Below are 133,527 nucleotides of genomic sequence, written 5' to 3'. Positions count from 1 at the left end.
TTCAAAAAGAAATGATAAATTTGTTATTATATTAATATTTATTACTTCATTCATTATTTCTTATTGATAATATATTTGTAATAGTATAGTTTTATATTGAGAAGAGATGAATAGTTCACATAGTGTGAGTGATTTCTAGAGATGATCATGAGTGTTAAGTCTCATATTACCTATTTATTAGGTGAAACTTGGCTTTATAAGGGATTCTTGTGAAAACTCTAAAATAACTAATCATTTTGAAGTGACGGCGCAGATGTGGCTAGTGCTTTTCTCTGAGTTGTTGCAAATGGTATCAGAACCACCTAGTAACGTTAGATCATGTGGTACTGGAGAACCGCATAATGTGACCATGATGAGGACGTTGGAGTTTGTAACATCTCGTCCCATATTAGGAAGAAATGAATAGCTCACATAGAGTGAGTAATTTATAAAGATATTTATGAGTGATAAGTCTCACATTATGTAGTTACTATGTAAAATTGGGCTTTCCGTTTTATAAGAGATTCTTGAAAAAACTCTAAATTGATTAGTCATTTTGGAGTGATAACACAAATGTGTTTACCGCTTTTCCTTAAATCGTTACAATATTCAACAGTTTTTTTCTCTTCATAAAAGGAGATTAATTAAAAAAAAAAAAAAAACAGTAATAATCGATATTTAATCATATTTCCAATCTCAAATCAAATTAGTTTTATAACAAATCAAAGGATGGAACTCTTAATTGTGATGCTGCATAAATGAAAAAAATTAAGCAATAAATTTTTATAAGTAAATTTAATTGTTTAGTTGCTGATATAAAAAATGTCATAAAAATTAATACATTAATTTATAAAAAATTTATAGTAACAATTATAGCATCCTTAACGATATTTTTTATTATAAATCTCTTGCAGACTTATGTGGCATACTATAATTAATAAACTAATAAAGTGAAAAACTGACATGTGAATATAATTAAGTAGTGATTACATATCAGTTATACACTTTTTTTTTTCTTAATAAAAACAATTATATTCTAAGCATTTTTCCTAATAAAAAATAGAATCTATTATCAATTTCCCTTCGCATGCGCATAAAGTACAGAAAAGAAAAAAGATTTTTCTCTTCTAAATTGTCCTTTTAAGTATTTATCAATCACTTTTTGGAAGCCTCCAATGGGAAGATATTGGAAGTACTACTAGTTATAATATCAATCAAATCACATCAATATCCCACATTGGAGAAATTCGCAAGATAATTGAGTTGATTAATGAAAAATCATGCAAGCGTAAATCCAAAAAAAAATAGAAAAGTGTCTGAAATTGGTTATTTATTGCAGGAGAACACGAGTCCCAACTACTATTTTGACCAAATCATCACATTTAATGTTAATTGTCTTGTCATTGATTTATGTCCACCAACACCCGAATCATAAACGTAAGTAACTTGGATCAAGTCGAAGAATGATGCCCTGACTATCCATTCATAAGGATTTCAGTGGTTTACCTTTTCCTTTTTTTAAGTCCTGAGTTTTGTGTTTCGCAATCCTTCTCTTCTCTTTTCTTTTCTTTTCTCTTATTTTTTTTTTCTTAAAATATATTCACTTCAAAAAAAATTTATAATTTTTTTTATTATTTTAAATTAAAAAAATTAACTAATATTTATATATATATTTACTTTTTCATATAAATTTTTTATACTTTATATCATATTAATCCCTTTTTACTATTACTTAAAAAAATAATTTATTTTTAAATATGAGAAGAATAAATTGTCAAAGAAGACCTTAATAATAACACGCTTTAAAGTCAATCTTTGAAATTGTAATTGTTCTTCATTGTACTCTTTCCCAAACTTTTTTTTGTCCACTATTACATCTAGGCCTTGTTTGAAAACCCCCTTCCCCTCTCCCCCAATTTTTTCCTCCCTTTTTCCCCCTCTCCCGGGCCCACTCAACAGGCCTTGCCAAAAAAAATCTGGACATTTTTTGCTCAATCAAAGAAAAGCTGGATGCACAAGTAAAGGGGCAAAAAATGTCCAAATTTTTTCTGGCAAGATCTGTTGAGTGGGCCCGGAAGAGGGAGAAAAAGGAAGAAAAAAATTGGGGAAGGAGGAAGGGAGTTTCAAACAAGGCCCTAAATACTTAAAATTAAATCCCAAGGAGAAAAGGTTGCTAGTAATTTAACCAACCACATAAATATGAGGTATACAAGTTTTTATTGAATAAATAAAACCTGCCAACACTACATCTATTTGACATTGTTTTCCCTTTTTTTCTTTTTTTTCTTTCAATTCAGCCAATCAAACAATTTTTATATACACTTTTAATAAAAACATATATTTTAAAGAAAAAATTTGTCCGCCATTTTGTTTTAAAATTTTCTCTTACACATCTTTATTCGCATCTAATTTTTTATTTATGTCTTTTTTACTAGTAATATTATAAGATAAATTAATATAATTTTTAAAATCACTATTAATTCAAAATTCAACAATTACCCATAACATAACTAATAATAATTTTAAAAACTACTTTAATTCTAAAAGGATTCAAAACTCAAGAGAACATGAATGTTACTTTTAATATTATTCATATCTTACTTTCCGAACATTCATATGGGATATTCACATGGTAAATACACCGCAAACAAACGTTACTAGTACAAGCTAGCCGAATCTTGCAACCCTAAGATCTTTCCCTCATTTCATGAGAGAGAGAGAGAGAGAAAGATCAAAAATCAAATAACAATAGTAACATCAAAATTTTCACTGTGCCAAGATTCTCAAATCTCAATGATCATCTCGAATTTTTAATCATAAAGGCTATTTATATATAGCTCGAGATAGGGTTGGCTGCAAACTTTCTTGCCTATCATCAGGAAAAATAATCATCACCTCGGCCCACTTGTTTTTCTTTATTTTCTAGGTTGTTTTTTTTTTTTACAATAAAAATAATAAAATCAGACTAAAGTGTTGCTTTGTTTAATAACTCCAAACCGCACTTGATCAAATTAGCTAAAAGCCTATAACATATATCCATGAGCTTAGGTCAGCTCTCATGCAAGGGGTATTAAATTCCCGATTTACCCAAATGGCACAATGCCACAACAGTAATTTCCAAAGGGCACTCGTACGTAATTTGTATTAGTTTAGATTATCTTTTAAGATTCTGGTAGCCTGATAATCTGTTGGACTGCCTCATATCATAATCTTTGATTATGAAAATGATCACTTTAATCCTTCTTTCTCATCCTCCACCAATTACCCAACCAAGAAAACAGTAATTAAAATTGAAATTGAAATTGAAATTAAAATTAAAATACAGTTGCAATTTGCTCACACAATGTAAGTGGTCCCACTCCCACCGACTTTTCAACCCATACGACTCTCTAACTGTGCCACATCCCACATCCCACGGCCCAAAACCACCCCCACTACTTTCACGAGATTTTGACCATCGAAAAGTTGGACTTTCCAAGCATCTACATTGCTGAAAATTCTTTCCTCAAAAAGTCCAATCACTATATTATCCTTTCATTTTTTTTTTTTTTTTTTTCGGCTAAATAATCCCCATCCGACTATTGTAATATTTTATTTATACACCCCCAACAGAATACTTCCATATATACATTCTTATTTAATATTTTTTATCTTGGACGAACGCTGTTTGGCTTAAAACTTTAAATAGTTGCCTTTTTTGGGATGGTTTGGTGTGTTTGCGTGTACGACTTGACGGCGTCGTCGAGGACCCAAAACAAGCCGAAGAGCAGCGCATGTGATTGATAGATAGATAGTATTCGATCTTTTGATGTAATCCAATCTTATCTAATCTAATCTAATCACCAAACACGCGTTAGCACACACGTGTCGTCGAGAGATTTTTGGGTAAGCGCGAGGCCATCTGGGGGGCAAAGACAGCGGTCTAGGAATGCGAGCCACGTGTCGGCGCACGTGGGAGGCTCTTACTGGACGCTATTGCTCCAAAAGCCCCATTACTTTGTTAATTTATACATTTTTATTTTTATTTTTATTTTTATTTTTTTGTTGACAAGTCTACACAAAAAGAAAAAAAAAATCGAATTAATTACTTCTGCTTCATGAGATGAGACGTGATCATCAGCCAACTGAGCTACTCCTTAGGAACTTATGCATTTTTATTTTATACGGCCGCCTGTACACTTTCCTAATCAAATTATCGATTAAGCCACAAAGTTGAGCATACATGAGAGAATATTCGTCTATGCCAGCCTTTGCTTCCATTTCGTGCCTAATTTAATATTATGGGATAATGCTGGTGAATTCATGATTCATATTTTATTTATTTTTAAATAAAAAAAAGAACTTTTTTTTTCTTTTTTTTTGGCACCATTTCCCCGTGCATGACATGACCGACCTCCAAGGCAGTCTCTTTCGTAGTTTCGTTGGTTTATCTCAAAATTTGCCGAATTGGAGTCCAAAATTGTGGCTAAAAGTAATTTCACATGATTAATAAAGGAAAAAAAATGAAAGAAGAAGAACCCATTTGGCTTTAAAAGCAAGCATAAACATATAGGAAAACTCAAAGCCACGTGCATACATCATATTTGACGATAATAATGAACATATATAAATGTGTACCATACATACAGCGATGATAAAACAAACTTCAAAACCAAGCAACTCCACTATCTCCTACCCACAAAAAAAAGATTCCGGCGTGCACTAACCACTTATAATAACCCCCCTCACGAACCGAGGCGCCCTCCTTGTCCAATGCCGCCTGCCCACGCGTCGATCGCTCGTGTAAAGACGTGTTTTCATGTGAAGCATTATTGGACGGTGAGAAAGGTGTTAATACACTAATTGCAATTCACAAAACACACACACACACTCGACGCGCAACACTAAGCAACGATTACTATAAAAAAAAAATAAAAATAAATAATAACAATCTTTTTTAAAGTATAAGAAAAGACGTCCTTGTTGAAGACCTTTCCGGCTTTCCTCGCCCCCCCCGCCTTCATTGACTTGGAATAATTATATTTCCGCCATGCGTTATGTGTTTAACTGTTTGTGGGTATTGTTTGTGTGCCGCTGACGGGCACGCAATCAGGTGAAAGCTTTAACCGTTTGTAATTTCCGAAATTTTTTTCTGAGCGGTTTTGGGAATGTGGGTTTAGGATGAAACGAAAAGCCACTGTTTGAACCCAATTATTGAGAGAAAGCGAACTGAGGAGTGACAATTGAGAGGGAGACTTATATATATACATATATATATATATATATATAACAATGTCTGTTTTCTTACAATTAAGTAAGGTGTTTCTTTTTTTGATTTAATTTCTTCCCTTTAATGCTTGGTAGTGGTGTTGTTCCTTGTTTTGGAGTGCAAGAGAAATGAAAATAGTGCGGGGGCTACCCATGTGACATGTATAGTGTTAAGATGACATAGATTGCATGTTAGTTTGGGTTTTATCTGGCAAGGGCCCGTTCCAACATCATAAAGTGGGTTTAAAACCACTGCACCCAAATCAATTCTAAAGTGCTCCCCCCCGTCTTTCATCTTTACTTTTCACTTTTCAATTTTCATGTTATTTTAGGTATTTGTAAAATATTGTAATGTCTCGCCCAATATAATGCGGTATTTCGCACCATCTACGTGGCGCTACAGCTATTAACTTATACAATGCAGTAGAATTTTGTCATGCATTTAATTAATTTTTAAAATCAGTAACTCACTTTATTATATGTAAATAGGACACCGGATCTTGAACATAAATATAACTTCATTTGTACGTAATTGTCATGTACATCATATTGTTCCTTAAACTGCTACTACTCTGTATGTATTAAAAAAGGGCAAAACCCCAAACTTTGTAGGGGTATAAAGCCGGCCGGTAACCGGTAACTGAGTATCCATTGGTAACCGGTCAACCGGTTTGATATTCGGCTAAAAATAACTAATAACCGGTCTTACTGGAACAGTTATTGGTTTTAAAAAATATTGAAACCGGTTATAACCAATAACTGGGTGTATATATATATATTTAAAAAATTAAAATAATAAAATTTAGGGTTTTACACTTTTACTTCCATTCTATCTTAGGCAAACATATTGGGTCAAAAAATGTTGAAATATTTTTTAAAGGGCTAAAAAAGTTTAAATTAAACCCAAAAAGTAGATTCAATACTCAAATTAGGCTCCAAAAACCAATTTTTAAAAAATTTTGATTACCGGTCTGAATGACTGGGTACCAACAGGTAACCGTCGGTTATTAAATAATCGGTTACTCGATTACCGGTGTCAGTTCGTGATTTTGGCCATAGTTATCGGTTTTAACCAATAGCCAATAACCAATAACCATAATCGAGTTTTCACCCCTAAAACCTTGTTGATTCTCCGAAAAAGTTTAACTTACCTCAAAAGCTAAATCATTCACTAAACCCTATGGGCAATAATCTAGATGATCGTAGGGCTTTTCCTCGCGTGCTGCATCAACAATTTAATAGGTGGAAATAATGAGTCAATGGCTCGTCACTAGTAAGCCAAGGCAACCAACCAATATATTGTGTGCGACAATAGCTCAAATTTGCTTTAAAACTTTAATATATTTTGTTTATCGTAGTCATTTAAAATGCAAGCAAGTTCTCAAAATCAAGTAACTTTTTATTTCCCAATAAATGCAGGGTTTTTAAAAAATTATCGTGACAATGCGCTTTTTACAGGTACGTCAATGTCAAAACTTTTTCGTTAAAGTTAAAATAAGAGATAGACTTTTTTTTGATAGTATATTATAAAATTGGATATCCTTCTCAATTTCCTTTCCAATATCATATCAAAGCATAATGTGTACATATATTTCAATTCATTCGCTACTAGATAACAAGAAATATATTAAAAACAAAACATGCTTTACCAACTCAAACACGTATATGTATAATTGAACTGAAAACAGTATTCACTTAATCATTTAGTAACACTAATCCCTTCTTACTGGAACAGGCCCCTCTTTCTCGTCTTCCTCTCTTCTAGTGCCCCTCCCTTGTGAGCATGGTTTTCACCGAGAGGGGGTGGCCTCACGCCTCCTCCTCCCAGTGGTGATTTCCCTCTGGCTCCTTGTGAGTCAGGGTGTTTTTTGTTCCTCCTAGGTTGGTCTAGTAGATTTAGTTTTTCTCCCAACCTCTAGGGTTGTGGAGCTTTTGTTTTCCCCAGCTAGATTTGGTGGTGGCTGATTTTTCCCTAGCCTTTTTGGACTATAATGGCTTGTTATTTGATTTTATTTGTTATTTCTTTCGTTTTGGTAGGACTGTTCATCTCAAGATGTCTTATTTGGAAGAGTGGCCGAGCCAACGTGTCGTCGACGAGGTGATTTTTGGCCCTTCTTTTTTCTTTTTTCTTTTTTTTTTTTTTTTTTTTTTTTTTTTTTTTCACTTTTTTCGTTGATTTTGGAAGCCAGATCTACACTTCTCCGCCGACTTCTGACTGACATGCACCCCCCCAGCCACGTTCCCCGTCATCTTCCGCCCTTGCCGCCGCAAGCTCTGGTCGTGGGTGATCGGCGTGTGGCGCCCACGCGCTGGGAGCACTCTGCTCTGTGGTGCGCGTGAGGGCCACGCTCCGCCTTTTTCAGGCCGTGCTCAGCGGCAACCAGTTATACGGCGTTGGATCTCCGTCTGGGTGGTCCCGGTGACGACGAGTGTCCTTCACGCGCCGCCATCCTACATCTTGGCCTTTTCCCCCACTGCCGACAGCTTGTTTTGAGTGTTTTTCTCTTGTTTCTCCAGTCTCAGCCTGTTTGTGTTTGGATCAAATTTTATGGGAATATTTGTTGGCTAATTGCTAGATCAGCCATCTTTCTTTAGAGAATGAGTGTTATTGTAAGAGAAGTTCAAGTGTCATTCTTGTAAAATTTGTATTTTTGCTTATGGGGAGTCCTGTCCCTTACTTTCAAGTTGTAAGCCTATGGGCTGTTTGCAGTATTAATGATAACACATGCTATTTTGTTAAAAAAAAAAAAAGAAGCACTAGTCCCTTCTTTAGGACTAGTGTTGAACGATCAATCTCCATTAAACTTGGGTGCATCGAGCTTACAATCCCACTAAACCTATGGCATCAAGAGAACAGCCACGTTCGAAGTAAGGCATCAAGCGTACAATCCTACTTGACATAAGGCTTCAAACATACAACTTTACTCGACTTAAAGCATTAAGTACACAACCTTGTTCGACGTATGACAACTTAAGGGTTTGTTTGGCAAAGACCTATACAGAACAGAACATAACAGAATAGTGGGTTGTTAATTTTGGAATTAGTAAAAAGTGATGATGAGATATAAAAATTTTAAAAAATGTATAGAAAAGTGAAAAAGTTTTGGATTGTAGTGAATAAAAAATTATTGATGTGATATAAAAAGTGAAAAAAAGTAGGAATGTTTTGATGTTGATTGGTGGTGAAAAATATAAAAAAATGAAGAAAAAAAAAACGCATGAACAGTGTTGTATTGTTTTGTATTCTATCAAACAAGGCCTAAATTCTTTTAACTCTTTTATTTTCCTGAACAAATTTTTCTAAAATTGGTTACTTTATTTTAATTCCTTTACTTGTACTTCCTTGTATTGTTTTTGAAAACTTTTTCCTTAAATTATTTTATTGGAAACCATTAAAATCATATTGTAAGGTATATTGACATGCATAAAATAGTTAAAATGTGGGACTCGTAATCACAAGTAAAGCTATAGATATACACGGTAAAAGTAGTTCATGATTAAATAAGTTATGGTGTTGGTTGGAAGTTTTATTTACATTCGCTAAAAATCCTCGTCTATGCAATTTCAACTCATTATGTTTTACGATTACTTGTTGGAATATATTTCTTTATGGAACGGATTTTCACATACTCCTAAAGGTATTTTTTCACAAAAATCTAAGGCCTCGTTTAGTTTACGGAATAAGTTCTTAAAATGGAATGACTGTTTATTTATCTGGTATGGATCTATTCCTATGAATAATTAGATGAATAGCTAATCCTGAGGGAGTAGACAACATTTTTTTTAAAAAAAAAAACCTCATATTTTTCTCTAATTTTTTTCAAACTAAACTTTTTTTTTTTTAAAAAAAAGAAAAAAATAATTAGACCAGATCTGTGGGTGGCTGGCCGGCCACAAATCTAAGGTCCAATATTATTATTATTTTTATTTTAAGATTGAGTTTTTTTTGAAAAATAAGAAATTATGTGGGTTTTTTTAGTAATTTTGGTTCAATTCCAATTGTGGTATATGTGTTGTTGCCAAACTAAGGAATTAGAATAATTATTCAATTCCACTCTTCCTCATTCTCAATAATAACTATTCATTTTCCTAATGGAATACTTATTCCGCAAACCAAACGAGGCATTAGTTTTTTTAAAACTAAACTGTCTCGACCGATCAAAATTTGTCCGAGGGACCTAGTGATACTCTCTGTGTGCATCTCGGTCAATCGAGCATCGACTGAGACTCTATGTATGACTCTCAGTAGAATGAGCATTGACCGAAGGATCTACCCGAGGCTCTCGGGTTGCTCCTGTGATGCACTCAGTCGTTGGAAACCTTTTCTTAGTCGATCGAGGAGCTCTAACAATGTTTTCTAACCCTTAATAACACTAAAAAAAACCTAGTATTTTTCTCAATTTCTCACATAGACCATCACTCCTACTACTCTAACATAACAAAAACAAATTCCCTCATTTCCAAAACCTTCACAACAATCTAACCTCGATTAAACTTCAAACATTATCACAAAACCCTAATTTTCAAAACTTTCATTGTCTAATACTTTCTACTTCAAAAACACCTCTGGTTTTTTTTTTTTTTTTTTTTTTTTTTTTCATCCCAACAACCACTTACAAAAAATACATTTGGTTCCTTTACCAAAAGCTCTGTTGGGGAAATAATCAGCTCCAAAGCCACGTGGGCCTAAGGTCGTATTAGGGGCTGAGCCCGTTTGGTCGGCCCGGCCATATCAGACCTAAATACAGGACCCTTTGTTATCTAAAAAATTACTCATATCCTGAATACTTCGGGATAAACTCCTATCACATCAAACATGGGATAAGTTACCTACTAGCATGAAATCAGCTGAAGAGGTAATGTCCTATCCGACTTGGAAGCTTCTACTCAACTTGAACTTTATGAAGATAACTCTAAAGCCTATGCGATCTAGGATTCAGACTCCTAATTGAATTGCGCTCCAGCACTCCAGTAATTTCATAACTGTGAGCTTATAAATAAGATTGCTATGTCGTGTATATATTTGACATGCACTCTCTAATCTCTGAGTTTAATCTGCTCTAAATACTCCTAAACTTGTTTATCAAAACTGACTTAGGCATCAGATTGGGGTCGGTCGGCACCCCAAACGAACTGTTTATTATTTTGTAGATATTGAAGAAGGCGACACGTCATCATACCGGAAACTGTACCAACAAGCTCCACAATTGATGGAGCGCGAAAAGTTATGCCTTTAAACCCATTATATATTAAGCTGGCCTAATCTAGCATCCAACCATAAATTAGGTTCATCGGAATCCTAATAGTATTTTTGTTGGGAAATTATCCCGACCTACCAAATGAGCCGAGCTTCATATCAACCGAGCCCAGTAGCAAATCACAGGAATCAGATCCATTGGGCCCGTCAGTGGGAAGGCCTAATGGGTTCAAATGATTTTATACTGAGTCCACCTCATCTAGAGTCGGTAGAACACCAACTCCTCGATCCAAAGTCATTTATTTAATCGACCCCACGATCATCGTGGCCCATGTACCACGATTCGGATTGTCGACAAATGCTCCAAGCCCGGCACGTAGCCCAATGACGAAGAAGGGATTACTCTCACCACTCCACTTATAAATACCTCACTAATACGTAGGTATGAGGGGATTGCTCTCTGTTATTCAAAAAATAAATACACTTGCGAAAATACTGACTTAGGCATCGGAGTGGAATTGTCGGGCTCCCCCGACGCAGTTTCCTTTTTTATAGGTTAAAGTCTCTTGCTGATCGACGAGCCACCAAATCGGAATATGTGCTAACAATTTCAAAAAAAGGAGACAAAAAACACTTGATTTTTTTTTAGGAAATAAATAAATAAATGATCATGACTCATGAGAATATATAGTCTATTCACTAATAGATCATTTGCATTTGATCTATTAGTTATTTATCTAGCTTGTAAAAAATTTTTATGTCGTTTGGGGATATTATATAGAAAGAAAAAGATGATATTGGATTAATGTTGTTGGTTGGTAATGATTCTAATCAAGTGAAAGAAGTTACGTGAAGGAAATTGCTATATCTTATTTTTTGATCTGCCATTTACGGCATCAAATATACATCTAGATATTGTACATAATATTCTTTTTAAGCATTTAAGTGCATGCGTACATATATAGAATGATGCGTGTGCACATATCATATGCATATAACTTGGGTTGGCTGGTAAAAGCTAGTATTGAATGTGGATGCCGTGCCGTACGTTGAACTCAGTTGAAGATCAGAGAAATCAAGTTGGAAGGGGCTCTGTGATTGGGGATTAATGAAGTCAATATGAGCGCGCATAAAAAGCCAAAAAGTAGAAAAGGTCAATAGAAGAGACGTATTTCTGTGCCCTCCTTCCAGTTTCCACAAGAAAGAATGTTAGGCAAAGATCACCTTCAATTCTATTCAAGTGTTCTCTCTCTCTCTCTCTCTCTCTCTCTCTCTCTCTCTCTCTCTCTAGTCTCATTGATGATATACACACACACACCATCGCTTTGTAGATGACAGCTTCACGTCGTCTTCACACGTAATAAAGGGGGAACAAGAAATCCGTGAATTTCGCCTAACCAAAGCAACCCACTTTGATCAGGAAAATACCCCCCCTCTCCCCCAAAACTGTTCATTTTAAACGACCACATTCATGAAAATGACTTTCCCTCTTTCCATCATTAAGCCCTTGGGAAAAGATATACCGTCGTGATGTATTAAAAAAAAGCATCTTTAATTTTGACAAAGTATTTCCTTCTCACTCTCTCTCTCTCTCTATTTGCCCTTTCACTTGTAAAAGAGCCAAAGATCAGATGCTCTTCTTCCTATTAACGACATGACTTGGAAGATTGACCAATCATGCTATAATGACCTATCGACACCCAATTAGAAAAAAAGAAGCAGAGCCGCAGAGGGATTCCAAACTTAGAGCCTGAAATCAACCACCTCTCTTAATCACGTCTGGCTCATATAATATATATAAGCGGATCGCATCTCTAGCCTGTAGCTACTCGAATCGCATTGAAAATTGATGCCCCTCCTCCTAATAATATTCGTGCTTACAGAATATATTGCATGTTCATCTTCGCGATTTGTCAATGGATATTCGCTAATTAATTAATTTCATTATCAATTATATATATATATCAAATATAATAGAGGACACATGGAGCGATTGCGGACGTGCAAGATTGTATATATCCATCACACAAGCATTCCTAATTTTCTATTTGCTAGAAGCAATGATCACCCACGAAGCTAGGCCCACCAAAGTCCTTTCCAAAATTGAGAGGTTTTTCTTGATAACTTATTCCCTGTTTCGAAAGCACATGTTGGAATCACTTTCTTTTCTTTTTGGTCTAATTACCGTATGGGAATTTCCATTCACACCGTGCCACGTCATTGAGGCCATGTCATACTTCCAATAAGGATTTTCGATCTTTATATATACACCTCATTTTCAGATTAAACTTTCTACTATTATTTACCATTTTATCTGTGAAATATAAATCTAATGATCCCAACAAAAATGGGTTGCGTGTGAAATTCGAGTGGTTGGTATTTGTGTGCGTAGGATCATATCTATCTTCCCAATTTGTTGGTGGATTAATGGCCGGTTTTTTTATCAACCTTTACGTGAGATGGCATCCATTCTAAACGTTACCCAATTGCAGAATTAATAGTGGGGCATCCTTTTTTTTTTTTTTGCACTTTGTTGCAAAGCTCACATGGTGTACAAGTTTTTGTCCGGTGCGAAGTTGTTAGAAATCTCTGAATTCTGAAAGATGAGACGGTCAAAAAACACGGTTTAATTGCACGGAGGACCTAACAACTAGTGGGTTAGTGCCAAAAGAAAAGGAATTGTCTTTTTGAAGAACATTGTTAGACTTTCGTTTTGGTTATCAAAAGCCGCAAAGGCTTCATTTGTAAGTCTTGGCTGCCATGTTTTCCGATATAACACGTTTGCATGTTCTTTTAAACGAATTTGTCCGTTTTCCCAAATTATTACTCGTTTTGCTTTGCAGGCCGCCCAAGTTATTCTCTTCTATTCAATATTCTTTTTATGATTGGTGACGTGTTGGTCAAGTACATGGTACTGATAGCATTACGATGCTTTTAGTAGCCTACTTCTCCAACGACTTTATAAAAAGAACAATCATTAACAACGTTTTGTCATGGTGTTCCAATTTGCTTCCAAATTGTACTGCGACTACGCGCCCGCCCATCATATTGTCAATATGAAAGAAAATGGATGTAGATTCTCTGTGATCACCTGCCCAAACAAGAAAGGAGCAAGAAACCCTTTGTTAATTCGGACAAAATAGGAGAAATCCACAATTGAAAGGGGCTTATTAGGTTCGATCACAAAAGGCGTACCCTTTCATACGGAAAATAGAGAGTTATATATCATTTGGGGCATGATAAGATCGAATAAGTACATGACGTTTTTACTATTGATATTACAGAGAAACATAACATTTTTAGAGACAGAATTGAATGGATGTTTTAACCACTTAATTTGTAAAAAATTTATGGCCGAAAAAGAAACCAACCAAAAAGTCGTAAAAGAGAAGTTGGAAAAGAGGTGAAGAACAAAAGAAACAGCTAAAAAATACAAGTTTGCGTGGATGGTAAGCTCTTTTTGATCGGATAACTAAAGTCATTTTCGGTTGCAGAGGCGTTTGGTCGGGGGTTGAGCGTGGGCGCGCGCGTTGAAGAGTTGTCGTGGCTGGCGCCGCGATGTCGATCGAAACAAAACAATTTTGAAACCGCGTTCCTCTTCATCCTTTGGAGAGTGAAGCTTCACCCTTTCTTTTTGATACCTGCTTTTCCAAAATTACCCCTTCTATGTGTAATGGACGTCGGCGTGCGAGGATAATCTTGAAATTGTTATCGGAAAAACGATTATAGACGTAATGCTTTACCGTATGCTAATTATTTTCACCGGTGGATATAATTTTGAGTTTTGGATGAGAAAAAAAAAAAAATGTCAAAAACCACACGTTGCGTTTTGGTGCGTTGTCAATTTTTTTTTTTTTTTTTTTTTTTTTTTTTTTTTTAATTTTAAGTTTTGAATTTTATTTATTAAATAGATCTTTTGTATTTTTAGCTCTTATCAAATTGATTATTTTATCAGTTCTTTTCTTTATGACATAATTCGTATTTCATAAGTATTTATTTGATGTTGACCCCAACCCCATAGATCTATTTAATGAAATTAAAAAAAGCACCATTTTTTTATTATTTTTTATTTTTAAATTTTTTTAAAAATTTTCTCGGATTTGGATTTTCATCGATGCTAGACAATGATTCTGGCGCCATTACGTCATGGACTTCGCAAGTAAACCAGACACTCTTGACTTGGGTCTTGAGCCCCTAAGGCAGGATGGATATTTCGAGTTTTCTTAAGTTTGAGCATTGGAGCAGTGCTATGATGAGGCAAAACTTCCAGAAATCATCCAGAAGTTTTGCCTATCAATGGCATTTAATATTTACAAAAATGCCATTGATAGGTCCGGAAGTTTTGCCCCATCCAAGTTTTACCCTTGAGCATTACCACATGCCGTTGGCTTGAGATGATTCCGGTGCCCTTCAAAAAAAAAAACTAATGTCATATTGATCATTGATTAAATTTTTGTATGACTCTTGCAATAAAATTGATAAACACCCTATCAATAATTGTAAAAGAGAGTATATATATATATTTTTTTTTCGCCAAACAAAACAATCGTTTACTTTATTTATGTTCCCAGGCTCCCAGCTATGAGCTATGGTACATTTGTCGAATTTTAAACCTCGATGGCTGTTTAAATGAAACTTAATAGATCTAAACCTTAAATTCAAGTCCAAAGGGTAAGATTAGACCGATTCTTGGATTTATGTCTGCTCATAAAAGAGGAAAAAGAAAAAGAAAAAGAAAATGCCAATTATTAATAATGCTGGACAGTGCATTTTGCTGGAGTGGCTGCCTTGAAAGCCATGTTTGAGACCGATTTAGACACAAAATTCGATCCCAGATTTTAGTCGGACCAAACCAAGGGAAGGAACAAAAGAATGCCACCCCTAGAATCAGGTTCTATGAGGAATACATTGATTTGATTGACAACAAACCATGCTTTATTTTCCTTTTTTTTTTTTGTATGTACAACACAAACCATGCATTTATAGCTTAAAAGAATTCCAATACAGTAGAATAAAGTAAGTGCCATTGCTGGCCAAAATGTGTTCACAGAAACATGCCAAAATAAAGTAAGTGCCTTCACTAGTACTAAACCTACCACTGCCCTTGACATAACCCCTTGAGAATGAATGTAGAGACCTAGAGGGCATAGAGGCTAGCTAGTGAGTAGGGACAAAACTAACTTTTGTCGGTACCTAAAGGCTGTATCCCAAACTGTATAGAAGTATACTGTATATATACTGTTTGACAGTCGTGTAGAGAATCTAATGAATAGTACTACATCCAATCTATAGTCAACCGGTTATAAATAGAAGGAATTATCCGTGTTTGTGCAACAGTTCAAATTGCGTCTAGATATGACCCGTCAATTTTATATCGAATTTGAGAATGTGTCTAAAATTATTATTTTAAATATCGTCATGCGTCGAGTTTGGATAATGATTATATATAAATATAAGATCATATAGATTAATTATAATCTGACTCATTTATATGTTGATTGTATTAAATTCATTTCAAATTAGAATATTATGCCAAAGATTGGTTACCCTAATTAGAAGTGATCTATCTCCTTGAGCTGATAAACTGGAATCATGCATTTTGAGGTATTAATGACAACACGTCTCACGTTTTAGTGCCACAAGACCTGGCTGGCGTGGTCCTCCTCCTATGTGTCGGCAAAAATTACTGCTGATTTTTTTTATTTTTATTTTTAAGACTTATCAGGAAAGGAAAATAATTCCTTTTTGTCTCCAGGAATATGTTAAAGTAAAAGGGCATGCTGTTATACTCTCTTTTGAATGATTCGAATTCAATTAATTAAGATGTAATGAATTGGAGTCCGAATTCAATTTAAGATCAAATAAATTTTGAGATTGAATTCGCAATTCAATTGATATATGACATAAACTAAGTTTCCAATCCAATTTATTTGCACGAATTTAAATATAATTCAATTTGTTTTTGTTTTTGTTTTTTTAGAAGGTGAATGCAGTGAATAAAATATTCCGTACTAAGCCCACTACAGTGACATATACTATCTGGAGATGGCAATATATATATTTTATTTTTTTTGTATTTGATAAAAAAGGGCCTTAATTAGGTGACATGAAGTGAATTCAAAGTCGGACCAAATCTCATATGATTTGGTAATTTTCAGCCAATTCACAATTCAAATAGATTAAAGTTGGAAATCCAATTAAATGAAATAAATTTTAATTTAATTTAATTTTTTAGTTACAAACACGTGAAGTAAATTTGAATTCAATCCGTTTTAGACTAAACAAGGCTTACTTTTAAAAAATTTCAGTTGTAATATATCACATATATGCAAAGGGAAAAGCCCATACATATACATGAAGTAAATTTAAGACGAACTATAGACCTAAAAAAATACAAATATATATAAAAGCTTTGTAAAACGAATCAAATTACTTATAACCAATTCAAATCTAATTTTGTTTAGATGCTTAAAATTCCTTTATTAACTAAACAAACTGAGCTTAAGCTCATGTTTGAATCTCAATTGTTAAATGAATCAAATTCGAATAAACTCAAACCTGACCTAATATGTTTGTGAACAATAAAGATAATATCTTTTAGAATTAGTATGAGTAACACTATTACTATTTGAAGTGTAAATGGATTAATCAGTACATCATATGTTAAATATTGGCCAATCACAAAACTAAATATCAAAAAAATAAAGTAAAAAAAGAATAACATCAATTTTATATTGGCCCAATGTCAATCAAAATGGTCTTATTTTACTCAAAACCCAAAAGGTGATTAACCTTGGGCTCAAGTGTGAGCCTGTGAATTTCAACACTAATCAAATCTGTTACCCCATCCCAGCTCGGATTAGCCCAAAACCACTTGTCAGTGAGCCGGGTCTCGGCTAAAAACCCATTACCCGGCTCAAGGTGCATATTTCATGTTTTCTTTTTTTGGATTGCGAAATTCATATATTTCTTTTTGGGAGTTGACGGCAAATTAGATCAGGCGCCAAATTTTGAGCTAAAAAATGCGGGCTTGCAAAGCTTGGATCTTGAGCTTCCTCTGCGTGATATTCATAGCAGTTGGTGCGCTGGCCCAAGATCCCCATCTCGGCTCTGTTCGTGTTGTGTTCCAGGTTTTGGTTTTCTCAAACACAATAATTTGTTTCCGTCTGAAAATCTTTTATTTTTCGTGTGGTTCCGTTGTTTGCTCTACAAATAAATTCCTCGTAGGCAACCATTCGTTCTTGAATCGATTTTCCGTAATCTATAGATTCAAGTCAAAAGGGTTTTAATTATTTTGGTTTACTGTAGCTAATCAAGTTCATAGTGAACTGTAATTGATGTTGAAATAGGGAATTCCGTAATACTTAAACATATGAATCAGTAAGATGCGTTTCTTACATGCTTATTAATGTTCTTGTCATTCATTACCCTTTTTCTTTTTTCTTTTAAAGTTTAATTTAATTATTTTTGTTTCAATTTATAATTGTCTAAAGCATTTTGGAAGCAGACAAACTATGGAGACATCGAATTCGGTTTCTTCCCGACCGTTGCTCCCCAAACCGTTGACCACATTTTCACACTTGTTCGATTGGGATGCTTTAATACTAATCACTTCTTTCGGGTAGGTGCTGGGACCTTAGAAAAGCGTGATTATTGTTGATTAGCTGATTATTTGTAATATACCAATGTGTGTAATGGGAGTATGAACCTGTTGTAGGTTGATAAGGGCTTTGTTGCCCAAGTGGCTGATGTTGTGGGTGGAAGATCAGCCCCTATGAATGAAGAACAAAGAAAAGAAGCAGAAAAGACTGTTGTCGGTGAATTTAGTGATGTCAAACATGTAAAGGGTGTTCTTTCTATGGGGAGGTAACCCATGTTTTCATGGTTGTTATAATTTAGCTCATCCTTGTATAATTGTTCACGCTATGATATTTCACTGTTTAGCGGGTATAGGCCACCTGGAAAGCGTTAATCTATATTGCAGTGTTATATGGTCAAGGGGGTCCGTTAGCTTGGGATAAGAGTTGAGTACCGAATGTCGTGTAATGACGGTGATCCCTAAAATTAGTTTTGTCACAACACCAAATATGGTTGGTATCTATGAGAGTTAATATTTAACGTGGAAGCAAAACTGACTGCACACACTGGGCTTTATAGAAGTGGATGAAGGCTTAATTGTTCAGTTACTTGCTGAGTTGCTCTGCAACCAAGGGTCAATTGAACTCAAACAAACTAAGCACGGCCAGGGTATGGCTACAGTTAACGATATGGGCACAAGTTGTGTAATAGTTGCAAATCAATTATCACCCGTGCGCGCATGGGTGCATATATTGTTCTGATTGTATCTGCTTTTTGTCAGCTTTGTTTATTATCCTGTATAGCCTTTCATGTTCTTGTTTATTGTTGAATGAATTACCTTATTTTATTTTTAAAGTGGAAAATTGAGAGTTCTTGAGGTGGAAAGTTGCAAAACATTGTGTTGCTCAAGATGAATCAATACTCAGCATTTGGTGCACTTAAAATAACACGAGTTAATAAGGAGTTAGAAGTGCCTCTGTGATTTTGACAGTCTAGGGTGATTGATTGTGAGTTGATGACTCTTAAAAGATAAGTTGGAGGGTACCATCTGGCTGGAAGAAGTGATAAGAGACTATCTATATATGATATAGGTCTGGTCCGTCTGGAAGATGAAAACATTTCAACTTGTTCTGGTTTGTCTGGAAGCGTTGCATTTGGAAGGGTTGAAAGAAATTTTGTATTCTGTGCTAAATACTGCATTTTCTGGCTCTTTATTTTTGGCCAGTTTTACTACATTAATGCATGAAATTTAATGTTTAGGACTTTTTAAACCAACAATCAAACTTTTTTTAAGAACTAATTATTATTTGATGATCCAGTTGCCAAGTCAATCATTGGGTTACATGTCCGAAAAGTACGGTCTTTGAAGAATAAGAACCACTTCATAACAATGGGACTGTAGCATGCTTCATGTTGATCTACTTATGATAATAAACTATTCCTTGCTGATCTGGTCGTGATACGTCCATGGTGTACTATGGTGAACAGCCTATAGATGAGGGTGATTAAGTTTGTGTAGGATTCCTGTTTTATGTTTTCCACCTGAATAGAATTTTCAAGAGCATTTTTGGATATTCATCAATATTCTTATAATTGTATTTTCAGCAGTATACAAATACGTAAACATCTAGTGTCATTGTTGCATTGGACTTGAATCCTTTTGAGCTCCCTTCGCTAGTATGAAAACCTGACTTGTTGATTTTTGCTTGGTATAGGTTTGAGGATCCCAACAGTGCATCATCATCGTTTTCAATACTTCTTGGAGATGCCCCTCATCTTGATGGCCAGGTTTGCTAGTTACACTTGCCAGCTTTGTTGTGAAGATTATTATAGTGTCTCGTATGACTTGATTACTAATGAAATGGCTGACATGAATCCGCTTCAGTATGCAATTTTTGGTCGACTTACTAAAGGTGATGAGACATTGAAAAAGCTCGAGCAACTCCCTACTCGTCGCGAGGGTATTTTTGTAATGGTAATATTCAGTTAAGCTTTCAGTTGATCAGTGTGGCATTGGTACATGGTAGACGATAAAACTTTATTAGGAGAATAAATTTAAAAATTCCTTAAAATGTTATTTACCAAAGGAAAGTCGCTCTAATGATCTGAAATCTAGAACTGGAACATTTATCTTATGCCTCCTGGTTGAAAATATATTGTAATGATGAACTTTGAGATTTATATATATATATATTTTTTTTTTCAGTTTGGATGCATCTCTTGCAACATTTCCCATGTGATAATTCCCTGCAGTTAATTCTCATCATGATTATTCAATTTCACTGGTAGTGGTAACCAATATTATTTTTCTCTTTTTCCAATATATTATCTTTTCTGCTACGCATGTTTTGCACCTTAGACCTAACCCGAACCATCTCATCTAAAGGGCCCAGGGGTATTGATTTTGTGTGTTGATTGTAATAAAGTAATATAGTTCTACCATGAAGACAGATAATCATGTCATGTGAAATTCAAGAAATCCATCTTTGTCCTTATCTCATTCCGTCATGTGGGAACAGCAGTGGTAATGACCCTTTCACTGTGCCATGTGGAACAGCTTTTTTTGGGTCTAGGTAGGGAACTAAATTTATTGCTTTCTTTCAGAGAGCTTAACATGTGATTCAGGAACTCTTAAACCATTGTCTAGTTAATCATGTGGTTTTCACTGTCTCATGTATGGATCTTTTATTCGGGTTTTTTATGAGACTGTTTAAACAATGAGTTTCATTTCTTTTACTCTGACACTTATGAGCAAGAAGCAGGGGGGATGATTCCATTTTTTTTCTTTTTCAAGTTTTCTTCTATATGTAAATCCCTTTGGTTACATCTAGTAAATCTGGCCTTCTCCTTTGTCCAGCTTTTTTGTCTGCTTCTGAAACCATGTTGCTAATTTTATATGTGCTCTGAATCTTATTGTCTAAAGCAACTTGTATAGCATTATATCCATGCAGTGATTTCATTCTCGGCACTGATCTAATTATACTATTTTTTATTTTTCCTTTCTTTCAGCCAACCGAACGCATCACTATCCTGTCAACATACTATTATGGTGAGAATTAAAGCCTGTTATTTTAATGTTGTTTGTGCATTTACTTCTAGTGACTCGCATTTTTCATTTTCCATGATATAGATTGAGATAATGAATGTTAATTTCCCTATATAGATTTAAGCTACATACCCTTGGCATCTAGGCAAAAATTTCTCAAGTCATGGGATTTGGTTTACTAAATGGTGCTTGATGCCGGATCAACCCATTGTCTAGTCAATTGCTCTAACCGGTGATCTCTTTGCTAAAATTTACTAATAAAAAACTGTCATGACTCTTGATGATTCTTTTGCCTAACTGGTACCATAGCTTACCAAGGTCATCGGTGATATAGTTAATTATGGTATCTTTTGTAGATTCATTTAGTAAAATGGACTAAATATAGGTATGTGTTCCTACTATGCTTTGTGCCTTTTTTCATTAACGTCATCACTATATATACAGTTAAATATCCAAGCATACAGTTCTCAAATCTTTCTTCAGTTCGAACCTGTATGATAATTATAGTATCACTTTCTTACAACAAAATATATATATATATTTTTTTATCTATGGTGTGTGTTAATAGCTTGAAGCAACATATGATGCATCTAAGTGCTCAGATCCAAAAGCAAGTCCTCTAGCATTTATTAACACTATAAGCACATGGGCAGTTAGAGGCCATGTCTTGGACAGTCCTTATGCCAAACATAGCTTTATTAGAGATTTCATGCACTTAATTTGTGAGGTTTTCCCTAGAACTTGACCGATTAGTTTTGGAAGACAGAGATTGGTCTTATGTAGCCTGATATATTTAATTTATTTAACTGAAAAATAGTTTTCAGCTGGGACCCATTTGGTCTTGCACCCATATCATCTCTTTGCCCAGCGTAATGCTCGTTCTTACTTCGTTTTCTAACTCATGAACTCATATCATATGTGATTTTCAAGGTTTAGGCACCTATCCATTTAATGGACGAAATTACCTTTCAGCTGTTTCATAATTCCATAGAAAAGCTCTAGGCAAATATAGATTTTCTTTTTTTCTTTTTCTTTTTTTTGAGTAAAATATAGATTTTCTTGATGGGGTTTATAAGCAGCTTTGGGTTTTTTAAAACTATGCATTAGTATATTATGCAGTCGCATGTACAAACCACAGAAATTTCTCTGTTGCAAATTAGTCAACAGAACATCTGCTTGGATCATCTTAATCTGCAAGAAAATATGGAAAAACTAAACAGCAGCTTATAGCTAATTAATCAGCCGTAGGAAGAAGATTGTAAACCAATATCAATCATGTGTTTGAAAAATGTACTTTAGTTGATGTTATTCTTGCTTTGCTTGTTTTTTGTTTCTTAGATACTGAGTTGGAGAGATGTGAAAAGGATAGGTCAATTTTGAAAAGAAGACTTACTGCATCGGCCGTTGAAATTGAAAGACAGGTAATTTGGAGTTCTACATGAGTTGTAGGACAATCGCATTTTAAAATTTCAGTATTTCTGATTCTTGAAGGCATGCCATTTGTGTGCATTCATGTCCAGCTTCATTTGCACATAGAGAAAAACTCAGCTCCACGTACCTACAAGTACAGAATTATTGAGTGTTTTGAGAGTTATTTTATCTGAGACCTTGTTTCCGTGTTGAAATTCAATACTTTTTGCCTACATCAGCTAATCTTCCAGTTAAATTTACTTGACAAGATTGCTATATTGTCTATTCTAAGTAATCTTGGCCTTGTCCTGTGTCATTTTTTTGCAGAGAATGAAATGCTTCCCATGAGTCCTATCAGCGATTAGAGATGCTGTGATTGCTGTAAAACTTTTCACATCTTTATGCTGTTATGTATTTGTTTCAGAGTGAGTTTCACAAGGATCAGTTCTAACAGCAAAAAAGCTCCACAATATTTAACCAAAAACAAGAACCAGTATATATAGTTTGAATTGCGTGACAGTTGAAAGAGTAAGCCCATTGTAGACTATTGATAAAGCCCAATGCATCGAGGCCCATTAAATTGTATGAGACAATTCCCGTTCTCTGGATTTACTCCAGAATCCAGATGCAGGAAACCAAGGTAGTTATAAGATTTTTATTTTTATTATTATCATTATTACCAGAAAAAAAGGGTATTGTAAAGTTTAACCTAAACTTTGCAGTCGACCTTGTGAAAACCCGTTTGGGCCCCATCCAAAGAGATGGGTTTATGGGCGCTTGAATTCAATGCCAACATGAAAATCACTTTCGGCAAAACTTCTGTGAAAATTTTAGATATTAGTTGCTAAATACTTTAACCATTCTATGGAGTTATGAAACAGCTAAAGTTGAGCATTGATGGAACTAGAGAACAGTAAGAACCGCTGCTATCAGTGAAGATACTTGTGTTTCCGAAAAAAGGTGGGCTCTGGCCACTGGCAGTCTTAGAGCATCTCCCACGGATGTTCTAAATCCTAATTTCTTTAAACTTTAACTAATAAGCCCCAAAACCTCATTCCAACAAATTATCTTCAAGATTCTTTAAACCAACATTTTGCTATAGTGCTTTCATTTGTAAAGAAGCATGTTAGCTTCTTCATCCATTTTTTTTTAACCGTTTCTCCTTCTGTTGCTCATCTCTCTCTTTGTTGCAACTCTTTCCCCTCAATCCTCTTCTCATATCTCTTCAAACCCGCCTGCGTCTCCAATACACCATTGCAATTTCATATATCCAACCAAACTCCAAACGGGTATCTGTTTTCCCGTTGTTAGGGTCGAAGTTTCAGTTCCTTCTGCTCTCAGATTGGTTGAGAGCTTGGTTTTGGAAAGGATTTTTCATATGGGTATAATAGGCTGAATTAAGAGAATTTCAGGAGTCGCGAGGAAAATGGATGCGGGTTTTTAAGGTTTCAAGGTTCTGTAGGTAGATTGAGGAGCTTCACTAGTGAATTGAATCGGGAGTCTATGGAGTATGATGTTTTTATTGTCGGGGCAAGACTGGCCGAATTATTAGTAGCGATATCGTTGAAAACATTTTGCTATAAAAAGGGTGTTGAGTTATCGGTATAGTTGAGAAAGGCGTTGTAAAGTGGGTATACTTCCTCAACTGACTTTGACGAACATTAAATTTTAACAGGTTAGAAAGAAAATAAAAAAAAAAATAATAATAAAATTATATTTTAAAAAATAGAGAAAATAATAGTCATTTGAAGCGTGTATTGAAAAAATAAGTAGCTAAAATAAAGAATCTTACTTTTTAAATAGCTAAAATAGAGAACATTACCTACATTAACTAATTATCAGTTGGGTAAACCATATGTTAGGAATAACCCTTTTTACTTTTCGTTTTTGTCATGGGGAAAAGCCTTAAAAGGATGGCGTACAGCAATGGAAATCAATCACATGCATGCATGATCAATCGAACTTGGAAATCACAATCATGATCACATGTATGATCAGGTTGGATAAGCCACGACTTTGAGAGGAAAATGGTGATCACCTCAACGTTTCCATCCATTACAGCTCGAAACAAACGATTTAAATGCTATGTAGACACACGTTTCAAGTTCCGAATCAGAAAAACATAACATGTGCTCCCCCTCTGTCACCTGGGTTTATTCCGGAACTCCCGAGAAAAAAAAGAAAAGTAAAGTCGTCTTTCAATGTTTACAAATCTTCTTTGGAGCAATAACCACATGATCAACGAACATTAATTTGCTAGCACCTCCATCCGCGTAATTAATAGGGCGATTGGCAGCTCTTTGCCTCTCTGGAAATAAATCATATTTTCCAAAATTAGCGGGGAGCAAAAGATTAAAAAAAAAAACAAGCAATACAACACAGAACCTTAAAAAATGGAAGCTACGTACTATAAATACGACCTTAAAAAAAATCATTTAAACTGTAGCGCTTTCTACGTCGAATAAGATCAGACAGAAACCAAGTTCCGTATAGCCTAACGGCATCGGTAGATGCAATTAGGCGGACTTTTTTGTGATGCTACAGTCTTATCGGATGCATCGGTTACAAACACAGAGACTCCAAATTGTCTTCAACAAAGGGGAACACACCCACATGACTAAAAAGCAAAACACAGTGGCGGAAGAGTGTGGAATGGGTCAAATTTTAACCTCATACAGTCATACTCTTGCTTGTTTTTCTACATGGGCTGTTGGGTGGCAATGCTATCAGACAACAACCCGATAAATCACATGAAACACATCAGTATGTATATATGTGTGTGTGTGGTCCCAAATTCGTTACAATCGACAGTAGAGAAAATAATTTTTTCCCAACCCGAATTCGTCCTAGGTATCTTTTCTTCAACCTCAAATCGCTTGAAATCTTTCTTCTTCTTTTTTTTTTTTTTTATTTTTTTTATTTTTCTTCTATGGCGGCTCACTGGCTCACATGATTTTACACCCATGAAATTTACTTATTGACAGAAGCATTTTCTTGATCAGCTAGACCAAATTGAAGGTAAATCAATTTGGATCCTTTACAATTTCAAAAAATAATTAGATTATCAAATTATATGAATTCAAGCCTTTTTAACTTCGAACGACGTAAAAAAATGCTACATATTAAAGATATGACATATTATCGAGGCAACAAAAAAAGAAAAGAAAATCATTTAATTAAAATAATATTTTCTTCACTTTTGAATAGACGTTTCATCTTTACTAAATCAAAATACAATTTTTTTGTTAAAAACTTTTATAAGGCATAAAGTGTAAAAATTTGATAAAAATATACTCAATTCTCATTATTAATGTTGGGGAGATTATCATCCCCGAAGCCAAGTGAGCCCTGCAAGTTAGACCAAATCGTCATATCTCAGCTAGATCACCATCATATCAGGTACATATTACAGGGTCATGTAATAGAAGCACCTCGGACTATAAAGACCTCGGACTAAAAGTGTTTCAAGGTATAAAATATCTTGAGACCCCCACGCCTCGGAGTACAGACGTCTCGGGATGACTTTCCCTTGGACATACTATCAAAACATATCAAATTGGCTTGGATATATTTCTTCGGACTTTACAGGAAGATGTTTGAAGGCATTCAGGGAACTATATTTGGGATTTACGGGTTAATATCTCCATATTGGACTCTCCATTATCATTAAAAGACTCCTACCCCGAATATCTCGGGATAGACTCTCATCCCATAAATAAATCATGGGATAAGACGCCTATTAACATGGAATCGGATGAAGAGTTGGTGTCCTACCTGAATGGGACTTTATGCAGATAAGTTTATAGTTTATGCAATTTATAATTCAGATTCCCAATCCAATTGCACTCAATCACTCCAGTAATTTAAAAACTGTGTACCTATAAATAGGCTACTACCCCTACACTCTAATATCTGAGTTTACGCTGCTCTCAATATTTTCAAATTTGTCCATAAAAACTAATTTAAGCATCGGAGAACATCACTATACCGGAAATTATACCAACAGTTAACATATCATATTTTTAATATGTAATATTGTTTTATGTTGTTCGATACACGAAACAATCTAAATTTATATAATTTAACAATCGGCAATTTTTTTAAAAAAATTGTAAGAAATCGTGATGAGGATGAAGGCTAGTTGGCTAGTAAATGCCTAAATGGGAAGGATAGTACTACAAAACAGCGGCGGCTTGTCGGGGACTGGTCAGAAATTGAGCCGAATGCCAATCTTGTGGATTAATTGTTCTTCTATTGACGACATTTGCCATCAACCGACTGTCGCGTGCCTTGTGGATCGTTCGGATTTGATGGCGATGGAACCTTAACCGACTTGCATCTCTAATGAAACTTGATGCACTCACCAAGTGTGCTCAAAAAATTCTCATGTACGTTCACATTTCAATTGGGTTTATAACGATCTTGATTGGTACCCCATTCCTATTAGTAAATTTTTGTCAATGGCTCTTAGTTTTACGATATTTGTTCTCTTTATAGAGGCTAGGCAGAGGTTGTGATATATTGTCCAAAATGCATGTGATTGTCAAATATGATACTAAATTATTAAAGAGACAAGGTCCGAGATGGGACAGAATTAGAATTTTCATTCAGAAAGGTCAAAGTATGAATGATGGATCAAATCTAATCTTGATAAAGGTCAAACTTAATTTTGAAGCCCCAAAATATACATACACATTTAACTTAAATTTCAAAAGAAACTATGAAAACTAAGGGGGCCGGGCATGGCTCCCCTTGGTCGATCTATATGTAGTTCCATCCGGGTCAAAGCCATTATTCTTAGAAACAGGGGTGAAACTACGTTGAGAGTTGGGGGATTTCAAGTGTTCCCCAATTTTTTTTTAAAAAAAATACTTCTATAACCTTTTCAAAATTAAATAATTTATTATATTTTCAAAAAGGTTTTCTCGTTAATTTTGCCTCCCACATACACTTAAAATTCAAGTTCGACCGGCATAGAAAGTTACTTAACATTGAGACAAGAGTTGCAAGATGATAAATTAAGTTTGTTGTTGTTAATGTAAAACTAAAATCGACTTGTAACATTTAGACTATTTATTTATAAATAGAGTTTTGTATACAATCAAACATATCAAGAAAAGATGTAGCCAATGAAAGACTTTGAAGTGTTAATGTAGGTCATAGGCCGAATCACTTAAAATCTGTATTTCCCCTATTTTCCTATTATCATGTCTTTGCTAGATTATATGTTCTTACCCTTAAAAACTCATATTAATTGCATGTATAAGACCCGTCACAAGGTATATATGCAATCACATGATGGAACTCTAACTTCATCCAAATTAGTCAAAGATGATTAAATAAAAGAGGCATGTGAGAGAGTAGTTCTCAAACCCACAGAGTCACCGAAAGATGAATTCAATACAACTCATTTGACAAGTTTGATATTTTGTTACACTTTTGTTGTTACAGTTTTACCTACTATGCCTATATATATATAAGAAAAAAAGAAAAAAAAAAAAAAAAAAAAAAGGGAGGAGGAAGAAAAACTAAACAAGCAATAGAACATGTACATTACGATCTCAAGTACAGGAGGCATCGCTGTCTATTGGGTGAAGGAAATAATTACTTAATTTCGTGAATCTTATGTTAGAAGGAAATAATATGGACAAACTTAAACAGATGGTCCAAAAATAAATTGGATAGAGTACATACAAAATAATAAATTAATCTGTGGGGGAATATTCTATATATATTTGTTGTTATAATGATGTCTTATTCAAAAGAAATGTGCATGGAATTGTAATCGCATCAGCTACCCCTTTTTAAATGTTTTCCATGTCGTACGTGAGCCAACTCTATCTTTTTGGTGGAATTAATAATTCTAATTGCAAGCTTGGTCTATTTTCCGTACAATGGCATTTCACTAGGAAGGTGATTCAAGCACCTGACTATTAACTGGCAAACCGTGTTATTAGTACCCAAAAAGCCATAAATTAAGACCAATAACTAATCAGACCTATTATATAGAATGACAGCAATTTAGTTTGCAGGAATCAATGACTTGTGTTTTGGTTTTCGAACCTTGTGCTCTTTAAAAAAATGGTGGCACTACAGTCATATGTAAGATGTAGTGATGTACTTCTAAATTTAATGTATTTTGATTTTTAAATGAGAGAAAAATTTAAGTTTTTTATAAATCTTGGCATCTGTTTAGTGAGTATGTGTTGTTAAAGTATTTGATTAAATGATTAAATCTACATATTTTTATAAGTTTAAGTATTTGTAATAAGTAGTAATTTAATATGGTATCAGAGCAGAGGTTTTGAGTTCGAATCTTGTCTGCGACAATTTATCCCTATTTCAATTAAAAATTTCTCGTATTGTGCTACACCTATTAAAAGAGAGTTTGAGCTGACACGTGAAGGGCCGGAGAATGTTAAAGTATTCGATTAAATAATTAATTTTACTTCTTCTTATAAGCTTATAATACTTTTGTGACAAATGGTGATTTAACATGCAATTCCTTCCTCACAATGAAGCTCTCGCGACTCGATCTCATAACTTTCTGACTCTATATAATACCATTTGTCGGATCGTGCACTGTCATTCTACCTAAAACCAATTTGTGTTAAGAGAGACAAACTCCATTCTATTATGAACTTCGGCATCGCACCCAATTAGCTTGTTTTTTTGTTAAAGTATTGATTAAATGATTAAATTTATATTTTTCTATTGACTTAAACTTATGAGATAAATGATGATTTAACATGGAATCAGAGCTAAAAATTTCAAATTTAAACCTCGACTCCGTCACGGCTTTAAACATTAATTGATTATGTTATTTACCTTTCATTAAAAAGAGATAATTAATCGATTCTTGAACAGTTTTTAAAACAGTCGCATTGTATATATCCCAACACAAATGTTTTGAGGTTATATATTAAGAAGCCTCTCAAGCAATAAATGAGATATTCATGAGTGTCCACTAAAAAAGAAAAAAGAAAAAAGAAAAAGCACCGTTGATAACAGTAGTAATGTTTGCTAATCAGGAATATATATATCTGCTGGTCAATTAAGATAATGTTGTTGTTGTTGAACAGCAAAGACCTTCGACTCGTGATTGTACGTGCATTAGTGTATATATTAAGTACTGTTTGCAATCACGTACCCACACTTTGTGAATTAGACTGAAGAGCGAAGAGCCTCGCCTTATCGATCGTTTTCTATCAAATCACTACAAATGTGGTTTTGGTACGTATGATATGATATTCCGTTAATATGGCGCAAATCTTGCAAGTTGTGCAAATCAATTTTGATTCGTCGGTGCTTTGCCCCTCCATCCCCTCCTTTATGTCACGCACATACCTGCACCACTGTGCTGCAACGGTTTTGACATGCACATGATCGAGTGCGACTGAATCATGCATGCATGCATCTGAATTTAATCAACCCTTTTTAATTAATGTCTTTGAATTTCATGGGAAAGCAACCTTTGCTTCCGAGGAAGGATTACTTGGACGGAACCAGAAGTTTTTATGGGCAAAGGTCAGTAGCAAAAAAAAATTATTGGTAAGAGACAATATGCTAAATTTTTAATTTTTTAACTTATAGCCAGCCCCCCTTCCTCTGTCTCTGATTACCTATTAACCCCAATTTTAATTAATTAATAGTGTTAGATTAGCAAAACTTTGTGGTCGTCGTCGGGGTCGAGATATATATATATATATATATCAAGTCACCCTCCATAAGAAACCATAGTGTTCAAGCATAGAACTACTACGGTTAAATCCTCACCCTTTAAGGTTGTATCTGAGAACACAGATGTAAAGAAAGTTATTGAGCAAAACAATTACACCAACCAGTACCTAAACTCCATAGATAACCAGTTGGATAAGATGGAAGAAAAGCTCGATAATAAGCCTCTTTAGCTGCGCTGACGGCAGTGTCATCTTCCTAATAACCCTAGAATCTTAACAGAGAGTGATGCAATAAACAGACTGAAACAATATTAGTTCAAACAGAATAACTAGCCACTTGGGTGGATGTACAGACTTAGCAGGAATATATATATATATATATATATAGTAACCTATTTGGAGAGGAGCAGTTGGGTTGGATCATTATTTTATGTAGGTATAATAAAAACAAAAGACCATTCCTTGTTTGGACGAATCTAGGAATTATAACATATTATATATATAGTTTATACGGAGGTGGAGGTTGGCTCCACCTATATATATGGACTATGGAGCAGGGCTTTTTTTTTTTTAAAGGATATAATAAAAAATTTTATAAGAAGTACTGATGAGTAAGAACTAAGACGTAGCTATTTTATTACGTGGTTGCGGGCGTCTTAGCACCGATTGACATGACAGAAATTACGTTAACAAGTTAAACTAAAAAACTGGCGGGGTGTGATTTCTAAAGTGATTAAAATATACGGAGTAATTCTTTTTTAATAAAATAAAATCTAATGCTTCGATGTAAAATAGTTTCTGAAAAATAATTTTGGTATTTTTTAATGTTTGGTAGGGGCAACAATAATTGTCAACTGAAAAATAATTTCCGTTTAACAAAAAATGTTTAGTAAATTTCAAAAAATAATTTACGCTTTTTAAAAGCGTAAATCATTTTTTTAGACGGCAGACGCAGTCGACCCTCTTTTAAATGATGTAGTCGACCTTCACGTTCAAACAGTTGACCATCGCCTGAATTCTGCAACCATCGCCATCTTCCGACAAGCCAAATTCTTGCACAGGTCAAAATCTAGTCAATGCTGGCATTTGAAAATTTCTGTCGGAATTCGACAACGTTCGGCCACAGTTAGATTCCGGCCAATTGGGTCGATTTCAGGCACAAGTGGCCAGATTCCGGCGAAGGTCGCCGGAATCCGGCACAAGTGGTCAGATTCCGTATACTTTTACCGGAATCTGGCTGACCCAGATTCTGTATGCGCCAAATATAAAAATTTATTTTTATATTATTTACATTAATATTTTTATATTGTAAATAAAAATTGATTTTTGTAAACTAATATGATTGAATGAAAACATAAAAAATATTTGTAATTTTCCGTACGCGCCAAACGCTGAAAAATGTTTTCGACGAAAAATATTTTCTTGAAAAATGACTTACCGAAAACATTTTACAATGAAAACTATTTTACACCAAAACAAATAGAGCATAAGTAACAAGTTTTAAAGATATGAAAATTTTGGGATTAATTTCTTATTTTCCGTTAAAAATTTGACCCATTTCAAATCATTAAAGATATTTGATTATTCAATTTAGGCTTTTATATATGATATAAACATATATGATAACGTGACACTTTTTCATTTACTCGAGCAATTACTGATATTTTTTTTTTAAATTTTTAATTTTTATAAGCAAAAATTGCAAGGAAAAACAACCGGACACGAATCTTCTTATTTAGAGCATCTTCGGCATACTATTCATATTGCACATAATAGCTAAGTATAGTCATTATGGACCACTTTATTTTTCCAGCATAAGCTTCAAAATAAAGTATCTTCATCGATTTTGCTACATATAACTTTTATATATATGAAAGTTTACTTTAGCACATTTTATTTATTTTTGCCCCCTTTCCCCCTTTCTCTCTCCCTCTCTCTCTCTCAACTTTCTTAATAAAAAATACATTGAAAAATAATATTTAAAGAAAGTATAGAGTGAGGTAGATAATTTGTTAGAGTTTGTATTGAAAAATTAATAGTTAAAAAAAAAAATGTGTATTTTAAGTAGCTAAAAAAAAGGGCTAATGTTGAAAATGCTCTTAAGCGTTACCATATAAACACCTTTAGATGGTGGACACCAGTAAAATAAAGGTTTAGATGGACCGCAATGTAAAAGAACCGCAGCTGCCCTAGGGCGTTTTATTATTAATAAAAAAAAAAAGAGTAATTACCTTTTCCCCCATGAACTACCGGCCAATGTCATTTTGCCCCTACGAACTACCACTTCGACCAAAAGAGAGCATCAAACTATCATTTTTATACACGTTGCCCCCTTCCGTCAGGAATTCCGTTAATTTTGGATGGAATATGCCATTTTTTACCGTTAATATTGACTTAAAGACCAAAATACCCTCTACAGTAATTAATAAAAAATATTAAAATTAATATATTTTTTTAAAAAAAATAAAAAAATAAAAAAAAAAAACCTGAAAGAAAAGGGGTGGCGGCAGCCACCCCTTTAGGTGGTCGGGTGGCCTGCGAGCCACCCCCAGAGGTGGCTCCGGCCACCTCTGGGGTGGCTCGCGGCCCACCCCGGCCTAAGGGGTGACCGCACGGCCTCCCCAGAACCTGGGGGGGCTGCGCGGCCACCCTAGGTCATTTCTAAGGTGGCCGCGCGGCCACCCAGCTTTCGAGGTGGGCCGCGAGCCACCCCAGAGTTGGCTCCGGCCACCTCTGGGGTGGCTCGCGGCCCACCCCGGCCTAAGGGGTGGCCGCACGGCCTCCCCAGAACCTGGGGGGGCCGCGCGGCCACCCTAGGTCATTTCTAGGGTGGCTCGCAGCCCACCCCGACCTAAGGGGTGGCCGCACGGCCTCCCCAGAACCTGGGGGGGCCGCGCGACCACCCTAGGTCATTTCTAGGGTGGCCGCGCGGCCACCCAGCTTCCGGGGTGGCCGGAGCCACCTCTGGGGGTGGCTCGCAGGCCACCCGGCCACCTGCCGCCACCCCTTTCATTCAGTCTTTTTTTTTTTTTTTTTTTTTTTTTTTTTTTTTAAATAAGGGTATTTCAGTTATTTTTAAAATTGAGTTAGGGCATTTACGTCTTTGCATGAATTAGACTGGCAGAAGGGGGCAAAGTGTGTAAAAATGGTAGTTTGATGCTCTCTTTTGGTCGAAGTGGTAGTTCGTGGGGGTAAAATGACATTGGCCGGTAGTTCATGGGGGAAAAGGTAATTACCCAAAAAAAAAAAAAAATCATAATTATTACAAAGGGAGAAGAGGAAGGAAAAAATTACAATGAACTACACAACACAAAAGAAAGTAGGGGAACAAAACAAACACTCTAATACAACCATAGAGTGCAACCTAAATCTAAAGATACTTGAGAATGAGCCAGAAGATTGGCTCAACCCATTTGAAGCTTGGCATCTCGCCCATGAACTAGGCCGCCTTGAGTGGCAGTTTGAAGCAGCAGACTAAATGAAGATTTACCTATTAAAACATTGACTGCATCAGTGCTCGAGCTTTGTAGCAACAACAAAAAAAAAAGCATAGTAACCGGTTGAATTTGGTTGCTTGAGCGGAGCTCCGCCACGGTATCCACAAAAAAAAGGTATCATGCGAAGAAGATGTAAGGAATACCGATTCTTAGTTTGCATCTGGGCCTCAAAATCTCCAAAAATGAAAAAAAGGGTACTACCAATGGAGATCCTGAGGAGAAATAATGAGCAAGCTATTGATTTGGCGGCGCATTACAAAAAAAATGGGAGACAAGTGGTGGCACGTGTAATACACGCACACTTGGGTGGGGCATGACGTGCACGCCCAAGAGTGGGGAGATCATTGGAGGCAGAATAGACCTAAGATGGAGGATGAGTGGCAGGTGGGTGGAGATAGGTGAGGAAACGTTGCAAAATAGACTAAAGAAAGAAAAGAGAAGGTTGGGGAATGAAGGAGCAGTCGGAGTTCCTCCCTTTCCCCGAAATAGTAGCAGCGACAAGGAGGTAGCAATGAATTTTGGTAAGAAATACTCCGGAGGGAACAAGAGAGATAAGGGGGTACGTGTTTGTTATCAAACATGCACCCTATTCCCCTCCTTTATTTTCATTTTTCCAAAAAACAATTAACTTGAAAATATTTTAACTTTTTTAATTTTTTATATCATATCAATAATTTTTTTATTACTATTGAAATAAAAAAAAAATTCAATACAATACAAAATTTTTTCACTTTTTCATAAAAATTATTTATACTTTATATCACATCAATCACTTTTTACAATTACTAAAAAAAAATAAAAAATCAACTAAGCAATTTTTACCAAACATGCATGCCCAACTCTCTAGAGAGTTCTAAACGAAGTTCGAAGGGGCTTTAAGAGCTTGATCCCTATGCCTTATATCATGATAACTTCATGTAGCATAGGAGCGGGGCTCACTTGAGTTTATGGGCAAGGATATGTAGTATATATTTTTTTTCTTCTTCTTCAAATTGCTTGTAATTTGAGTAGTATAGGTGAGAGAGTTTATATATAATCTATCTTTTTGAATAGATGATTATTGAGCAGTCTAAAATTTATATAGATAGATAAGTCTCGTATTATCTCTTTCACAATCCTGGGTTTTCTTCTCTCACTCCCTCCAATTTGCCCTGCCACATCAGCTAAGAATAATCGTAAGGCCTAAAATAATCTACATCCTCGATCTGAATCCAACCACACTCGATCAATCGCTATCTCCTCTCTTTCAACTCAATTAGAAAAAAAAACTCTTTCAACTCAATCACTCACCCCTTTCCTTCACGTCCAACCGCGGACCACCAGGGTCGGTGCTGTGGTTAGCACCGTCCTTGACTCTCCTTGGACTTATGAAAACTGCATGCTCGCTCGCCTACGTTCCTCGTTTTCTATAACCTCTGGTGTCGGCAGCATAACCTCGGGTGTCGGCAGCTACTACTTCATGCATATATGTACATGCAGTTTGGATCATTTTAATTAAGGTGGGCGCCCTTCAATTCGCGTGCTCAGTTTCACGATGAAAATTACTTGCTAAATGGCGCATCCTTAAACTAATGCCCGCAGCATATAATTTTGCAAGAGCGTTGATTTTATTTTTTTATTTTTCAAAAAATAATTTAAATTGTGTACTTTTATGACAATGGTGATCATATATATATATATATACCCAAAATATGGCAATTATATTCTCTAAGTTTGATGTGGAATTATATGAAAAGAAATGAACCTATTTCTCGGATGATGGGCTCCCTTTCCTAAATCTTTTTGAAACGTGCTTTTTATTTTTTGTTTGAAAAAATATTTTAAAGGGACGTAAAGATAAAATATTTTGTGTTTTAAGTTGTTTCTTAATATTTTTGTATTGAAAAGATAAAACAAAATAGATAAGCCTTTTGATAAAAAGAAAACAAAGAAATTAAGAAAAGAAAAAGGTAGCAAACTAATATGATCAAGGAATTGTTAGATTAATTAGTAGCAGGCCTTCAAACATTTTTCAGCACTTTAAACTAGCCAAATAGCCATCCAAGACTTTGGATGGTATTTTTGTCATTTAAGATCGTGAAAAGAAAATATTGTAAAGAAAAGAATGATGACTATTGACTAGAAAAAAAAAATAAAAAAATTGGACTATTGACTAGAAGAAGGTAAATGTAGTTAACGGTGTATCAACTGATCAATATTTCCGGCCTTTTAGTTTTCTTTCTTACTCATATATCTCTTCTTGTTTGTCTTTTCCCCATGACCTAGTTTTGGCAGTTAGTTAACACTTTCACGACTTCATGTAATATATAGTCATTTTTTACAATTTGGGTGGTCACTCTTTTCTAATCTTTCTAGCCTGTCACTTTCCTTATATCAGCCAAGGCCAAGGGCGAAGTTACGAGCATTCACAATCAATTATATAAAATCCACTTTTTGTTAGAATAGGTTATAAAATTCTTAAAATCCGATCCTCCTCTATCAACTTATGTAAATCAAAGTTACAATAGGGTTTTCTTACATTGGTGAACAGTACAACTCCATGTGGAGTTGCACTTTTCATGGATGAATCATTATTTAATTTATTTTTTTATCTGCGAATCTCTCTCTCATACTCTTCTCCTCTTTTTTTTTTTTTTTTTTTGCTTGTTTTATGGGTCTTTCATTTGATAATGGTTCGTGTTTCGTTTTGGGGTTAATTTTGTGTGGGATTTTTCTAGCACCGGAATGGAAGAGGTGTGGCGAGAGCGTGGGTTGTTTGGTCAGGTAGAGAAGACGAGAGATTTTCGGTGATTTTTGGGTCTGGGTAGAGGGAGATAAGTTCGATTTTGGGTTGCTTTCTTGAGTTTTTGGATTTTAAGCAAAATTTCGGTTGATTTTGGATGGAAGAATTTGGCTTGATTGGCGTAGTTTGCAGTTTGGTTCTGCAGAAAAGTTACGTTGTCTGCAGATGATTTTGCTATACTTATTCCAAGTGTCTATATTTCAATTTAGGAGCAGCAGTATTTTTCTGCTTCTTGGTTTGTTTCAAAGAAGAGCAGGGAGTGAAGAAGTGGAATCGCTTGTTGGGTCTGAAGCTGAAGGGGAACGAGGAACAAGGAGAGGAAGGAGAAAAGCTGAAGAGGCATATATGGGGTGGTGGTGGCGGCTCGAACTTGTCAATAAAAAAGTAATAAAAAAGAATAAAAAAAGAATATAGAATTAAAAATAAATAATTAGATGGATGATGCTTTTTAAAACCCGTTAGTTAAACTAGCAAAAGTTGATTTTCGTTAGCTATTCTAAATAAAATTTTACACAATCGGATGTAAATGCTCTAAGAATATTAGTTAAGGTGACCTAATTTATTTTATTTTATTATTATTATTTTTTTTGAACTAGATGGGTCTTGGATTTTTAGGAGCACCACAATGTTCGAATTTGAGCACGCGCTTTAAAATAATAATAATAATAATAATAATAATAATATCATTTATTATCTCACAAAATGGCTACATGGGGCACCGACCTTTAGTTGCACATAAATTCTAACAGGCTAATTAGGAGGGGTATTTTATGTTCATGGTTTGAAAAAAGAGGTTTGTTCAATTTGTCATCCCTCTGTTCCAACCCATTTTTGCTAGATTGACGTGAAAGTGCTATTTTTCATACCACATTTATTATTATTATTATTATTATTTTTAAACAATAATATTATCATATTAGTCCAGTAAAGTAGAAGTGTGATAAATAGAATTTCTTTTTAAGGAAAAGTTATGATGTGACGTAGGTATTTTAAATAAGGGTAATACTAAAATTATAACAAATGCACTAAAAATGTATAACTCCAAAGCATATTGGGAGAGCCCATATGTGTGGATCCCACCTCAATATATTTTAGAATTTTACACTTGTAATGCATATATCACAACCCTTTGAATAGTGTCATGTGTTCTCGATCTCATTTTTTTAAAAAACAAAAAACAAAAATGGGTACAAACATAGATATTTTTCATTTTGCTTGCTTTTTACCGTAAAAATTATTCGTATGATTTGTCTTCTACAGTTTTGGTATACACCTACTGTTTGTGGTGAGATGGTTTGGTAATTGAGTAATATATATATATATATATATTTCATTTCTTCTGAAAAAAAAAGATTTTTAATTACTAAACAATTTTATTTTTTTTTTCCAATTTTCTCTCATAAAAAAAATTCAAATATTCTTTTATCTTTATATCATATAAGTCACTTCTAATTACAATTTCAACAAAACTATTTGGTAAACTCTTTACCAAATTGTCATCCAAATAGACTTCTACCATGTTCCAGTCTAACTCCTAAGCATGGTTAATGATGACGTTTCGTCGGCAAAGTGGCTTCTACCAGGAATCTCGCCGGACAAAATTGAAATACATCCTTATCACGTGCGGACATGTAACGTCCCACATTTTCGATATTGCAGCTTATCTGGAGATTTCAACCGAAATATTCACAGTAGCACAAGATTCGGGAATCAAAACCCATTTTTATTAATTAATTATGTGTATAAAGTGAGGCAAAGGTACTTATGATTTTGACTAGTATAAGAAAGAAGTTGGAATTTAACACAGGAAGGTTCTATGCCAAATGGTGTTTATGTATAATATATATATATATATATATTATCTTAGGATAATATTAATATATGTATTAATGTATTATTATGTATTCACCCCAGCTCTCAGTACGTACCGTAAGAAACGAATAAGACATGCCACAAACTTGGGTTCGGTGATACGCAGCGTTTACGAGAGGACACATGCAATGTTGTTTCCGAAGCCTCGAAGGAAGAGCAATGGGGATCATGATCTGACTGGTCAACAATGTCATCCTTAATTTGCAACTTCCAGGAGGACTAGCTAGCCACTCGAAAGAGTGAGGAAGATGAAGAAGAAATGAAATTCAAAAAACATGTTCGTGTATTTCAATAATGTACGAAATTAATTTAAAAACTATTTAAAATGACAGGAGGTAGTAACATAACGTGGGCTTGCGTGCTAAGACTGACACACACAGGTCCCGCGTCGTTGGGTCATAAACGAGCACATTTCCCTTAACCCACTTGACCTCTAACCCCGGTTTGGCGACACAATGAGAAAAGACAGTATGGCGTATCTCTCTCTACTCGCCTTCTGGATCCACTCGATCGATATTTCACTCTCTCTCTCTCTGCGCGCGCGCGCGCAACCCTATTTAACAACAAGCATAGCCCCCTTCTTTCTCCCATGCACCTGTCCTCTTCACCCCCAACACCACTTTAGTTTTGTTCATGGCTCCCTTATCTCTCTCTGTCCATAACTTGTCTCAAACACTTCTCTTTTCCCTCCTATTTTAACTCCCCTCTCTATCTCTCTCCCCTCCATTCCCCCCCGCCCCCCATCTTTCAGATAACTTAGTTTTCTAACTTCCCTGACAAATCCCCCTCCCCCCCCATCTTTCAACAATGTCTAGCAGAAGATCCCGTTCCAGCCAGTCAGGTTCTTCCAGGAATATTACTGATGACCAGATCACCGATCTTGTTTCCAAGTTACAACAACTTATCCCTGAGATCCGCAATAGGCGCTCCGACAAGGTACTTACTCTCTCTTTCTCTCTCTCTCTCTCTCTCTCACGAGTCTCACACATATATTATGTGTGGCCTTCATTTGCTTTGGTAGATAAGTCACACACACAAAGCCTGACTTATTCTCTGGCCACAACTTGAGGTGTGGACCGTTAATATTACACAAATTTAAAGCTTGATCATGAATATGTATAATTTCGGTAACTATATATATAATGCTTATTAATTTATTGGGGCGTCAGGTATCTGCTTCCAAGGTGTTGCAGGAGACTTGCAACTATATAAGAAACTTACACAGAGAGGTGGATGACCTAAGCGACCGTTTGTCCGACCTTTTGGCTACAACAGACGCGGATAGCGCACAAGCGGCCATAATCAGGAGTTTACTTATGTAATAGAGAGCGTTATCTTTGTCTCCTTGTTCCTACCCCTTCTACTATCTAGCTATATATAGGGATTGGTCACTAGGCGAGGACAAAAGGGTGTACATGGGCTCCATGGTATCCCTTCATTTTCAGAAGACATGTAGTAGCTAGTAACTAATTACTTTTATATAAATAAAAAGACTTCTGGGGCTTCTCAATCTTGATCGAGTTTCCCTGAAGCTTTTGTATCTACAAATTAAGCCTCTGCGTCTTCTTCCTTTCTTTCCCAGATATATATATATATATATATAGACTACTGTAGATTATGACACTTGTAGTAGTGAATTTTCAATGTATGAAGGGCTCTAGCTACTATATTATTGTTTACTAGTATCAACCTTTTCACTCTCTCACTCTCTCTCTCCCTCTCCCTCTCTCTCTCACGTACGTTAAAAAACCTGCAAAGTAGACCCTTAAAGGTCAACCTTGATGAAGGGCAATGCGGCAATGAATAGTAAACTCTTATTTTTATTTTCCCCAGTTCATGCACAAGAGAAAGAAAGGCAATGGAGAAAGCTCACCCCTGAGTTAATTAATTACTTTAAAGCCATCATAGCCATGTAGTCGGACAACGATATTGTGTTAGGTTGTTCATATTAATTATTGGGACCCAATTGTCGCTATAAAGAGTGTCGAATTTCAGACCAATGACATGATCAAGTGGAACACATATTTAGACTGCATATATATATATATGATCTCTGACTTAATGTGTCACCGACCTAGACGTTAATGATTCGTTCTTCAAGGCAAGTAATAACTACGTACTAACTAGCTAACCACTTTGTTTAATGATCAATCAATTAATTAATTTGGTTAATTCACGGTAGTCTAGTCTTCTGCCTTAATTAATACTCCCTAAGGCCGAAGGGCATCTCAAACTTGATTATTGCCTTCTAATGATTTCCAGCTTCAAACCCTTCAAACTCAACCTATGAGAACAGTTATAAAATTTAATCTACACGTGATTTGCTCAGATTTTGATGACAAGGGCCACGCTTTGATATCAAAGTGGTTGTGATCCTCAGCAGGTGCATGCTCAAAGATTGTTGTTGGCAAATTGCACAACTAACTGTCAGTTTATTTTCAAACACAATTAAAAATAAGTTGGGTTTTTTTTTTTTTTTTTAAATTGAAACTGGGTTTGAGTAAAGGAAAAGAAAGGAAAATCAAAGTCTAAGATAGTTGTAGCACTTTCCATGCCAGAGTAGAAATCTTTGTTTAGGTGGCCCCTAGAGAATCAAAATTTTGATTTTCTTGCCTATAATCTCGCTCTTCTAGCAGTTAAGCACCCTCATTTCCACCAATTAATAGTGACCTATATGCGCTATTAACGCTTATAACATATCACTAAGCCCAAGCGCCTATAATTGCATGTGTGGACTGGGCATCATTTTGAATAGCCCATTTCTAATTTAAGCCCGAGCCCGTAATCCCACTTACCCGAACTAAATGGGCCAAAAATGGGACCTAGAAGCAGGAAGCCTATCCCAAATCTCAATTGGTCCAAAATGACTATCTACCCGAGTGTAAAAGGGAGTGCGTTTAAAAAAATACACAAATTTAAAAGTTAAATTACGATTTCACCGAATTCTTAATTATATTTTTAAAAATTGTATATTCAAATCAAACGTTTTGAAATTATTATTTTTAAATAGCTTATTTTGAGACTGCAAATTTAAAATAGAAATGTTTGATTTTCATCTTTTGCTCACTTTTTGTCCATCTCTTGTAGAGATATGAACAAATCTACCATTTAATCGTCTCCCAGATTCATTATTGAATCCATTGGCTCAAATGTGGGTGTTTCAAATTTAATAGTAAATTTTTAAAAGAGATGAACAATAAATTAATATTTAACATTTCTCAATTCAAAAAAAGAATAACAATTGATAAATGCTACACACTTTCATTTCTGAAGAATAGAGTCTCTTACGTGCCCATGGAAATTATTATTATTATATTTTAAATAAATCATTATTAAATTTTGAATGTAACGATAATTCTAAATGTCAGTAAGGGTGTCGGTAGAATCTTTCTCCAAGCAGTTACAGTGGGTCGTTGAGAAAAGACGTCTGTCCTAACCCATTTCACAAAAGGGATCCCTTTTAGATTGCGTTTGCTTTGGAAGTTCCTCGATCTTCTCCTCCCCGAGTTGGTCTTCCTCATCTAAAACCTGTAAGCAAGATATTTTTAACAATTAGTTAAAATTAAGTTATGAATTTCTTCTTTTATTACATGTTTTTGAAGTGAGAACATATATATTTTCGAATAAGATGTTACAACTTCCAGGTTAGAGACAGTTTTTATGGTTGCTGAGATTTTTGGAGAACATGAATCCTGGTGGATATACTATAGAAGTTTCAGGTTTGTCTCCGGAGGCCACGGACAAGGACGTCTATGATTTTTTCGCTTTCTCTGGTGCGATCGAACATGTCGAAATCGCCAGGTAGCATCGCTTTGTTCCTACAATATTTCATTACTGGAATTCAACGAACTTGTACTTTGACTTCCTGTGCTAGCTGATTGAATCCATTTTGTTTCAGAGATAGTTTTTCAAACAAAAACAGTTGTATTTCTTTAAGAGTAATTAAGGTTGTTAATTGTGATGGAGATTAACGAAGAAATGCCTTCGTAATTTTTTTGGTTGCTTGGGGTGTTTTGTTCATATCATAGCATAAAGTTGGGCATACGAATTCTGGGGTTATAGATGATAGTTTACAGTAGTTGAATGAATATTCAAGTTTTATTGTACAAATTTAAACGATTTTTATCACAGGAGGGATTGTTAATTCTTGTTGGGTAACTGGATCATAGTCAGCTCTAAAGGGCTTCCCAGCACTTTTTTGGTCTTTGTTAACCAACCATTAAGTGGTAATAGAAGCATGCTGCTAATTTCCTTGGCAGTTTATGGTTTTTCTGTGTAGTGCTTCAGTATATGATGCGATACTTGTATGTGTTTATCGCTAACATGGATTTTTTTTTTAAAATTTTTTTTGTTGGTTTGGACAAAACAGATCTGGTGAATTGGCCTGTACCGCCTATGTGACATTCAAAGATGCTTATTCTCAAGATACTGCATGCTTGCTCAGTGTATGGATCAAACTCTTTGCTAGAAAACTGATAATGTGTAAATCACAAAGTTAGAATAGTTAGTGATCTACTTGTAGTCAGGTACTTATATTTCATGAATCTCTATGTTTGGTTATCATATTTTGCAAATGGACTGACAGGGAATTGTGTTTCTATCCACATATCTCCAATATTATAAAGCCAAAAGTTATTGCAGCTCCTTAGCTGTTGTACATAGACCAATAGGAATTGTTAAGTTGTGTTGGCAAAATTGTGCGTCAAAACAACTTTAGGCTAAGTTGGCACTTAATCTGGAATTCAAAATCTTGGTCAGAGTTGGGGAACCGAATGGCTCGGTTTGTACCTTGGTTGGTGGATGTCCGAATGAAGTGATTTTACACAATAAACCAAGTTTAGAGACAGAACCACTTGGTTAGATTGGCGGTCCCATGGGGTCTGAACTGCAGACATCAATGAAATAAACCAAATTCACTCGATTGGAGTGACTTTCAGAGGATGTTCGAACAAGCCCATCAAGCAACTGACTTCCAGATATTATTGGTTGGTGTGGCGGGCGCACAATGTCTGAACGAGAGGCTTGAGTGAATAAATTGAAGGATTCTAAAACATTTTGGTTGTTGTAACGGTTGGATCTCGTCCGAATGGGATGAGGAAAGAAGAAACATTTGAGGTTGGTTGAACACCGAGGTCGGACAACATCCGAACACTGCCTTAAAAAATTGTCTTTCTGAGAAACGTATTTGCACTAAAACGCTGGGTTTTCCCAGAGTATATATAAATCTTGTAGTGCACGATTTTCCTTAGATCCGGAGACCATTATTTTGTGAGTTAAGAAGAGACCTTGTGCATCCCTCCTTGCTTCTCTTTGGCTTTGTTTAATCCACACTTATTCCAAAAACCTACAGCCATCGGAGTTTCGGGTTGCATGAGGAAATTTGATAGTAATTGACCAGAGTTCTGGTGCTATTGCAGTAGAGAAAACGGGTCATTTGTTGGGGCACACAGCAGGTGTAAGTATAAAATTGTGTGTAATTTAATTTTTCTATAGTGGAAAAGTTTCCTGACTGTCCCAGATTGATTTTACTTTTGAAGAGTTCCTTAAAAGTTTATTACTTCGTCACCAAAATTGTTGTGTTTAATCTTTTTATTGCTCTACTTAATTTTAGTGATATTATGTGTGGTTGTGAAATTTTAACTGGTAGTGATTATTGGAAAACATCTATTTACCCCCCACCTATTCAGGAAGTGTTATAAATCACTGCCTGACTTGTGTCATCCCGTTAATCCCGTTAATGCGGAAGTATACTTGCAAAGTTCTACATAGATCGCCAATAATATAAGGCTGGGAATAATGCTATATAGAAGCAAACCTGCAAGATGCTGTTGATGGTGAAATTATACTTGAACAAAAGATAGCAAGAGTAAAGATATACTTTTGGAAGAAAGTTCTGTTTTGGTCAGCAATAAGAATTAAAACCCAAATCCTACCCCATTGCTAACAGATGTCTTGGGTTGATTGCCTGTGTGGTAGGACAATTTTAGCGTCTCCACCCCCCTACCCCGCAAACAAAAGAAAGGAACTGGGGAAGTATGATTCTGAAGTAATTAGATGTAAATGTTCATATAGATGAATGATGCTATTACATATAGATATAATGCGTGCCCTCAGTGATTGTATCTATAACTACAATATAATGTTAATGGTAATGATGTTGATAGTGTTTAGATGTAACCTCTCTCTCTCTCTCTCTCAGAGACAGACACGTTCCCAAATGTGTCATTATTATGAGATATGAAATTAATTAAAATTTTCCTTCCTGATTTAAAGTATTGTTCATTAAATGAAAATATCTTAGAGTTCATTATATTAGCTGGCACTTAATTTATTCACTTTTACACCACCATATATGTCATATGACATTGTGTCCTGATATTCTTATCCTATTTGTTCATTCAGTCTATATTGTCTTTATTATTAGGCTTGCTCATTAAAGGTCTTTTCATAGTCAAATACTTAATATTTCATTTAAACGCACGGATCTTTTCACCAATCTTCTTTTGTAATCAGCCATTAATATCTTCTTGCAATCAAAATTATAATTTTTTTTATTTGTTTTGGGTTTTTCTTATCCTTTTGTATTACGATTATGTGATAGTTTATACAATCTCTGTGAAATTTGTTCTTTCAGGGTGCCACAATTTTGGATCAACGTGTATGCATAACCCGCTGGGGGCTATATGAAGATGAATTTGATTTTTGGAACAGGCCATCACATAGGCAAGAAGAGGAAACTGTATGTCTTTCGTTTCTTCTAGTTGAACTTGTTCTAATGATTATAGCTTGTGGCCTAATGATCTGCTTTTATAAATTCTAATTTGTTTTTTTTTAAACCTTGACAGCATACACAAAGAAGCCAATTTTCCAGCACCGGCGAGGCAGTAACTATGGCACAGGAAGTAGTTATTACCATGCTAGCCAAGGGATATGATCTAGGTAAAGATGCATTAAGCAAGGCCAAAGCTTTTGACGGGTCTCATCAAGTTTCAGCAACTGCAGCAGCCAAGGTTGCTGAGCTCAGCCAGAGAATGGGCCTCAGTGATAAGATATCTGCAGGGGTTTATGCTGTTAAATCTGTTGATGAAAAGTATCATGTCTCAGATATGACCAAGTTAGCCGTGTCGGCAACCGGAAGAACAGCTGCAGCAGCTGCAAGCAGCATGGTAAACAGTAGCTACTTTTCGAAGGGAGCTCTTTGGGTCTCAGATGCTTTAACTCGAGCAGCAAAAGCTGCAGCTGACTTGGGTAGTCGTGGTGTTAACCAATGAGGCCTTTGATTAACTCAAATATGCCTTTTGTTCTCGTATATGAATAGCTTAAAACATATAGATATTTTGTAATTTTGTATCTTGGTATGAACTGTGGAGTAATCGCTATAATAAAGATGTACATAAGAGGTATTAAAGAAAAACAGAACATCGCCCAGAAAAGGAAAAAAAAAAACAGCATCATAGATTCATATACTTGCGTATCAGTACCTGATGAGGCCTGACTTGGCTTTTGTTTTCACTTCCCGTGCCATTTCGGAGCAATGCACAAGGGGATATTTATTTTTATTTTTTAAAAAATTTAAAATTTAAATTTTTTTCCTGTGGGGTGTCTCTTCTGCACAGGACAGTACTACACCCATTTTTGCCCTTGAAATTGCTGAAAGCTTTTTGGCGCGGGAAAGACCACCATTATTTTGTATTGATCTCATTTTGATTGGAATGCATTAGATAGAATACATCATGAGCCATTGAGGTAATATCATTTTTGAGTTTTGTGGTTTCATAAGATGGAAGGAGCATTGTTTCCGTGGGAGGGATGGACAGCACATCCATGATCCATATACTGTACGTGATTCTGTGTACTAGCTACAATTTTTGGTTTTGTTAATATGAAATGCTCTTCTTCCAAGTTCCATCCCCCAACAACCCCCCCACGCCTGGAGCAGCTTTACTACAGGAAAACGCTCAGAAAGCACACGGATTGGGATTCATTGTAATCCCCTGTTTGGATTGCAGCCTGTTTGACTGGCTTACTTGCCTGAGCACGTTAGCTCTCTTAGGAATCTCTCTAAATTGTAGAGAATTCTGGTCTGAAAGCACTCATTCAATCCTATTCTTGTGTCATACTATTGCTGAGAGTTTCTCTTCTTGTAATTCCGAAAATTCCGACCCTTGTCGATCAACTTATACTAGAATTTCCCAAAGCAATTATTTGAAAAGCTGAAAAATAACCACAGATGCGGGATGCGAGTAAACAATCTTTAAATAATGACTAGAGACCGTTAATTCGAACTACATTTAGGATGTCGTTTTTAGACAATGCAACTGACTGCTAAAATCAACACATTTTATAAACGTTTTCTTATATTGGTTTATGTACAGGATTACAAATTTCCTATAAATTGATTTGTATGAAATTTCTTACAATTCACATATAAGATTGACATGTGTTCTTTAACATGTGAGAATCACGTGTTATTTAAATAGCATGTGTTTCTTACATGTTTTTTTAATAGTATTAATAAAAATACGTATGCTTTTAACATGTTTAAATGATACATGTCATTTTGATACGTAGGTCGTAAAAATATGTAACTCATTGGCCTGGCAAAATTTAATACGTCCAAGATCATGGTTGACCAAAGAAATTTCCCCTTGGGGTTTTTTTTGACTGCGCGTCCTTTATCTTTCCGGTGTTTTTAAGGAAGTTTATGGCGCGGGACTACGTAAATCTAACTCCAAAATTCCACTGTCGGTGGGATTCGTGTGAAGGATTCACACTTCCCTTCTCAGAAACTCCATGTCATAGACTTTTATTTCTTTTTTTCCAATCAACGGCCCTGATTCAAGATTTACGGGATTTTTCAAGTCAAAGTCAAGTTTTGGGGTTTGTGATGGGCCCACGGCGGGCTAAGTTAAGAAAAAGATGTCTCACCATCGACGGTGTATATACGCTTAAGCAGGACTCTTCATGGTGCTGCAACGTAGCAAACATTTCCGAAAACGCGAGGCTTGTCGCATAGCATTTGACGCATCCCCCACACCACACCCGCCCAAATTTGACTCTGATTTTTCTCGTTCTTCCTCATCTCCGTAACCCTGGAATTAGATCTCTCGGGCAAAGCCCTAGATCCTCAGCCACCGATTTTAATGTCAGGGCCTGCGATTGAGCGTTCGTAGCCATCGCCCGAGTCAAGCGCACCATCGTTCCGAGTCATGGCGGGGATGACGGACTCAGCGTCGATCCGGGTTCCGTACAAGAACCTGAAGAGAGAGGTCGAAGTGGAAATGGTGGGAGTGGACGAGTCCCACTCGCCCCAACACCATCGGATCGATCTCAATTCTTCTCCATCTCCTTCTTCATCTCCCCCTTCCGGAGAGAAACACATTAACTTGATGACTCTGATTCTCAGTTGTACGGTCGCCGCCGGGGTCCAATTCGGCTGGGCATTACAGCTCTCGCTTTTAACTCCCTATATTCAGGTTTATACTCTCTCTCTCTCTCGCGCGCGCTCGCTCGCTCTCTCTCTCTAACATCAAAATGTTTGTATTTTTTTTTTATTGCGTGTTTTTAATTGGAGTGGTTGTGGACGATTCGGATCTGGAGGAGTATGATTTGGGCAATGATTTTGAGAATTAAAATGCTTGTTTAAGATTGAGAATCGGAGTGTGATTAATTCAAGCTCTTATGAAAATTACACTGCGAGTTGAAGAACAGTTTAGAGAACTTAAAAGATCCATTCTCTTTAACCGTCACCATCCATTCGTTTAAAATTAGACGGTTGTCTAATAACAACAAAAAACGAACATGGTCATTTTTGGGGTTACCTAATGCAAGATTCTAGTGAATGTTGTTAAGCGTGAGACAGAGCTATCTTCATTGTTTCTATGTAAAAGGATGTTTGCAGGTAATCTCATAGTGGCAAGTTGTCTTCTGAGATTGTTTTTCAGTTTACATTTGATGGAATTAGTTTTCTTTTCATGATTTATTCATGTTTGGTTTGATGGTTTCTACTATGTTTGCCTTCATCATCTACATTGTATTGAGTTCTTTTCAGTTTTATACTCATGCTTCATTTTGATTAACTAGTGCCTCTCAACTAATTGTTGCAGACACTTGGAATAGAGCATGCCTTTTCTTCTTTCATTTGGCTCTGTGGCCCGATTACAGGTCTTGTGGTAGGTGATAGCCACCGGTTACTTCATTTCCTTTCCTGTATTGTTATTATTTGTTAATTTTCCCAACTATGCGACCAATTGTCCAGAATTATAACGTTTTATATTTACTTCATAGGAGTTGGTTTATGTTAGCCCCTTTTAATTTGCCGTGATGTATTGTACTCCATCATATTATGTTGGAGTCCTTGCGGAATGCAGACAGTATCTAAAGTATTTATTTCTATTCTTGCAATTGAGTTGAATCATTGAAAATATTACTCCCCACACCCACCCCCCCCCCCCCCAAAAAAAAAAAAAAAAAAAAAGAAGAAAAAATAGCAATATGCATATCGAGTATGGGCACCTTCAACGCAAAATGCATGTGCTTTTATGAAGATGATTCAACAACATTTCCACAATGGCCTATAATTACACTAAGCATAATGGCAGTAGAAGACTCCATAGGAATGGGTAGTATCTGATATTAGTATATTACTTAATTTCCTCACTTTTTATTCTGAGGAAAATGATAAAAACTTTACTGTTTCATACACTTCATCAATGTCTTCTGGTACTTAAGATTCTGTGCGCTATGATGATCTTGATCTTACCTGGCTCTTAATGCCCGTTTGATTCTTGTATGTGGTGAATTATTACTTGGCTGTAGATGCTTTAATGCAATTAGTTAAAGACTGCTAAAGCCTAAGCTGGGAAGGAATAGGAAAGTGTACATATATTTGTCACCTACTACATTTGTTTGATTCAAAAAGTAGTTTTCTTGAGTTACTTGCTTATTGTTTTCCAGGTTCAACCGTGTGTTGGTATTTGGAGTGATAAATGTACTTCTAAATATGGAAGAAGACGGCCATTTATTCTGATAGGATCTCTCATGATCTCAGCTGCAGTAAGTCTTAGGGACTCCTATATCTTTTAAATAAGTTGTTTTCAGCTTTCTATATTAGCTGAACTAAGTCTTGCAATATAGGTGATATTAATCGGATTTTCTGCAGACATTGGATTTATATTAGGTGATACGGAGGAGAATTGCAGGTTTCTGTTGCCTCCTTTTGATCCTCCTTTTTTATTTCACAAATGTGGACTTTCGACTTAAAAAAAACTCATTTATTCAAATGCAGCACATACAAAGGTACCCGAACAAAGGCAGCTATTGTCTTTGTTATTGGTTTCTGGATGCTGGATCTTGCCAACAATACAGTGCAGGTATGGCTGGTTGAAACAACTTATTTCTTGTTTCCCTTTAATGCTGATCTTATGCTTTTTACCACCATATATAAGAGCAATTAATGAAAGTTTTATTGTTTGTAGGGGCCAGCTCGTGCTCTTCTAGCTGATCTATCAGGTGGCTTCTTTTTTCCTCCTATATCTTTCCATCTGGGTTCTAACATATTTAGTGAGATCTGGGTACTCATGCTTTATTTTCATGTTTTACTTACAAAATACATGTTATTGCAAAACATTATAAGATGTGTTACAACTTTCATTTTAGGCCCTGATCAACGTAATTCAGCAAATGCTATATTTTGCTCATGGATGGCCGTTGGAAACATCCTTGGATTCTCTTCTGGTGCTAGTGGAAATTGGCACAGGTGACACGTCTTTAACTGTTGTTTTGTTTTCATGTACTGCTTCTGTAGATTCAGCTTGTTTGTGTTTGTGCTTATTCATTCTATGCATTCCATCACTTTATCCCCATGTTTTGTTTCATTTTTTTGATAAGTAGCTGTAAGAAATCTTTAAATCTTGCATGGCTGAGACACTACTTTGTCCCAGTTGCTATATGATCTTATGTTTTCAGTGTTCAAATTCAGCACTTAATATTTGTGGTGATTAATCTATGTGGGAATTCATTTTTGAGCAGTTGGTTTCCATTCCTGAAGACGAGAGCTTGCTGTGAAGCCTGTGCAAATCTCAAAGCAGCATTTCTTGTTGCCGTGGTGAGTTAGTTTGGAGATTAGTTTACCTGCATGAATATTTTACGTGATATATAATTAATTACTTCTCTGTCCGTTATTTGAAAACATCGTTTTTCCTGTCAATCACAGAGCTTCAATCATGGTATCTATCATTGTGACTTCTTCATGATTTTTTTTAATTTTTTATTTGGTAAATGAAGCTCAGATAGTGTATTCCAGACATTACTGGGAATATATAATCTCAAAACCCTAAGCTTGCTTTACCATTGACCAGTGGCTACATACAGGGTTTCTGTCCAGCTAAATTTGTTTAGTGAAGTAAAGTTTGTTGCAAGATTTTATATTCCTAAGATGACCTCGGATTATATTATTCCCATTACATATCTGAGTCAAGTAAATTTGATTAGTACATGCATATCATAAGTTAGGGACATGCTATTACTTCTCAAAAAAAAAAAAGTAGGGGAAATGCTATTTCAATGCAAAATCGGTCTCGCATGTGTAAGAGAGAGGAGTGTGGAAGTAGCCATTATTGGTGTAGAAAGAATAGTTCCCCACAACAACTCAGACAACTTTAGTAGACTCCACGGTCAGTAAATCACTGATCATGATCAGTCATTTGTTCTGAATTTCTTTGTTCTTTTTATACATCTACCTTTTAGTAGTTCACAAGCTCATTTATTTTTGAATGAAAATTTTCAGGAAAAAAATTGCAATTTCTAGCTGTATGTGTTTTGCTGCCATCTAATTGTGCCATTTACGAGTCCAAGAACAAATAACATTATTTGGTATATGTGCAGGTTTTCCTGGCTCTTTGCACGCTTGTGACTTTATATTTTGCAAAGGAGGTCCCACTAACTGTGAACCAGTTCCATCGTCTATCAGATTCTGCACCTTTATTGGATGATACTCACCAAAATGGTTTTGACCTTTCAAATTCAAAGCCTGATATGCCAATTGTTGACAATGCGAAAGGTAACAACAATGCAGCTGTTTATGAAAAGGATGTAAACCTAACACAGGTCAACTCTAAAGTTGAGGATCATCAAAATGAAACCTTTAGTGATGGCCCGGGAGCTGTGTTAGTCAATTTGTTGACCAGTTTGAGGCATCTACAGCCTGCAATGCATTCAGTGCTTATTGTTATGGCTCTTAGTTGGGTAAGTGCTTCAGTAGTTATATCCATGTTTCCTTTTTCTGTGTTTTCCTTTCAACTTAGTTGTTAGCCAATCTCCTGTTCGCTTGAACTGGATATCATTGATCTGAACTCGAGTAATGCGCAGGATAGTAATTATTGGCATATTTGTTTTTACTTGGTAAACTGAAAAATTTTGAAGCACAAAAATCGAATAGACAAGTTTACATCAAACACACACTTCCAAGTTTACTTGTAATTTTCAGATTCTGACAGAAAATTCAGAAGTAGAGTAGGTGGGGAAGGGGAACATTTAACTCCAGTAGAAAAATACATGGAGTCTGTAATCCTTTTCATATATAATAAAATGGATAAAAATTACAAATCAAAATTATAATTATCAATCAAAGATGTAACATGGGATTATAAATTTATCAAAGTAAGAATATACATGTAATTAAAGTGTCCATGAATTGAAGATATTCATTTTGTACATTTTAGTGATGGCTAGATGTTGAACACCTTCAACAATGTCGTGGTGTAAGGAATGTGTAAGCATCTTCATAGCAAAGATGAAAGATGAAGGATGTCTACTATTACTTACAAAATCACAGTACAGAACAATAGGGTATGGCATTGGCTAATAGTAAAAAAAGAACACCTATATAAATGCTTTGGGATCAATAGCCCTAGATGAGGGATCAGTATAAATTAAAAAAAAAAAATGTTTTCTCTTTGCTATTATTGAGAGGTGATTTTGTAATGTAATTTTCTGATTTGGAATTTTGGTAAATTTTTTAGACAAAAAGTTTTGACTGTGCCTTGTGATGGAGGCCTAGGGGCCCATCTGTCATAGCTACCGCTTTTCTACGTATATGGGTATTGTTAGATTAATGTTTTTATGTGATGATTGGTGGTTTCATTTTCCATATTAACCTAATGCTATCTTTAATCACAATCTTGTATGCAGTTGTCCTGGTTCCCTTTCTTTCTTTTTGATACGGATTGGATGGGTAGGGAAGTTTATCATGGAGATCCAAAAGGAAAATCTTCTGAAGTACAGAAGTATGACCAAGGTGTCAGAGAAGGTGCATTTGGTTTGCTATTGAATTCAGTAAGAACTCAAAATTGTGCATCAGTAGTTTTTCTTCCATTTGAAATATGTCATTCTTTATTCAAATTGCAATAAGAATATTTCAACTTGGCGGGAATGAAATCTTGTAAGTAGTGGATTTTCTTGCTAAACATTTTTTTCCCTGGTGTAGGTTGTTCTTGGCATTAGTTCTTTCCTTATTGAACCAATGTGTCATTGGATGGGTGCAAGACTAGTATGGGCAATGAGCAATTTTATCGTGTTTGCCTGCATGGGAGGCACTGCTATCATTAGTTTGGTATCTGTGCGAGAATATTCGGAAGGGATTCAACATGTAATTGGAGGGAGTGCAGCAATCAGGATAGCTGCCTTGATTGTATTTGCTCTTCTTGGCTTTCCTCTTGCTGTAAGTACAGTGTTCTCTCGGTGATACTTGATTTGCTTCCATTTTTGTTCTCAGAAATTTTTTTTGCTGTCATTGATTGTTTGTGTGTTGCAGATTACCTACAGTGTTCCATTTTCTGTCACAGCAGAGCTGACTGCTGATTCAGGTGGCGGCCAAGGTTCGTAGCAATATCTTTATAACCTCATGTTGTTACCTTCTTTATCTGGTTGTGATTCTGAAGAGTTTGTATGGCTATGCAGGACTGGCTATAGGAGTTCTGAATCTTGCAATTGTTGTTCCCCAGGTAGTTCCTTGCATTCTTCTTTATTTTCTGTTTCATTTCCATATGTAAATTTGTCGGTGGTTACTCTTTTACTATGTTGGAATGGAAACATCCACACCCCCCTCCCCCCCTCCCTTTTGTTTTAATAAGTAATTTGAGATATCATTAAAAGTATAAAGCACCATCAGGTACACATGAAGTATATCAAAGAAAATACCTAGTTAGAAGGAAAAAAAAAGAACAAGAAAATCATGATAACTAGTCACAAAAAAAAAACAAAAGCAGCTATCCAAAGATACTGGTCCCGTGTGGCAACCCTCTTTTTTCTCTAAAAAAAGTCAAACTCCTTTGCTCACATTACCAAACAACTTCTTCACTTTTCTCTCACAAAAAATTCAAACTTATTTCACCTTTATATCACATCATTTAATTCTTGTTACTATTTCCACACAAAAAAAAAAAATATAGAACGATTTGCCAAACACGCCAACTGTCTTCTCACGGTCCTCAAAACTTATGTCATTCATTTCCCAACATAGACACCATAAATGGCATGAATGCACCATCTTCCACACAACAGTACTCAAAGTGCTGCCGGCAATCCACCAACAAGCATACAAGTCGACTACTCGTTTAGGTATAACTCAAGACATCCCAAATCGAATAAAACATTCCATAAGGCATAAGCAACCTCACACCGGAGAAGAAAATGGTCCACAAACTCTTTATTCTTTTTACACATACAACACCTATCGACCACAATGATCTGCCGTTTCTTAAGATTGTCCATAGTTTAAATTCATCAGTACAAAGCATGACACTATAAAAGGATCTAACATCGAACAACCGTCTTTTGGGGGCACCTACAAAAGCTTATCTTCACCTTCTCATCTCACTCTAATTGAATTCAACACCTTGAAGAGGTAAAGACGTCCACCTCCCAATCATGAACCGCTCTACCAAGGCTTATGTTCCACTAATTGGAGCCACCAGAAAGCTCCAACTGAGCCGTAATAGAAGCATCTTTCACGCAAGCAATAGCATATAAATCTAGAAAGTCTTCCTTAAGGGTCATATCCCCACGCCACATATCATGTCAGAATCTAACTTTAGAGCCGTCTCTCATCCCAAATCTGGTATGACTTTAAAACTTCTTCCAACCCCTCCTAATATTCTTCTGAGTCAACCGCATACGCCCCAAGGGGCTCCACCAAATTTAGAGTCCTCAGCCTCTCTCTCATGCACATAGTGCCATAGCCATTTTCCTTAGAGAGCAGGATTGAACATCTGCAAGTTCCAGACCCCCAACCCTCCCTCAGAAATCGGAGAACAAACATTGGACCAACTTAGTAGGTGATATTTGAACTCTTCTCCTAGCCCATCCCTTCTACAACAACAATCTAAATTTTATCAGTGTTTTGTAATTAACTAGCTAAGTATGATAATTATTTCTTTTACTTCTATTCAGCTTCATTGGGGCAGCGTGCATGCCTCTGTTTCAAACTTTCAAATGCAAGCAGCTTTCTTTCTTTTCTTCTTCTTTTTTTTTTTTTTTAAATCATTTGTAGGTGTCACATCATTTCTTTTTGGTACGGTTATTTTTGTCCCACATCTTTTTTGTGCTTGCGTGTTTACTTGCCATATATTTTCTGGTTGCACTTGTTATGCCCATGAAAATGTTAGATTTAAAAAAGACGTCAGTAATGCCATCTTTTTTATTTGTTTGTTCAGTCGATGTTGATATCAAACTTGTTATTGTTTAGATGATTGTATCTCTTGGTGCGGGGCCATGGGATGCTTTATTTGGTGGAGGAAACATTCCTGCCTTTGTTTTGGCTACAATCTGTGCCTTTGCAGCTGGTGTTATTGCAATCCGCAGGCTGCCGGATCTTTCCAGCAGCTCTTACAGGTCGTCTGGTTTCCATTTCGGTTAATGACTGAAGCACCCTCACCAAGGTGGCAACAAACCTGTATATTATTTTCAGCAGTCACAAGAACATGCGCAGTGGTTAACTTTCAGAGGGATGGCTCTGCCATTATTAGTACGTATCATATTCTTATCAAAAGTAATACAAACTCCATATTCAAATTCATTCATTTTTCCCCCCCTATGTGGGTATCTGTACCCTATGTAGAGTGTAACACATCATTTACTGAAAGGATATGCACGCATATAATGAAAATTTTTGATTTGGTTCTCACTAGGGGATTCTTGTCTTACACATTTATTCTTCTAGGGTCCTAATTATCCTATTTCTGCATTCTGAGTTCATGCCCCTAATTGTTTAGTCCTAATTATCCCATTCTGAGGTGCTGGTTCCTGTGTAGTGGTACATTGTAGTGTGGCTGTTGCACGACACTGATTTGGTCCTGGCTGACATAAGCAAATTGGTGATGCTCCCGAATTCCATAAGCACAAACTGCTCTTCTAAGGAAGTGTGTCAGTTCAGTCGTAGGTAGTCACACATTCATTTTTGGGGATTGCTCTACTTATCTCTTGATTTTTCTGGAGTTGTATGAATATATAACGGCCTTACCATCTTTTTGGTAAAAGACTTTTACATGATTCTCTTAGTAGGCAGAATAATAATAATAATTATTATTATTATTATCATCGTGGCATTAATGATATATTTTATCAACCTGCAAAGCAGAATTATAGTTGTAAAGGCATTTGCATTGGCTTATGCATTTTTTTATTCCTATCTATAATTTATATAGAATCCCCTAAAACTACCCCAACTCACATTAGCTTTCTCTTTCTACCCAAGCATTAACATCCGGCTCATCAAGCTTTAGCTAAATAATCACTTTTTTTTTTTCTTCTTTTTAGTTACTCACTTTTTCGAAGTACCTATATCTCTCTCTATTTTAGATATTCACTTTTACTATTCTATTTAAATATTATTTCTTCATTCTCTCTCCAAGAATTATATTTTTGAAATTTATTTTTTCTTAATGGTCATATTTTCAAAAAAAAAAAAAAAAAATTGTATTTTTTCAACGGACATATGTTCAAAAATTTGTCTTTACTGTTATATTTTTCAAAAAAAAAAATTCTTGACGGTCATATTTTTTTAAATTTATCTTTCCATAACTGTCCTATTTTCAAAAAATTCATCTTTTCCCAATGTTCATATGTTTTCAATGTAAATAAGGCTGTTTTCTTTCCAATTTTCATTCACTTCAACCAAAGTTTCTTTTCCATTCAATCTTTGCCTTGTCTCTTATGGCTAGCCTTTTTTTCTTATTTATTTATTTATTTTCCAAAATGCTTTTTGATAACTCTGATGATGAGTTAGGGATAATTGTTACTGCTATGGAACAAGGATCAACTCATCAACATCACATTGCTCTGCTACCCAACGTTGTAGGTGCATCAAGTGTAATCATTTGCAAGACACAAAAGGCTTCGATTATGAACAAATCGATGAAAGTTCTCCTACACCAATGTCACGTGATCAAACATATGAGCTTACGGAGTTCATTCATAGCCATCATCGCATTAAAGACCGAGGAACTCATTCTCAATTCCAATTGAACCTGTCGAGCCTATAAGGCAAATATATAGGTAGGAAGGATGATTAGTTTAACATGCTTTATTTATAGCTAATTGTAGTTTTTGCTGGCTTGTATGAATATAAACTAATTAAATAATTAAATTTATTTATTCCAATCCGCTTAAACTTTTAAGATAAGTTATGATTTAACAATGTTTGTTATTGTGTATTTTCCGAAGCAATCTTTAGCTTTCACGGTGCAGTCACCGGCAAAAAAGGGCGGACCTGCGTGTTTTTTTTTTTTTTTTTTTTTTCCAATATTCACAAGGCTTGGTCCGCCACTGGCCGATTTATATAACCAAACTAACAAATTAAAACTTTTTTTTTTTCCGGGTGTTTCACGTAGAGTTCAACAAGTAATCTTTTTCTTGTCCTCCTTTTACCATAATGTGCACGGAATGACAAATGGAGGGTGTTTCTGTATGACGGGAGAAAAAGAAAAGCAAGTGATCATGATAACATATATTCTAATGGATGTTAGTTGAGCTGTGCTACTCACCGGCCTTTGCATAGAAATTGGGACAAACATCTCACGGGATGCCTTAACGTGGGTAACACCTATAAAGGGCTGATTTCTTTCTGGACCTTTAGAGCTCATGATAGTCATATACACCACGAAGAAAGGAAAGCAACGGAAAAACCATTTAATTTCCCTGGCTTGAACATTTGTTGCCGAGTCTCATTCGTGCTTAAAGTTTGTTGTGACACATGTTGGATGGCTATCCATATACCTATTAAGATATAACAACTAAAATGATGAAACGCATAAGGAGAAAAGGGATCGATGGATAAAGCCAATATAAGAAACACCCCCAATAAAACAACCCACTATGTACGTACGTGGTCGTGACATGTATTGGTGGACTGATCAGATGACATTTTCATGGTGTGTTTGCGCCCGGAGTGTGATGCTCCAACTACCCCTCCCGATCAACAGACGGATCATGTCCCATTAGCCCTAGCTTAGCTACCTTGTCTATTTTTAAGATTCTATTCAATATATGTAAGCAAAGTTAATTTACAAACTAAAGATATAATTAACTATATTTGTTAGTTTATCGACCCAGAGAACCAAAAAACTATCTCCCGGCCATGGTTACACTATATTCGATCTCCTGTTAATTAAGACTCCATGAAGGAGTTCACGATCTCTCTCTTTTTCCTCATTTCTTTGTTATGGCCGGCTTCTATTTTCTCTTCGACCCCCCAACCCGTATCCCACCTCCCTTCCTCCACTCTTTTCCCAGCTTTAATTAATCTATATATGTTTTGGCCTCCATTACTCTCTCTTCTCCCCCCTTCTATTTCACAGACTTTCCCCTAGCTACTTCTCTTCCATTCTGTAACTGTACTCCAAAAGTAACTCCCACATTAGGTGGATAAATTGTCGATACTGAATATAAGTAATTCTACAAAGCATCCACGTACCACTTCCAATTTGATTAGTCTTTTTACAGTCATAATGCAAACGTACTACTTTGTACATACTCAAAAAGGGCCACACCCTAAACTTGGTTGAGCCTCCACAATATATAGTCTAGCCAGCCTCAAAAGGTAAACCTCCTACTAGATGACTGTAGGGCACATAGTTTGCATCCACAATATCTGTAAAATTAAAGCAATTTTGCATAAGCAAATGGTGAGTCCACGACTAAGTAAACAAAATAGTCCAACCAATTATGTGTGAGTGACGTGAGCCCCTTTAATTTGTACTTTAAAATTATTCTCTTTTGTTTATCGATTTCATTTTGAAATAAAAGTTGGTTCTCAAAATCATGGTAAACTTTTTCTTTCATAACAGATACAAAATTTAAGCAAACTATTGGGACAGCGCATCTTTGTGGAAACGTTTATGTAAAAACTCTTTTCTTTAAAGTTAAAATGAGAGAGAGTCTTTTCTTTCATAATAAATTTTAAAACTAGAAATCCTTAACATTTTCTTTTACTAGTAGATGATTATGAAAAATATTATTGAAATCAAAATATGCTTATGGTACAATACATATTCCTTTAGCTAAATATTTGATTTGCTTTACTTTGCCTTCTCATCTTATAATTTTGTTAAGTGTACTCCTCCACTTAACACTGGTTCGTCAAGCTTACTCCCCCACTTGACACTGAGACGTTAAGCATACTCTGCCACTTAACACTAGGTCGTTAGGTGCACTATCTGTAACGCTCCGACTTTTATATAAGTCATATAGCATAATAACTCATATTCCAAGTGGAAATACTACTTTTCGTTACACTAACAGCAGAAGTTTTCATGTAATCTTTTTATTATTATTGAAACTACAAACTCACCTTCACAAATGACAAGATATACTAGAGCTCTAACTAAAATAACACCATATACATAACTTTGTACTATATTTGTCTTTGTATACTCCAAAAAAATGCCCCCACAAGGCATGTATACAAAGGCTACATGAGCAACAACCAGCCCAACAAAAGCTGAGGTCCCCTACCGACCTCACGAATGGTAGTTTAAACTCACGTATGGGTCTTCCTCGGCCTCTTCAATGACATCTGTAAAATTTCATAATTTTTCAATTGGATGTGAGTTCACGGCTCATCAAGTAAAAAGAGACTGATATTTCTTGTGTGATGTAATCCCAATTTTCTAAAATCCTTTTTCTTTTTCTTTTTTCCAAACAATTTTGTCAATTATACTGCTTTAGAAAGAGCTTTTCATAATAGTAAAGCCAGGACTACAATTTTTCTTTGCATTTTCTTTTCGTAGTGTTTTATAACCTCATACTCATAGTATAATGCGAATAAAAGCATTTGATAACATGTACCAATGTAAAACAACAGTTAAATCTCAACAAGCTACACATTATAATCATTCATAAACATGAATATAGGACATCGGATTTGCTAATTTTTTTCTCTCCCTTTCTAGCATCAAGGTGCTAAGAATATACATATTACTGTCGGGTTTTATTAAGCATATCACCCCCACTTAATTAACCGCTAGGTTACTAGTCATTTCTCTCCCTTTCTAGCATCGGTACGAGTTACTAATAAATAAATTTCACATCATTTTGATACTTATCTTTTAATAAAAGATGTGGTACCCTTATCATTTCATAGTCTCAAATCTCAAAAGTGGGATAAAATAGAATTTTTAAACACTTAAGAATAATTCCTGCAAATACCATCAGAATTTTAGGTAACTGAAAAAAATAATAATAATAATAATAATAATTGGGAAAGGCATCTGGACAATCTCAAACCGTCCTAATAGTCTACCTAAGCAAAACGTATGACGTAATATTATTTAAGTAAGGGCGTTATAGTCTATTTGAAATCAAGATAAAAAAATTTAAAAAAAAAAAAAAAAAAAAAACTTGAAAATTAAACTAAAATCGCACGAAAACTAGAGAATAAATTTGAATTGTTAATATTATTTAAGTGGGGGCGTTATAGTTCTATTTGAAATCAAGATAAAAATAAAAGACCTAATTGTCGAAATTAAAAACTAAAAGATTAGATGAAAATATATAGCACGAAAACTAGAGAACAAATTTGAATTCTTTTTCCTTAAAGAAAAAAGGAAAAGAAAAGTAGTTTCCACCATGACAATCAGCGAGAAAACGTAACTGGACGAGTGGTTGACGAATCACCATCAATGCATATCTCCTTGCCCGGAAGGAAATCCTTAAAATATATTATAAAGAAGAAGAGGAGAGGTGATGACGTCAAGCAAAGAATGCACATGGATTCAGAGTAAGCTGAACACCCCAGAAGCATGAGAGAGCATGTGGAGGAGAAGATTCATCTCCTTTTTTTTAGTTTTTATTTTTTTTTTTCTTTTATTTTTTATTTCTTTAATAATTTTTATTATTATTTAGTTATTTTTCTACGTCTTATCTAATATTTTGAGAAAAAGGAGAATATTAAAAAAATGGGAAGCAGGGGTGAAGGAACATGGATCCACCCCATTCCAGTGGGGCACCCTTCAGCTTCCAACTAATAAAAGTCATGTGATGCTGCTGAGACTACCTTGTCTTTGTCCCAATATTAAAAGCACCATTTCTTTTCTTGTGGGGCCCCTCCCCTGTCCCATCAACACCATTTTTACAGATTGGTGGGTCCCTTTACTTCTCTTTTGATACTTCTCCATCAAAATCCACAAACGCCACCTTGACATTGACACCCCCTATCCCATGGACATGCATGCGTTACAAAAAAACAAAAATTAAAAAAAAAATTAAGAAGTTTTTATTATTATTATTTTTAATTTCTTAAGTCTTATCCTAGTTTAAGCATTTAACCCTTACGAGTACGTTGAAAATGGGATACTTTCTAAAAACTAATTAATCTAGTTCGAAAAAAAAAAAAAAAATTATACATATCATGTCCTCGTCGAAGACAAAAAATTGGATTGACGAACGATGCTGATTGGCTTTTAGCCTTTTACTATTAGAAATTGTGTATTCTAATTAAACGTTCAATCAGTTGAAAGACTGATTGGAATATAGGCTAGCAAATAAATTGCATAAAAAAATAAGAATTTAAAAAAAAATTATATAAAATAATTTGTATAAAAATTATATATGGAAATAAATTTGATATAAAATATTTCGCATTATCTAATTATCTAATCCAATCTTTAAATGAGAGAAGGCGTGAATATATATATATATATAATATATATAGGTTTGTGGGTAAATTAGATAGCATGGGGCCGTGTGTTGGAATTTGAGGTCTTGTCATCGACCCTGCGTGCCGCTTTATTTCTATTTATGATGGGAAACGGTTAAGAGAGTGAAAATGAGAGAAGAGGGAAAAACATCATCAAACTTGACCCGCTTCTGATTATTACGACATCTGTTAAAAGGGAAGACTACATTCTAGAATGGTAACTTTTTAACTTTTGTACTGTCCCGATGTGAACCCTACCTCTCTCTTTCTTTTTATTTTAAAGTAGACAAATTGTGAAAGCTACTCCCATTGCTCATTTTATGCCCCGTTTCGCAATCTTCTTTCCTTCCCTTATTTTTATATTTTTTAAAAAAAACATAAAACTTCAAAATATTTTAATTTTTCTCATTTTTTTTATATCATATTAACACATTTTTATTACTATTTAAATAATAAAAAAAAAACTCACTACAAATTTTTTTTTTTCTTTTTCATATAAATTTTTTTTACTTTATATCACATCAATCATTTTTTTATTACAACTCAAAAATAAAAATAAAAATTCACCTTAAATATGAGAAAGGGTTGCCAAAAAGAAAAAAAAAAACAGTTACAAAACTAATCCCACTAATTGCAATTATCTCGCTTACTCCAACGTTTTGTAAGTAATAAAATCTTGATGCAAATACGTACTACAAAGGTCATGGCGGCTTGGCGTGCGGTTCTTCTGTGCAGGAAGTTGGATTTCTCTCAAGTGAACTTTGAAGGGGATTCAATGTAATTACTAGTCTTCGCCCTGAGCACAGAGGATCCATGTTGGAGTCGTTATGGCCATGTTATTGAGGATGCTCAAGTCCGATTGCAAGAGTTTAACTCAGCTAAGGTGCAGCATGTTTGTCGATGTGCTAACCAAGCAGTTCATTTTTTAGCTAAGTCTTCTTTATGGTTCTTCTTAGATTAGTGTTGGATTGAGAAAATACCTCCCCACATTCATTCAATTGTCCTTGCTTAGCAAGGTTCTTATTTCGATCAATAAATTTTGACTTTTGTCTTCAATATATATATATATATATATAAAATACCCTAAAAAGTAGCAAATTTATATAAGAGTACCTATAGATATACTATATTCACATTTCATTCTTAGTTTATTGAGTTTACGTGGAGGTTTTTTACGTTGTTCGACAATTTTTTTCTTATTGGTGTCCATGTGTTTGACCATAATGTCACATGTGAAGGGCATATAAAGAGTTCTACAATATTGTCAGGATTTTCTGACTTCTGAAGTTTATAAGCCATGAGCATTCATTTTCTCTCAAAACATTTTTTGAAAGTGAATCTAAGTTTATTGGTATTTGATAGTGTCTATCGCTTGCTAGACAGTTTTATTTTGAGAAATATTATTTATACATATTTAATCCACTCGAACAAAATTCAAGGTTGGATGGGCATTGACACGTCGCTCAGGTCAATAAAATGAAAGGTTAGTATTCCATGGTTGACCTGATCTAGACTATTGGCTCAAGTAAAATGGTGAGCTAGGTTCGTTCGTAGGATGAGAAAGCAACGGGGCCTGGTGATGACGACGATATGTGATTAGTTAATTATCTCTTAGATGATTATTGATTGATGGTGACAAAGTTAACCCAAGGGGGAGTAGAAAAAGTAGGGGGAAGAGGATAGGACATGAAGAAGGCCAAAGGGGGTGACACGGCAGAAAAGAGATCGGAGCAGTGGGGATGGAGACGAACGTAGAAATCGGGTTAGAAAGACGAAAAGGAGAAGCAGTGGTAGGGTTAACACAGCCTTGCTTGGGCTTTTTAAAGTCCTCTCTCTTTCATTACATGCACACACACACACGTACAAACGCAGAGCTACAGGGGCGGGCTGAAGCTGAATGGGAAAGCCAGAAAGGATAATGGATGATGGGAAAGAGTTTCGTCGCAGTGCACGATACCTGTTGGTGGGTTAGGTAGCAAACCCTGCCCCCCCCATTGGACCCATCCCCTAGATTCCTGCCCCTTCTTTTTCTCTCTCTCCCCCTCTGTACCTAAAGAAACAGCCAACTCATTTCTCTTTTTTCTTAAGTAACCTGTTTCTTCACAAAACTAAGACAACATAAAAACATTCATACACAATCTTACCACTCTTTCGTTCTATACATCACCACCAGCCCATCTGAAAGCTATAGTTTACTTGTTAATTAGATATTCTTCAGGAGCTACCATTTCTTTTTCCTCTCAACTCTACAGCTCACAATAATATTAAAGCAACATAAAATATGAACCCCATTTTCTTTCCTTTACCAATGGAATCAAACCACTTTAAAAGTGCCTGCTTCCCATTTTCAAATTTATATTTTTAGACAACTGTCTTTGTTAAGAATAACACCACTGCTTGTCCCCTAAGAATTAATGAAAATAACAGCATTTTCTTACAAATTATATTGACTGACGTACATGGTTGAGCACATTAATTTCCCCCTTTATTTTGAATCTCATTGCCATATTTTTTACTCTTTTGTTTAAAAATATTGTCGCTGTTTCATCAGATATGTTTTAAAAAATTATATTGTACAATAGTATGCATGTCCTACAGGGAATATGGTTTTCTTTATTTTTCTAAAACAAAGTCACATATAAAAAGAGAAATCACTCTTCATATGATGAGAAGTGGAACTATAGAATCATTAACTTCGATCTTCCTCTCTTCTTTTTCTCTCTCCTCTCTCTCTTCCAATTTATATATACAAGAATAATAAACTCTCCTAGAAGCTGATAAGGTATATAAGCCAGCCATCATACCAATCATACTGCATCTCCTTCCTATTGCAGAAATTCAAATTTCTTTTAATTCTAGCAGAGGATTTTATTTGATATATTAAGTCTCGCTTTTCCTTTTCCTACACTAAACTTTGTCCACCTAGTGCATCTTCAATCTTCTTTCTCTCTTTCAACATGACAGCCAGATTATCAGAGAAGCTTTTAAAATTGGTGGCACAAGCCTAGATTATGACTAGCAATGGGATGGCCTTCTTCTCAGCAAATTTCATGCTACATGCCCCTCATGAAGATGCCAATCAGCATTCCTCTTCTCTCAATCCAATCCTACCCTCATGTACACCTCAAGACTTTCATGGTACTCTCTCTCTCTCTCTCTCTCTCTCTCTCTCTCTCTCTCTCTCTCTCTCTCTCTCTCTCTCTCTCATACACACACAAATATAAAATATTAGTACATGGGCTAGCTTCAAATGGTTTTGTTGATGCAGGGGTGGCATCCTTCTTAGGGAAGAGATCCCTATCATTTTCAGGTGTTGAATTGGGAGAAGAAGGTAATGGGGAGGATGATTTGTCTGATGATGGGTCACAGGTAGGGGAGAAGAAGAGGAGGCTTAACATGGAACAGGTGAAGACACTTGAGAAGAACTTTGAGTTGGGGAATAAGCTTGAGCCAGAGAGGAAAATGCAGTTGGCTAGGGCTCTAGGTCTTCAGCCAAGACAGATTGCTATTTGGTTCCAAAACAGGAGGGCAAGGTGGAAGACCAAGCAGTTGGAGAAAGACTACGATCTTCTTAAGAGACAGTTTGAAGCAGTCAAAGCAGACAACGATGCACTCCAAGCTCAGAACCAAAAACTTCAAGCAGAGGTTAGTTTTAAGTGTTCTCTCTTTCTTTTAATTTTTCTTATTTTCAACATTTTATGTTTCCTGCTGGGGTTCTTAGCTTGTTGATGTAGTGAAATTTATAAGAATACTTCAAGTTCTGCATGGGATTTGGAAATCGGGATCTTTTTCCCCCCCTAACAAAGATTGATAATGCTTTTTGACTTTTTCTTGCATCATGATTTTTCAGAACCTTTACTTCTGCTGGAGATCTACTAGAACCAATAATTGCTTTTTAAAAAGCTTCCTTTTCGTATGATATTTGATGTATTGATTGATCATAGTTTGGGGATAAAGGGTAATGATCATATCTAAAAGGAGAGATCTCTCAGACCACCAATCTGGGCTAGCTTCCATATATCCTAAATTTACAGTAGGGGAATCTGAAGAAGTAACACGTTTGCATGCTTTAACTTAACTGGTCAATTTTAATTGCTACAGATATTGGCACTAAAAAATAGAGAGCCAACAGAATCTATCAACCTCAATAAAGAAACAGAGGGTTCCTGCAGCAACAGAAGCGAGAACAGCTCGGAGATCAAGTTGGATATCTCAAGGACACCAGCCATCGATAGTCCTTTATCCACTCATCCAACCAGCAGACCATTCTTTCCATCCTCTATTAGGCCTCCAGGTCATGTGGCTCAACTCTTCCAAAACTCATCAAGACCTGATCACCTCCAATGCCAGAAGATGGATCAAATTGTCAAAGAAGAAAGCTTAAGCAACATGTTCTGTGGCATGGATGATCAATCCGCCTTCTGGCCGTGGTTGGAGCAACAACATTTCAATTGAAATATTGAACCCAGATATTGTCGTTATTGGAGTATAATCTTTATTAATTAATTACCATGTTTCTTTTATGCTTTTGAATTAAACCACGTTTTGGTACGTAGAATGTATAAAGTAAAATATAGCAAGTTGAATTTTCAGGAGGAATAAAGAGGTAATGCGTCTCCAAGTTATATACCAAGTTTCCTATACTTTCAGAAATGTTTCTCAAAATTCAGAGAGTGAAATTATATTAGCCAGTGACTGGTCGCAGTTGTAGCACGGGCCATGAAATGAAGAGGGATTCCTTCCTTACATTTTTATTTTCTTTCTTGTTTGGGAATCATGTCTCTGTCTGTCAAACGAAAATGCTGGCGAGTGCTGGGCTTTTGCTGATTTCATCATTGTCAGCACCAACGGTGAACAAAATCTACTCAAAGTTAAATAAAAAGTATATAAAAATACAGAGAGAGGAGAGAGAGAGAATCGAGCACACATTCCAAGGAGGAGGAAGAAGACAAACAGATGAAGAGTGGAAGAAAATGAGGGGGGAGTTGGGCTCCAGGGCTTGGGAAATGGCCATTCTCGTGAAGGGGACGTCGGTAGTTTTCATGTGAACCCACTGTCACCGACTTCTCCTTTTACGCAGTGTCCTTTTGCCTCTTTCACATTGTACAGCCTCTGTAACACATGTCGATTTTTACACGGCTTTCTGCAGTGACACATATAAAAATTAATATTTCAAATGTAATCAAAGCTGTTCCATCGGTGTGATATTCATGCATAGTTATTGGATCAGGACCGGCCCGGGCCCCCGTCTGTCGGACTGATGCATCGGTAGCCACTGGCTAGTCGAATCTGGCCAATTTCTGGCGGCTTCTTCATGACCCGTTCAACCTGGGTGGATTCTGTATAACTGTCAGAATTTTTTCACGTACCCCAAATTACGTGAATAGTTGTGTTTGATAAATAGTTGTTTTTTTAATAATATTTATGTGTCGTGTAATAAATAATTGATGTGATATAAAATTTAAGAATATTTTATAAAAAAATAAAAATATTTTGTTTTGTAGTGAATTTTTTTATTTGAATAATAATTAAAAAATGATTGATGTGATATAAAAAATATAAAAAAGTTAGAATGTGTTTTTTGAGAAAAGTGAAAATAAATAGAGGGGAGTTAAAATGGTTTGCCAAACAATTGACATTTTGGTCTTTTGACAAAGGAAAACAACTATTTTCCTTCTCAAAATAATAATAAATAAAAAATACAACATTTTTCTTGATTTATATACAATTATCTCTATCTATCTTTTGAATAGTTGATTTAAGAGCTAAGTTTACTACTGCGTCATCATGTCTGTATGATAGTTATAAGAGTTTATTAAATAAATTACACATTCTTAATAATTCATGATTTATACATATTTTTCTTTTAGAGTGATAAAGTTCAAAACTACATTGTCATCGGAGGCTACTAATTGATCCACAAACAAAAGAAGCGAGAGTAGATACTAGATAGTGATCCATACTTTATATTGGAAAGATTTGCAAAAACAAAATAAAAAATAAGTCATGAGTGATTCTCATTGTTAGTTTTTTTTTTTTTTTTTTGACACAAGTAAGAACCTTCATTACTAAAAAGAGTCTCAAAGGGGAATACACTTGGCCAAAACCCAGCGCTTACAGAGGCACAGAAGGCTAATACAATGCACGAAGGCGAAATCTCATCTGCCCGAAGGCCATCACAATGACTAAAGATGAGGAATCTTCACCCACTAAATCAGGAAAATCCTGACTTAAAGCAGCTACCAACGGTAGGCTGTGATAAAGATCGAGAATATACAAAGCAACAGCTACTTAGATCATAAACAAACATTACAAAGAACACACATCAGATCCCCATAATGTCTAAGAATTACAAAGGTACATTGTAAAAAACACAAGCAAAAACACAACTTCAAGCCAGCAAGGACGGAAAAACCACCCCGGCGCTGGCACGTGTAGAACATGCGCCACCCCGGGAGTCCCTTTCTGTAGCCGAAACTCCAGCAGATCCGAAAACACCCACAACCCGGCCGGAAAAAATTGATCATGGGCCTCACACATAGCCCCAACCAAGACGCGTGCAAGCCACGCTCCGAACATTGAGGTCCAAAATCACTGATAGTTGAGGCGATGGAATCAGAAGCTGACGGCGAGCAACCAAAAGGGGAACGTGTCGCAATATTTTCGGCGTATCAGCTTAGATCTACTCAAAAAATGGTCCGAAAAATTACAAAACGGTCACTCCTCCTTGGACGTCTCAAAAGATATGATCTGCAACATAACACAACTACAAAGCAAATAACCAAGCTCCATAGCCCCGAAAAGCTAGGAGACCAACAACCTCCACCGGATCTAACCGAGAGGACCAAAACACTCCATAACCCAGAGGTTGGGAGAACAAACAGCACCTACCACTGGAACAAGTGAGGTGAACAAAAGCCACACTAGCCCATAAAGACTAGGTGGAAAAGCCAGCGCCGGGAGGGGAGGCTTTGGCCACCCCTCCGGGTGAACGCATACATTCTGAAGAGTTTCTGGATGAGAGAGAAAAGAAGTTTTTGAAGAGTCCCCATTGTTAGTTTTTTATTGGCTTAATTTGATCAAAATTATTTATTTTGTTATTTGTGTCTACGAAATTTGCTTGGTGTAATTATATGTGGCCTTGAACTAGGTGTTTTGATGAAGGACAAATTGCCTCGTTTGTAGCTCGTCCGAATGAATTATTTTTGAAAAGATCCACAAAAGCTCGTCTGTAACATCATCTATAGAGCGTACATATGAGCTAAACTTTTGAAGATTCACAAAGATGCTCGTCGGGCAATCTCTACTGCAAAGCATACGTACAAGAGCATAGTTTTAGAAGAGCTCCAGAGTTGCTAATCTGGAATCTCGTCCGCAACTTGTACGGACATGTCACACAAGTAAACTTAATTAGTCTCGTACGAACGAGGGAATGGCTCGTTCATACGCTGCCTTATTTTTTAAAAGAACACCGTTTTCCCAGTTTGATTATGACTTGGTTTCTGAAGTTTATTTAAGAGACTTTCTATGCACGATTTTTTATGGATTTCTAAGCCTAAAATTCAATGTGCTAAGAGAGAGCTTTTGTTCTTAGAAATATCAAGATTTATCTCTCTTAAAGTTTGTTATTTTTAAACCATGAAAACTAACTATTTGTCAATCATTGAAGTTGATCGGAGTTTTAACGAATTTAATGAAATCAAATAGAATAATTGTTCAAAAGTTCTGAGGGGACTACTACAGTAGAACTCAAATGGGTCACTTGTCTTTTGCAACAGATGGTCAACTTCAAAGATTTTGTGAGTGTGAACTTCTTGTAATTCTTATTATTTTATAGTGAATTGATTTTTGGGTTGGCTACTTTAGAGTATTTTTTGTCTTTGCATTGAGTTCAAAAATTTTTCACTTCGTCACCAAATTCTTGTGTTGATTGTTATATTGCTTTCATTATATTATGTAAATGTTTGTGTATGTGGTTCCTCAATTTTAAATTTCTCGTTATATTGACATACACCTATTCAACCCACATTCTAAGTATTATTTAGAAGTCTGGTTTATATTTTCACCCATCGTATATGATATAACTCTGGAAATCAGTGAGAAATGTAAATCTAATTAACCCGGCACAGAATCTGGAAGGCAAGGGTTATAGATTTTACAGATCGTAGTAGATGCAACGTACAACTAGTGCATATGATAAGCAAAGACCCTATAGCTAGCTAGTTATCTTTATATGAACATCTATTAATCAAAGTTGACGCCAACGAAAAGAAGATCAATCATGTTAAACTGCGGCGCCCTAATTAATTATCTTTTATTTTAATTAATAATATTATTTACGGGATCATGTGATGATGGTTTAAATAAGAGAATATTTGGCCTTTTGATGACAGTTTAATTTGGACGCCAACGTATATTCTCAATTTAAAATTGTGTAGTGGCAAATTAACTATTTTTAGTGAAGATTAGCTGGTTATGTGGCCACGTGCACTGTGTCTGTCTTAGTACTTCAAGTTAAACACCTATAATTAATTGGATTAGGTAATTGGATTATGATATTTACCCAAATAATTAACAGAATTCCCAGCATATATACATGTTTGCTATTATTGCATGTGACCATAAAACCATGTCAACATGTGACAGGCAGTAAGATAAACACTAATGTACGTATTATTGCATTATATAATTCTCGATATATATAAACAAGTTGCACTGTAACATGAGTGTGGGTTGTGTGTGTTAGATTTATTTAATAAATAAATAAATAAAATTATTTATTTATTTCGAATAATTATGAAATTTATTTTATTTAATTAAGGATTTGGGGGTTACAAAAGAGATCGATTTAAAGATTTGATGGTTACAAAAGAGATTTTAAATATGTTATTTAAAGTTTTTTGTGGTTACAGATATGCTATACATTAAGGAGTCAAGTTAGGTTTGGTGGTTACAAATTTGTGGCCATTAATTCAATGGTCGAAAATCACTATAAATATGACTTTTATGTCATGCTAAAAACACAACCATGTAGTTTCTTTCTTACCGTCTCCTACAAATTTCTTTGGAAAAAGTCTACGTAACCTTTAAATTACCATCTAATTAACAATGTCCTCCCCTCTCCCAAGTTATCAAAAAATGTTCTCTCCAAAGCCTCAGCAAAAAAGACAAAAATAACCTTAGAATTTTTTCAGTAAAAAAAAAAAACCCTATAAATTATAAAAAAATAAATTTTTAAGTTTTAAGTTTTAAGTTTTTTGAAAGAAAAAAACGATCGAAAATTATTATTTATAAAACGATTTTTTTATTTAAAATAAAAATAAAAATTATAATTTTCCTTTTAATTTTTAAATTTGTTCACCCTTGGTTTTTACAAATTTCTTTTTCTTTTTTTAAGTTTTAAGTTCTTTTTCCAATTTTATGTATTTTTATTTTATTTTATTAAGGTATTTTCGTTATTAGGGAACATTGACAATTTTTTATAGTTTGGAGAAACATTGTCAATTGAGTCATTGACAATTTCTTTTGTACAATTCTCTATAAGGGTGTTTCTTGTTATTATAGGGAAAGTGTTATATTCAGAGTAGGTACGTAGCATTTTGGACTTCATTGTATCATGGAGACTATTTTGTCATATACCCTTAGAGCTAGCGCACTAGTCTTGAAAGGGGACTAAATACGTACGTTCTAAAGATATCGTCGTTATGATCGAGCGTTTAAGTCTTAATTTTATTTTGCCTTTCATATTTTCTCTATATTTCTATATATATTTCCAACAGTGTACAACCGTATCGCTACCACAAAATTCTGATACGTATCTTTTGAGTGTTTGGTTAATTAAGTCGAATGAATCTTTTGTTTGTGGACAACCGGAAAAGCAGTATAGCTAGCGTGCGCATTAATTCATCAACGAGAGGCCACCGGCCAGTCTATTAAGGTTCTTCTTTTCCTTCTCAAATGATATGATCCAATCATTTCTGACCAGTTGTTTTCTTCACAGGGCCGGGGTTTCTTATACGATCTGCTAAATTAAGCATTTGAAACCAAATTCTTAAGTCTACAACCTAACTTGCTTAGCTGTACAAATTGCCCGTTGAGTCATGAGTTTGAACCCAAAATCTTACGCCTAAGGTCAACCTCTTATATCTTGAAGAGAAAGCATCACCTTATATATATATATGCTTCTCTACCTACTCAGACGATATCATTTCTTGCTTTATAAGTTTAGACTAAGGAACTTTATATTCATGGTTAAACGTACCATGATTAATAAATAAACAGTATCCATTTCTTTTGAAATCGAGAGAATCCTATTTCATTTGAAAATGTCTCCTCTACTGTTTCAAATTTTCCAATGTCTCCCTAATTTATCATTGAGATTGCAATGTTCTCGTTCCGCAATTCAAAATGACAAAAATACCTTGTATAATATTTTTTGAAGAAAAAATAAAAATAAAAGAAGCTAAAAGTGATATTTTTGTTATTTTGAGTGAGAAGGGAGACATTGCAACCACCATTAACATATTGATGAGACATTACAAAAATTAAAACATTGATTAATTAACATTACAAATAACGAGGTAGTTAAAGACTATAAATATATATATATATATATATATATATATATATTTTCAAGTTGCATATGAAGCCGGTTTGGCCTCGGTCTTTGAAAATTAAAGCCGCTATACCCCTCATACATGGTTGAGTTTGATTGTTTTTTTTTTGAGAAAGTACATGTAACCCTCTCAAATTACTACCCAACTATTAATTTGTCAATGTCCCCCAAAACTACCAAAAAATGTGAGTGTCGCCCCCCACCCCACCCTAAAGACTAACAAAAAGACAAAAATAACGACATTAAAAGTTTTTCAATAAGACAGAAATGTTATTGTAAGTTCAATAAAAAAAAAAAAAAAAAAAAAAAAAAAAAAAAAAAAAACTATAAAAAGTTAGAAGGAAAATTGAAAAAAAATGAACAAATGAAAATTTTTAAAAATAATATAAAAACGATTTTTTTTTTTAAAAAAAAAATAGTGTATATATATATATATATAAGAACAAAATTAAAAACAAAAAAAAAAAATGAAAAACCGGTTTTTAAATATATTTTTCTTTATATATACATATATATAGTTTTTTTTTATAATAATAAGATTTTTTTTTTTTTTTTTTAATTTTATGAAGGAGGAGAATATTAACAATTTTTGGTAGTTTAAGGGGGACATTGACACAATTAATAATTTGAAAAAGATATTGACAATGAGAATGTAGTTTGAGGGAATATATATACTTTCACCTTTTTATTTTTTAAGAAACAACCGACAATCTGATGAACTTGACCAACTAGAACCAACCCGAAGGATTTAGCTAGGTGCCTAGGATGCTGTTTTCCCAGGTTCATGCAATAGTTTGGTTTAAGAATTTCAAACATCCATCACCATCCGGTTGGTTTGATTGAATTTATTCCAATTCGATGAACTTGGATCAAGTTGCCATATTATATATGTTTTATTTTGTTTAATGTATTTTTTTTGTCTTATCCAATTTTAGTACACTTTCTACAACTTGTACCGCCCCCACACCCGAATTATTTTTTAGTTTGATGTATTCGGGATATGGAACACTTCGTTTTCATAATATTGTTTGACATATGGAGTTCATTTTCAATAATGATTTCAATATGTGCGTGGGTTTTTTCTTATGTTTGGGGCCTAAATATGCAAATCATTTAGTTAATAATAAACTTAAATAATTGAATGAAGGTCCAAATCATTGCTAATTCCATTGAAGATGGATGGTTCGAATCAGCGTTATAATTCAGGCCCAAATAAAAACAACCCAACTCTATTCAAACCCATAAAGCAAGGGCGGAGCGGGGGCATTTGATCTCCTCGCCCCTCATTCAATTTGGAAGATTAACATTTTGATTTTTTAATTAATATTTAATATTTAGTTATATTTTTAATATATATTTTTTTTAACTTTATCTTTTAGTCTTGAAAATAATGATGAATTGGGTTGAAAATTTCTGCAAAACCATGAATAGGACAGACAATTTTTTATACTACTCACAAATTTGACACGAACTCAATCAGAAATTAGCAGATTAAAACTGACAGATTTAACCTGTTTAATTAAATAGATTAATTATAATTGAATTATATAATTTTATACACAGATTTTAATACGATTCAAACCTGTCACTCTTACCCATAGAAACTCCATAAAATAAAAAAAATAAAAAATAAATAAAAAAAAATAAAAAAAATTGCTCTTTGCATTTTCGAATTAAACGGCTGGCTTTTAGTTAACAACAGAACATTGTAATGAAGTTCTGGTTAAAGCTCCTTTTCAGCCCAAAAAGGTTTGGGCCTTAGTGTCTACCATTCTGGATTCTGCTGAGACTCCAACCACATGAGCCCCTGGTGAGATTTGAGCTCGCCACGTGGCAAAATGTTGCCCAGTAAAGGCATAGCTAATAGCTTCCATAGTGGCCCCCACCTTCCCTCTCCAGCCAATAGAAACACAGAAAACTGAATATAGCACTCTTTCAGCTACCGACCACGCTACCACTCTCCTTCTCCTCCTCTTCCAACGGATAACCCCAATGGCCGCCTCCACGACCCCAAGTCTCTCACCCACCACCGCAACCACCGGCACCACCACCTCTCAGACGCACCAATCCCTCCACTTCTTCTCCAAACTGCCCATCCCTGGCTTCGCTTCCAAAAACCACAGACCAATAACCAAGCTCCACGTCTCCTCCCCAACCAACAAGCCCACCATCCCCGCCTCCACCTCCAAAAGGCCCAGCGAAGAGACCATATTCTTCGACGGTGGAGCCCACTACGGTGATCTTCTAGCCAACCTTCTTCTGGGTTTCACTCTGTTTTGGCTACCCTTGACTTTGGCAGCGGTTTCAAGGGCCTTCACTTTGAGGTACAGGTTCACCAACCTGCGGGTGACAGTTATTTCTGGATTGACGGGTCAGGATAGGAGTGATTTTTCGTACAATGTGATCAAGGACGTCCAGGTAGTGCCACGTTTCATCGGTGAGTGGGGCGACATTGTCATCACTCTGAAGGACGGTACCAAGGTGGACCTTAGGAGCGTGCCCAAGTTCAGAGAGATTGCCAAGTACTGCCTCGCCATGGCCGAGAAGCCTGCGGTTTCGAAGGACAGAGAGCCTAAAGGGTTTTAGAGAGTTTTGGTTTGGTTTAATTTAGTGAGCCCCTTTTCTTTTCAGGTATGTAAATTTTGTGGTTAACATAGCAATCTGCCTATTATGAAATTAAATAATTGGTGGGAATTTCTTTTATGATGATTATAATTAATTTATATGGCTTTTTTTAATTATATACTTCGGATTTTTTAGTGTGGAAATCATTTTCTGGATAAGTTGGAATTGGATTGGTTTATAATCAAGTATATTAAATTCATGCATGTGCTTCTCTCTCTGGCGAATGAAAATGACGACCTCTTGCATCATTTATTTAACGTTAATTTTGAATAAGAATGACCGAACCAAGAAGAATTTTTGGTAATATATATAGACAGTACTAATTAGAAGTCGCTGCAAACTAAATAAGAGCATTTTCATCCTGCTAGTCAAAATAACTAAGTTAAGATATTATAGTGGGACCAAAATAAACAATATCCGGCTCAATAAAATGCTGAAACATTTGGTGATGCTCTAATTTTTAAGTGTTGACAATCTAGACTCTAGGGCATCTTTTGGATCCACACCACATCGAGAAATCATGGAGAACTATATGTACTAATGGTGATTTTGAGAAGGTTTATCTAGCTGATTATGAAGCTTTGAATATAGTGGGCAAGGGTAATGATCGAATCAGGTATCTCTAGCTGATTATGAAGCTTTGAATATAGTGGGCAAGGGTAATGATGGAATCAGATTGCCAAATTGATCGAGTTATTACAAAGAAGAACATGATGACAAGAAGGGCTACAAAGCCAGATTGATTGACAAGGTTACTTTTCAACGAAAGGGCCGGAGGTGTTGATTACATTGAGATTTTCTCTCCAAATTGTGAAGCTAAATTACAATCAGATTGGTCTTGAGAATTGTGGCTGCAAAGGACTTGCATCTTGAACACTTAAATATAAAAACTGCTTTACTCCATGGTGATTTGGAGGAGTATAAAAAACAGAGCTTGGATGGTTTGAAACAAGTCCCAATATAATAATTTCTAGAAATTTGTCACCTAAGAATAAATGAAAGGATAATTTTCAATATGGCTACCCCACTTGGGTTCATTTTTTAAAATCAGTATGGTTTCAGAAGCATACTGCAAATGGTTTTATCTTTCTTTTTTTCCATTCAAAACAAGTTATTTTTAATCGCTCTGATCAATTGTTTAATTTTGCCTCCGGGTGCCCATGCATCTCATTATTGTGGACAATTATCTTTTCTATTTCAAATAAAATTGATAATATATAATTTTATGGTCAGAATTTAAATTTGATATATATAATTTGATATAATTTAAATTTTTTTAAAAGACGTGTTAATATTAACTTTATATATATATTATTAAATGTATTAACTTTAAATCAAAAATTATTGAGATAGCCCACTCTCCTGTGTGCGACTCATACTTGACATTTTGGGCTCCCAACAATTGCCCACACTCGGAGGTGGATCAGTTTTATGCCAAATGTCAAACACTTTTGTCTTCTTAAAGTCTTATCGTTCCTTTCTTTTCTTTTTCTTTTTTTATACACCAGAGGACGGTTTTTTTTTTTTTTTTTTTCTTTCTTATATTTTGTAATAATTAATTTACCAGAAAACGAATCTATTATCTTTTATATTCGATATTTATATTTTTTACATTTATACCTCAAACTCTTAATTCTAAACACTAGTAGAACATTATATTATTAAATTAAGATTACAATAGAATGTAGGGTTTGTTGAGATTTGTGTATAAATCTAAAATATAATAAAAGCGGAATAATTGCGGAAGCAAGAGAGAGAAAAGAGACAGAATTTACGTGGTTTGGTTTATGACCTACGTCCACAGAGTAAAATTCAAAGGGTTACATTGTGCTCGTTAACTTAATCGATTGTTTATAATACATATGTCCATATTTATAGTTGAATAAGTCGACTTATACAAGTAAATCTAAATCAACTTATATTAAGAATCACAAATTGAACTAGACTAGAAAATATAAATCAATAATATTATATTCAGCAAGGTTAATTATACTTTGTCCTCCTAAACTATCACTCCATTTGCATTCTTAAATTATGACTCATTGCAACTTGCTCCCCAAAACTACCACTTTGTTATGAGTAGGTTCCCAAATTTGACGACATCTGTCACACGTGAGTGGCACATGACACTGAAGAGCATTGTTTGAAATTACTAAACAAAATAATAATAAAAATTCTAAACAATATTGATATTTAATCTTTGGTTTTCTCTTCTTCATCATCATTTATGTCTCTTTCAAAATGGGTGTGAATTGGATGCAGAGAAGTTGGTGTCCGAACCTCCTTATCGCGGATGCAATGGGGTGGTTGTGGCCCACCCTTATTGTGTTGTGCAACGGATGGCCTTGTTGCGGATGCAAAGGGTATCCGTGTGGCCCACTCCTTGTGTTGTGCAAGGAATGATCATGTGGCCATCTTCTGCGCAACACATTTCTTTCAAAATTAGTATAAAGTTGCAGAGAAGGGGGCAATCATGCTACTACCCCCTTTGGATGTAAGGTGTAGTCGTGCAACCACCCCCTATTATGCGGGAATTCCTTAAAATGATGTGTTTCACATGGGTAATATAGTCATTTCAAGTGAGCTAATTAATTAATAAATTTTAATTTACTTTCTCTGAAATGGGTATTTTGGTGAACTAGTCTTATTTTACATCAAACCAATACGCGTGGGTAATTTTGTCTTTTGACCAAAATGGGGGCATTTTTGAAAAAGTAAACAGGCAAGTGTCACGTGTGAAGCACATGATGCATTTTCTATCTATATTTAACTCTGTCTTCAACTCCTTTACAATCCTACATAACAAAAGAAAAATTATTGTTTATGTTCAATTATATTATAAGTTTAAGAATTCAAACTACAATTGAAAACTATCATTTACCTACAATTGAAGACTGTGACCTAATTACAGTTGAAGACTATCACCTAGATACAGTTAAAGGCTGTAGCCTAGTTACAGTTGAAGTCTATCACCTAATCACAGTTGAAGACTATTACCTAGTTGTAGTTAAAGTTTATTTGTATTATTTAATTCTCTTATAAATATGAGCTTGTTATATTGTAAGTATTTGAACTTTATACTGTGGATGAAGGTCACAGACCCTTTGCGTCTATTTTATTATTCTGCTTTATATTCCGCGATATATTATCTTGCTAAATGAATGAAAAGACAAAAACACCTAAACAAGTATTCAACCCTTTACAATCTAAAAAGGGTAAAAAGGTAGTTATGCAGTGCAAAAGAAAAAAAAAAAGTGTTGAAACCGAACAGCATAATTCATGTTAATTCGGTTGTGAAGTTAGCCTTTGCTCCCAGAAACTTTAAAGAGAAATTCAGGGTTAGGAAATGGTATAGCTTGGGCCCATGCCTGAGGAAATAGATGGGGCCCAAATTAATTGTCGATAAGCAGAGATTAGACGTGACGACGCTCTCCTGGGCCCCTGGCCCATTTACCCACCCAGTGGCTCTTCATTTCTCGTTAGGAATCAGTCCTAATAATAAATTCCAATTCAATTTTAATTAACGTTCAATTAAAATTGAATTGGAAATCCTTCATATTTAGGATACAAAAACAGGGCATCAAGAACTTCAAACAACTACTCATTTATATTGTTGAAGTTTCTTTTCTTCCCTTTTTCTTCCCCCTGATTTATATTTATCTGTGGAAAATATTTTTGCTGGTAAAAGGGGTTTTTTTTGGGGGGGGGGGGGGGGGCAGGGGGGGCTTAATTCCGTGCTTGCTAAAGGTAGTTTAAGAACACCATAATAACATGTGACATATGGGGTTGCGGCCCTGGCTCCATTTAGTTATATATAGCTTCAAAGCCAATGAGAAAAAAGAAAAAAATTAAAGAAAGAGAAAAAAACATTTGCAGTTTGGAGTGGAGAAAAAGTACACTAACATGACGAGCTTTGAACTTTGTTCTGTCATGGACTGGTCCTTGGGGTCCCATGGAGCTTTGTAAGTAAATCATTTACATGACAGAACTTGCATTTCAGTTAGAAACCCTTTAAAAGCTCAATCAAAACCACCTATCTATTTCAATGATTTACATGTATATACATGATATATGTGTATGGAGCGCAGTGGCTTTTACGACATATATATAGAATCTGACAAAAACATGATGAAGTTTCACTGTAAAAGTAAGTACTCCTCGATCATGTCCAATACAGCTAATCTTTCTCATCCTTGTGAGTCCTAGCTAGTACTCCCATACCCTAGCATCTCAAATTGTATTTTCATTCTCCCTCTTGATCCCCATCCTCTTCGACACGTACAGGATGTTTTTGTGTACAATCAAGGGCCTCGAGGAAGGTGTATATATATCCTGCTCATAGAGAGACCTTCCCCGAAGTTTCTGAATAATCCAGAGCTTCGTAACGTGGCATTATTTTACACAAGATGGTGACTCATGTTATAAATCAATTCCAGTTACGTACATAGAATCATGACTAGCAAAATAAAGACACTTTGGAGCCGGTGACAATTCAAGAAGTCGGGTCTCAAAATAAACCAATAAATTAAGTAAAATGAGATAAAAAAAACTGTTGCTAGCTCCTTTTCTTTATTTCCTAGTGGGAGGAACCTTGGACCCTCTTCATCTCAGTACTGCTAATGATGATTAAAGCAAAGATTTTTGGAGATCAAACGGTTGGGATGATAGCCCAGCTGCTTGACTGACATATCCCACGCTTGGTGTTAATCAGTAGTCGTCATTCTTCCTAAGCTACATGCACTGATCAGACTCGGGCAGAGCAAAAGAAAAGGAGAAAAATGGACCAACCCTCAGGTCATGAAAAGGAACTGAGCTGGGGTTACTGGTTCATTGGGTCTTTTGACTATCTTGCTGTAATTCCCTTCTTTTTTTCTGTCATTTATTTATTTGGTTTCCTCAGAAAAAGCAAAATGACAGCGAAGTGTGGCTTTCGGGGGAAGGATCACAAAGAGGAAGAGGTGGTGTCAAGTCACGAGGCAGAGGGGAGGTCTGCATGCCCAGTTAGGTTAGGTGATCAGCTCCTTCTGTTCTGTAAGGTAAGCGCATCTTTATTGAAAGATGCTAAAGAGATAGATCGATAGACCCATTTAGTAATGACAGAATTGAATGTGATACAACCTGAGCTCTCTTTGCCACTTTGCAGGCCTGTCAGCCCCCCCGGCCCCTAAATACCATATATGTAATATGTTAATATATATCAACTTGCTATATATGAATGTAACAGTATGCTCCATCAATATTCTAGAAGTACTTATGGTGAATCCTTAGAACATCTCCATCTCCAGTAGATGTTTTAAATGGCTAAATATAATGATTATGAGCCATTTTGCTCGAATGGTTGAACCATTTTTTTTAATCTTTTTTCTTGCCCTCTCTCTCTCTTTTACATATGGGAAGAGTGTTGCAAAAAATAAATAAAAATAATACTTAAATAAAATAGATAGTAACTAGAATAAAGAATATATTGAAACGTGTATAAGAAAAACAATAGCTAAAATAAAAATTAATATTTATACTTTTCCAGTAATTGTTTTGATTATTACTACCGGAGATGTTGTATCATTGGCAGGCATATATATTATCTAATTAAGCAGTACTATTTATTGGTTGTATATAAATCAATATGATAACTACGTACAGCCCTCAAGAAGAATTTACTAATTAATTAACTGCACTTTCTTAATTTGTTAGTCTGTCTACCCGATACTTCTACACCATTCTATAGCTGTCGAGAAAACCCGATTCATTGTATTGGCGGGAAATTCAATACAATGAATTACTCCTACCTAGCTGCTACTTAATTAATTAATTATTTAGCCTTCAATTCGATCATGTTCGGAGGTGGTTCACAAGCGCCAACACATCACCATGCATCAACCCCAAACCAATGTTTGTTATCCAACAAGAATGTTCATAAACAAAACACAGCCTATATATATATATAACTTAATTAATGAATAGTTCAAAATATTGATTAAATAGTTATTAATTTTTTTTAAAAAAAAATTATCAGCTTAATTAGGCTAACTTTTGAAACAACCACCGATTTCATGTAATTTCGGGTGGAAAGGTAGGATATTTGTAATAATAATAAGTCAAATGTAAAATTTGACCAAACGCCCTTAGAATGACTGTCCTATATATATATGGCTGTATAATTTAGCTACAAAGAAGTTAAGAGTAATGATGAAAATAAAAATAAAACTTTTTAATAAGAGTGATGATGATGAAGATGGGGGAATCTTGTAATCTAAAAAGGGACACAGCAATAAGAACCAAACTATGGGAATATAAGGAGGGCATAGGATTCCCAAAACCTTTTCCTTTAGCAAGAGCGTGCTTTTTAGAAAAGATAGGGAGAGAAAGTGAGGGAAGCAAAAATCCACAAACCCCCCATTAAAAAGATCGATGGCTCTCCTATCCAAAATGGGCCGGGGGGGTGGGGGGGGTACCCACAAGGATGTAGGAATCCCAAGCAAGAGAGCCCCAACATTCAGATAAAGCTAAAAATAGATAAGCATAGCATTACATAAGCTCCAATTTTGGTTCCGCACGTGGGGCCTTTACGTTCCTCTTTTACATGGGATCAGTCGAGGAATATATTGCCACTCACAATATGCCTCAATAAAAACAAGCTTTGTCATTTCACTAAAGTAAAAGATCCAGATCAAAAGAAAAGATATATAGATCGACCCAACAAATATATATATATATATATATATATATATATATATATATATATATATATATATATATATATATTTTTAAAAAAAAAAGAGGCTAAGATCATAGCTTGCTTTATCATGTATATATATATATATATATATGGTACTGTACGTTAAAGTGATCGATTATATCTTACAAATTGAGAATTATGAAACTATATAGAAACAAATTAAAGAAATAAAAACTCATAGAAAGTGGGTTTGTACTCATTGAAAATTTTCTTTTGTTAGTAAATTGTACTACATCAAGCTTTATTTGTAGGGTAAAACACACTATCTTTTTCGGCTTCTTTTTTTGATCTGCTAGCTTGTCATCTTTTTTGACAAGTCCAACTTGATTTAATTAATTATTTAGTTTAAAAGAAATAACAAGCTAGCTAGGAGCGTTATGCAAATCCCAAATTGGGCCCTCCAGAAAGCAAAGAAAGGATTACTACTTACTAGTCTTTGAGAGCAGCTAGCTTATCAAATGGATCCAATATTATTATTATTATTAGACCGCGCACAAACAACAAGACCAATTAACATGTACTTAGGAAAATAATTGAATAGGGTTTATTGCATTGTATTCTATTGAAAAGGCAGTTCGCCAGAAAAGTTGTCCCAAGCAAAACACTTTTCTTTCCGGAATATAGTGAGAGTGAGACCAACAAGAGGGGAAACATATAGTTTGAATCATTCCAAATTACTTGGTTGAAAAAAAAAAAAATAGAATATAATTTAGACTATAAATTTAATTATATATATATATATATATATATATATATATTCTGATGATTAAAGTTAATCTTTTATAGACAAACTTTTTCTTTATTTTCAATTTCTTTCCTTTTACGTACTTTATTATTTCCTTTTCTTTTCTTTTCTTGTCATTACTCTTTATTCAAACTATTCTCCTTTGTTCTTCAAGAATGGAGTCTAAAAGATTTGATGATGGACCCTTTCGTCGGAAGAAGGCATGCAGCAAACTCTTTTATATATAAAAATTAGAGCCTTTTAATCCATAAAGGGCGAAAAAAGAATTAGGAGATTATTTATTTGAACATGACAACGACAAATATGGCCATCCATTAACCCAAACTTACTAGTCCAATGAAGGTTAAGCACTATATATATATATATATATATATATATATATATATATATATTTATAAGCTGTTGTTATGATTATGAGAGCTAATAAAACGGAGTTAAATAATTTTTTGTTCTTTTTTCAAATGGTGGATATATTTTTAATGATTGTAAAAGGAAAAAAAGAAAGAAAAACAAATATAAAATTGAATTGAACCGCGAATGTGACCCTCGTAGTTACTAAGATATGATCATATGCTAAAAATTAAAATTAAATAAACAAATATAATAAGTACTTCGGATATAATGGCCTAGACAGAGACAAGGACCTCTATGTGTCTGATTAGACTAAATCAAAGGCAGGTTATGATAAGCTCATTGAATATTTAGTTATCTAATCATTCTAATTTCCCTTTTGTTAGAAACTTAGAAAGGGTGCTCAAAAAAAGGCCCACGTTTATGTTTTTTTTCTTTTTTTTCCTTTTTTCTGAAAGAAAAGAAAGCCCGAGAGAGCGGAGACAATTGGCGCACCGTAATTGATTGGGTGGCCGCTCGGCTTGACATGATGAGGGGTTTATGAAAAGAAGATGCATAAGCCCCACACCTCTAATCAAATATCAATCTCTTTGGGAACTTGGGCCTCTCCACCAAGCTCCACTATCATTTACCTTGTGTTTTTGTTAATTTTGCATTAGTGCTGGCGTAATTAACTAATTGAATTGCATTTTTTTTTTTCTTTCTGTACATAGCAAAAATAGAAATTGTATGGTTTTCAATACTGTGACTACATGACCAGCAATTTATTAACTATCCGAATTTTCTAAGAATTTGAGCAGTAAATTGCAAGAGAGCACACAAACACATGAGATCTATCTGTCTAAATATATATGTGGCTAGACAGCTCAAAATTTAGTTAGGTATGCAAGTCACATATATATGAGTTCTCAATACCCTAGTCATTGACATGATCATGACTGTCACTAACCCAATATTCACAAAATGACAATTGTATTAGGGCCAAGAACCAGTGACAAGACGTCATATTGTTTAGGATACCAATTAATTAATTAGTATAGAAACTAAAGAAACATTAGGGTGGCCAAAGACCTAGCTAGTCACACTTCTTTTTCATTTTTGTTTTCAATTTCCTTGTGGAGTGTGGGGAAATGCCATTAATTAGAGCTATATATTTATATATATATATATATATATATATATATATATATATATATATATATATATATATATGCAATTCAAAATATCCTTCCAAAGTCCATTAGGCTGGCCATAGCATTTGAAAGACTTATCAATCAGTCTACTTTGCAATGGACCCCTAACATTGCTTTTTAATGAGCAGGGGTTTGAACCTTTGAACAATATTAAACAACATCTCCTGGCCATGGCCAAGTTTTACTGTGAATCTGTGATTGTTTCAAATCAAAACACAGTACATTATATATGCATCCTCCAATGGCTGGAAAGCCTGTAAAGTTTAAATTTATCCGACCCAAATTGAAGAACCACAGATATCTAAAACATTTTTGGCCTGGTGCATGTGAACTGTGAATTAGCTAATAAAAATGTATGTATAAAACATTTTTGACACCTCACATGGGACCCGAAACGACAATAAAGCTAATGATTTGCCACGTGCAATTTGACAAAAAAGGCTACGAAAACGCGTTTGGAAATTAGAAGAACTACAATAAGTCTATAATTAATTAACCTTGTACATAATACAAGTTAATCGCGACAAAATTAAAGATAGTCAGAGATTAAGGTTCGCCTTCAATCAACAGCCGAAAAATGACAAAATTAACGCATAAAGGGAGGAGAAAATGGGAAGGATCGGAGGAGCAGGATTTTCCTTTTTTTTTCTCTTTATTGAAAATAAGGGTTCATGGGGTTTGAACTTTTAAAAGTTGGGGGCCGGGGGTGTAGCAAAATTAGCTTTTGCATAGGGTTCCCACAAGGTCGGTCTTTTTCTGGGTCGTCATGCTCTTTGATGGCTGCTTGTGGGACAAATAACACCGACCCCCTCCCTCCACAATATATCCCTCGGCCTCCTCATCTCATACTCTCCACCACTCCCCCCTTTTACTTGAACATTTTTTTTTTCTTTTTTTCTTTATTAATTAAGATTCCCTCTCGAAAAAGCATAGGTTTTTGTACACGTCAATCGATCTGATCATCTAGACGACGACACGTATCATTCCTTGAAACAGTACATCAAGACTGCTAAATAGGCCCTATTTTACTACTCTTGAATCAAGCCCTCCCTTTTGGCGGGAGATTTCAATTCGCTGTCAAGAAAGAGACCGATGAAATGGCCATTTGTAGTTTATTGCCCACTAAAAGGGTCGGGCCGGGGCTCCACCATTTTCAACATTTCAAAAGCAACTACACACGGACGGTTGCTCAGTTGCTCTTGCCTCTTGCTCATTCATTGTTCTTTAATTCCACGTGCCACACGCGTGTCTTGTCCACGTGTCATGGCAAAACTGGTAGGTAAAACCGTTTGGTTAAGGGAATATTATGTGAAACTGTGAGAGTTGGTCTTCTTGGAGTTAATTAATACATGCTTACAACCCTGTAAACTGTGAAGCGGTGTAGGTTTAATTAGTTGGATTTTTTTAATAATTCTCTTTTTTACTTTAGAGTTAAGATATTGTTATAGTGACTGGAAGTAGTACAGTTGCTGGCGTGACCAAAAGGAGTACTAATATAATACCAAGTTAAAATTGGGATAGTTTCCCTAATTAATTTTTCAGATTATAATACTATCTAGGGACGGCTAATTAAGTTTAGGAATTAATTAGGTCCACACCTTGTTTTAGATTTAATTCATTTTTAAAAAAAAAATGTTTAAACTTTAAATATTAGTTTAATATAGTTAGGTTTAAGTCACTTCATTGGGAGGGTTCTGTGGGGTTTGCCCCCACTATTTTTCTCGTATTTGTAGAATAATTAATTACTTTGAATTACTCGCCAATGCTAGTCCATGTCAATGGGGCATCTAGAGATCGTCGGTGATAAAAGGTGGACAATATTGGATCACATTGCTAGACTTCCCCCTCCCCCTCATTTTCTTTGCCGTATTCACCAACAAATTAGGTTAGCCAATAAGGCTGACTTTAGAACAATGGATTTTGAAATTCTTTTGATTGGCTAGACAGGGCAATTTGAAACTTTTTGGTATTTAGTAAATGAATAATGGTAGACTTATAATTGGTCTACAACAATATGTGATTGAAAGGTGTTACTCTTTTTTAGTGACTAATGTGACTTTAAACATATGTTGGCATGTGTCAGCAAGTTGTAAAAAAGTTGAGAATTAGTTATAAGCCTACCATTATAAAAATCAAGAATACAGGTGTACTTATATGTTCTTTTTTTCGTTGTTATGTTGTAACTTGATTGGTCAACAAATACTTCAAATTATGGAAGTGATTGATGTGATGTATATAAAGAAAATATATCAAATAGAGTTTAAATTGTGGGTCAAAAAAAAAAAGAATAAAGAGATTAAATTGCGCAAAATATCGTTTCTATAATCACTACATAAGGCTAGAGATGAGAATTTATGTTCTCGTGTTTGGTATAAGGCTATATGAGTCAATCCAAACTCAATCATTTTAATTAAATGGGTTAGACCCCTCAATCCTAACATGATCTATTCAAATAAGTGGGTAACACGATCTAACCCCATTAACCTTTTAATAAACAGCTGTGTTAGGTTAACTTGACACGACCCGCATAATATTTATAATAAACAAAATTATCAATTATTGAGCATGTAAATGAATTGCACTATTGAAGTTATATTTTTACAACTAGGGATGATCGATCCATCATTTAATTATATTATACAATATAAATTGTTTATGACAAAACAAAATAACTATTTGTTCATACAAACAATTGATTTTTAATTCGATTCCAATAAACATGTGACATGGGTAAAAGTTTCCAGTCCTTACTTGAAGGATTGCACGAGCGGTGCACTATAGAAGAACTAGAGCTGATGGCAGTACTGACACGCAACATTTGGCTTTGTAGGAATACTATTATCCATTGGAAGTGCTGAGGGAGGCTTAGGCTTCACTTGATGAATTTCAGAAGGAAAATACAATGAAATTTGAAATTTTGGAACCCTCTCCTCCAATTCAGTCGACGACGTGGGCAACCACCCCCACAGGAATAATCAAGGTAAACTGAGATGTAGCTATTGATAAGAAATTATGTCGTATAGGTTTTGAGACCGTTGCTTGGGATAGTGAAGGGCATGTGTTGGCTGCTCGTAGTACTTCTATCTCTACTTGCATTGACCCACAATGGCAGAAGCGTTGGCAACTCTTCATGCGGTTATATTTATCAAAGAAATTTTGATGTTTGACATTATTCTTGAAGGTGATGCTATGCAGGTTGTCAAAGAGATAAATTATGATAACCAGCCTCTACATAGATTTGGGCATTTTATTGATGGTAAACGATTAGCATTATGTGGTAGCATCGTCTTTTGTAACGATCAAGACTAGTAAGTCCATCGGTCCACACAGTTGTCCATGTACCAGTAGAAGATTCAACAGCTACTGTTGCCCCTGCTTCCTCAGGCGACACTCCAGGTTGAGGAGTTATTTGAAACACTACCAAGATATCAGTATCTTTGGTTTCATAGTCAAGAGCATAATAAGTTAATTTATAATCTTTAACACCAACTTTGAAAAAACTTGGGAATCCAACTACAAAAAGACAAATAGTCCACCTTTTGGTAGAGTTATTAAGTTGAAGTGCTAATGTTTTTTGCATTGCATACGGTTCTACAATGGAATTCGCTTTTACCTCCTATCGAAGAAACATAAAAATATAGGGTCTATCATACCAGACCTTGATCAGTAAATAATCCAATAACCATCATTCTTTTTATTTTAGAGTAGTTAAAAAAAATACTATGATGGCTCCATTGCTTTATATTTATATATTATTTAGTTATGTAAGTTGTGGTCCTCTCATATTGTTTATGAGTGAAGAGAGGCAAATTCAACAGCTCATTATTTAACTCGAGTGGCTGTAACTCATATAATAGATTATACATGGTTGGAGGAAACTCCACCCATCATCTATGACATTGTTCACAAGGAATGCATTGTCCCTCAATGTTGATATTTTGGTCTTTTATCAATAAGATACAAAATTTGTTTCAAAATAAATAAATAAATTGGATCAATTCGGTTTTACCTGAATGATAGTCTACTAAATGTCATGTTTGTAGGTAGTATTAAAAATTACCAGTCTTATATGAGGGGAGGGGGTGATGGCCATTTGAAAATTGAAAAAAAATAAAAAAAATAAAAAAATAAAATCTTTGGAAGGTTGATAAATCCAATTAAAAACCTTTCCAGAAATTGATAATACCCAACGTACGGCCAACCCAGCCAATGACAGTAATGCTCTTAAATACTCCGCATCTTGCCTCTCACTTCAATCTATTTCGGACACACTCTTGTGAAATTCAAATTAATTTACTAAGTTTTACCATTTAACCTCTCATTGACAACAAAGTTGGAAAACGACATGTCGACATAGGTTTAGAAATTGAGGTGTGAAGGTTAGGTCACGAAGAGCATCACGTCCCCTTTAAAAACACCAATTCAAAAACATTTTGAAGCGTAATTTAAAAAAAGAATATATATATATAAAAAAAAGAAAAGAAAAGGGCATTGAATTGGAAGGGAGAAATTGAGGTGTGAAGGTTAGGTCACGAAGACCATCACGTCGCCTTTAAAAACACCAATTCAAAAACATTTTGAAGTGTAAAAATAGATATAAATAATAATAATAAAAAAAAGAATATATATATATTATATATTATATGATATTAAAAAACAGAGATAGTGTGCGTCTATTCTGAGCAACGTGGGCATAGTCTACTCCACCATTCATTCATTCATTCATTCATTCATGTGTGCTCGATCTCTCATGGAATTCAGCGTTGTTTTCAAACTTCCCCTCATACCCGCGCACTAAAGCTAGAGGCCGTTGATTTAAAATTTAAAATTATTATTTTTCTCGTTCCAAAAATTATTAAAAAATAAAAGCCGGTCTGGGCAAGAGAGTGTGCGATTCAAAAAGCTTGATAGAGAGACAGAGAGAGAGAGAGAGAGAGGAAGCGGACAGGTCATCAATCCATTCGTCCCCATCTCCGAAACTCTTCAATCTCAACAGTCTCACTCCAAAGTAGCAGAGGATTAGAACAAAAGACGCCTCGTACCGTAGCGAGTTTCTTTCTATTCGTAACTCGTAGAAGTTGGGAGTTTCTTATTAGATCCATTCTTTTGGATTATACGCAGGTTCGGAAAACGGTTTCTCGGATTTCGAGAAACCAAAGAAAAAAAAGAAAAGAAGAAAAAACGAGAAGTATTTTATCTCAATCTCTATTTATTTATCTGATTTCGGTGGTGGTGAATTTGATTGAATCAATTATCCAGGAATAGCGAGAAGAAAGGTGGACTGAAAAGGTAGAATCCAAGGCAATTTTTAGAGTGTATAGAGAGGGAGGGGGGGGGGGGGGGGGGGGGGGGGGGTGGGGGGGATAAATGGAGGAGCTTTTGAGGGGGCTTTACGGTTCCGTTTGAACACAACAGTACTCCGTAAAGGGAGAGTGAAAGAGAGGGAAGGGAACTGTTGAGCCATAAAGGCTTTGGCTTTAGCATGCGAGTCGGGGATCAATAAAAAGGAAGGGGAGAGCGTCCAAGAAAGGAAGAGAGAGCGAATAAGAGAATAAAGAATGCAAGACCTGAAGAAGACGAAGCAGCAGCCGGTGGGCAACGAAGATTCCAAGAAGAAGGAGCGCCACATTGTTACGTGGACTCAAGAGGTCCCATTTTTCTCTCTTTCTCTTCACGCTCAATATTCTTCGTTTTTAAAATCATTAGCTGATGTCATATAAGGTTAATGCGAGTTGCAGGAGGATGATATACTCCGGGAGCAAATTGGCCTTCATGGAACCGACAAGTATGGATTTCCTCTCATTTCTTTTATCTGGGTCTGTTTGTTTTTCTTCTTTGAATCTGATAAGCGATATTGATTTTGTGGTTGCGGTGTGTTTAAGCAGTTGGGCGATTATTGCGTCCAAGTTCAAGGATAAGACGACGAGACAGTGTAGAAGAAGGTTAGTTAGTTGGATTGATAATGATATGATCCTCTGTTTCTTTGAAGACTGTGATCACTTTTCTGTTTTTTGATTACTGGCTTAATATTTTTTATGTTGGATAACAATTAATATTGCAGGTGGTACACATACTTGAATTCTGATTTCAAGAAAGGGGGGTGGTCGCCGGAGGAAGACATGCTCTTGTGCGAGGTAGTTGATGCTCTAATATGTCAACCTTTTCTGAATGTACCACAGTCCACAGTCCACAGTCCACAGTGTCACTGTTTATGCATCTCTAATGATGCACATCTGATGTTGATTTTGAGAGCAACTGCTCTAATTTCATTCCACATTTGTTTGGCTGTAAGATTGTTTTGCTATTACCAGCACATAATTGACTTCGTAATGAAGGAAAACCTATTCCAAGTACCGCTAAACCCTTTTGCGATCTTTATTGCTTCTCAAAAGCGAAACAGAAAAATACCCTTTACATTTTCAGTTTAGATAAGCATTAACCCTTTGTTGGATGTGCCCGTGATCTAATAATCATGGTGATCTACAGGCTCAGAAGATATTTGGTAACAGATGGACAGAAATAGCAAAAGTGGTTTCAGGCAGGTAGATGAAGATTTCTTCCTCCCTCTGTGCATTAAAAAAAAAAAAAAACATTTCTCCATGAGTATGCACAGTTAAGTTTTATTCATCATGACTTACAATAATAATAATAATAAAGTTTTATTCATCATGATGCTGCCTATGCAGAACGGATAACGCTGTAAAAAACCGTTTCTCCACCCTGTGCAAGAAGAGAGCAAAATATGAAGCCTTAGCAAAAGAGAATGCCAGTTCATACATCAATCCAAACAACAAAAGGGTTTTATCCCAAAATGGGTTCAATTCAGATGGAACTTCAGAAACTGCAGCACCTATAAAGAAGATGAGGTACAGTGAAGTTGAATGTACATGTAAAAATGTCATTAACAATTTGTGCCTAACATAGTAGGACTCATTCTTTTTGCAATCCAGGAGGACCTACATCTCTGATCTCACAGGAAATTACAACTTAAGAGACAGATCACATAAGCAAAGTGGAACGATGAATCAGCAGCTAAGAGCTCCTTTTGCTGTTTTAGTTCAGAACTTCCACAATGTGAATGATTTGCCAGCACAACTTCAAGTCGACAACGCCAAGGAAATCCTCAAGAATGGTAATTCACCCCACAGAAAAGATTTTTTGTTTAGTGCTTCAGATTGCTCTGAGGAAACCTGAGAAACACATTACGAGAAAGAGTATTGAGAAAAGGACATCATTGTTTAATTTAACTGACACAATGTCGGTATATTTTTCACCATGAAAATTCTGTTTTCTGTTGGTTATTTGTTTTCCTCTATCAAGCGTTTATTAGAACTTAATATTGCTCTTCATTTTATCTAAAAGCAGCTCAGAATGGCAAGATTCAGGGAACATTTCTAAAAAAAGATGACCCAAAGATAACTGCTTTGATGCAACAAGCAGACTTGCTCAGTTCACTTGCATTAAAAGTTAATACAGAGAATACAGACCAGAGTCTTGAAAATGCCTGGAAGGTTAGACATAATTTTGCTTTTGCTTTAATTTCAGATATCAGCATCCAATGTTCTTCTCTTTACGTATGGTTCACATGCATTGGATTAATTGTTAGTTCAATCCCTGACATCGAGTAAATAAATGCATTTTTTTTTTCATTCGTATGGTATGGCCCAAATCATTCTAAATGAGAATAAGATCATCATTCAATTAGTTGATTTTTGGTTGAAATCTCTTGAGGTATGGCCAAACTGCAAGCACATGCAGATGAAGAAATGTTAGATTGACTCAGTAAATCCCACATTAGAGCAGAGATTTAAATATGATGTGCACAAGAGTTTTCATATTCTCTAATATTCATCAAATATGATATTAGGTTCTTCAAGAGTTCTTGAACCGAAGCAAAGAAAGTGATATTCTCAGTTATAGAATCCCTGACATTCATGATCTTCAACTTGAAGATATCAAGGACTTGGTAGAGGACTTACGGAGTAGTGACGAGGGAAGTCAATTATCATGGAGGTAATACATATGGTGTGGACTAATATTCAAATTTAAGAAGGCATTTATTTTAGGATGAATGGTTTGAGCAGATTTTACTCACTATCAAAATCTAATTGATTATCATTATACTGCAGGCAACCTGATCTGTATGAGGAGTCTCCTGGCAGCTCTGAATACAGCACAGAATCAACTTTCCTGGTGCATACTGCTGGTAATAAAACAGAACAAGCACAAGCTGAGATAGGTTCACTGCATCAAGATATCAGAACTGGGTCACAATCAATTCATATTGGAGAGCAAAAGGAAGTTGGTGAATGTGAGAAAGGGGTGATTTTTGGTGCAACCACAAAGCAAGGTAATGAAATCTTATATGGGATACAAGGGCCTATAAGCTTTCTTTTCTTGCTATTTAAGATACCCCACTGAATTAGAATTACTGATAAAAATATCTGATCTTATTGCAGGGATATTCATGTCTTGTGATGAACAACCAAACGATGACGGAGTTGTTTCTGCCTCATCAAGTACAGAGTTTGGTTCCCCTCTTCAAGTAACCCCATTGTTCAGATCATTAGCAGCAGGAATCCCCAGCCCAAAATTCTCAGAAAGTGTAAGTTATTCTAAAACTTTGATTTTACAAAGAAAGCTATTAGTAATTTAGTAGTATGGTATTTTATAGCAGCAACAGCAAAGAAGTCTCAGTAATTCAATTAGTAATAGTAGTAGGACTTCAAAGGTTTTAAACTATCAAGCAAAAGTAGCAGTAGTAGTAACAGTTTGGGACTTAATGATTTGTAGCAGTAGTGTATGAAGTATCTCAGCAACTGAGACTTGGTATTTAGCCATTATAAAAAGTCACTAAGAATACGTTTAGTACACAGAATCGTTATTCTATTAGAAAAAATGAATAGCCTTATTAAGAATAGAAGATTGTGAAATAAAATAACTTTGGTGTTAAAGTATAGATATACTCTAACACTTGGAATAGCCATTCCCATGGCCAATGAATGAATGATTATTCCTTAAATTGAGGAATAGCTATTTCTCTCAATTTGAGAGGAGTAGCTATTCCTCAATTTAAGGATTAGTAATTTCCTCATGGACCATGAGAATTATTATTTCAAGGCTATTTCATTCTACTTTCTTCATTTTCAATTTTTTCAATTTTTTTTTTTTTTTTGATTTTTTTTTTTGTATGAGTGGTTTTAAGACACAAAACAGAAATTAGAGAAAAGATTTTGAAAATAAGGAAGGACTAATTTTTGCAAAGTAACTCAACTAGTAGTTATTACTCTGTTCGTTACTTGGACGAACTCAACTAAAATAGTTGCCTACTTGGTTTTCTTTAATTACCAAGTGTCTTTCACAAATAACAAGATTATTGCAAATTCTGTAAACTATAGGTGATCAGAGGGCTTAGCTTGTCTCAAATCAGGATGTATATCATGCTACTAAATCCAAAAAATGTAATACAAGATCTAGGCTAAACTTAGCAAATGGTGACCTCTACAAAAAATAGAAATAAATCATAAAATAGAACTCCATTCTTTTAACTATGGTCAAGATTTTGAAGTGCTAGCATATGCTTTTAATTACTATTTGAAATTAAAAAATTAGTACAATATTATAAAGCACAGCAGGTCTAAGAAGTTCTACTCCAAAACTAAAACTAAGCAAACTATGTTGCTTCTGTTATAATCCTTATAGATGATCTTATCAGCTTCTGTGCTTTTTATGTATCTTCTATATTTCTGTATCCTATTGTAGCCATAACTCTACCTTTTTTTTCTTTTTTTTTTTCACCACAAATCAGAAAAATACTACACACGGCATAAATGCATAAAATAATGTAGAAACAGCAAAATAAAGTTTTATATCTGAACAACCACCAAATTCCCAAGGTGCTTAGAGTTGTTGTCACTTCTGTTGTAGCATTGATCTTAGTGTGATGACCTATCTAGGTCATGTACATACGCGGAGAAGCTCAGTTAGGCGAAGTGGGGTCTGAAATGTTGCCTTGAACTAATCAATCTACTGCACAACAAAGTAAACTCAGAGGATGATCAGTTTTTTACATCTAGCTAAAGCTTTTTTCTGTCCCTCCTCCTGGACATTGCACATTAGTGTTAATAAATGAAAAGAGGTCAAACTCAATAATGTCCATACCAAATTTATTAGTGTGGGCTCTGTGCCCCTTCAATGTATTGATAATTTCCTTTGCTCTCCCAATGAGGGGGTGAAGAACAGGAGAATTAAGGAGGAGATCGGTTAGACTTGCCCTTATGATTTACTTTTTTCTATATATTTTGTGTGTGTCTCAAAATTTGATCAAAGACTGACCACTTATTTTATTGCACTTTTTTTTTTCTTCTCCAGGAAAGGAGCTTCCTACTAAAAACACTTGGAATGGAGTCCCCTTCCCCCGACCCAAGTTCTAATCCTTCACAACCACCAACCTGCAAAAGAGCCCTTCTCCACAGTCTATAGCCAACCTTTCTGATTTACCCTCACAATAGAAAATTTATATGCTCCAGATCCATTCTTGAGTTCTTGTCTTCTCGTTTGAATTCAGTTTCTTAGGTTTGCAGCCATTCCGGCCTGAAATTTTACATAGGCATGTTGAGATCTGCATTCCAAGAGCCCCAGATCTAGAATGTTATGGTGCATTTTGCCATTCTCCAACACATCTAACGTGTTCTTCATTTTTTCTTCCCTACCACAGTTACTACCTTGATACTCACATAAAATCCAGTGTGCTCGGTGTGTCACTTTTTTGTTTTTCTTCTCGTGCTATGTGGTTTTGGGTGTTCCAGTTTTTGGTCTTTATTTATGATTTGTACAGAACCTGTTATATAGTCCCTAGTCATTCAGAGTGTAAGTATATATCGGCAGCTCGCCTATATCCCACCTAGGATATATGATGAAAGACAGAGTAAAGAGGCAAAAAAAAAAAAAAGAAGAAAGAAAGTAAAGGAGAATTAACCAGTTGAAATGGATTCCCATTTGTTGTTTTTGGGTGTGCAAAGGGTATAGAATAAGGCCTTATTTTTTATTTTTTTCCCCCTGATTTCTGATGTAATGAAACTTAGTATGAATGGATTGCAAGTGTATTCTGGTTTTGGTGTGCACATACCTCTCTTCTTGGCTGTTTTTTTCTTCCTTGGATCAATGCATTGGACCATATTATCTACACGAAATTGTAATAAAAATGTGAGAATTCTGCAGCAGGATGCACCAGACACATGCATACAAAACAAGGAAGCATCAAATATAACCTCCCTTTACCTTACGCTTCTTGCAAAGAACAAGAGAAAGGAAAAGAAAATGCCTCGAGATGTTTGAGATAGGAAGCCATAGTCAACCACTTTATAGCATTGTCATCTGAGAGAGTATCAAATCAGAGAATTCATCCAAAGAAAGAACCAGAGAATTAGAGACTACGAAACTGAAGAGATGAGGAAATGGAATGCCTTACTTACAGAGGGTAAAGAGTGCCTTCGATTATGGTCTGGCTGTGGAATTGGAGTGGAGATTCCTCTCTCTCTGCTCTCTGAGTTTTCTAGCGAGGAAAGTCCACTGGCGAAGAAGGTTTGAAAACAATGCTATTGGGGAAGATCGACCCACGGTGGTGAGGGTAGTGGAGGACAAGTATAATTATGACGAAAGCAAAAGCAATTGGTAAAAGTGGGAGGGAACTATCTACAAAATAAAGCGCACTCATTTGCCGTTAACTTTCTCGATGGAAGGTACACTTTAGTACTCTTTTAACGCTATATTTGCCATGCAAAATGGTTTGACCTTGGTGATAAAACTAGCAACGAAGCATTACAGCCCACTGCAATCATGCTCTGCCCACATGAGAAAAGGGAAAGGGACACAAAAATAACGCAAACATCTTCAAAATTTGCCTTCTAAGTTCTAATCCGCCAAAAAAATTAAAAAAAAAAAACACCCAAACCACAGACACCACTTCAAGAATTGGGTATAGAGAGTGCATTATGAGGGTTTAAGCAGTTGTAACTATGTACTTAAAAAAAAAAAAAAAAAAAAAAAAAAAAAAAAAAAAAAAAAGAAAAAAAAAAGAAAAAAAGAAGTTGTTGTAACTATGTTCTTCAAAAAAAAAAAAAAAAAAAGTTGTAACTATAAGAAACCTATGTGGTTACATACAATTGTTAATTGATGGGTATGAAAAATAAGCCTTAGACTCAGACCGGGTCATGTTAAAGGACCACTACTACTAGAGCCCAAGAGGAGGGCGGGATGGGGGTGGGCGGCTAAGATAGCCTAAAATAAAGCCTACGTCTGCTAAAGGCCAAGAGAGCTTATTATAAGGTCCACTATTACTAGGGCTCAAGAGAACATATAAAGTCTCATTGCTCTTTATAATTAAGGTACATTTTTATTCTGATTCTATGAGATTTTTCCATATTTCTTTCCTCCTCAAGGCCGAAAACACCGACTTAGGCGTCGTAGTGCCTAAGGTATCCTGGATTGCCGGCCCATTGACCAGCCCTTCCCCTGTTTTGCAGGTGATCAATGGCTCAAAATTCAAACATGCGAAATCTAGATATGTCAATAATGGTTTAGAATGAATAGTGACTTCTATCCTTTCTTCAAGAGAGAGCATCTCTAGTTGCAATTAATAGTCATTTCTCATAAACAACTGACAATTGGAATGTTCTTTTGCAATATATGCATGATGAGATATGCGAATTTAAATATGAACAATAAAATATAGAGTATCATATTTCATTGGACAGATGCTGCGATAGATTTTATTTTTATTTTTTTTAAAAAAAAGTTCAAATAATTGATTGATTACGTGCATAAATTGAGTGCGAAGCGAAGACAATATTTTATCCCGTAATATTATGAGAGATTACCACTTATTTTAAAATTTAAAGCCAAAAGAAAAAGGACGAATTGAATGATTTAACCATTAATGTGGTGGCATGATATGTGTTTGTCTCAATAGATACCATCGTGGCATGCTCAAAAATAGTTAAATGGAACCAATCTGTCAGACTTTATAAGAACGTACCAAATACCTGTTTTATGTTTATCATTATTCCACTATTGATTACAAGATACCAAGAATTTGAAGTAGCATCGGCAACAAGAGCATGACAAAGCATTGTGCTTCTCGATAAAGAATCTACAGTTACATTGACTGTTTTCGCAAGGATGATCTAAAATTAGAAACCATCGAACTTTATGGTTATACTATAAATGATATAGCAAAGACGGATAAAATGGCCAAAAAGGAAAAGAGGGAGTTGTTAAAAGTTCAAAAATTGTTACACTTCCTCCTCACATGGGCTTCCTCTTCTTCTGCGATCTCTGCAACTTCCTCCACTTGAGGAAGATCTGGTATGACAACCCAGAGAACACCATGACAACGCACATCCATTGCTTTGTTGACAGGGGATTGCCGCTCAGCAGTGAAGAAACCACGATGCTGACAAACTTGCGGGTGGTGGTGATGGTGGTGTTAGCAAGGGAGCCAAATCGACTTATGGTCAGGAATATGAAATTCTGGCCCACTGCCCCACAAAGGCAATAGAGGAGAATGTCCCATCCTGCCTCCGGATGCAGCCAGCAAAACTGGAGTGCCTCGAATCCGCTGCCACGTGGCCAGCCGAACATGTAGATCATGTTGTAAATGGTGCCCCATAAGTTCATTCCTAGCATCATATCCCAGGCACTTGTTTTTGGGTACCTAAGTCAGAGAAACCAATACAATTGAGAATTATCTATATACCTTTTCAGATTAGATTGGTAAGCAAATGAGAAAGCCTCAGTAATAGAAGTCATCTCATTCTAGAAGAATCAATTTACACACTACATGGAACAAAGGGGAAAAGGAGGTGCAGACTGCAGGAATTTCAACAAGTCGCTATTTAAGGTGAACAGGACAATAGGTAGAACCGTGGAGAAGGGCCAAGTGGGATGAAAGCCAACTTCTTGGCCAAAAGGTAAAATGGGAATCAGTGATCTGGACCTACTATATGTAGGTAATTTCTTCTGAGATTGGTTTATATGATTGTGATTTTGCTTAAAGATTTATTAACATCAATTTATCATGTTAAAGTAGACGTACTCCTTACATTTTGTTTTTTACAGGTAGAAGACAAAATGATAGAAATCTAAGTAGCCCTTTAGGCATTTTGCTAACATTTCTACAGCAAATGACGGCTTTTTTCACAAATTAATCAAGTTCTTTCATGGCAGGGAGGTACATAGATTTGGCCTCGCAAATTACCAACAAATTGCTTTTTTCGGTTAGAGCACAAAACTAACATAATTGAGATGCATTTTTCTTTGGTTGCTTATTGACTTCTACACCAGAAGCAAAAAAAAAAAAATGAAAAATGCAATAGTAAGATTTCAATATCACATACAACCAATTGGTTGTAACTCAACAATGAATCAAATCAAAATTGGAGAAAAGGTTTTTCTTAACATACCTTTTGGATATTGAATCCTGAGTAGCATTTGTAAATCCATCAAATGCAAGGTTCATGGTACATAGGCCATATCCAAGAGGTGCATTCGGATGTGCCAACTTGCTAATAGTCTTTGAACTAGTCTGAAATCAACCCAGTTATAGATGAGAGAAACAATAAAAATCAGATTTGGAAATCAAGTCCTAAAAAACAAGCATGAAAAAATTGAAGGAAAAAAAAATAGTTGTTTTTCGCATAGGTATAATCATTACCTTTAAGAGTGCGAATGTAGATACTCCTCCAGCAACAAGAAAAGTACAAAGATACTCTGGAAGCGTGTATCTTATACCATAAACTAAAGTACCCATCAGCATTACTGCATAAAAGTAAGATATAACCATTAGTTATTCATATAGCATGGAAATATTAACCTCCTTGTACAAATAATCCACCCTCAATGGAACAAAGAAACACAGAAAGTATAAATTACTATGATATGTCATAAAATAAGAGGATCCACCTTATGGGTATCATGACTCAGTTTTTCATTAAACTAATGGGATTGATATAACCTCCAAGTTGCAGGAGAGTGAAGGTAAAGGATTTTGCTTTAGAACAGCATCATTGAGTACTTAATAAACTATCCAAAAGCACATGCATGATATTCATTATAGATCTCTTTTCTAGCTTATTTGTGTGAATCAGAAAAGAAAGAGCAAAGTAAACAAAAAAAAAACAAACTAAGGCAAATAAGGCATGAAATTCCACAATAGTCAGCACTATTTGATATACAGCATGGTTTGGATTAACTACTTTTGACAATTCAAGGCCTTAAGAAGTGTTGGGTGAAGGTGTCCAAACAAATCCCTAGGCCATAAACCTCAACTGAGTAGGAGAAATCAAGGCATAAGTAATATTCTCAATCTTCCAAATTTTCCAAGGACAATGACAGCAATAACATAATAAAAACCATTCTTTTCAAAAGCCTTTTCATATATCTAATTCTATTTGGTACACTAGCTGAGCTCCAGGATTCTCTATTCCTTTCACCCAAGAGATCTCATCAAACAATAGACCTGTATCTAAGGGAGACAGAATATATACAGTTTCATTAAGTCCTCTAATAACAAACTTTCTTCCAACCAAAAAGAAGAAAAAATAACAAAGTTTCTCTTTCCTATACATGTTACAAACAGAAGGATTGAGGGCACATAGAATACAGTTTCACCAGTAAAAGCACGCTTAACATGCAGCATGCTTGTTTCAATTCAGTCTGTTTAAACTTGTAAATATCTCACCTGGAATCATTTTTGAAGATTTTGCCAGGACCTGCAATTAATTAACAAACACATTAATATTTACAGCAATAATCAAGAAATATGCACTTCAAGATACAATGATCAAGTGATATTGCCACTGCTAAGTAGTATGGAAGCAAATAAAATTGAGAAATTCAAAACACTGATAGATTCAAAGAAACTGGCTACACCTGTGGATAGTTGAGACTACCAAAAGCCCTTTCTTCCAAACATGAGAAAACTGTCGAATAAAGAGAAACATACCTGGGCCGGGTAGCTGATGTACTTCAATGCTTCGATTCCCATAGCTGGACCAATTGTGTTGGTAATGCCAGCACTCCAGTATGTCCTCCAAGGAGCACCGCCAGAACTACCACTGGAACAAAGCTTTATCACTGTTCAATACACAGGATAACAATGAAATTATGTCTTCAATATATGCACTTTCTACACGTAACATTTTAGCAAAAGATACAACCAAAAAAGGAAGGTAGAGTGGAACTCACTTATACATGACCAGATTAAACATACTACATTCTGCGCCAAATTAAGGAATGAAAGGTGTTCGAACCTCTTCCCATCTGGACCGAATCGCTTGGTAGACCTATATAGTCAGAAAAAAAAAAAAAAAATTGATCATTTGGTGTATATATCATTGGCGGCAATCATAGTGAATAAGTTCCACTAAACTGTGTAGCAGTAAGCATATACTGAATAAGCGTTTTATTAGAGTAATGCAGATCAAGAATCTCAAAATTTGGAACTTGTGTTCGCCATTGATAAAAAAAGCCTAAGAAGAAACTTCGTTCAAATCACGCAATTGCTGCCATTGAAATGGTTGAGAAAAGGCATAAATTTAAAAGCACAATTTTTTTTACTGTAATTGCCTGTGGATAATGCAGTAAACTAAAATCCGAGCATTGCTACTTGCTAGCCTTAATTAAGATTGCACAGAATTAGATAAAGAAAATCACATTTTACGCATCAGTAGCTCTAAATCTAAACGAAATTGAATTCAACCTCAACACGATAACAATTACTACACCTAAAATCACAAAAGCACAGCGTGATCTGGAAATCTCCAAACAAACTGTCACTTGCGCTCAACCGGTTTTCTATAAGAGATCGACTCAGCAATAAATAATCAAAGCAAAATTCCCGAAAAAAAAAAAATTAAAAAAAATAAAATAAAATAAAAGAAAGAAAGAAAGAAAGAGACTTACAGAGTTTCCTGAAGAACACCTTGATAGATATAGGCAGACCAAATGCCGATGACACAAAAGCCCAACACTAATACACGGCGGAGCCCGGCGCCGTGAGCTTCCATTTTACTGTCGCCAGAGACCACTCAGATCCAGCGGTTTTTCCTTTTAATTTTTAAAAAATAATTTTAATGATAAATTAGAGACAAAAGAGGGGAATGGGCTCTCGATCAGAAGCAAAGTTCGGGGATAGTGGAGAAGAAGGAAGGCAAGCGAAATTGCAAAATAAATGTGACGACGGAGGCGTTGATATTACGGGAGGGCAGCGCGAAGCTACGTAGAATTTCCACGTGGAGGTTTCTTATTGGGTTGGTGACTCTACCTGGCGTTTCTCATTGGCTGCGCAAACGCGGAGCTCTCTTTCTGGTGCAACGACCACAATTTTTTTTTAACGACCAGTGACCAAATAAATATTTACATAATACACACCCACTACGAAAAAATCTTCCAAACTTGCAACGGTGATCTAAATTTCCATTATTCTTACCGAAACAAAATTAAATTCCATTATTAACACGTTTCATTTATTGTTACGGGCCTACATCTTATCGCACAAAAAGTCTTATAATAACGAGACTTTTAATTTAGTATAAAAATGTATAATTTTATTTTATTAGGAGTTTAAGACTTTAATAACTTAGAGATAATAAATTATTTTTATTGATAACATTAGAATTAAGATTAGATTAAGATTTAAATATTAATATATTATAGATAATATGTTATCAATAATGAAAACATTATAAGTGGTTTATTCTAGTTAGTCTTTTACTTATAATTGATTTGGGAGATATGTATTAGGTTTCCTTTTCCTTGAACTACCCTTATGTCTCATTTAGTTTGCGAAATGAGTATTCCATTGGGAAATAGAATAGTTATTACTGGAAATAAAATAGAGTAAAATCGAATGGTTATTCATAATCTCTAGTTTGGTAACAACTCATATACTTTAATTGGATCCAATCAAAATTACTAAAAAAAAAAAAAAAGACATAAACCTTTGGCCTCCAAATGCTCTAAAAGCCGACCAATGCTCAAACTCTTCGAAGACTTATATATATGTAATTCTTTTTAACATAACTTTTAAGACTTGGATTTTTATTAATTTGTTGTCTCGATTGTTAACAATTTGAGTAACAAATGTAAGAAAACCTTATAAAATGTACCTATTTGAACAGAGAGGTGGACTGTCCGAAACCTGCTCAAACGAGCAGGACTCATTCAAATTTCAGTAGCAAAATCTTTGAAAATCTTTACCCAAACTTCTGCACATAAGACTATATATTATGAGCAAAAGCCTACGGTCTGTTCAATTAATTTAACGCTGAAATCGTAAAATTAAATTTTATATGCCTTCTTATTTTCATTCAATTAGTATAAAACATATTATATTCCGGCCATCACATTCCTTCGTAAATCCTGCAATCAAACCATATCAAGCGAGACTTCACTATTGACAGCAAGCAACCACACAAGGAAAGTATATACATCAATCAATTATGCAGAAAAAGGCAATTCATATGTTGCAGACATGCAGTCAATCCTTTAGATTAGGAAAGTTGCTATTCATTGTCATTTTTCATGTAAACTCAGTGTGTATATATAGACATGTAAACTACATAGGAGTATTATTGAGACTTTCATTCTCTTGTGCAATATTCTTTCATGGTGTTAGAGTAGAAGTCTTGAATTTGAATCCTGTCTCGATCTTTCATTTACTTCCTATTTCAATTAAATATTCTACGTGTTTGCCCTCACCTATTAAAAGGGAGTTTGAGCCTACACGTGAAGGGGAGTGTTAAAGTATTTGATTAAATGATTAGATTTATCTATTTCTATCAGCTTTTAGGACAAGTGATAATGTAACAAATTAGACTTATTTTAACATAGCATGACAGTTTCAAGAGCAAACCTTCTATATATGTACGTAGGATTTACTCAACGAATTTAATGCTGAAATCATTTTTTTTTTTTAATAAAAAAAAAAAAACATGTCATATTGCAATCTATAATCCAGATAATTGCAATTCATGTTCGAACCTTCTATGTCTCTTTGAACAATTCCAGTTACCCATTTCCTACGTGGTTGTCAACGTTACGTTACCGATCAATCACTGACTTTGCGTAGAAATGGTCGTTGTGAGAAACCCGTAGTCAAGGGGCACCTTTTTGCTGTCCATGTTAGGAGAACTCGGAAAGAAATTTTGACGAGGTTGGAGCGTCCATGTGGATTGCCAGGGTCTTCCATCCGATATTGTATGTTATTCTTCTGAGGAAGTATATTTTATTTCCTAAAACCCGTGAGATGCGAAAAGAAGTAAGCGGAAAAAAAAGATAAATAAACAATTACAAAAGAATATAAGAATTTGCGTGGTTCCCGCTAAGAGCTATATTTACAAAATTGCAACAGATTTTACTACGGTAAAAAAAGAATACAAATGACTTTTACAAAACAGGCGTGGATGAAATTATTCAATTTTCAAATTCTTCTATAGAAAACTTAGAAAAGACCTCTTAATATTTTTACAATATTCTCATAACAACAAAGTCACATAACAGATTTTTAAATATAAAATACGAGTTTTTAGGTACTTGTGTCCGAACGCTCTCTTGACATGTCTAAACGTCATTAAGGTTCTGTATCTCAATGCCCCGCATGTCCTGACACGCCAACGTGTTTTCCGGACATGCCCAAAAACCGCACTCTTTCGAGTACCTGTCCGGACGGGCCCTACTGCCTGTCGAGATGGACTGTCCCTAGAGTTTCTGTTTGAACATTAAGTACTGCTTGTCCAACCAGCTCCACAAATCAACAGTTCTAAATTAATTATCATTTAAGCTTTTCCTCTTCTAATCTCACTATGTTTCGTACCATAAAAGCATGAGCATGACAATAATGAGGAATATTTGTATCTTAATTTTATCAACTTTTTGTCACGAAGGTATTTTCATTATTCCATTATATAACAGCCAATGATTTTTATTTTTTTTTCCCCCAATTAAGCTATGGTTATTGGGCTGGGCGAAGGCCCAAGTAATTTAGGACCCATTCCATTACTTTATTAAGAGAGAGAGAGAGAGAGAGCTTAATTATATGAGTTCAGCCGTGCAGACACTTCACGGCTGATGTTGCGTTTTCCCATTGGACATCAGATGCGGTCAAATGATAAGGGAATTTTTATTTCATGCATTGTAATGACTTTTTTTTTTTCTTTTTCTCTTTTTTTTAATACTAGAATATTCTTTGACATTATCAATAAAAAAAAATGTCTTGATTGTAATCAAAATATCTAAAACCTTGACTGATAATCCAAGTCAAAGAGGTGTCCTATTATATGTTTAATTGATCGAGCTTTGATTGAAAGTGCGATTGGAGCTTTTTGTAACATGTTCGATCGAACAAAACCTAGTCTTGATCGATCAAGTTGCTCAGCATTGACTTATCACGCCCAAAAGCTCCAAAAACCCCTAATTTTTCTTCCACCCTCGTTCACCACACTTCATCAACCCAAAATCACCGTTACACTACAATCTTAAACCCTTTCCTTATTTTGATTTTTGTAAAATTCACTAATAATTATAACACACCAACGTTCTCAAAAATCAACAAACCACAATTACCCAATCCTATTTATCAAAACCACGATATCCCAACAATATACCTTAAAAGAACCTCCATCTTTTATTTCTTTCTCCCTCTCTTTTCTATATATCTCGGCCTCTCCCATTCTCTCTCCCTCGCTCTATCGAACGGATCGAAGGAAAATGAAATTTCCTTCAAATCATGTGTATAAAAACTTAATTTGCACGCTTTCAAAAAAGAGAATTCATTAGAATGAAACATCTAGGTCAATCAAGATGCGTAAATAAGTACTAAATGCACGTCTAATCTCACCCATCTAGCATGTGTGATCAATTATTATTGTCCGTTTTCATATACCGCTTTCATGAGGAATTGTTATGTAGAGATGCCATCTTGGTCTAACGAGCTGGCACAATTTAAATTTAAAATTATTTTGATAAAGTGCCTACGAGCCTTACCGTATTCTATCTAATTATACCAAAATATATATATTTATTTTATTATTCTCATTATTTTATCATAAAACATCTAATTTATATTTTTTCTTAGACGAATTGCTACCTAACTAATTAATAATGTTGAGATATTCTTTGTTTTCTAACGAGGAGAAGAAATTAATTAGACTCTGGCTCTCTTCGTTATGACATAACACTTCTGTGTCATCTACTAATGAAGAGTCGAAGGCCAATTGTAGAGGTATAATTAATTAATTGAAATTTTCAGTAACAAACTATTTTACCGCCCGATGAGTCAATGACAGTCGATTATTTAATTTGATTTGTTTTGTACGGACAAATTAATTAAAGTTTTGCCGTGAAGGATGGGCTGTGGGCCTAGTCGAAGTCAAGTCGTCTTCTCCAGAAAAAGATCCTAAAACCACTCTTAGGCTCATGGCATTGCCACGTACCACGCTCTAAGCATCTGTGCGTGTATCCTCCGTTTTGTGACGTCTTCGTGCATTTTGCAAACATCACGAGCATGACCAGCCCTTCGGTAAAAGGGCATACGTGTGCGAGCCTTATTTGTCACTGAGCTTTTACATAGATATGGATCAAAAGTAATAATAGGTAAAAGAACTGGGTATTTCGAGTCTGAGCTGTATGCTGTAGTGGGCTTTGTCAGTATTTATCGTGCACTTCACGGACTTTTTCTCTTCAAAAAAACGGCCCACTGGAGGTCCAGATCTCCACCTCTCAGTGCACCCTATGTTGTCAACAATGTCACCCACGTGTCCAATCAATCTAAATCATTCATTTAACTATTATGCTAAAATACAAGAAAATCATTTGGAAAAAAAGACTTATTCAGAGTTCAGACATTGGAGCTTTACGACTTCTTCTTGCTGGGTAGGGCCTGTGTGAATCCGGATCGCTTGTGCAAAGAATGCTTATGCCAACCTTTTCTTTGCTTAGCTCAACATGACGCTGCCATTTTTCTTCCCAAAATATCCCTCTACGGTTATTCTTATTCTTATTTTATTATCGTTAAATAATAAATTAATACCTAAATCGCTACAATAAATGTGAAAACACAGCATTGAAAGCTCAGTTCATACCTAAAACACAACATTAAACAGTTTGGTCAATGGTTTTGTCTTTTTTTAAATAAATTAAGCGATGGAATAAAAAGACCGTGAGCCACAAACATGCTAGTGTTGAATAATGTTGACCAATAATGTTTATGGTATAACTCTTACATAATTTTAATAATTTTTTATTTTTTAAAAATTAACCATTAAATATTTAAGATTCACACGTTAAAAAATAAATTCTATGATAAGTCTCATTTTCTACCTTATGAATTTGGGAGTTTTGTTTATTATATATTCTCTCCTTTCACGTCAAAATAGAGATAGTTATGCATTACTTGTTTTTTGTTTTTCTTTATGACTTTCAACAAAAATAAATAAATAAATAAATAAAATCTCTACCTAATCTTACGTATATGTCAAAAGAAAAGCTCCGTACGTATATCCTCTATTATAATTTCCATCCATTATTCAACTAGAAGTGTTCCGATTTTAGTAGTTATTAATAAATACAGTTTGACTAATAAAATCAAGTCAGATGCATATTCAATAATGTGAAACTATCTGCAGATAAGTACCAAATATATTTTCTCAAAAAAGAAAAAAAGAAAAAAAGAAAAGTACTAAATATATTTTAATTTAGAAATAATAATTAAAAATTCACTAAATAAAATATCCATAAATTTTTAGGACAATTTCCATTCCGTTCCGTATAATAATACATTGAAACGTAGACGTATAAATTCGTTATCAAGTTTGGTACGAGTTGACACTTAAGACAGCAACTGGTAAGGGGTATTCAAGCGAATTCACCTACCAAATTACCAAACGGTGGTGCACACGTAATCGGTGAGCATCGGGCAAGTACCCACGCGCTTCACGTCCACAGCAATATAAGAGAAGGCCAAATCAACTCGTCCTTTCTCTGCGTTTTCTCCACACTTTCCTTTCCGTCTCCTCCTTCTCCTCCTCTTAATTATTCTTCTCCAGGAAGAAAACCCATTTTCTAATTTAGTTGCAGATGAGTTTTGAGTAACTTCGGTGAAGTTTAGTGGCAGACCAAATACCTTCACTTGAAGACCCTGCAAGTCTTTAACTTGCTGTTTCAAGGATTCAGAATCCATGATTATTTGCTGATTGTTAGCAGCGAAGAGAGCGTGTGGTAAAGAGAGTTTCTCTGGAGAAGATCCAATGGGAAACTGCTTACGTTCTTCAGCTAAAGTGGATACAGCCACTTCTGGTAACGTACAATTTTTTTTTTCTTTTAACATAATCAAAGATTTGTTTTTGGCGAGTGGGTTTATGAGAATCTGTATGGCTTTAGAATTGTGAATTTTTGGGCGTGGTTTGCTGGTTTTAGGCTTTTAGCTCGTTTTTGGCTTCTTTTATTTATTTATTCTCTCTCTCTGCCTCTTTCTCTCTCTCGGTTTGGATTTGGGGTGGGTGGGGTTGAATATTTGAGCTCGTTTTGCTTGGTAGTTGCAAAGCAAACTCTGGTAGGCGTTATGTGAATATTTTCTCTCGTGGTTTTGCTCTTATTTTCTGGTAAGAAATGTTAGGAAAATGGTAGATGTTTTTCTACATCATGGCGACTGGCAAGGATGGAAGTTTTTCTGGCTTCTTGTTTATTTTGTTTCTTTTGATAATCTATCATTCTATTGGTGTTGAATTTTTGGGTGTTTCTGCATTTCAGCTCTTGTTCTACTATAAGAGCTTAGATACATGTACTGAACCGTTCTTCCACTTTTCTTTTGTTTTCGGGTTTCAATGCTTATTTTAGTTTTTGGTTCTTTTTTCTTTGGTGGGGGAAGGAAGAGTATGAGAACTGAGAAGTGGTTGACCGGAGATCTATATAATATGCCATTATATTGGTTTATCTTGCAAAAATTTTATATATGACCTGCCGAAAAGTCTGATTTAGCTGCTATACTCGATGTTTTTTATTTTTATTTTTTAAGTTTCTTTTAGTTTTGGATTTCAAATAGTGATTAGGATCATTTGTAAAAAGATCTTGACATTTATTTCACACTTGGTTGCCATTGAGCATGTGAGTGAGTCTTCACGTCATAGCTATTGAGTCTAAGCTCCAAAATGATTCCTGATTTCCTGCAGTAGCAAGTGGGCCTAAGGGAAAAATAAGGTGATTTTATATACAAAAACCGAGGAGGTGTTTTAGGCAACACGTATTACCTATAAACACAAACTCAAACTTGATGATTCCATGAGCATCAGAAGAAGTGGTGGATCAAAGGTTCACAGAATGTGATTGATAATTAACTTGTTCTCTCACAGTTTTATTGTATGTATACTTCCACCTGTAATTGAACAAAGGGATTATGAGACAGGAGTATAATGCATTTTGTATTAAGAGCTATGTTTGTGAAAAGAATTTGTTAGCACGGTGAGTTTGCACTAGAATTTCCCTATTTAAGGAATAGTCCAAAACAGGCATGAATTTGAGATTGAATCTCTTGAATTGTGGTAGAAACTGTCTGCTTTTGTTGTTAATTCTCTAACAAACTCTTTCTTCCCCAACCAGGATCAGGAGTCTCAAAAAATTCCAGCAAAACAAGCCGTTCATCAGCTCCTTCTAGCCTGACCATTCCATCTTACAGTGAAAAGAGCAATGCTTCAAGTCTTCCTACTCCAAGGTCTGAAGGTGAAATCTTGTCCTCTCCAAATATGAAACCCTTCACATTCAATGAGCTAAAGAATGCCACCAGAAATTTCCGCCCTGACAGTCTTCTTGGCGAGGGAGGATTTGGTTATGTTTTCAAAGGATGGATTGATGAACACACGTTTTTAGCTGCAAAGCCAGGAAGCGGAATGGTTGTTGCTGTTAAAAGGCTTAAACCTGAGGGTTTCCAAGGCCACAAGGAGTGGTTGGTAGGTCTCTTCTTATTATTCATCATTTCTTTTTTTGGTTAGATTTTTCTTTGCAACCTTATTATGCCTGGCCTAATTACTCATCCTATCAATTGCAGACTGAAGTTAATTACCTTGGCCAACTTCATCATCCAAATCTGGTTAAGCTAATTGGGTACTGTCTGGAGGGTGAGAACAGGCTTTTGGTCTATGAGTTCATGCCTAAAGGGAGCTTAGAGAATCATCTATTTAGAAGTAAGTTATGCGCTCCTGTAACTTTGTAGGGAAGCATGCTTGTACAATGTTTAGAAGTAAGTTATTCATTCTGTAATTACATGCATATCATCATATACATATTGGAAAGTAGTTCTTGTGGTCATTCATGATATTGAAATGTGAGTTATTTTGTATCTGTTTGGTTCCTTAGAAACAAAAACAAAACCAGGGACATTAATTAACCAAGGAAAGTTCAGAATGGTTTGAAAATCATCCTGTTCTGCTCCCAAATTTGCCAGAATATCAGCACCTCTATTTTCCACCCAATATGAATGAATGAGGAGGCATTGTTGAGGCCTTGAGGGTGCTTGAAGCGAACTTTTAAAGTTCCTAGGAGGAACCATTGGGTCTTCACTCATAAGTTGGGTCTAGGAATGAGACTGTATAGCTTGCAAGTCTTTGAAACAAGGGTCAGTAGTGAATGGCTGCATGGACAATTATTAATTGCTATGCTCAATATTCTTCGAGAATACCTGGCACGCGTTAAAGAGCAAAAACTGTTATTGCAATCAGTTCAGTATGAAATTATAAATTCAATGTTTTGGCTCTTTTAATAAGTTTCTTTTAGCATACTTGTGTCTAATATAACTCTCTGTTCGGTTTATAAATGTTATGTTTGGATATTTTGGAAGTTCTTGATGTGGCTATGAGAATAATTTGTGATCTTTGATGCTATGTGTTATTTAACAGGAGGGCCGCAACCACTTTCTTGGGCAATAAGGATCAAAGTGGCAATAGGTGCTGCTAGAGGGCTCTCTTTTCTTCATGATGCGAAATCACAAGTCATATATCGTGATTTCAAGGCTTCTAATATCCTATTAGATGCGGTATGCTAAACAAAGAGGAGGGCAATGTTTTATTTCTTTAGAAGTTGTTTATGCAACATTGTTTCGTTATTTATGTAGATTACTTGTTTGTTGTGGATGCAGGAGTTCAATGCTAAGCTTTCTGATTTTGGTTTGGCTAAGGCAGGTCCTACTGGTGATAGGACTCATGTCTCTACTCAAGTCATGGGTACTCAAGGCTATGCTGCACCTGAATATGTTGCTACAGGTGCGTCAAACACCCATGTTATATATTATCAGTACTATTTAATTATGATCAATGGATCGGGTATATTGTTGTAGGAGAAAATTTATATGTTTAATCTATGTTTTCTATGTCAAATTTTATTCGGAACAGAAAAGAAAAACAGAATCCCCTACACCTGAAGTTGCATTCTGGAAACAGAATGTCCAAATCTAGTTATCCTGATTATTTGACACAAAGAAATATTAGGGAAACCATTACACTTGTGGCAATATTATTATCTTTGCACACCCTTTGTTTAAGTAGGAGAATAGTCTCTGGATATTTATAAAAAGAAAAAAGGTCTCTGTGGATAAAAGAAAGAACATAGTGTCTGAGTAGTCAAATTGAAGTGTTCACTCAATTGGAATATTGCTAATGCACAATGCTTTATTGGATGGAACTTATTCCGGATGTCAAATACCATGGTAAATTTTCCTGAAAGGTTTTTCACTGAACAGGTCGGCTGACTGCAAAAAGTGATGTATACAGCTTTGGGGTTGTATTGCTTGAACTATTGTCTGGACGGCGTGCGGTTGATAAGACAAAGGTTGGTATTGAGCAGAATCTTGTAGACTGGGCAAAACCATATTTGGGTGACAAACGGAAACTTTTCCGGATTATGGACACCAAGTTGGAGGGCCAGTACCCCCAGAAGGGAGCCTATACGGCTGCCACCCTTGCTTCACAGTGCCTATGCGCTGAAGCTAAAGTCAGGCCTCGAATGGCAGACGTATTATTAAGACTGGAAGAGCTTGAAGCCCCTAAAAATGCAGGCAGACCCTCCCAATCAGAGTCGCATACAGTTACACCTGTCCGGAGATCCCCAATGCGTCAACACCATTCTCCTCGAAATCTAACACCTGGTGCATCTCCATTGCCATCCCACCGGCAATCGCCTCGAGTACGGTAGACAAACAACATTTGATCTGTAAATTTCTTGTTTTGTTTCTATGTTGTTGATATAGAATGCAGCATGGGCATATTTGTTGACACAATTTTGAACTATACTGAATTGGTAGTTACCATTTGTATATACCGAAGCTATGTAGCTTTTTTTGTTTAATTGATCTGCTTGTTTAATCCAATTGTTTAAGAATGTCCACGTATTCACAACTTCTTTAGAATGAGGTTTATGTTCTTATTATTGAAGCTCAAGATAAGGAGAAGATGAAGATCCTCAACCAACCGAGATACTCTCAACAAGAGTTTGAAATCTCCTCAACAAACAAATCATTCTGTTGTGATACTTAAGTATAGTTTAAAATTCAAATAGATAAGAGTTGTTGTATTCAAATTCAAAGTGTAATTATCTTACAGTTATTCTTGTAATCAGTCTATAAATGATAAGCATCCCAAACGTTGAAGTTGGGATTGTTATACTCAAAACTATTTGTTCGTATATGGTATCAGAGCCCTACGGATTAAAATCCAATTTCCATCATGTCGCCTACAACATCCGTTTCTGCTCTTCCCCAGAAACTCATCCACTCCAACAATTTTTCTACCGTCAAACTTGGACGTGATAATTATATGCTATGGACTACACAATTAGTTCCATATTTGGAAGGTCACTCTCTCTTTGGCTACATCACTGGTGATACACCCACCCCTCCAAAGCTTATTGCTTCCTCTGCATCTGCATCAACGGCTCCTTCTATGGTGGTTAATCCTGCATACACCACTCGGTATCAACAGGATAAGCTTATCCTCAGCACCTTGATCTATACTCTCTCAGATTCTGTACTACCTTATGCAGTTGGAATCAAAACCTCACGTGATGCGTGGTTAACTTTGGAGCGCATGTTTGCCTCTGAATCTCAGGCTCGCATAGTACAAATACGGTGTCAACTTGCTACCCTCAAGAAGGGAGCACTTGCTGTCACTGATTATTTTCAAAAGGCTCAAACGCTTGCTCACACACTTGCTGCGATTGAAGAACCATTGAAAGAATCAGAACTCATCTCATATGTTCTTTGCTGGGTTGCCCAAGGAGTTTGGCTCTCTAGTAACTTCAATTACTACCCGCATCAATCCTGTTTCTATGAATGATCTATACGGTCATCTCCTCACTCATGAGCAACGAATTGAGACTCATCACTCTTCTCCGGATTTGTCGCTTGCGACAGTCTATGTTGCTTAGCGTAACTCAGCACCTCCAACCAATTATCATGGTCGAGGCAGGGGACACTCTCCCAATTACCGTGGCCGTGGGAGAGGCCCACCTTCATCTGGACATTTCAGCCAGTTTTCTAAGGACTCTCGGCCATTCTGTCAAATTTGTTCGAAGATTGGGCACACAGTATTTTTTTTTTTTTTTTGAAATAAAGTGAACTTCATTAATCATTACAAACCCGAGAGGGAATTACACTTGACCAAAAGGCCAATACAAGACAAAAGAAGTTCAAACATGCCCGAAGGCAAACACCATAGCCCGAAGGCCAATTGTGACCGGAGATAAAGAAACTCCACCCACTAAGTCAAGGAAAACCCGACTTAAAAGCAGCTACCAAAGGTAAACTGTGAAAAGATCCAGAATATACAAAAAAAACATCTACCCAAATAATAAATAAACATTACAAAGATCTTCCATGAAGTCCCTCTAAACAATAAAGCACAATAGCATATAAAAGAGAGACAGATCTAGCAAAAAGCCATCAAACAATCCCAAAATGTCCAAAAATTACAAAGGTAGACTGAAACAACAGCCACAAAACAGAGGCTACAACCCAGAACCGGCAGAAAGACAGGCGGATTTCGCCAATACCGGCGGCGCGTGGGAAACACGCGCCAACCCCAGTACTACCCAGCCGAAGAAACACCGCCAGAAGCCCCCTCCCCACCGTGCAAGACCAAAAAATGGCGAAACGTGACCGTCACGCGCACCGAAGAACAAAAACCCCTCTGGCGCGTGCAGGCCACGCTCCGAACTCCGGCAACCGGCGTGACCTGTGAGACCGGCAGCAGGAGCGGACGGCGACGGAGATTCCGGCCAACGGGCGCGTGTCTAGCGGAAATCAACGAGCAAGCATAGATCTGGCTTCAAAAAAAAACAATAAAAACCGGCCAAAACAACACTCCTCCGATGACACAAATCCAGCCACTCCCCCAACCAGACCAGACACGTAGAACCATCTGCCTGAGCCAAATAAAAACTCACCATAGCCCAAAGACTAGATGAAACAACCACCCATCATAGCCCACAAGCTAGATGAAAACATCACCCCCACCGAAACAAAAAATCGAGGGGAACAAAAACCGCTCCAAAGCCCTAAGCTAGGAGCCACCACCACCTGGAGAGGGAGACGTGAAGCCTCCCTCTCCAGCAAGACACAACCGCAAAACCCCTCTCAAAACAGGAAGAAAAAAAAATCGGGAGCTTCTCTCTCCTTGAGAAGCCACCGACACTTTTCGTATTGGGCACACAGTATTAAAGTGCTATCAAAGGTTTGATAATTCTTATCAAGGTGATTCCCATGGTCCTTCTAGCAATTTCTCTTCGCATCAGACATAAACTGATCCTGCATGGTACCATGACACTGGTTCCACACATCATTTAACCAATGATTACTCCAATCTGAATGTTCGTGCAAAGGAATACACTGGTAATGATCAAATCCGGGTCGGCAATGGTCAAGGTTTGAACATTTATCACACTGGTCTCGCTTCCTTACCTACTATTTGTTTGTATACTTATACCAACAGGGGCAAACTTGTTTATTGCTCTCTGAATGGCACAAAGCACGCGGTGCCTATTTCCCACTACAATTATTTAATCATGGACTAGATGCAATGTCATTGCAGTTTTTCCTTTCGATGATCAGGCAAGATTGGGATAATTTCATAGAGGATATCAAATTATCGCGCATTTTCAATTAAGGGTACTGAAATAACAAAACTATCAATTAGGTGCAATGTCGGGTTTTTCGTTAGGCTCTGCTATTAATCCATGACGGAATACCCATCACGTGCGACACATGTGATTTTTTAAGCAAATCTTTTCTTTATGCTCCTTTATTAAGATTAAAAAAATATTTTCATTTAAATCTATTAAAAAAAATATTTTTTTTTTATTAATCTTTGGGATAATTGCATCACTAGTTCCTGGGGTATGTCATAATTACGAATCACTCCCTATGATTTAAAAAGTTTATGGAAAGTCCTTGTGGTAAACTATAATTACAAATCGATCACTGAAGTCAAATTCTGTTAAAAAATTTGACAAATTTTGTTAAATACCACGTCAGCACCACATCAAATCAATAAGACGGTGACATGTGTCTATCTGAATAAAAAAAATATAAATTTATTAATAAATAAATAAATAAATATTTTTTTTAAAAGAAAAATTCGAAAAAAGAAAAAAGAAAAAGAAAAGAAAAACCAAAAAAAGGAAGGCCCCTAGAAGGTCCAGGCCACCCCTTCATTTTTTGTTTCTTTTTTTTTTTTTATTTTTTTTTTATTTTTTTTTATTTTTTTAAATAAGTTAATTTATTTATTTTTTAATAAATTTATATATTTTTATTAATATGGACACGTGTCGCCATCTTATATGTTTGATGTGGTGTTGACGTGGCATTTAACACAATCTGTTAAAATTTTTCACAGAATTTTACTTTAGGGATCGATTTGTAATTATAGTTTATCACAAGGACCTCTCATAAACTTTTTAAATCATATGGAATGATTCATAATTATGGCATACCCTAAGGACTAGTGGTTCAATTATCTCTTAATCTTTTATTAATCTATTAAAAACTGATCAAAAACTCGTTAAAAAAAAAAAAAAAAACTGATCAGAAAACATGATTTAATTCAGTTTTCTCAAGGACGACGGTCCGAACCGGAACTGACCGGCTGTGCTTGCCTCATCTTGGGCTGAGTTTGTGATTAAGAGAGAGCGTGGTTTGGCAGGAGGGCAGTGAATCGGGAATGTGAAGTTGGAGTTCTTGGGGGTTGGGGTTTGCGTTCGGGCTTTTGAAGAGCATGAGAGAGTTGGGTAGTGGTTTATTAGGGATTTTGCCGTCAAAATCTTTGTGAGGAAGAGAGGGAGAGATCGCCAACGACGGAGTCTGGATTTTTGTTTTGGGCCGAGAACTTTCATTTTTCTCCCATTTTTGATTCGTTCTTTTTCCTTTCCTTTTCGTTTTTTTTTTTCCTTCTCTTTTTGTTGATTGCATGGTTTGCGAGCTCTCCTTGACCGACCCAGACGACAGAGCTCGTCCAGCAACGAGGACAACAGAGCTCTCCTTCTTCGGCTGTCGGCGAGTGAAGCAGTACGTCTATGAGAGATTGAGAGAGACAGAGAGGGAGTTGAGGGGCAATTTGGGTAGTTTTGCTTAAAAAATCACATGGGTCTCACGTGATGGGTATTTCGTCGTGGATTAATGGCGGAGACCGATGGAATACTTGACATTGCACGGTTTTGATAAATGCATATACTCAATCGACAATTTTGCTATTTCGGTACTCTTAATTGAATATGCATGATAGTTTGATACCCTTAAGTGAAGTTATCCCAACAAGATTAAATCCAGCCCCATGGCTACTGTTTCAAATTCTGAGCTACAACTTTGCTATCATGGGGTATATATTATCTTACAACTAGTTACAAGATGCGGCGTCCTTTTCTTCTAAGGAAGTTTTCACTGGATGCAGGACATGGGGTACATATAGAAGATCTGGGTTTCTTCTGATTGCCCCTTTGCACGTACTGCTGTAGTCGCTGTAAGTCAGCTACAACGTACTTTACTCATTGTTGGTCGCTCTTTAGGATTTGAACTAAGGCATCTGAGGATGATCTCAGCAAATTCTTGAACTCCTTCCCTTGGGAAGTTCTTTTCAAGTCTCTTGTCGATTACACCATGCATATCCAGCTTGTTGCTCAGATATGGTTCAGCCCACTGCACAAGATTCCCCTCCATCCCATCTGAATATTTCTTGATTGCACCGTATCCAGAAAAGATCTCTAGGAGTACCACTCCAAAGCTGTATATATCAGTTTTTAGTGTCAAATGCCCTGGCAGATAAAAGAAACATCAGTCCATAAATTTCTATCACATGTACCATTGTACGGTTCATGAATGGGAAATACCTGTCCCAATGTATTCGGGAGCAAAGTAGCCTCTTGTGCCTAGTATTCTTGAGGAAACGTGGGAATGGTCACCATGGGGTCCATATTTAGCCAGTCCAAAGTCTGAAAGCTTGGCCTTGAAGTCCTGCAATATTAACCTTATCCAGTTGATGGTTACAAAATGAACACCTTATTGCAGTGAAGATACGATTAGGTAATTATTAGTACATTTAAATCATTGTAATGCATAGTATTAGAATATTGACTAAATGATTAAATTCTACTATTTTTTATCTTTTTAATCTTTTGGGAAACGTGGTGATTTAATATGATATCATAACAAAAATTATAAGCAATTTATAAAAGAGTTTAAGCCTATACGTAAATGAAAATGTTAGAATATTAATTAAATTTTATATTTCTTACTAATTAAAATTTTTGAGATAAATAGTGATTTAAAATATTGAAAAAGCACCGATCATATAAACTCACGACATCTAGGAGGACATTGGAGGCTTTGACATCACGATGAATGATTGGCCTCGCGCGCCTGTGAAGATAATCTAAACCTCTGGCTGCCCCAACGGCGATTTTGATTCTTCTGCTCCAATTAAGCTCTGTATCATCTTCTGTTTTCAAACCAATTTCAAGATTTTGTTCTGTTAGCACTGCATTATTATGCCTAAATCTAAGCTGCTTAAACGTTAATCATGCTCAATATCATTGTTTGACTCTCTCGATGTAGGTGGCATGCACAGACACTGTTTGCAGTCTTGTACTGGTTAGTGCTTACCCTTCAAGAGATGAGCCTCCAAGCTTCCTAGACTCACGTACTCATAAACCAAAATTCTATGCTCACGCTCCGAGCAATACCCTATGAGCTTCACTATATTTGGATGATTCAATCTGCCCAAGAATTTTAATTCGTTCTGCAGGCACAACATAAATCTCAGAGAGAGAGAGAGAGAGAGACATAAAAACAGACCAGCCACTCATCGTGGCCTTGTGCTCCTCTTTCTCTTAGTCTTTTGACCGCGACTGCAAATGGGCCACCTGGTTTTCCGGCACTCATGGTGCAGTGACTGATATATCCCTTATAAACATCACCAAAACCACCCTGGCCGATAAAGTTCTTGCGGCTGAATTTTCGGGTGGCAGCTTTTAGGTCCCTATAGCAAAAGCAATTGAGCTTGTAACCATGAAGCAATGCATCCTTCGTGTTCACTTCCATAAGAGGCCATCTTGGAGTGATTGGGTAGCCATGCCTTTCATCTTTACCGCGCTTTTCTTCACTAAAGATACACAAACCATCTATGACTAGAATCGGAAGAAAAAAACTCTGTTCATGCACACATATATACCTCTGTGTGTGTTTGAATTCCTCTCTCCAAGTACTCGCAAACCACGTCTTTCACTTTTCCCATGCTTTTCTGAATCAAGAAACATAAAGATAACATAAATTGCACCCACGAAGAAGGCAGCATCCACAAAACTTTTCCAGCCAACAACAGGGGAAAATACAAATACCTTTCAGAATAGTTGAAGATAGAGTCCGAGTCCTTCCTTGAAATAATTTAGATATTTTCTCAGGACCAAGTATTTGTAATCCATGGACGCCTTGAAAGTCATCGCAATCATGCAAACAAATTTTAGTATTAGAAATACCATAAAATTTAAAGTTGTATCAATAAAGGCAATCATGTTCTAATGGCAAACCAGTTGAAGATTGTGCGATCCCAACTGGTTGGTTGGGATCTATGACTTCTTTCGTCAAACAATTTCCCATAAACCCAGTTGATGAAAACACTCATGCGAGAATCCAGTATCCTTAGTTGAAGACAATGAAGTTATAAATCATATATGGATGGAAACAGAGCGTGGTGTGCATTCACAATGACCGTGGACTGTGGACAGGTGGAATATAAGCATCAGATTAATTACCTTAGGCCTTGATGTTTTGGTGAAATCTATGTGAAAAGCATTAAACTTTATTTCTGATGATATCGATGTTTGAAGTTTTTGGGGAATTATTATCCCCTAAGCTAGGTGGGCCCGGAGGAGGCCCTTGGGACGTGTGCCCGAATTATACGACTGCATCCTTGAAATGCACAGCACCCAAACTATACACAGGTCGTATAATGCTCGAATTATGTGCTCAGATTACGCGCTCGGATTGCATCATCGAGATATGCACAAGTCGAGCATGACTAAAATCCTCAGTATTTATTAAGATCTCATGCATTTATTAATTGGTCAGAACAGATCAGAAATTATATCAGGTGTCAATATGAAGCCCCATGCCTAATATCCACCCATCTAATCGGGCGTCAGAAATACCATAACTGGTTGCTATTCATATTATACAATTACAGGATTCCCTCTACATGCCAACTAAGAATAAGATTTAACTTCTTCTACACGCATTAGCAATGGGGAAGAGGCCTATATACATACACATAATGATTAAAGAGGTGATATATATCATTTAATATGATCACTCTTTCTTTCACTCTCTCTATTGACTTGGCCATCGGAAGAGATTCTTACGGCCAACTGCACGGCAAACTTTTACTGTTTTGCATGTCACATGCAAAGAAACCAATTTAAAGCTGCCATGTCACTATGTTGGAAACTACATCAAAAGAAGTCGATCAGAAACTAAGAAACTCCAAGCTTATGACAGTTGGAATATATGAAATGGTGAAAATTCATCCAACATATTCGGCCGCTGGTCAGAAGGAAAAGGGTCGCATATTTGACCGTTGGCGATTCCAATGTTACCTGTCCCTTGGGGCCTTGGGCATATCATTGTGATGTTCATGACAACATTTGTGCGACTCATCAAGATTGATGTTCACACCAACCACAGATCAGGAGCAGAGTGATCATTAAATAATTTAAATGGCAGCTATCCAACGTAGTACGGACTTATCTACTCATTTATATGCATCAGAATGGCAACGATTATATTAATATTATTTAGGCGTCATTTAGCCGATTACTTTCGTCGTTAGCAACTTTACAAAGATGAGCGTTGATAGTTGTACTATAAGCTCACAACATGGTATAACAACTTTTCACAAGAGGGTAAAATTCAGTATGTAAGGTTCATCCTCATGTAAGAAGTTGTTATACTCATGATGTGGACTTGTAGTGCAAGTAACATTTTCCTACAGAGATAGTGCTTACAATATTATCAGTATTTTCTAAGATATGGAAAATAAAATCTGATTTTCTTGTCAATATCTTCTTTTGATTTATTTTTTTTAAGAAAAAACCTACATGCACTTCTTAGCCTCCTAAACTATCAACCCCAATAATTACTAATAGGATTAAATACTTTATTAGTACCTTAGTTTTAAAAATTTTATTTTTTGATACTTGAGTTTTAAAAGGTATTGCAAATGGTACCTGAGTTTTGCGAAAAGACAGACTTGGTACTTTTGTCTATTTTTCAATTCAAAATTTAACGCTCTGCCAGGTGTTAACTCCTGAGGGTTGACACATGTTTTAGTATAAAAAAAAAAAAAAAAAATTTTAAAAAATTAATTAAAAAATTAAAAAATATTAAAAACTTGAAAAAAAAAATTGAAAAAAAGAAGAAGAAGGGTGGCTTTTTTTATTTATTTTATTTTTTTTATTTGTTTAAAGTTTTTAATATTTTAATTAATTTTTAAAGATTTTATTTTATATTTTTGTAGTTTTTTTTTTTATTTTATATTGTGACATGTGTCAACCCCCGAGGGTTGACACTTGGCAGAGCGTTAAATTTTGGACGGAGGTACCAAGTTCGTATTTTCACAAAATTCAGATACCATCTGCTATATGTTTTGAAACTCAAGTACTAAAAGATAAAGTTTCCAAAACTCAGGTACTAATAAAGTATTTAGTCCTTAATTAGTAATATCCTCCCTAGCTTACTTTAAAAAGTTGCAATGTCCCTATCAATCTACAAGCTCATTTTAGTTACCCTTTTTAGGATTTTCTATTAAATTTTATCAGAGAAAGCAAAAATGACAAAAATGGTAAAATAAAAAGTTCAGGATAAAAAAAAAAAAATTGGCAACAAAAAGAAAGGGTCAGGTTGTGTGGGTCAGTTCAGTGATTTTTATTTATTTTTAATTCAAATGTTAAGTTCTATTTTTATAAATTTTATGGGGATAATGGACATTTTACATCACGTGAAGACAGAGGGTTTGGAGGGTGTTTTTTTTTTTTTTTTTTTTTTTTTTTTTTTTTTTTTAATTTTATAAAAAAATTTTGTTATAAAAATGTTTTACATTAGTTTAGCTTACCTATTATAAACTTTTCTTAATTTCCAAAGCAATGTAGTTAAAACAAGTTGAACTTGAAATCCTCCTATTAACTAGGTTTGAAGCATGCTTGGGATTGTCTTAAAAAATAGGGCTAAATACGTTGGACTCTCTTTGGTTTAACGCCTTTATTTTTTGTCCCATATAGTTCATTTCGCATCGTAGATGGTACTTCGTTTATGGCTAAAGACGGTGATAGTACTTTCGTCCAAAAATTGATGGAACTCCACGTCAACACCTCTAAGGTATTGACACGAGTCCTATGCATTAAAAAAATATAAAAATTAAAAAAACTGAAAAATAACAAAACTAAAAAAAATAAAAGTAAAAGCATTAAAAAAAATTGAAAAAAAAAGAGGAGGGGTGACTTGAGCCACCCCTTTGGGCAAAATGGGGGTGGTTGAACCAATCCAATGGGCCACCCCCTAAAGCCTTAAGGGTGGCTCGGCCACCTCCACAAGGCTAAACAGAAAAAAAAAAATAAAAATAAAAAAAGGGTTAGATTTGACCCTTGGGGGTGGGCCTATCCCATTTTGGGAGATGACTGGGACGGCTTGTCTGGTTCGAAGGAGTGAGAATGTGCACTTCCAAATATCCGTAGCCAGGTTTTTATTTGTCCTTTGATCGAATTTGGTCAGGAATTTTTTTGTTTGGCACTTGTTCATCGGGATGAGTTTATGAGAATAGTTCCGACTTGCGGGAAATTAGGGCACAAAAAATTTGGTCGTATCATGCCGGAGTTGTCTTTCCTTCTTTCACCCAGCCAAATCCTAACTCTCTTTTTTTTTTTCTTTCCTTTTGTTTTCCTCTTTGGCCTTGTGGGGGTACTGGCCGAACCACCCCCAAGGGTTGGTCTAGGGTGGCTGAACCCACCCTTGGCCAAATGGATAGGCCACCCCCAAACCGGCCATGGGGGTGTCTGAGCCACCCTTCCTCTTTTTTTTTTTTTTTTTTAAAGTTTTACTATTTTCAGTTTTTAACTTTTAAAGCTTTTATTTTTTTTTTTAAAGTTTTTATTATTTTCAGTTTTTTAATTTTTTTTATTGCATAGAACACGTGTCAACACCTTAGAGGTGTTGACATGAACTTCTGTCAATGTTTGGACAGAAGTTTGGACGAAGATACTATCTTCGTCTTTAACCATAAACGAGGTACCATTTACGATACGAAATGAACCACATGAGACAAAAAATAAAGGCGTCAAACTACATGGAGCAAAAACATATTTAATCCTAAAAAATAATAGCTTTTATCTATATAAAAAACTTAATTTTCAAGCTTACCTTTGACAACCAAAGTCAGTTGCCACCCAGAGTTCCCTCAAACACTTCAGTAGAGCAGAATTTGCATTCTTAGAAAAGCCCCAGTGAAGTGGTCAAGGGAACTCCAGGAGACAGATGACGACTCTCCGTTTCTCTTGGTCAGCTTTCCTGATAGCTAGGAAAATGCACACCAAAAGCTACTATTTATAGTACTGCATGGAGGGTTCCCCTGTGTCATTTCATCATATACACAAAAAAATATGTGCCACTTGGGGAGGAGAACAAATGGTTAAAGATGAGATAAATCCGCGGACACGACGTTTCTCAATCTGAACCTGGTCAGAATTGTGGGTAAGATGGAGCGTACGTACGTAGGGAAGAGTATCGAGCGAGGTGATGAGTGGCCTTGAAGCTCTCCCAAGCTTTTTCTGCTCTCTCATTTCTTAGGCCTATCCTTTTCAATCTTTTTCATATAAACGAAGCTTATCAAACTTACTAATTAGAATCAAATCTTGAAGTACTCTGCTCAGTGCAATAGTGCATTAGGTTAATGACTGCAATAGATAAATAAGCTCTTGGCATTGCTAATTTGGAATATTGAGACCAAGATTTGATAGATGGTCAAAAAAGCTGTGGTCCAGGCACTTGGTGCATTGCTGCTGACTTAACGAAACTTTCCAGATTCTAGTATCGCCTGGACTGACATAAAAAGTCCCAATTTTGTGACCACAATTGAGTGTATGCAATGGCCTTTAAAGATCTGGCTTGCAATATTGCGAAAAGGTGAAAAGGAAAGGCTGGACAAAAAGATTCAACCTAGCCCACAGTTCTGTCTAGGTTCACTGTAGCGGCTTTATCTTCTCTCGGCTTGAGGAGAACCAAGCACGAACATATGCAACTCTCTATAAATATGAGGTTAATATAGCCATTGCCTTATCAAGCAACCATAAAAGAGTTACAGCTAGCACATCAAGTGTCCCCTAGAGTTCCCTTGAACTCTTCATTGGGGACTCTCTTCAAACAAGAGGAATGTCATCCCTACTGAAGTGTTTGGGGGAACTCCCGGTGTCATTTGATATTTATACTTATTCAGAGTGCATGGAAAAAAGGTCGGTCACGATAAAAATAAAAACAAAACCCATGTTAATAATGAGTAGGCACTGTGCATATATGACATTTTTACATTCACCAACATATTGGTAGTTAATTTATGTTGCAGCACTGTTCTTGCACGTGGCAATAAGTTTCTGTTTTGCTGTTTTTAGCTTGCTCATAGTTTCATAATTACTACCTATATAGCTAGATCCTCTTTGCTGAAGTAGTTAATTAACGTGCCTCATTATGTAACAGCCCATGTACAGGATCAGTAGGATTGTGATACGTACCTAGCTTCTTGGTTCATCGGAGTCAGGCTTGTTTTAGAACTGAATGCCTGCTTAATTGGTAGGGCTTTGTTGCTTCTGCAAGTCTCTTTCTTCTTACTTTGCTTCATTAATGTATCCCTTAATTTTTTCCTCCTCCAGGGCAATACAAGTTACACCATGTTTTTGAATTAGAAGAGAGATATTAATTTGCAATTAGCAAACTATATATATATGCTAGCTACCTTCGTGTAAATATATTATGCCGATTTCAGTACGTATCTTATTTTCTCTATATTTTTGTGGTTAGCCCATTTAAGAAGTGCAATTTCATCAGTAAATTAAGCAGTACGTATAGCTTATTCTGCAACTCTAACGTACGGGACTGTCGTGCTCCAAACCGACATCTTTATTGCAATTTTTAACTCCAAGTTTAAGTGATCTAACAGTGAACTGTCAAACGTATAATCTCAATTTCAGTGGAAAACCATGGTTAGAAGGATTATAGGGACTAGTTATACAAATTCTGAAACACCTACCAAATATATATAAGAGAACATGCACAGATACATGAAAGAAAGTGCTGTGATCGATGGTTGGAGATGGCCGGGCTGTCGAGCAAGAGGAGCTGGAGTTGCATTTTGTAGCTTCATTCCTTTTATAGCTGCATCAGACTTTACAGAATCATCCAATGAAGAGGAGATAAGGTACGTATGGTTAACAACCCCCTCAAGCTGATGGGAGAGGAGCAAACCATCAGCTTGTTACGGAGAAAACTAAATGAGATGTGTTAATTGGTGTTATTTTCTTGTGTATCTTCTGCACATCTATTTTGCAAAAATACCATTGAATCTGTTGAACTCATATGTGGTCCCATAAATTTAATGGTGAATTTGCATGTCTCTTGTAGGGGATAGACAAGAGAATAATTTGATTTGATTTACCTATCAAGAATTTGAGTTATGAGTTATTTGAGTACGTACTTGTTAGTTCACCGTTCATTTTATGAGTTTTTTTTTTCATGATTTCAGGAAATATATTTTCAAGAGTTCAAATCTAACATTCTCTTGTGGTCTATTAGGTTTAGATTGAGTCTTGAGTTATATCTTGTAATCTTGTTTAATTTATTTTTTTGTTGTAATTGGTTTTGTCACTACATGGTAAAATGGGGAGTTTGTTAGGTTTTTTTTATTGACCTATTCGGTGCTCAAAACAAGTGCCTATGTAATTTGTGGTTGGGTAATTTTGTACTTAGGAATTAAGCTGGAAAATATTTAAGAAAATCAAGTACAACAAGTTTCGTTAGCAGGTTCATTTGTAGGTGTCCGAACGAATTGTCAAGGCAATGTACCTTGTCTGCTGGTTCGTCTCCAGATGTTCGGATGGATTGCTCAGACATAGTGTTTTGTCTGCTCGTTCGTTTGCACTTGTCCGGAAGACTTGAAGAAACTTAACGTTTTGTCTATTGGGATGTTTGCAGACGTCCGGCTGGATTTGAGAGACATTAGCTCCCATCTGCAATTACGTTCACTCGTGTCCGGATAGCTTGCAATGTTACGGAATGAGACCCTAAGGATATCCGGATGGCTCACTTACATGTCTGGGAGCCGCCACATAAAACTTAAATCGACTTTAAGTTTTAAGGCTAAATTTTCCAAGCCTATAAAAGGGCTTGAGAGGCAAGGGCTTTAATAGGCTAAGCAGAACTGAGCAAGGTAAATATCGAGGTCTTTGAGAGACACTATACATTGAGTGCTTAACAATTTTATTATGTGCCACGAGAAACCTTTGGTATGAGTACTTGATTCAAACCACAGTTATTGTGCATCAACAACAACTTGAAGTTTATTGGTGTGTCGGTAAGGAGGCCAAGAAGAAGAATTGTCCAATTAGGATATCCAATTAGAGCTGCTGTGAGATGAGGCAAGTGGGAGTGCTTGTCTGCGTACAGAAAAGTCTAAACTGTTATAAGGAGTGTAAGTGTATTTTGCGTATACTACAAATTAAATTCATTTTAGTGTAGGTTTCCTAGGTTTTGATGTCCCGAAGTGGTTTTACCTTAAATGTATTATTCAAAAAGGTTTCCACTTCTTAACAAATTTGTGTGTTGGTGTGTACTTTAATGTTAGAGTTTTAGTGGTTTGATACTTTGATACATACTATTGCATAACTGTGATAATTTCTACATAATAATTATGGATATACTACATTTGAGTCTAAATTCCGTTTTTCAGTTAATCAAATTGTGCAAATTGATGTTACTGTTATTATCTACTTTATGGTTCAACCATAACATCTATGAATTTTAAATGGATGGACATATAAATGAGCATATGATCATGTCAGCAAAAGAGAATCAATCCTAGCTGCATGCATTCGGCTACCCTAAGATTTTTTATGCCATTGCCCAGATTCTGATTTCTATATATTAATGGGGAGATATCTACAAATCATTTATGCCAGCAAATGATCATCTGGAAATCGGCTAATAACCATGCATGAGACAGCATGCTGTTATCTTGAAAAATCTAATTTGTATTGCTCAAGGAACTCACTAATGTGCTCTATATACATTCTTAAAACACAAAATATAAAGAGAAGGCCAGGAGATTACTCGCTTTGGATTTTTGATATGGTGAAGGAATTGTGGCAGATAGTTAATTTGCTAGAAATTTAGCTTTGTGCAGGAAATAGGAGTGGCCGATTGTGAGATTCTTTGGCTAGGTGATCACTTCGGTTTTTGTGAGATGATTGCGAGACGACTGAAGGATGTGCTGGAAAATTGAGAGCTGAGCAATTGAATTGGATGGGAGATACCAAGTACTGGTCGAGTACTGTACGTGTTGAGAGTGGGTCGAATAGTTTAACTAGCTAGGTTCAAATGCCTAATTTTTAGGAATTAAACTTCCATATTTCAAGTTTCAATTGCCAAGAAATTAATCAGCTACAATAACCCGATTGAGTTACTGTTTTCTAAACTATCTAAATATAATTTTAATTTTTTTTTGAAATTATGTTTGAATGGTTTAGAATAAATGAAAACAAAACAATTTAGAGCACTGCATGCACGCATTTGGACAGCTAGGGTTTGGTTATAAAAATCTATATCTTTTATTCACATCTGATATTTCCCTGAAATGAAACGAAGAATGAGATCTTAATTAAACTCATACATGATACATCCATGTCTAATATCCCATAAAAATAGAATAAAGAGATATGTTGCTGGAGTCTTGGTTTTGATGTGTTTTAATTGGTGGGGAACACAAAGATTTCGAAGGAAGGGTGGGTTGAAATAGTGGAGTTTTTGAAGGAAGGGTGAGGCGTGGACAAGGGACAGTCGGGGTGTCGTGGGGTGCCGGCTCCAACTGCAATCTCGCACAGTCCAAGGCCCACATCACCACCATCCACAACCCAAGACCCATGGCACCTCCTTCCACAACTCAAGACCCAGATTTGCGATTTGGATAAGAAATTAGAGATTTGCTTATTTGAAGAGGTTTGGCAATTAATTAAAAAAAAAAAAAAAAAAAAGAAGGTTCGGCAACTGTTGAATGAGAATTTGCAGAAACTTTTGTGGGTTGGTGCGGTGGAAATGGTCTATTTTTGTGTGAATAAAAAATTCAGAAAAAATTATTTTAATAAAACAGAAGAAAATTTAGATAAGCTGATAAATGAAGTTTTGAAAATGAGAAATGTTAGGTTTACATCCAACTTCCCCCACCCAAATACCTACACTCTCACGATGCATTACCAAGTCAGATTTATTTATTCATTTTTCTCGAATTTACAGCCCCAAACATGAAACATCTACAACCCCTCTCTCTCTCCCCTCTTGCCGGCCGTCCATCTCTCCCGAGCTCCAGTCAGCCGTTTCTCTCTCCGTCTCATCTTACACCAAGAATCACAATTGGTACAAAAATTTCTTAGTTTCCAGAACTTACAATAATTACAAGCCTTACCAAACCCTCCACTCTCTTGATATATATATATATATATATAACACCGTTCATGATCTCTCCTTTTCATCAAGAAGATGTGTAGGTCGACAGATTATCATGGATCTCAGTCCAACGGCAGAGATCGCTGCTTGAGAATCTGATCCTTCTTTGTCCGCTTCTCGGGTCTGGACCCAGTGTGGAAGCCCTTACCCAACTCGGCAACTCACCTCTACCTCCCTCGCATCAATGAGTAGGTGCTCGATGTGGATGGGTCGAGCGTCCGGCAGATGGGTTGACCGTTCGGCTTGACTCGCCGGCGTTCGTTACCCTGCATCTAGTCCTGAAGTCTCAGATGAGGGAGGGCGAGGCGGTGTTCTAGAGTAGGGAGCTGGTTCAGGCTGGCGAGGGGGTCCGATTCGAGGTGTACCTGAGGGAGGAGAGGGTCGTAAAGGGGATTTTGTACCAATTGTGATTCTTGTTTTTTTTTTTTTTTTTTTTTTTTTTTTTTTTTTCTCTCGCTTTTTGCCTCCGGTTAATGTGATGTGGCTCTTGCCACACGTCAGGGTGTAAAAAGATGGGAATGAAAAATGGGTGTTTAAGTGTAGCATTTCTCTTTGAAAAATTAGTTAGCTAAGATAGCAAAACTAGGCCGGTTTTGGTTATCTATTTTGCATATAAATTTACATAAATCATTAGAATGTTCTAAGCTATATATATAGGCGCCCAAACATTATCGGACCTGCATATCTAAACCTGTTAATTTGAGCTGACCCATAAGATAAGTTAGGGTTATGGTAAGCAATGTTGCAAGTAGTACTGTGCCTTCTGGTTGAGGAGGAATTATTAAGGGGTTTCTTTTCCTCCTATAAATGAGATACCGATGGCATGCAGTTGATCATGAACGTACGTACTTTGGTTTCATTAATTGATGTAATTGAGTAAGAAAAAAAAAAATTTCAAGAAGATTCATAAATTTTAGCAAGTTTGTTTTTCAAGTAATGGCTATGCGAAGTCCTCCAGAAATACTACTCTTGTGTTTTTCATATTACAACTTGTTTTAATTGGAACTCATGATTCCATAATGCATGGTACTTCTTTTTTTGATTATATTTGGAAGATGGTGAACAAATCTAATTAATGCATGTATCTGTGATTACTCTCTTAAATTTGCATGGTACGTGTTTCAGAATTTGTATTACAGTCCCTATAATCCTTCTAACCATGGTTTTCCACTGAAATTGAGAGTTTACTGTTAGACTTATATTAACTTGGAGTTAAAATTTGCAATAAAGATGTCGGTTTAACTTGGAGCGGAACAGTCCCGTTAAGAGTTGAAAAATAAGGTACTACTTAATTTACTGATGAAATTGCACTTCGATCTTCTTGGTTTTCTGGATAAAACAAGTGAAAGAAACCTCCTCCTTTTTATTTTTATTTTTTTTTTCTTTTCAGTGGCCGGTGACAAACACATGCAGACGTCCAAAATCTTAGAATTAATACTGATCAATGCTGACAATATTGTGTTAGAAGTATATATGTCTAGAATCAATACATGTAGAGTAATTAAGGGAGAGAAAGAGACTCACAAAAGAACTGTTGCACATCTGCTGAAGATGGAGAGACTCATGCATGACATACAATTAATTAAGTAAAGAGCAGTTGATATTAAAAAAAAAAGAAAAAAAGAAGAAGAAGAAGAAGAAGAAGAAGAAGAAGAAGAAGAAGAAAAGAGTAAAGAATAAAGAGGAGTTACTAAGAAGAGAATATGTAAAAACAATTGTTATTTATTATTGTATTTATTCTGCATATCATCTTAAATATTACTAGTTGCTGTAAATATAATAGTGTACGCACATCTATGTAAATTGTGGAAAATTGAAGAGATTCTTTTGTATTACAAAATTCAAACTGCTTATTGTACGTACGTGTGTCTTCCACTTCCAGCAATGTTATTGAATCTGATTTGTCGGTTGCTGCTTAAATTCTTTAACTTGGTTAGCACCTGCCTGACGGTACCTTGTCACAACATCAACTCCGATCCAGGGATGTCCGAAAATAAATGCGGTATAACCACAAAAATGTAGACAGTATAAGATACGTAACTTGTAGTTTGCTAATTTGCTGCCACTTCTTGAAATCTCTCTTCTGATTCAAAATCATGCAAGCTGTAAATTGTATTTCCCTGAAGGAGGAAAAAAAATTAAGGGATACAATGAAGAAAAGAAAGAGACTCGCATAAGCAACAAAGCCCTAACAATTAATCAGGCAGAAAGTTCTAAAACAAGCCTGACTGAGGGATGGACGAACTATCCGATGAACCAAACTAACAAGTTCTTATATAGCAAACAAAAAGTAGAAATTAAAGACTACTAATTATGATATTTTGAGCAAGCTAAAAACAGCAAAACAGAAACTTATTGCCTCGTGCAAGAACAGTATTGCAACATAGACTCTACTACGTAAAACTACCAATCGGTACGGTTGATGTAAAAATGTCATATCTATATATATACACACACACACGTGCGCGCGCAATGCCTAATAACAAGCTAGGGATTTATTTTATTTTATTTTTTTGTGACTGACGTATTTCATGCACTCTGAGTCAGTATAATATCAAATGACACCAGGAGTTCCCCCAAACACTTCAGTAGGTACGACATCCCACTTGTTTGAAAAGAGTCCCCAATGAAGCGTTCAGGGGAACTCTAGGGGACACCCGATGTGCTACATGTAACTCCTGATCTATGGTTGCTTGGTAAGGCAATGGCTAATATCAACCTCATATTTATAGAGAGTTTCTGACGCCGGACAGATTAACGATTATTCTGCAGGCTATTCAACGGGTAGTTTGCAAGGAAGAAAACAAAATAATAATCCAAAACACAGAGAGAAACTCTGAGAAAAAAATATTATTAATCAAAATTGTCTGTTGAAAAACGACCACAAGCCGGGCTATTATAGCTGAAAATTACTAAAAATAACAAAACCATAATAATCTTATTAAAACGAAATATATAATAGAATAAGTCGGCTGCCAAAAATCTGGCCCAAATTGGGCTCAGAATCACATCTTAATCGATAAACGAAAAGTTACTATGAAAGAAAGAAAGAAAGATCTAAAATTAGGGTTTTGGAAAGGAAAACAACGGATTTTGGGCTCGAAACAAGGCGCACCGAGCGTAGCTGGGTAGCCACAATGTGCGCGTCGAAGAGAGCTTTCCGAATTGGGGTCATATGCGCGAATCGTATACTCGTAGCTAAAGTTATGGTCAAAATACTGCAGCGCACTTGGAAATTACCCTAATTAGGCTAGATCACGATTTCTTGCCAATCTTGCATTGATCTGCCTGCTCCAGGTAATCCAGCGCCATCAATGTATAATCTGACAATTCAACATCGTCTGACTCGGGTTCCCCTTACATCAGTTACCTATGTTTAGTTGCATATGTTCGTGCTTAATTGGTTCTGTTAAAGCCGAGAGAAGATAAAGCCGCCACCGCGCGTGAACCTAGACAGAACTGTAGGCTAGGTTGAACCTAAGATTCTTGGGTGAGAGCCCATTCTGCCTGTTCATTGTCTGTTTGCCCATGCCTTTCCTTTTCACCTTTTCGAACTATTGATACGAAGCAAGCCAGATCTTTGTAGATTCCATTACGTACACCCAATTGTGGTCACAAAATTGGGAGGGCCACCTTTATGTCAGGCCAGGCGATACGAGCTAGAAACTGGAAGGGTTCTTTAAGTCAGCATCAATGCACCAAGTGTCTGGACCACAGATTTTTTGACCATCTACCAAATCTTGGTCTCAATATTCCAAATTAGCAATGCCAAGGGCTTATTTATCTATTGCAGTCATTAACCTAATGCACTATTGCACTGATCAGAGTACTTCAAGATTTGATTCTAATTAGTAAGTCGAAAAGCTTTGTTTATGTGAAAGAGATTGAAGAGGATAGGCGTCAGAAATGAGAGAGCAGAAAAAGCTTGAGAGAGCTTCAAGGCCACTCACCTCGCTCGATATTCTTCCCTACGCTCCATATCTTACCCACAATTCTGACCAGGTTCAGATTTGGAAACGTCGAGTATGTGGATATATCTGATCATCTTTAACTGTTATTTGTTCTCCTCCCCAAGTGGCACATTTTTGTTGTTGTGTATATCAGTATAGGGAATGAATTGACACAGGGGAACCCTCCGGCCAGTACTATAAATAGTAGGTTTTGGTGTGCATTTTCTTACCAGGAAAGCTGACTAAGAGAAACGGAGAGTCGTCATCTGCCCCCTGGAGTTCCCTTGATCACTTCACTGGGGCTCTTCTAAAAGAATGCAAATTCTGCTCTACTGAAGTGTTTGGGGGAACTCTGGGTGGCAAATGACATTTGTGCAAGCCTTGTACTTTTGTTGGTCAATTTTTTCAGTCGTAAGAGTTCATTATTATATATGGTTTACCATTCCCAGTTTGTTCTCCTCCCCAGGGGATCCCTCCGGTACTATAAATAGTAGGTTTTGGTGTGCATTTTCTTACCAGGAAAGCTGACCAAGAGAAATGTAGCGTCATCTGTCCCCTTGAGTTCCCTTGACCACTTCACTGGAGCTCTTCTAAAAGAATGCAAATTCTGTTCTACTGAAGTGTTTGGGGGAACTCTGGGTGGCAAATGACATTTGTGCAAACCTTGTACTTTTATTGGTCAATCTTCTCAGTCGTAAGAGTTCATTATTATATATGGTTTACTATCAATTCCCAGTTTAATGTCTTCCACTTCCTTGCATCGGACACGCTAGCATTTCTTTGTATCTGAATTGAATCTTGGTTACAATGAACTCTCTCTCTCTCTCTCTCTCTCTCTCTCTCTCTCTATATATATATATATATATATATATATATATATATATCCTAGCCTGTCCAATATATCCTCCTGCTGTTTGCTTCGGCAGGAAACCCATATTGGAAATTTCAGCAAAATCCTTTGTTCATTTTTGTTTTTGGGTGAAATTTTGTTACGTGCTCGCTTTACTCAATGTGTGATACGTGTGATATTGGTAATGTTAAGGATAATCCTCAAGTAACTACTGATCAACAGCTGCAGTCATCTATATATATATCCAAAGAGATATAAGATAAAGTACCTTTTACAGCGAATACATTCCCAAAGGAGATATGTTGATAGGATTAGTCATAGAAGATAAAACCAAATGTATTTCAAATTGTTTAGAATATTTATCTTTATATCCTATGAGCTCCTCATAGGATATAAAGATAAATCTAAACAATGGCCTCCTCTTCTATTGTCTCTACCACAAATACTGCCACTACCACTCCCACCCACATGCATAGTCATGTTACTCAACTTACCACCCTCACTCACCATCAAACTTTCAAGAGACAACTATTTATTATGGACAACTTATTTATTACTCAACTTACCACTCTCACTCACCTCCTCAAACTTTCAAGTCACACTTTATAGCACTATAAGCAGTTTCCCTAAATTTCATTCTCTTTTCAATATGTAGGGAAAACTCTAATAATCACTTGAATCAGAGCACTAGCAACATACACCCAACTATTTTTCCTAAATTTAGGGAACAAAACTACTTTAATTTTTGCTTCCCCATCTAAAAATACTTCACAATAGCTTCACTTAATTTTTCCTAAACCATTAAAATGTATATATTTTTTGTACTTTTACTTCTACTTTTTTTTTTCTTTCATTTTATTATTATAAGAAGAAGAAAGGTGATGAGAGAGAGAACTGAGTTTATGATTATAATAATCATTGGAAAGCATTGTAACTTTCCCAATGCTTAGAAAACCTGTTAGGAATCTGCTGTAGGTGATTTTTTTTTATTTTACATTTTTCTTATATTTATGGAAGGGAATCACCTATAGGATATATGTTACTAATACTTTCAGATCCATTGTTGTTCCATAAACTAAGGAAACATTAAGGGAACAAAATGAGTACCATACCTTACGTCTAAGGAAGGATGTTTAAGCATCCTGTTTGAGCATATTCTTGCACATGTGGTGAAATGTGCTACCTCGGGATGTTTGGGTGACTCTGTAAAGGATGTTTAATTATTACTACCCAATCAAGATCAGAGCCCGCACTATGCAAAATTATTACCAACTTGCAACCTTAAAGAAAGGAAATTCATCATAGCAGATTATTTCTACAAATTCACTATACTCGTTGACACCCTTGCTGTGGTAGATCAACCTTTGAATGATTTTTAATTTGAGCTAACCTCTAATTTTATACTGGGAGGTCTTGGCTCTGACTAGGACTCCTTCGTAACATCCCTTACCACTAGGGTCGATCTTCTAACTCATAAGGATTTATATGGATTTCAAAATATTACAAGTAATGAAAAAGAAAAAACTAGGTAAAAATTGAAAAAGAAGTAATTAAAGGATTTCTTTCAGGGTAATAGGATAATTCGAGAAACTTGCAGCCTCCATAAGATATTTTAATAAATCTTAGGCCTCCTTATAAAAAACTAAGTTTG

The 133,527-nt window shown here is 35.6% G+C and overlaps 10 protein-coding genes, 1 long non-coding RNA gene and 1 pseudogene across 17 annotated transcripts; 9 read left to right on the top strand and 3 right to left on the bottom strand.

Moving 5' to 3' along the window:
* The first annotated feature begins 17,365 nt into the window (after positions 1-17,365).
* LOC133868345 (peptidyl-prolyl cis-trans isomerase CYP23) lies at positions 17,366-23,127 on the top strand. The gene is made up of 8 exons (XM_062305208.1): positions 17,366-17,553; positions 17,931-18,044; positions 18,141-18,289; positions 19,717-19,789; positions 19,887-19,976; positions 21,011-21,050; positions 22,386-22,468; positions 22,785-23,127. The coding sequence occupies exons 1-8, from the start codon at positions 17,446-17,448 to the stop codon at positions 22,803-22,805; spliced, it is 678 nt and encodes a 225-aa protein (XP_062161192.1). The 5' UTR covers positions 17,366-17,445; the 3' UTR covers positions 22,806-23,127.
* A 15,613-nt stretch (positions 23,128-38,740) lies between these two features.
* LOC133858582 (transcription factor PRE6) lies at positions 38,741-39,835 on the top strand. The gene is made up of 2 exons (XM_062294063.1): positions 38,741-39,223; positions 39,457-39,835. Exons 1-2 carry the CDS (start codon positions 39,095-39,097, stop codon positions 39,607-39,609), a joined length of 282 nt encoding a protein of 93 aa, XP_062150047.1. The 5' UTR covers positions 38,741-39,094; the 3' UTR covers positions 39,610-39,835.
* Positions 39,836-41,660: 1,825 nt separating this feature from the next.
* Positions 41,661-45,749, top strand: LOC133868328 (binding partner of ACD11 1). Of its 3 annotated transcripts, none has more exons than XM_062305179.1 (5): positions 41,661-41,817; positions 41,932-42,088; positions 42,657-42,732; positions 44,922-45,026; positions 45,133-45,749. In XM_062305179.1, the coding sequence occupies exons 2-5, from the start codon at positions 41,973-41,975 to the stop codon at positions 45,556-45,558; spliced, it is 723 nt and encodes a 240-aa protein (XP_062161163.1). In that variant the 5' UTR covers positions 41,661-41,817; positions 41,932-41,972; the 3' UTR covers positions 45,559-45,749. The 3 variants fall into 3 exon arrangements, with proteins under 3 accessions (XP_062161163.1, XP_062161172.1, XP_062161179.1); XM_062305188.1 differs by having other exon boundaries at positions 41,666-41,817; positions 41,937-42,088; XM_062305195.1 differs by having other exon boundaries at positions 41,671-41,817; positions 41,943-42,088.
* A 1,511-nt stretch (positions 45,750-47,260) lies between these two features.
* LOC133868315 (sucrose transport protein SUC3) lies at positions 47,261-55,472 on the top strand. Its single transcript, XM_062305154.1, has 14 exons — positions 47,261-47,763; positions 48,394-48,459; positions 49,244-49,342; positions 49,424-49,488; positions 49,575-49,659; positions 49,765-49,798; positions 49,946-50,045; positions 50,318-50,393; positions 51,173-51,532; positions 52,478-52,621; positions 52,773-53,006; positions 53,100-53,163; positions 53,246-53,289; positions 55,032-55,472. The coding sequence occupies exons 1-14, from the start codon at positions 47,497-47,499 to the stop codon at positions 55,200-55,202; spliced, it is 1,809 nt and encodes a 602-aa protein (XP_062161138.1). The 5' UTR covers positions 47,261-47,496; the 3' UTR covers positions 55,203-55,472.
* On the top strand, positions 55,176-56,944 carry LOC133868322 (uncharacterized). Its single transcript, XM_062305167.1, has 3 exons — positions 55,176-55,310; positions 55,597-55,724; positions 56,643-56,944. Exons 1-3 carry the CDS (start codon positions 55,293-55,295, stop codon positions 56,824-56,826), a joined length of 330 nt encoding a protein of 109 aa, XP_062161151.1. The 5' UTR covers positions 55,176-55,292; the 3' UTR covers positions 56,827-56,944.
* A 7,208-nt stretch (positions 56,945-64,152) lies between these two features.
* LOC133868310 (homeobox-leucine zipper protein ATHB-13-like) lies at positions 64,153-66,111 on the top strand. The gene is made up of 4 exons (XM_062305142.1): positions 64,153-64,260; positions 64,443-64,616; positions 64,747-65,123; positions 65,580-66,111. Exons 2-4 carry the CDS (start codon positions 64,490-64,492, stop codon positions 65,931-65,933), a joined length of 858 nt encoding a protein of 285 aa, XP_062161126.1. The 5' UTR covers positions 64,153-64,260; positions 64,443-64,489; the 3' UTR covers positions 65,934-66,111.
* Positions 66,112-74,024: 7,913 nt separating this feature from the next.
* LOC133858446 (uncharacterized) lies at positions 74,025-74,834 on the top strand. The gene has a single exon (XM_062293915.1). It carries the CDS (start codon positions 74,086-74,088, stop codon positions 74,677-74,679), a length of 594 nt encoding a protein of 197 aa, XP_062149899.1. The 5' UTR covers positions 74,025-74,085; the 3' UTR covers positions 74,680-74,834.
* Positions 74,835-89,119: 14,285 nt separating this feature from the next.
* Positions 89,120-94,866, top strand: LOC133868281 (transcription factor MYB124). 4 transcript variants are annotated; one of them, XM_062305094.1, is made up of 12 exons: positions 89,120-89,391; positions 89,482-89,528; positions 89,626-89,685; positions 89,805-89,877; positions 90,230-90,285; positions 90,430-90,609; positions 90,694-90,875; positions 91,106-91,254; positions 91,611-91,756; positions 91,873-92,093; positions 92,203-92,348; positions 94,115-94,866. In XM_062305094.1, exons 1-12 carry the CDS (start codon positions 89,302-89,304, stop codon positions 94,223-94,225), a joined length of 1,461 nt encoding a protein of 486 aa, XP_062161078.1. In that variant the 5' UTR covers positions 89,120-89,301; the 3' UTR covers positions 94,226-94,866. The 4 variants fall into 4 exon arrangements, with proteins under 4 accessions (XP_062161078.1, XP_062161100.1, XP_062161087.1 ...); XM_062305116.1 differs by having other exon boundaries at positions 89,121-89,391; positions 89,629-89,685; positions 91,109-91,254; XM_062305103.1 differs by having other exon boundaries at positions 89,121-89,391; positions 89,629-89,685.
* Positions 90,801-95,383, bottom strand: LOC133868304 (uncharacterized). 2 transcript variants are annotated; one of them, XR_009900314.1, is made up of 5 exons: positions 95,214-95,383; positions 95,024-95,119; positions 94,872-94,925; positions 91,878-91,987; positions 90,801-90,933 (listed from the first exon to the last, which is right to left on the bottom strand). It is a non-coding gene; the product is annotated as an uncharacterized LOC133868304 (long non-coding RNA). The 2 variants fall into 2 exon arrangements; XR_009900313.1 differs by having other exon boundaries at positions 95,218-95,381.
* Positions 95,384-96,740: 1,357 nt separating this feature from the next.
* Positions 96,741-101,021, bottom strand: LOC133868269 (UDP-galactose/UDP-glucose transporter 3). The gene is made up of 7 exons (XM_062305085.1): positions 100,706-101,021; positions 99,989-100,086; positions 99,747-99,877; positions 99,483-99,513; positions 98,457-98,560; positions 98,206-98,327; positions 96,741-97,457 (listed from the first exon to the last, which is right to left on the bottom strand). The coding sequence occupies exons 1-7, from the start codon at positions 100,807-100,809 to the stop codon at positions 97,049-97,051; spliced, it is 999 nt and encodes a 332-aa protein (XP_062161069.1). The 5' UTR covers positions 100,810-101,021; the 3' UTR covers positions 96,741-97,048.
* A 5,751-nt stretch (positions 101,022-106,772) lies between these two features.
* LOC133868259 (probable serine/threonine-protein kinase PBL3) lies at positions 106,773-111,152 on the top strand. Its single transcript, XM_062305075.1, has 6 exons — positions 106,773-107,095; positions 108,395-108,741; positions 108,840-108,975; positions 109,687-109,823; positions 109,926-110,049; positions 110,526-111,152. Exons 1-6 carry the CDS (start codon positions 107,047-107,049, stop codon positions 110,975-110,977), a joined length of 1,245 nt encoding a protein of 414 aa, XP_062161059.1. The 5' UTR covers positions 106,773-107,046; the 3' UTR covers positions 110,978-111,152.
* A 4,486-nt stretch (positions 111,153-115,638) lies between these two features.
* LOC133858651 (probable serine/threonine-protein kinase PBL3) lies at positions 115,639-117,368 on the bottom strand (annotated as a pseudogene).
* Positions 117,369-133,527: the final 16,159 nt, after the last annotated feature.

Source organism: Alnus glutinosa, chromosome 1 (genome assembly GCF_958979055.1).
Source record: "Alnus glutinosa chromosome 1, dhAlnGlut1.1, whole genome shotgun sequence".
In the NCBI taxonomy this organism is placed as follows: Eukaryota; Viridiplantae; Streptophyta; class Magnoliopsida; order Fagales; family Betulaceae; genus Alnus; species Alnus glutinosa.
This window is presented reverse-complemented; position numbering and strand designations above follow the sequence as displayed.

What these genes read in the sequence shown, in the direction of transcription:
- LOC133868345 (XM_062305208.1), top strand. Translation starts at nt 17,446, where the DNA reads ATGCGGGCTTGCAAAGCTTGGATCTTGAGCTTCCTCTGCGTGATATTC. An exon ending in ATACTAATCACTTCTTTCGG is followed by an intron (nt 18,045 to 18,140) that starts GTAGGTGCTGGG and finishes AACCTGTTGTAG; the next exon opens with GTTGATAAGGGCTTTGTTGC. An exon ending in CCGTTGAAATTGAAAGACAG is followed by an intron (nt 22,469 to 22,784) that starts GTAATTTGGAGT and finishes ATTTTTTTGCAG; the next exon opens with AGAATGAAATGCTTCCCATG.
- LOC133858582 (XM_062294063.1), top strand. Translation starts at nt 39,095, where the DNA reads ATGTCTAGCAGAAGATCCCGTTCCAGCCAGTCAGGTTCTTCCAGGAAT. An exon ending in GCAATAGGCGCTCCGACAAG is followed by an intron (nt 39,224 to 39,456) that starts GTACTTACTCTC and finishes TTGGGGCGTCAG; the next exon opens with GTATCTGCTTCCAAGGTGTT.
- LOC133868328 (XM_062305179.1), top strand. Translation starts at nt 41,973, where the DNA reads ATGAATCCTGGTGGATATACTATAGAAGTTTCAGGTTTGTCTCCGGAG. An exon ending in GAACATGTCGAAATCGCCAG is followed by an intron (nt 42,089 to 42,656) that starts GTAGCATCGCTT and finishes TGGACAAAACAG; the next exon opens with ATCTGGTGAATTGGCCTGTA. An exon ending in ATACTGCATGCTTGCTCAGT is followed by an intron (nt 42,733 to 44,921) that starts GTATGGATCAAA and finishes TTGTTCTTTCAG; the next exon opens with GGTGCCACAATTTTGGATCA.
- LOC133868315 (XM_062305154.1), top strand. Translation starts at nt 47,497, where the DNA reads ATGGCGGGGATGACGGACTCAGCGTCGATCCGGGTTCCGTACAAGAAC. An exon ending in TTTTAACTCCCTATATTCAG is followed by an intron (nt 47,764 to 48,393) that starts GTTTATACTCTC and finishes TAATTGTTGCAG; the next exon opens with ACACTTGGAATAGAGCATGC. An exon ending in TGATTCAGGTGGCGGCCAAG is followed by an intron (nt 53,164 to 53,245) that starts GTTCGTAGCAAT and finishes ATGGCTATGCAG; the next exon opens with GACTGGCTATAGGAGTTCTG.
- LOC133868322 (XM_062305167.1), top strand. An exon ending in GTGTGTCAGTTCAGTCGTAG is followed by an intron (nt 55,725 to 56,642) that starts GTAGTCACACAT and finishes CCAACGTTGTAG; the next exon opens with GTGCATCAAGTGTAATCATT.
- LOC133868310 (XM_062305142.1), top strand. Translation starts at nt 64,490, where the DNA reads ATGACTAGCAATGGGATGGCCTTCTTCTCAGCAAATTTCATGCTACAT. An exon ending in TACACCTCAAGACTTTCATG is followed by an intron (nt 64,617 to 64,746) that starts GTACTCTCTCTC and finishes TTGTTGATGCAG; the next exon opens with GGGTGGCATCCTTCTTAGGG. An exon ending in ACCAAAAACTTCAAGCAGAG is followed by an intron (nt 65,124 to 65,579) that starts GTTAGTTTTAAG and finishes TAATTGCTACAG; the next exon opens with ATATTGGCACTAAAAAATAG.
- LOC133858446 (XM_062293915.1), top strand. Translation starts at nt 74,086, where the DNA reads ATGGCCGCCTCCACGACCCCAAGTCTCTCACCCACCACCGCAACCACC.
- LOC133868281 (XM_062305094.1), top strand. Translation starts at nt 89,302, where the DNA reads ATGCAAGACCTGAAGAAGACGAAGCAGCAGCCGGTGGGCAACGAAGAT. An exon ending in CAAGGAAATCCTCAAGAATG is followed by an intron (nt 90,876 to 91,105) that starts GTAATTCACCCC and finishes TTTATCTAAAAG; the next exon opens with CAGCTCAGAATGGCAAGATT. An exon ending in TGGTGCAACCACAAAGCAAG is followed by an intron (nt 92,094 to 92,202) that starts GTAATGAAATCT and finishes ATCTTATTGCAG; the next exon opens with GGATATTCATGTCTTGTGAT.
- LOC133868269 (XM_062305085.1), bottom strand. Translation starts at nt 100,809, where the DNA reads ATGGAAGCTCACGGCGCCGGGCTCCGCCGTGTATTAGTGTTGGGCTTT. An exon ending in ACATCAGCTACCCGGCCCAG is followed by an intron (nt 99,514 to 99,746) that starts GTATGTTTCTCT and finishes AATTAATTGCAG; the next exon opens with GTCCTGGCAAAATCTTCAAA. An exon ending in CTACATTCGCACTCTTAAAG is followed by an intron (nt 98,328 to 98,456) that starts GTAATGATTATA and finishes GGTTGATTTCAG; the next exon opens with ACTAGTTCAAAGACTATTAG.
- LOC133868259 (XM_062305075.1), top strand. Translation starts at nt 107,047, where the DNA reads ATGGGAAACTGCTTACGTTCTTCAGCTAAAGTGGATACAGCCACTTCT. An exon ending in AAGGCCACAAGGAGTGGTTG is followed by an intron (nt 108,742 to 108,839) that starts GTAGGTCTCTTC and finishes TATCAATTGCAG; the next exon opens with ACTGAAGTTAATTACCTTGG. An exon ending in CTAATATCCTATTAGATGCG is followed by an intron (nt 109,824 to 109,925) that starts GTATGCTAAACA and finishes TTGTGGATGCAG; the next exon opens with GAGTTCAATGCTAAGCTTTC.